This window comes from Saimiri boliviensis, chromosome 4 (genome assembly GCF_048565385.1).
Source record: "Saimiri boliviensis isolate mSaiBol1 chromosome 4, mSaiBol1.pri, whole genome shotgun sequence".
Taxonomy (NCBI): Eukaryota; Metazoa; Chordata; class Mammalia; order Primates; family Cebidae; genus Saimiri; species Saimiri boliviensis.
In genome coordinates, this window is record NC_133452.1 from 118,984,026 (window position 1) to 119,128,204 (window position 144,179).

General features: G+C 35.4%; 1 pseudogene; it reads right to left on the reverse strand.

The window, feature by feature from the left end:
- Positions 1 to 17,845: 17,845 nt before the first annotated feature.
- On the reverse strand, positions 17,846 to 81,459 carry LOC101046613 (histone-lysine N-methyltransferase SUV39H2-like; annotated as a pseudogene).
- Positions 81,460 to 144,179: the final 62,720 nt, after the last annotated feature.

Here is a 144,179-nt window from a genome sequence, read left to right on the forward strand (position 1 = left end):
AAAAAGGTATATGCACTCATACATATTAGTGGTAAGAAACATTGGGATCTATATATAAACTCTATGAACACTCTAGGAAATTACATAAAATTTTGTATATGTGAAGAAAAGTTATTTCTACCAATAGCAAAAATGTTTTGAGTCATGGACTGGGTCTATTTTTTGGAGATTTCCTAACAGCACCATATCTGGTAACTTAGAAAAATATTGGTTGCCTGTCCATGAAGAAAAACATTAATCTATGGAATCAATGGATAGAGAGATCTACAATTTTCTAAAGCAAACAATACTTTCCTAATTAATTAACAGCATCTAAGCACTAGACATTATCATGGATACTTAAGTTAGAGATACAGGACTAGATAGCTATAATTATTTTTAATCAAATCCCTCTGACTAGGGGATGAAATTTAAAAAAGTCCTTTTTCTGGACTTTGTTTCTTTCAGCCAAGCAAATTTTCATAATGACCCATGTCTATTATCAACTTTATATTCTAGAATAAATGAGAACTTTTCAATACAGTTTAAAAGAGTGTAGAAATATAACAATGGGTAAATTTTGGGCCTACATGACTTGAAATAATCAGGTATGAAATGAAACAGGAGGTTCATAGATGATATAGCATCAGCACAGTTGACAACCACCATAATTTGGGGGAAAGCCATCTGCTATATTTTAAGCTTTATTCAATAAATAAACTCAGTATTTTATTACTTAACTGAACTCAAGATAAGAATATATGATCTAATGCCAGACCATGAATTTTATAACAGAAAACACATCATGGTACCTAACTTATAATTCAAATTATGAATTAGCCAATGATCATGGAGTCATTTTTCCTACATGGTGAGTCATCTAATTTACAACTTAGAAAAGCAATGACAATTCATCTTCTAATTTTATTTGTGATGCTTAACAATGTTATAGAGCATGTAAGTGTTTTCTCTCAGTGCTAAATTTAAAATCAATATAAATCAGATATGTTTGAATTACAAAGCGTTTGCAATAGGAAAAACAACACAGCTTGTATCTGCAGTAGTTATATTGTGAAAATATTTCTATATAAATAAATAGAAGTGTGAATGGTGAATTATTTTCAATTCTACCATTTTACCTGATATATCAAATAAATATATAACAGATAACCCAGATCTCTAAATAGAATAACAATGTAAATAAATATACGGAAGAAGGACTCTCAGTTTGGTTTTAAGCAGAGATTAATTTTCTGTCACTGGATGGCCTCATTCCACTAAATATCTCTCTTGCCCTGTCCATCATCTCCCCCAGTTTATTTTCTACACAGTAATAAGGAATCTTTTAATAATGTAAACAGGTTTGTATCAATTCCCTGCTTAAAATACACACCACATTATTCTTCCATTGCTTACAGGATTCTACTTCATGTGGTTCCTGCTCAACTCTTTGGCCTCATCTGATGCCACAAACCCACATTGTTTACTGTGGCTCAGCCTAACAAGCATTTTTCAGTTTTTAATATAGTTCAAACTCTTTACAACCTCATGGACTTTAAACAAATCAGTCTCTTTGCTAAAATACTCTTCTGCTATAGCATGGCTGGCTTCATCTCACCCTTCATTTCCAAGTTTAAAAATCCCCTTGTCAGAGAAGCCTTTTCTCATCTCTCAGTGTTAAGTAGGTTATTTTTCTACACAGACATACACCTATATATTTTTAATCTCTGACTCTTTGATCTTTTCCTTCACTGGAATCTATTAATTTATTTACTCTATTCACTAAACAAGGAGCATAGAAACCAAGTTTGTCTTATTCAATATCGTATTCTTAGTTCTGGTAAAGTGAGTAACATTTTTAGGTGCTCTATCAAAACTTATTGACTGCTTGACTAAGTGAATGAATAAAAGAGGAAACCTCTTATGCCAGGCATGGTGGCTTATGTCTGTAATCCTGGGAGGCTGAGGTGGGAAAATTACCTGAGCTCAGGAGTTCAAGATCAACCTGGGCAACACAGTGAAATCTTGTCTCTACTAAAACGCAAAATAATAGCCGGGCATGGCAGTGTGCACCTGTAATCCTAGCTACTCTGGAGGCTGAAGCAGGATAATTGCTTGAACCAGGGAGGCAGAGGTTGCAGTGAGCTGAGATCATAATGCTGCACTCCTGCCTGGGCATCTGAGTGACACTCCACCAAGAAAAAAGAAGAAAGAAAGAAAGAAAAAAGAAAGACAGACAGACAGACAGACAGACAGACAGAAAGAAAGAAAAGAAAGAAAGAAAGAAAGAAAGAAAGAAAGAAAGAAAGAAAGAAAGAAAGAAAGAAAGGAAAGAAAGAGAAAGAGTGAAAGAAGACCTCTTTGTTGCAGTTGCCCTTTAATGCTCATCACTGTCTAAGACACTGAGAGAATATGCTGAATGAGAGGAGTATCAGTTGCTGTGCAGCTGAGCATGGGGATTCTAGTGTGTGTGGGGTGCAGTATTATTAGAGTTTCTTCTGTGTCTCTGTGTATTTTTTCAATCTTAGGAGTTCTAAAAGAAAAACAATTTGTTTGTTATTGCAATTTGTATATTATTGTCTGGCTCTTATTGACTAAGCAGAGTGGTTCCAGATGAACATAGAGTATTATGGATCAGTGTGTACCAGATGCTTTAGTCAGATCACCCTCACATCGGTATAATTACTGCTCCTTGACATTCTTCAGGACAGTGCACGTATTTTGTAGTGTTGTGGTCAGGGAGGGAGCATATTTGTAAAAAATCACTTGAGTAACTACCTTGAGGAAATCTAGTTTACTGATCTAGACATGGAAAATTGCTCCTGTGATTATGATTCATGCTTCTTTTGAATAAGAGGAGTACAAAGTTTAAAGAGAAATGGTCTATGCTTAAAAAATTATTTCCCTGAGTATAGAGCATGAGAAATAATATGGAAGACTTCTGAGAAAGTCGGACACAAATAAATTTTTTCTGTGAGTTTTTATGGCAAAATGTTAAATTCTTGCCATTAGTGTAGTGTAGGACTCATGAGAACCCAGGAGTCTTAGCTAAAAGTCAAGAGACTGCAATTAGGTGAAAGCAGTATTAGCAACTTTTAAATTAACTACTTTTGACATCCTCATCATTCAAAAATAGAACAATTCAGTACTAATGATATCAATGATTAAATCTAAGTATTAGTTTATAAGGTACCCAGTAGTTTAAAATAGTGGGGTTACAAAGGGAACCTAGGTAGAGCTAATGAGGTCCAATACCAAAGTATGATATTTAAGTTAATTTACAAAATAGTTTTTGAATTAGACTTTTCTATAATCTGAGAGATGGTCCTAAAGCAACAAATGATATACTGTCTTACTGATTATGTTTATATACTTTTGAAATTTTACCTCAAATATCACAAAATATTTTAGTTCAGTTTCTTTGTGTACATAATGTTTTGAACTTTTTACATCTGTAAGCTTGGATTTTAATTCATAAATTATTAAAGCTTATGTGGATATAATTATACACATATACATTCACTATAATCAACTTTGAGTATATTTTTGCTCTGAAGCCTTCTTAATTTAGTAGGATTATTGCTTTTACCATGACAATATATTTTAATAAAATGTGCATTTATATAATCACTATAAAAATAATGTTATCTTCAATGTTGAATTTAACTTTTTTTGCAATAGTATAATGACAATAACTGCAGCTTATGTTTATTGTAGTAATTTTAAAAATGTAAATTCAAACTAATATTAGAAATAACTAATTTTATATTTAGTTATAATAATACTGATACAATTTTGACATTAACTATTTGCAAAAATATTCTGCTTTTGTAGCTAACACTTTAATAGTTCTTCATTATATTTTTAAAAAATGTATTTAAAACTTTAAATTAAAAATGTGTATAAGTGATTTAGAACCACGGTCACTTAATCTAAATGAAAGTTACACCTTTTCTCTATGCAGCTTCTGTAGCTGGATATGTTAAATCATGTCTTTCAGTGTAATTGTTTTAAAATAATTTCTAACATGAAATAGATGCTAATGTTGTTTCAGCATTTTTGTTTCTTATGGTCTTTTTGTTTGTTTTTTTAGCATGGTCATATAGTCATACATAGTCAATATATATACATATAACTTATTTTAGGTTTGGGGTACATATGTAGGTTTGTTATATAGGCAAATTGTGAAACTGGGTGTCTTATGAGCTTTATGTGATTAATGATGTCACTCTGGTGTCAGTGGTGGATAATAAATGTCCGTACATATTTGAAGAAAGTTATTCATTTATTTTTAATATATTTAAAAAGACAAAGTTGGCATGTGATTTTTTCATTAGATATACCCTTTTATATTTTTAATTTATTACTACCTAAAAAGTTATAACATTTTAAAATAACATTACAATCAGTAAAAATAAATAAGTGGACTTACAGCATTTTATAAAAGCTAAAATCTCTGTAGCAACAGCATTCAGAATATTTTCTATAGAGTATAAGACAGAACTACTGATATCCTATATACTAAATATATTTCATACCCACCTAACCTATAATTTCTCATTTTTCCCACTGACTCTGATGAATGTGGGCCTGGTGGATGCATGCACTTTAAAGGCCAAGGCATGGGACATGTTCCTACTGGTTGGTTCAACATATTTCCTGCAGTAGCCACAGCATAAAGTACTTTGTTCACCAGCTTAGACAATAGAAGACTTAGCAGTGCTGAGCTACTTACATCTGAGCACAACTATTTTGAGTGATACTCTTTCATGCTATTCTTGGAAGAGAGGTGTTAGTACTGTAGAGTCTAGAAAGAGTTAGAAAAAGGAAAATGGGCAAGTTCTACTTGTCTTTCAGGTTTGACATTTGTAAGCCTGAAAATTTGGTCAGTATACATGTATCTCATATTAGTAGACAAGACAACTAGGCAGTTGTCTAAAGGACAAAATGGAAGTTTCTAAAACTCAGCTGTTACTATTAATTAAAAGTACTTTGTTATTAATGTCTATTCATTTCAAATTTAAAAAGTCTGAAATACATTCTAAACTTGCTGTGATAATAGGACAAGAGTTGTAAAATGGGACTCCCCTGCCAAACTGCAATAACATGGAGCTTCTTCTATCTACAGGAGAATCTAGATCTGTGAAACCAACAAGGTGTTTGTCAGCCAATTCCTACAAGTAGACATTAAAAAATTTTTTTTGACGTACAATCATATTCTAAAATGGAGAGACATTTATAGCAGGATCTACATGGTGTCCTCACCACAGTAAAGGTAGAGTTCCTGGATATTTGATGCTATGTCTTCTACTCATAGTGTTATTTATTACTGAGTCCACTTACTTTTTGTAACTCCAATATTCATGTCTCCATCATGCATCTGTGCTTGATGTAGCCACTGAGTGCTGTGACATTCTCCTACATTGGAGGTGTAGCGTTCAGCCAAATGACCACATTGCAACCAAGCTGAAGCTCTGCTGGAGGTGGAAATACTCAGAGTATTTATTTTATTTTGTTTAGAAGGTGGGAATATGATATTAATTAAGTCAGTCAGATTTTCCTATGTCTTATTTAAACTCTTAGGCAATGGCAAAGTCAGAATTTGAAACCTCAAAGTTGCCGAAGTATATTAGGGGTAAAAGTATCTATATTTACATGGCATGCCGTCTAAAATATAGGGTGAAATTGTAACATAGAAACCATGTTGGTCTGTGTAGCTCAAGTTAGGGTATCAAAAGAGTGAAGGCCCCAGAATAATATGTTCTGTGGTAGCCTTATATGAGAGAATTGGAATCCCTACAAAAGGGAAGGGTTAGATGAGCAAAATACGCAAGAGTTCAGTAAGTCTGGTGAAACTATGTATTCTGCAGAACAGAAAGGCAGTAAGAGACCAGTTGACATGGGAGAAATTACAGCATTCATAAGCAGAGATTAATTTTTATTCAGGCAGAGGCTTAGAATCCCAAAACTGGAACACACATTAAAGACCTTTCTCAATAACACTAGGATGGTTAATATTGGGTGTCAACTTGATTAGATTGAAGAATGTAAAGTGTTGATCCTGGGTGTGTCTGTGAGGGTTTTGCCAAAAGAAACATTTGAATCCATGGGCCGGGAAAGGCAGATCCACCCTTAATCTGGGTGGGTACCATCTGATCAGCTGCCATCACAGGGAGAATATAAAGCAGGCAGAAAACTGTGAAAGGAGTAGATGGGCTTAGCCTCCTAGCCTACACATCTTTCTCACAGGCCAGATGCTGCCTGCCCTTGGACATAGGATGCAAGATTCCTTAGTCTGGGACTCAGACTGGCTCTCCTTGCTACTCAGCTTGCAGATGGCCTATTGTGGGACCTTGTGATTGTGAATTAATACTTAATAAACTCCCCTTTATATATATATAAACATGTATATATATGTATATATATTTATATATATATAATAAACTCCCCTTTACACACACACACACACACACACACATGTATATATGTATATATGTATATATGTGTGTGTGTGTGTGTGTGTGTGTGTGTAAAGGGGAGTTTATTAAGTATTATAAGATCTGTCCCTCTAAAGAACCCTGACTAATACAACCACCATGAGGTTGTATGGGCATATGGGTCCCCTGTGGACATAAAGAAGAACTTGAAAGAATTTGCTGCCAGAGTGAGACAGAAGAAAAAATTACAAGTAGTTATTTCTTCCATAGGTTATCTTCAAGGCATTTATATCAAATTCTTTCTAAACTATTATTTTGCTAAAGATTCACTGTAGCATTTTACGTTTGCCTTTCAATTATATATTTCCTGAACTTTTCCACCTACTTGTAGATTGTCATTCCAAGAACTTCATTTCATACACCTTTTGAGTCCTCTGGTCCTATCGGCATTTCCTTCTCCCTACTTTTAAACCCTAATTCTGTCAAAGTTTTAACCTTTTTGTTACCTTAATATTGCCATTTCATAACTTCCTTATTAAGATTAAATAAAATAATGGATTCGTATCTTTTTTAGACTGTATATTCCTTTCGAAAGTCATTACATGTTTAGCCATAAAAAAGGATGAGATCCTCATTTGCAACAACGTGGATGGAATGGGAAGTCATTATGTGAAGTGAAACAAGCCAGGCAGAGAATAACAAACATCGCATCACTTATTTTGTGTGATCTAAAAGTCACAACAATTGAACTAATGGAGATAGGGAGTAGAAAGAGTGTTGTCAGAGGCTGGGAAGGGTACTGGGGGTGGCAGTGGAATTGAGGAAGAGACGGGGGTGGCTAATCAGTTAAAAAAATAGTTTAAATAAATAAGACAGTATTTGGTAGCACATAAGTTAACTATGGTCAATAATAATTTAATTATACATTTTAAGATATTAAAATAGTTGGATTATTTGTAACACAAAGAATAAATGCTTGAGAGGATAATCCAATCTCCATGATGTGATTATTAGGCATTGCATGTCTATATCAAAACATCTCATGTACCCATAAATATATATACCTGCCATGTAACACAAAAATTAAAATTAAAAATGTTAAGAAAAATTTTCACATAAAAAAAGAGAAGCCATTAGAGTTTGATAGAAAGACCACAGAGCACTGGTTTAGTAAAATCCTGGGTTTGTATCCTGACTATGATCACTTGAGGCCATAACATAGTATTGCTGTACTATTTATGTCCAATCCCAAACTCAAGAATGTATTTCCTTTGAAGCATTTTGGGGAGATCTAAAGAGTAAATATGTGTGTAACTGTACCTCGAAAACTACATGACGTATAGAGGGACTGAAAAAATACAGTGGAATCTGAACCTAATTCTAAAGCAGTACTCAACTTTTGAAGATAAATCAAAAGAAGACATATATTTATTCAGTGCCATGTATTTACTGATCATCTGCTAGATGTCACTGTGCCAGGCGCTGAGAATATAAAAGTAAACAGCAACAACCCAATAACACACTGTCTCAACCTTCACAGAGCTTAGCATATTAGTGTGATGCTCTTAAAAATATATACTGAACAAAGCTAAAACCAATTTCCTTGTGGTGTAAGACCTCTCACTAAAAGTTTTGCTCATGCCAGACTTTTACAATCTCAAATGGAAATATAAGCAGGAATCACCCTGTAATGAACACAGGCAGAGTCCTTAAGCATTGTCGTATGATGCATATGTCTACTGATGTTCTACTCTTGTCAAGCCACAGATGGGAGAGATGGGTACCACCTAAGAGATATTTGCTAAAAGATAATAAAAGACAAGAGAAAAGGAAGAGCTCATTTATCTGGTAAATAAGGGTATCTGTACCTGCTGAAAAATAATTTTGGTTTGGATAAATACTTCAAATGTCAGGATAATTCAGAGTGGCAACTGGTGAATATCCAAGTTGGCTTGGTCAACTAAGCCAAATTTCAACTCCTCCAACTCTGTAAGTCTATCTGTGACTAATTGCAAAGCAGGAGAAAATTCAAATAATGGTTACAACTTTCAAGTTAAGAATTTCAGAGTCTAGATTGTATTTTTCTTTTATAGATAGAAAATCTGCTTTGGGACTTTATAGCAAAAACATTTTCATTTTTTTCTGGTTGCTTAACAAAGCTAAAAATTTATATTTTGACTAAAATCCATCTTCTTTTCTGCAATCTTACCTGGGGAATTTCTACTTGAAATAAAATCGTGAAGCAACATTAGTTTTTTTTTTTTTTTCAACTAAATGGTTAAAATAATAACTACATCACACTAATCCTGAGTCCAGTCTTTCAAAATCTGATTTCCAAAACAACGTGATAGGAAAAAAAAATCATTTTTGAATAAAAAATATTGAGTTTTATAAAAGGTATCTTCAAACCACAGTATAAATATATATTTTTAAATGCCTCTATAATTGGACACGCAAAGTCATAGATACAACTTGCTAAAATATTAATGAAGGCTTTATTTGAATTCATCTAACCATATTTTATCAATAAACTTCTATGGCTGTCTATAGGCAGAATTTTTAGAAGGGATAGTAGGAATCAGATACGCTGATGCTTTGCTGTATGTGTTTGAAAAAAATCATTCTAGCCACAATACATAAAGTGTAGCAAGAAATCTGCTACAAGCCATGGCTATGTCTCCAAGCTAGCTTAGCCTAAAAGTAGTAGAGCATTTTCTTAATTAGTCAGTCTAGAGAGCGAATCTTTTTTTTTAAATAGTTTTGTTTTGGGGAGAGTGTAATTTAGTTACATCTAGTTACTCAACTTTAGCTAACATTTATGTTGTCTGTACATAGAACCTTGATAAAATGGGACATAAAAATTATATAAGAAATAGGTCAAGAGATCATTGTTACATACATATGAGCAAAAGAGAGGAATTCTCCTAAGGAAGATTTTAATAAATAAGATCATGTATCCTTGTTGACTTACAAGTTTTAGTGAATTAAATAGCTCTTATATTTAATGTTAAGGCTGAGTATGTCCAGGCACTCAAGCAATGCAAATTGTACCTGTAATGGAATTATAGTTAGACGTATAATGTACTTGTTTTGATCTGTGAACTGCTTATATAGCCATGTAGCCATCTTTAAAACAGAAAAAAGGAAGAAAAGGGTAGGAAAAGAGAAAGTGGCAAAGAGAGAAGAAGGAAGGGAGGAGGAGTGGGAGGAAAAAATGACATGACAATATTCAAATCAAAATTAAGAAAAATTACGATGAATAAAATTCAGTAGATCCAGTAGTACATAGGATGTTTTGATGAGTGATAATACTCTTCAGCTCAAACTCCTGAAAATTATTAACAGACCAACATAATGTATTCATTACTTATTTTTGGTTTCACAGGATTTCCTCCAAGAAGTAGACTTTGAAATACAAGTTAGTGAAAAGGAAAGTAATTAGAGAGTGTTCTCACAATGAACACCTGAGCAGAGGGTAAGAAAGCAATATTAAGCTGCAGAAAAAGGTGAGCTGTTATGCAGTCCCAGTGAAGGTTTCAGCCACCTCACAGTAAGCTTTGATGCAGAGATGGGCCAACAGAATTGTCCCGAGTTGGGGAGAGAAAACTAGGCGTTTACATTTTTTAATTGATCAGTAGGTTTGGTTATGGGCTGCCAATAGTAGCGGTTATGACTATTGTATGGCCACTTTTTCAGTCAAAGCCCATCCTAAGGATTGCTAACAGATAAAGGTTTTATTCTGACAACGATCCCACTAGCTAAGGGATACATCTTTCATTTTTGAAGACAATTCTGAAATAAGCAGGGACTAGGGTGAAGTGAATAAAGTTCCTAGGAAACAAAATTCAAGGAAATGCTCACTCATATGACCCTGGGAGGGTATATCTCCTTAAATTCTGTGCACTATGTGTTTTGACACTTCAAATTTAGTGCTAGCTTTTTTCAGAAGGGCATCCCAGGTACCACCGTAGATGATTCTTATGTTGCTAAGATCTGCTTCCTTCTGCAGGAGTTGAGCTAGTTCCTCTAGGATTCCAGAGTTCTTCTCTTCATGAAAGAATCTTAGAAAAGGGCCGAGCATGGTGGCTTACGCCTGTAATCCTAGCACTTTAAGAGGCTGAGGTGGGCAGATCACCTGAGGTTGGGAGTTTGAGATCAGCCTGACCAATATGGAGAAACCCGATCTCTGCTAAAAATACAAAATTAGCAAGACGTGGTGGTGCATGCCTGTAATCCAAGCTACTGGGTAGGCTGAGGCAGAAGGATAGCTTAAATCCAGGAGGCAGAGGTTGCAGTGAGCCAAGATCGTGCCATTGCACTCCAGCCTGGGCAACAAGAGCAAAAAATTGTCTCAAAAAAAAAAAAAAAGAATCTTAGAAAAGGAAGATTAGCAGGATAAACTACAGTCCCAACTACTGTTCCTGGTTACAAGACTTCAAATTCTATTCATCCACTTTTTTATCTACTGATCATTCTGTATTTGCCTCATCCCCTACTGGTTTTAATGGTCTTCTTTGTGGCGGCATTCAAATTCTTATACTTAAATGATCTGCACCCTTGGTCACAGTACCTTTCTTAAACAGGGTGCCCACACTTGTTCATTTACTGTCAACTGTGCAAGGGAACACAGAAACACACAAGCAGATTATCTATATACCAAACCTATTTCTTCTGCATCCACTGTGTAACAGCACCCATGCTTTCAATTGCCTCTCTATCACCTCGATTACTGATACCAAAATGCTTACTCTTCTTCCTTGCTGATTTTCTGTCATCAAAATCCCCAAATCTCAAGTGGTAGCTATGATTTATAATTCAATGGGACTCTTGCAGCGCTTTCAGTGAACATGTTCTTTCTTTGAGAGCCATAACTTCTGAACTTATGGAGCCTAGATAGGAAGCATATATTCTCCAAGTGAATTATTGAAAGTGAAGGTAATTGGAACCACTTTGGCCTTCAGCCCTGTTTACAGGACCAAAATAGTCTACCTCCTAGAGATACTATACCATATTTTAAAAAATTAAGATATGCATTGCATGTCACCATGCAATAAATATGTCCTCACATATACTCACTCCCATGTTTTCAAACAACTGCCTGTACCTCATATTTTCATGACCCTGATTTTCTAATGAATCCAGTTAACCTTGAATCACTTCCTTTATCACACACTGGTTGAACACCATGCACAAGACAAAGCTCTGCCCATTGGATGATTTTTTTCTACCAATGTCTTTCAAGTCTTCCCCGAGTACAACTCTAGTTTAATAGCTGTCCATATCTGGCTGGTACCTACATACTAACCTGATCTTTTAATTAACCAAGTTTGGTCTTTTTCTCTTCCCTCAGAGTCATAAAGAATTTCTCATGCAGATGTGAGGAAGAGATACTGATGTAATAAAGGTATGTGACATAGGGTTCTGAATAGACCACTCTGTAGCTTGCTTGTGCCCTCTGATCATAGACATATTGCTTTCATTTTAAAAGTAGTGGTTCTAGGTCTATCTGCCCTTAAAACCTGGCAGGTCAGACATAACCAAGGATTTCTACACTGCACCCTACTAAAACAGCAGATGTTATTACATATAGATTGGTATATTTTTGACCTAGTATCCCCAGGAGTGAAGTACACTACTTTCATAACCCAAATAACCCTCCCAGCCAGTATTTTTGCCTTTGGGCTCTAGGGTGGGAGGTGCAAAATACAATTATTTGTTCTTTACCATGGGAAGGGATGTCTGTGCATGCCTCACACTACTGAATTTTTTAAACAATTTCTATTGTGTCAGGTGTTTGAATATTTGCGTATTAGTCATTTTTGTGCTAGTAAAATAGAATACCATGGACTGAGTAATTTAAAATAAACAGAAATTTGTTGGCTTACAGTTTTGAAGACTGGGAATTACAAGAATAAGGGGCCAACATCTGGTCAGGGTCTTATTGCTGCATCATCCCATGATGAAAGGCAGAATGGCACACAGAAGCTAGGAGAAGAAGGAAGAGGGCACTGAACATATTCTTTCATGAAAATCTCCCTCCAATGATAACAAACTCTCTTCTGCAATTATGGTATTAATTCACTCAAGAAGCCAGTGACTGATGACTCAACCACCTTCCATTAGGCTATACCTTCCAACACTACCACAATGGGGATCAAGTTTCCAGCATATGAACTTTAGGGACACATTCAAACCATAGCATTTTATAAGGTTTATAGCCAATTATCTGCAATATTTGTATCTTATCAAGACTTCTAGTGTGCTAGTCTTTTTTGCTCTGCATTATGTCTTTAATATAACAGACCAACTTGATGTTCTGTGGGATGTTTCAAGTACCCAGATATGATCAGGTTTTATTACAAGAGAAGGAAGGAAGATTAATATAGCCTAAGTAAAAATTCTGGAATAAACACTGTCCTTTATTTCAAGGGAATGTGAAGGATTGCTGATCATCTTTTCTAACATCATAGGAAAATGCATCCGTCATATCAGTAGCCACGTACTTGAGAAGGTATTAATCTGCTGTAGCAAGAATATCACATCTAGGATAGAGGCTGTAATCAATGTTACTTCTTGGTTGGCTTTGCAGTCACCATCATATGTGTCCTTGCAACCACAAACACATTGTCAGGATCTGTGTGATTTTTGTAGGGCAAACTGGTAAGGTAAATAAAATAAAATGAACCACTTTTGTAGCATTCTTTAGGTCTTTATGGTTGGTTCTAATTTTTACCATTCTGCCTGGAGTATGAATATTATATCACCAGTAGTTGGGAGAGATAATTTTAGAGATTCCCACTCACTATGGTTGTCTATGACCCACTGTAGAGGCTATGACAACTACCAAATATGTCTATTGTAATAATACATTTGAGGATTGAGAAAATGACTAGCAGGTGAACCTGCACATTTACTGGACCCACTGTGACATGGACTTTGGCCTGAACTCAGTTTATTACCTAAATTCCATATACCTCCACTCTAAACAGGGCCCATAGTAATGTTCTGGTCTCCAGGTGTAAATATCAAACAGAACACTGTTTCCAAAAAGTTTTAAAATACTTGAATCATCATTTTTCCAAAGGGGAAGTTAGCCAAACCATTAGCCTAAAGTTGTTTTAGGAAATTTTTAGGGAATCAATATTAGGTACACTGTCACAGTATTTTAGGATCCTTATTCCACAAGACCTGGCCTCTCATTCAATGTGGTCCAGTTGTAAAACTGGTGCAAGTCTACAAACAGGAAAATGGCTTGTGAATCTCTTTTAGGAACATTGCTCTCAGCTTTTGCCTATCCATCCTTAGTAATTTCTTATTGTGCAGTTTGAGCAATACTCTTCTGAGTCTAGAGATTTTTACTTACTTAGTTTCCTAAATGCTAACTATCCTTGGGGGCTTCTCGGACTTTACTTCTTATTACAACAAAAATGTATACTTGGTGCCTTATAGTTGAGCATCATCACCTGGACTCTGTTTTTGTTGCTGTTTTGTTTGTTTTTGATTTTGTTTTTTTAGGTAGCATAATTCCCATTGCTAAGTTCAGTTCTTAGACAAATTATCTTAGGTCATCCCTGGACTACCAAGGAGAACCACTGCTAAACTTCTTAGTGATGCTACTTTATCCTCACCAGGACATTTTTTATCATCTTAGAAATTGTATGATGATACAACATTCTGGTCTTTTTATGAAATAAACCATATGGTGAGTTTTCAGCTTAATCTATCTGCTCAGACATGATCATTTCTTTGCTTTGAATCCCCTTTTTTACCATTGCTGTGTCAATTCTATCTCACTGATGTAAGGGCATTGAATTTCATGTTTCTAAGTACCATTCTAGAAGCATGTTTGCACCATTATTTTGGAAACTCGTTAAGGCATTAAATTCTATATCCAGAAAGAGGGCTTTCATATTGAAAAATACTCTTACTCAAGTGTCTATCCCAACTTCCCTTGATCCACCATTACTCCTTTAGCATCTTGCTGTGTATGTCTGTGTTCTATAGCTCCATTGGAAAAAAGGTTATATCCTCGTTAGTAAGCTTAGAAAGTCCCTAGCTTAGTATTTTGTGATTTTTCATACTGGCCTAGAAGGATGGGACGTGGAGTATGTGTAGTCATTTAAGGGAGAAGTCTCTGTATAATCTTGAAGCAAGTCAAGAGTATTAGCTCTGCTATGAAATAGTTGAGAAAACAGAAGGACTCTCAAGATCCAGGGAATTATGGGACTTAAAATATTTTGGGGTGCCTTAATTCAAATATTTAGATTTAAGTTTTTATTTTTCCCAACTAAGATCTGTCCTGGCTATTATTAATCTCCCTCCCTTGAGAGTTTATCCTTCTTTGAATCTCCTGAGACATGTCCTCCTACTGCAGGAGAGCCTCTTTTCATATTACGAAGATAAACTCCTGATTTTTATCAGCTTTTAATTGAGTTAATAACTCCCAGTTTTTGATTCTTTTAACAAAGCATCAAATAAGTTCAGCAGTCAATTCTACTATCTATGTTGCAATAATTTCCTTCACAGTTTTCAAATACTTGAAACATCAAATCAGCAAATGCATTTCCCATTGTATACAAGAGAAACCAGATCATTCAACAATTTCACTGCTACATTTTACTGAGGATTATTTGTGCCTCATCTACCACCAATGAAGAGGTCTTCATTTACAACATCAGGTGATCTGTTTCAAAGGCCCATCTTATGTTGCTTTCCCCTGTCACTGCTGTCAATAACTTTCACATGTTGAGTTTCCTGGAAAGCAGTCTAAGAAACAAAAGTTAGAGTATAATGTCTATGAGCGAGTGCTCTTCAGACTAACATCTGTGAAAAACGGAGGATGATAAGAGAATTTGGCAGAAAGAGAGAGTGAACAATGATGAAACTCTCTGCCACCTTCATGGAAATCACTGCAGCTGGGATGGCGTTTCAGCATTGACGAAGTTTATACTTCACACTGATTAGTCACAAGATACAGCTGGAATGGGGAACGAGGCAAGAACTTGGGCAAGGTAGTTCTCTTTGTAGGAAATCCTCAAAGAAGACTTATAACTGAAATCATTAAAGGTCTGTCTGAAGGCTTTTTCATCAACACTACCAATATGTGGGAGAGTAACTCTTTTCTCTTGTGATTGTGGATCTGATTGGTACATTAGAGCATCTAGTACAGTTCATAGTTTTTTTTTTATTTTTTATCGAACTTCAGGAATCTGTTTTTCTACTATACTAAAAGTATAATTGCAGTAATATTTTTGGCAGTAAATGTATTAAATACTTTTTTTTCCAAATCTTATTTGATCGCATTATTTTCTTTTCTTGAGATGTAGTCTCATTCTGTGGTGGGATCTTGGCTTACTGCAACCTCCCCCTCCCAGGTTCAAGTGATTATCCTGTCTCAGCCGCCTGAGTAGCTGGGATTACAGCCAGGTGCCATCACACCCAGCTAATATTTGTATTTTTAGTAGAGACAGGGTTTCTCTATGTTGGGCAGGCTGGTCTCAAACCCCTGACCTCAAGTGATCCACTCACCTCAGCCTTCCAGAGTGCTGGGATTATAGGCATGAACCACTGTGACCAGGCTAATTACATTATTAGCATTTATTTATTTTGCTGGTTAATACACCATTCTCTGACTTTTGTTATATTGCATAGTATTATATATTTCTTTGATGGTTTTTCTTTATTATTCTTATTTCTGAATAATATTCCCATTGTACGTATGGACCACAGTTTGTCCATTTACCTAATTAAATGGCATCTTGACAGCTTTTAATTTTTGGTAATTATAAATAAATCTGCTATAAACATTCACATGTTGGTTTTGGTGTGAACTTAAGTTTTTAGTTGGATCAATATATAGCAAGGGTGCAATTCTTGTTTCATAGGGTAAGAATGTGTTTAGTTTAGTTAGAAATTGTCAGTTTTCTAAAGTGTCTGAATCAATTTGCATTCCCACCTGCAATGAGTAAGAGTTCCTGTTGCTCTGAATATTCAAGAGCTATCCTATTGTCATTTTAAAAAAAATCTAATAGCCATGTACTGATAGCTCCTTGTGTTTTGATTTGTAGTTTCTCTTGACAAATGATTTTTTTTTTAACACTCTGATTAGCTGCCTATATATTTTCTTTTGCGTTCTTTCTGTTTGGATCTTTAGCCTTTTGTTAAAAATTGTGTTTTTTTTCTTTGCTTTTAAGAGACAGGATCTCATTCTGTTTTCCAGGCTGAAATGCCATGATGATAGGTCACTACAATCTCAAACTCCTAAGCCCAAGCCATCCCCTGTCCTCCGCCTCCCAAAGGATGCTGTGATTATGAGGGAATGTGTTCTCTTTCCGGGTCCAGGAAGGCGCATAGTTTTAAGGGCAAAAACTTTCCAGCGCCATGCCACACTCCCATCTCTCTCCATCACGAGATTTAATGGCTTGCAGGTGCGGGAAGAAACTAAAAGTCAATCATTCCAGTGGAAGTTGTAAGGAACTCCTTTCATTGGCCCCAGGTCTTAGAGAAGGTGGGGGTTCCTCCCAGGTTAACAGTCCCCTTCTTTCACACCCCTTCGGACTCACTCCACGTTTCAATCCCCTTCCAGGAACACTCTCACAGAAGCTGTTTTTCTCTATCCTGGATTTTTCCTCTGGAGTCCCCTTCCACACTCTCTTGTGGAAGCCTGTCTTCCCCGCCTAAACTCCATCTCTCTCTCAATTCCCTTCCACTCAGTGTGGAAGCTGCTTTCCTCTTCTGGATTCCATCTTTCTGGATTCTCTCACTCAGTGTGAGAGGAGATTTCCTTCTCTGGGTGTTCCCCCTTTGGGAACACTTCTCACTCAGTGTGAGAGCAGCTTTTCTTTCTCTCAGTGTGAAAGCTGGTTCTCTCTACTTCTCTTGTTGATCTCTCTCTTTAAATAAATCACTTTCTACAAACGCTTTTAAGTCCGGCATATACTATGCACTGTGCCGTGGTCTCACCCATTCTTGGGGAGTGATTAACCAAAAACCTGAAGAAATATCCTCTCAGGGGAACTAAGGGGGCACCCCTAAACCCCAATATTACATTTTGGCAAGCCAGCCAGGAGACGGGTACACAAGAAGGAGGGGTACAGCCAGGAAAGGGGAACAGCCAGAGAAGAAAGTTTCAAAATCGTAGAACAGGCCCCATTCTATCCTGCCTGTTTAAGAATACCTGAAGCAGACGCAGCCCGGAAACTGAAGCATTGGTGTGGAGGCGAGGCAGCGCAGCTGGCCAGAATTAAAAGCACCTTATTTCCTGCGGGAACCTGTGTGGTGGAAAGGGTAAGCAACCCGCCCTTTCTGCTGATTGCAGCTAGGAACAGCCCAGCCCCAGGGGCGGAACCCAGCACACGCAGAGGTTGCTGGGAGAAAACAGCGGTGAGGAGCAAGGTACAGCCCAAGCCTGCAGGAGACCCGGGAGCGCGTCACTCTGGCACATGGTTCTGGTAGGTCTCTCCAGTGTTCTCCAGTCCCCGGCAGCAGGGTAAAAAGGCTCCCCAGGAAGTTCGCCTGCCGGCTGTAGGTCCCTGTGTGGGCAGCAGCTCGGGAAGTGGCCCAACCGTGTACTTGGTTCTGGCAGGGTCAACATGGCGACCAAAAGCTGCGGGGGTGCGAAAACGCCGGCCCAGCAGCAGCTGCAAAGGCAGTTTTTAAACTAACGTGGCTTTTTTCCTCTGCCGCGGTGGCTAAGGGAAAGGAAGCAGCCGCTGGCCTTCAGTCCCACCCGGCTTTTAGGCAGGCCACACTGCCTCAGGGTGCAGCATTCTCATTCAAAATACAGCTTAAGAAAACTTTCTGCCTTCTCTTAATGCAAGTGACTTTTTGGCACAGTTAGTTAAGGTATAGGGCCTGTGACTGCAAGGTTGCTGGTTCAAATCCCTGGTGAAGTCAGTCTTAAAATGGTAAAACATTTTGGGGAAATTCAGAAGCTGAATCTAGAAGATCAAGTTAAACAAGTTTCAGGCCCCCAATAGTCAATGGTAGATCTCACAACCTTACGAGCATTTTCCTGAAATAAAAGATGGGTTAGGGGAGAGGAGGCCCGGGTCCTGAGGGTATACGAGGCCTGCCTTCTTTAAACTATATGCTCTAATGGCCCCTCCCTAGAAGTTTACCCTTGTGGGGCAGTTTTATAAATTGGCCTGTGTAAATTAAACTTTGGCTGGGAAATATTGGTACCCATCTCCTGAGCTTCGCTGGCCTCATTAGGACTGTTAGTATGTAACTACCCAACTCAGTAGCTCCTCTCATTCCATTCCTCTATTATAGTCACTGAAGGTTATGCAGGAAGTGAGAATGGTCCTATAATGCTGGTGGGTCATAATTGGAACCCAGTACATGGGAGACCCTCTAATAAAGTGGATCACGCATCTTGGGCCCACAAAATTTTGGGATACTGACTGAAAAATGTTTCATTTCAGTGCCCATTTTACGTGGGGGACACCTCAGGTCAAAGCAGCTGTAATTTCTTTAACTGGGGGTGCAGGCATCTCTTGTGTTCAGTTTCAGATGGGTGCTTCTATTCCCAAGCTCAAGTCCCCATTAAGGTGTATACTGGAAGGTTGGGACCAATTTAGCATACAGTCTTTAAGAAAGAAGCAACTCATATTTCCCTGCCAAACAGCGTGGCCAAATTGCCCTCTGCTGAGTGGAAAATCTAGCCCCCAAAGGGAAGAAATCCCAACAGCTTTCCTTAAGCAATTGTGGAAAGCTTTAAGAAAGTACACCCCCCTGTCACCAAACTTCATAAAGGATCAGTTAATACTAAAAAAACAAGTTTATTAGTTAGCAGCAAATATCAAGCAAAAGCTAGCTTTAGAACAAAAAGTCTAAAATAATTACTAAACCAGGCAACCTTAGTGTTTATTAAACAACAACAACAACAAAAACAACAGGCTAAAAGGAAGAGGAAAAATCACCGTTAGTCATGGCTTTCATGCAGTCAGACCCTAGGGGCTCAAATAAGGAAAAGGCTAGGGTTAGCTGCCAGTCTGGCAAAACCTGTTATCAGTGCCGTCTAAAGGGACCTTTTATAAAAAATTGTCCCCAAAGAAATAAACCATCATCTCGTCCATGCCACTATGCCAAGAAAATCACTAAAAAGCACACTGTCCTGGGGACAAAGGTTTCCACGGTCTAAGGTGTCTAACCAAACAATCCAATGGCAGAACTAAGGGTGCCTGAAACAAGTGCCAGCACAAGCTTTCACCCTCACAAAGCGCCAGGTAAATCTAACCATAAAAATCCAAGAAGTTAATCCTTCTCCTAGACCTTCTCAGTATGGTCTTCTCAGTATTTCTCTCCTGCCCTGAAAACTTAGTGTTTGTTAATTTTCTCCCCTCAAACTCTCCCTCTCTAGGCCCATCTTGGAAAGGATTATTTTCGGTTATTCTGTCTACCTCAAAGGCAGTTGGGATAGTAAAAATAAACTCATGAATTTATCACACTCAGCTAAAGCCTTAAATACCTCCTTTAAAAAAGTCATAAATCCTCCACTCCGCAGCCTAAAGTTCCAGAAAACAACGCTTCGTACACCAGGGAGTCATTAAAAATATCTACATATGCTTTTCCAACAAAATCTTCAGGAAAGTACCACTCATAAGTCTAATTTATATCCTGGCATTAATAGAACTATAACCCTCAACTTTATCTCTCAAACTCCAATTATCCTTTTCATAGTAGAAAAAAAAACCTCTTTCTAGAAAAAATGCTGCTATTTTGTAAACCAGTTAAGTGTTGTTTTAAACATAAAACTCATCAATCAATCAAACACAGAACTAAAAACCTTCAAAAAACAGTATTGTAAGGCTTGTTTAACAACTAACTGTCCTGGCTCTATTCTCTCCTAGGGTTGTTTTTAATCATTTTATATTTGTTGGCCTCTGGGCCTCTCATCTTTAACCACCGTGTCACATTTGTTTCTTCTAAAACCATAAGGTCACAAATAATCTGCCGCTACAACCACAAATGTACTTGGCTCATAAGCTCTATTGTAAACCTCTAAATCAACCTGTACCCCTAAAAGACTTCCCTCTAAAAAAAAAAAAAAAAAAAAAACCTCAAATGCAGGGCCTCTTCTGTACCCCATTTCAGCAAAAAGTAGTTAAAAAAAATCAACCTCCGTAATTTCAACAGAAGTTGGGCTTTCCTGTTCAAAGTAGGGGAAAGTTACAGATGCATGCCACCATCGTTGGCCAATCTGTTTATTTTTATTATTTATTTATTTATTTAGATAGTGCTACCTATGTTGCCCAGGCTGATCTCAAATTTCTGGCCTCAAGTGAGTCTCCTTTGAGTGTTTGCATACAAATTCTTTATCAGCTATGTGTTTTTGCAAACCTTTTCTCTCATTCTGTGGCTTGTTTTTAATCTTCTTTAAATGTGTCTTTCACATAACAATTTTAACTTTAATAAATTTCTTATTATTGTTTTTCTTCATAGATTGTTCTATTGGTGTTGCATTGAGAAACTTACAACCAATTCCAAGGTATGTAGGGTTTTCTCCTATGTTTCTTCAAGAATATTTCAGTTTTTCATTTTACATTTAGTTCCTTAGTCCATTTTGAGCTAATAATTTTTAAGTATAAAGCTGCTCTTTTAAAAGATACATTGTTGTTAATTTGCTGGCAAGATTTGTTGAAAATACTATCCTTTCTCCATCAAATTGACTTCACTATTTTGTTAAACATCTGATGACTATATTTGTGTGGATCTATTTTTGCTCTAATTTGTTACCTTATGTGTCTATTTTTCCAATACCACACTGTTGTTTAAAAAATCTGCAGCCAGAAACTATGCCTGGAAATCTGAAAGTGTCTTTCAACTTTGTTATTCTGCACTATTTTCTTAGCTATTCTAGTACCTTTTACTTTCCGTATAAAATTTTGAGTCAGTTTGTCTATGTTTGCAAAATAGCTTTTGGGGATGTTGAAAGGGATTGCATTGAATATTGTATTAGTGCATTGTCATACTGCTATGAGGAAATACCTGAGACTGGGTATTTTATAAAGAAAAGAGGTTTAATTGATTCATGGTTCTGCATTGCTGAGGAGGCTTCATAAAACTTACAATCATATCAAAAGGCAAAGGAAAAGCAGGCACCTTTCTCACAGGGAGACACGATGGAGTGAGTGCAAGCAGGGAAAATGCCAGATGCTTGTAAGACCATTAGATCTCAAGAGACTCATTTACCATGATGAGAAAAGCATGGGGGATCTACCCTCAAGATCTAGTTACCTCCATGCTTGGTCCTACCTTAAACACCTGGGGATTATAAAGATTACAATTCAAGGTAAGATTTTGGGTGGAGACACAGCCAAACCATATCAAATGTAACATCGAATAAAAAGAATTGAGCTTTCATTCTGTCACTATGAAATTATCTCTCAATTTATTTAGATTTTATTTGACTTTTTAGTCTATAGATTTTTGCATGTAGATGCTGCTTACATTTTGTTAGATTTACACCTAAGCGTTTAATTTGGGGAATTTATCAGAAAGGCTACCTTAAAAAATTTCAAATCTCAATTGTTTTCATATGTTTACTCTTTAAGGTACTGATAGAAGGATGTTGATGAGTCCACATAAAATAGTGAATCTATTTCTTCTAGTAATTTTATTAGTGTTTGTTTTGTTATATTTTGATTCTCCACTATCAGATTTTTACATATTTAGGATTGTTAGGATTTCTTGAAGAACCAATATCTTTAAATCAGGTAACACCGCTCCTTTTCATAATTTTCATTTTTTTTTTCTGAAATCTGCTTAATTCTAGTAATGTGTCTACTCTACCTGTCTCTTGATTAGAGTTTGCATAGTATGTATTTTTTATATAGGTACTTTTAATCTATCAGATTCATTATATTTAAAATGGATTTCTTATAGAAAACATATAGCTGGTTATTTTGTTAAAGCCACTCAGAAAACCCCTTTTAATTGGCATATTTAGACAATTTGCAATTAAAGCAATTATTGATGCAATTGTTAATTCACTTGGGTTAATATCTACCATGGTATGTAATTGTTTTATATATGTTTCATTTGTTATTTGTTTCTAACTTTTCTTCCTTTCATTTTATCTTTTTTCCTGGTATATCAGCAAAATTATTTTTTAATAATACCATATGTGTAGTGCAGGGACATTGTAAGGAAGTCTTTCTTTATGTACTGTTAAGTTTCTGAACAATGCCATTTTTATACTACCTGAAGAAAATATTTTAATAATTCTTGCAAGGTAGGTCTTTTGGTGATAAATTACTTCACACTTTGTCTGAGGTTTTAATTTTTCCTTCACTTTTATAATTTTGCTGTATGTAGATTTCTTAGATGTTTTGCTGTTTTCTTCAGACGCTTTTGATATTTCACTACAATTTTCTTGCTTCCATAATTACTGATGAAGTGTTCTGTAATTCTCTATTCTTGTTACTGAACAGATAAAATATTTTTATTCTCCTAGCTTAAGATATTATTTTTCTGCATTTTTAATATAATATGGCTCAGTATCATTTTTGTGGCATTTATTTTTCTTGGTGTTTTTTGAGCATTCTGTATTTTTCTTTTGATGTGTGTCACTAATTTGTGAACATTCTGAGTCATTATTGCTTTCAGTATTTCTTCTACTTTATTCTTTCTGTTTCTAATAGTATTTCAATTATGCGTTTGTTACAGCTACTGAAATTGTGACGCCATGCTTGATTGTTCTGGTTTCTTTTTCATTATTTTTTCTATTTAGATTTTAGTCAGAAATTTCAATTGACATATCTTAAGCCACTGATTTTCATCTCAGTTGCATCTATTCTACTGACGAGTCCATCACAGGCATTCATCATTTTTGCTACAGTGATTTTGACTTCTAACATTTGTGTCTCATCCTTCCTTAGCCTTGCTTCTCTTTACCTACAATACCTATCTATTTTTGCATGGCATCTACTTTCTCCAGTAAATTCCTTAATGTTTTAATCATGGCTACATTAACATCCTTGTCCAATAATTCTAAAATCTGTGTTATATCTAAACCTTCTTCTGATGTGTTATGTTTCTGATTTTGGTTTTGCTTTTTGGTTAGCCTTGTTATTTTGCATTAAGAGCCAGACATGTTGCATGGGGTGGTAGGAACTGAGTAATACAGGATTATAGCATAAAGTTTGATGCTAATCTGGCTAAAAGTTGATTTAATGTTTCCTACAACTGTAGGTGTCAGAGACTTCAAATTCCCATGGTGTCCTTGTGTTTACTTTCTTTCTTGACAGTCTTTCCTAAGTCGTCTTGTTGAAAAAGAGTCTGTGTCATGGATTGCTTTTATTTTTAATTCAATGATGCAGTGTTGGTGTGGTGATAAATTGTGGTAGAGGAGGTGTATTTTATAACTTTTCAGTTAAATCTCTGGCCTAGATTTTTACAGAGCTGCTGCTTTATAGGTTCCATCCTTTCCAGTTTAGATCATGACAAGCTGGCAAAATGAGTCTGTAATTGAAGGAATGTTCCTCTTCCATGGCTCTAGGCCACGCGTCCCCAAACTACGGCCCATGGGCCGCATGCGACCCCCTGAGGCCATTTATCTGGCCCCCTGCCACACTTCAGGAAGGGGCACCTCTTTCATTGGTGGTCAGTGAGAGGAGCACAGTATGTGGCGGCCCTCCAATGGTCTGAGGGACAGTGAACTGGCCCCCTGTGTAAAAAGTTTGGGACGCCTGCTCTAGGCTGTAGCTGTATTACAGTGTTTCCCCTTGGAAAATTGATTGTTCATAATGATGAGATTAGCCATTCCCCTTGCATTATATCGAAGTACATTGGCATTACTTTGGTGAAAAATTTATATGAGAGTTACATAATATACTCAGAAAGAAAAACAGAATGCAACTAAATTTTTGGAAATGTATTAACATTGTTCTTCTCTCTGACCAACTGCTACCTATTTTATAAGAAATAATTTGAGATTCATCTCCCTAAGGAAACCTATCTAAAACAGAGTGCAATTATGATATGACACTATATATATATTAATCCAGCTATTGCCACTGTTATATGTAAGTCCCTGGGGACAGAGTCCATCTAATATCATTTATAGGGTCCACAGTATTTGTTACACAGTAATTTTTCAATACATGCATGTTACATTAATGTGTAAATATGTTTTTCTTTAGAATTTTCTGAGTATTTCAAATTTTCCACAAATATATGGTAAAATTATTTTATAAGTAGAAGAAAACAATATAGAATAATTAGAACTTTTACTAAGAAACTGACCCATTCTCACTTGTCGTTTCTTCTGGCATTATCCTTTCTTTTGATGAGATTTTTATGGTATATCTAATTTTATCTCCTTAGATGCTAATCTTCCTTTTAGTATATAAACTTTTCAAGCAGGAGAACAAAATTGTTTTTGCAGAGTTTTGAATGGAAATTATAAACATTAGAAAATTTCTCTCAGTGGAAGTCTGTGTACCAAATAGTTAGATGCAGGGCACATCTGTATGTATCTTTTCAAATAAGTATTTAAACACTATTTAAAAGGCAGCCATCAAGCACAAATGCTAGCTCTTAAAACTTTAGTAAACTACACCAGATTTTTACTCTTTCCACTTCATCAGCAGGGTGTTGTTTGTGTTGGTAATTTAAATATATATGCATATACAATGAAAAAAAGTAGTTAGAATCAATACTTAGTTTCTTTATAATCTTCTACCTATGAGAGACTGCTGAGTTATGTTTAATCACAAAGTAAATGGAAATCATTTCATGTAATGCAGTAATGCAGTCTGTGTTTTCTCTACATCTTCAGTTTTATATAACCAATTTGTACTTTTTTTTCATTGACTGAGAGACAAAGGAAGAGGAGATGGTTGGTTTTATAGCAATCTTTACCCTGTGTTAAAGAAAAATTTACCAGACCAGTTAAAGAGTTAAGGGAGACTTTATTCAACACTATTGCAAAGGAGAAAGAATGACTCGACTCCACTAAAACAAAAGTTGGGTAAATTTTTAAGCGGCAGGGGAAGCTACTGGAGCTAGTAGCTAGTCCTAGATAAATGCCAGGTTGGCATTTATCTAGGACTCCTATCATTTCATTGCAACTAGGAGACTGGGATTCTTTCTTTCTTATTACATTTCAAATGGATGATTCCCAGATACTTGAGACAGATATTCCTGGGTTGTACAATAATTATATCATCAGCAAATAAAAAATTAACACTTGCAATTTTTCTGAAGTAAGTGCTCTAAGAAAAGGGTGGTCAGGGGCCTATAGTCAGGAAGACTTAGCTATACTAAAGTTTAGCGAAGTTGAGATAAATGTTAAGTCTTTTTTTTTTTTTTTTTTTTTTTTTTTTGAGACGGAGTTTCGCTCTTGTTACCCAGGCTGCAGTGCAATGGCGCGATCTCGGCTCACCGCAACCTCTGCCTCCTGGGTTCAGGCAATTCTCCTGCCTCAGCCTCCTGAGTAGCTGGGATTACAGGCACGTGCCACCATGCCCAGCTGAAATGTTAAGTCTTCTTGGTCACCATGATACAGTTTATCACTCCTGAATCACCCCTTTCCTTTGACTTAAAGCAAAACCAAAACCAAACAAACGAAAAAATTGTTCCTTTATATTTTTGAGTTTATGTATCTTATCTCAATGCAATGCTTACAACACTTTACTTAGAAGCCTCATAAATATATACTTTATTCAATTGACAGAGTTATGTAAACTGAGCCTATATTGACTGAGAAGACCTCTGGAAAATTACGAGAAAGACACAAGGGGTATAGTATAAGAATGCAAAAGATTTAACAGCATTTGGGATGAAGTTCTGAAACTAAATATCATTTGTGTTTAGTGGCATTTTTTCAGGGTTTCCTTATAACTACATAAAATCCAATTGTAACTCTCACTATAATACATGCTAAATAACAATTTTTAAATCAAATTCTTATTGCCCATTATCTTAGAGTAGTATATGTTGATTTATTGTTTCTACTCCATGTTAGGTTGTATTCCTTTCAACATGGCAGGATTTCCTGTTTATTTGTAGGTAGAGAACAACAAACAAGCAATATTATTCTTCATTGATCTTATATGACTATATTAGCTATACTTTTGTGTTTTAGAGTTATGTTTCTATACATTTAATCTCTATATTCAGTAAGAATATCTTGATAATAGGACATTAAATAAATCTTTACACCAATTACACCAATTACACAATTACTCTTTCCAACTATGTTTTCTTTAAAACGCTTGCTATTTTTATTTTAATAATAAAATAAATATTTTAAAATTATTTCATAGATAAAATCCTTTAATATTCACGAATAAAATAATGGGACATTGCTTAATTTTACATACCAATAAGTAACAGATTGGGGACTGAAACTCAGAACTGTTTCATCTCCCTTGTGTACTCCAATGGTGCATTAATCCATTTGGACTGTCGTAAAAATATACCATAAACTAGGTAGCATGTCAATAATAGAAATTTATTTTTTCTGTAGTTCTGGAGGTTGAAAGTCCAAGATTAAGGCACTGGCAAATTCAGTGCCAGTGAAGGTGAAGGCCTGCTTTCTGATTCATAGATGATTGATTTTTACTGTGTCCTCACATGGTGGAAGGTGCAAGCTAGGTTTCTGGGATCTCTTTTGTAAGTGCACTAATTACAGTCCTTAGGGTTCTGCTCCATAAAATCAATACTTAGTTTCTCTCTTAACTAGATGGACTACTTGGCTCTTTAGCTTTAGAAGGGGTTCTACCTACCCAATATTCTACCTCTGAATGCCATCTCTTTCAGGGTTAGGATTTGAACATGAAATCTTAAAGGATGCAGTCATTCAGACTATAACAAATGACTTGAAAAGAGTTGGCAAAAGTCTGTCTGCAGTCTAAGGGGAAACAATGTTAACCAGGAAAAATGGCTGAGTCAATCTTTTTTAAAATACTGGCATGAGAAAATCCTTTCAGAGTCACAGAAAGTGAATCTTAAATTGATATTTAGAATACAGTTCCATTACCTAGAGGCTGTTTGACTTGCTATTTTCTGTAATGTTGAAAGTATACTTTTTTGAACATTATTTGGTTATATTCATTCTGTTATATTGTAGGTTAAAGAAAATTAAAACCTTGGGTAGGATTCAGTTGTAATGAAATGGTTTATTAAGATTATAGACATACTTACTAGTTTATTTTAACTTGACTCACTCATTTACTAACACACAATTGTGCAGTTTCACATTCCCCCAAGGTTTCTTTGTAGGGAGGCACATATTTTTGTGGTATACTGTTAACATATCCTTATTATTTTATTATTCAGATTTTATCTACTCATGCAAAGAGAATTGTTGGACAATTTTCTAACGAATTAATTTATGTATTCACTTTAGAAAATTTGGACCAATAAAACCACTTTTATTTGGAGCAAGTTTATTTATTTTCATAACTGGAATAATAGTCCTAACCATCTATTCAAATTTGCTTACAGAGAAATCACATTGTAAATTAAGAACCACAATTTTAAGGTATAGGATTATTTTCAAAAGAAATTAGAAGAAAGCATTATAAAGTTACAAAGCTATTTTATTTTAAACTTTCCTAAAGAATGTTTTATTTTCATACGTAATTTTAAAATACCTTTCTCATATGGACTGAAATCTTCTCAGCCAAGTTTTAGTGCAAAAAAACCTTTACTTTAAAAATATAATTTTTAAAACAAAAATTTTATGGATATGTATCTATATTTGTATCTTTTTTTATATATTCACTGGCATAATTCTAATGAAATCTACCCAAAGATATATTTTACTAATGTTTTTAATCTTCTAAGTAAAATTTTACTCCACCTATGGTTATTGTACCTGCTCTACTTGTACAATATTTTAAGGCACAGAAACAATTTGCCTTCTGCTAAGGAATCATAATAAACCTTGATATTAGTATAGCAGTGTATTTGCGGCTTGAAAACTTAAAGGTTTGTATATTTTATACAGATTCTTTACATTATTATAATGTAATTAATTTCCTTATATGATAGTGAAAAATAAATTTGTATTAAATATACATCTCCTATGTATCAATTTGAGTAGATAAAAGTGGCTTTTATGGCATTGATCCTTAAATATAAGACAGTGAGATCCATGACCATTGAGTATATGCATAGTGTCAAAACATCATACAGACACAATATGCAGCATCCAGAATTCATTTTCTTTATGACACTAATGACCTGTATTTAAATCTATTCCTATGGTCTCTGTGATGATAAGTCTTCTGTGGCACACTGTTAAAACAAATCACATGACTCATATATCTCATTCATTATTAAAATGTGTCTAAGAGAACAAAGTTATTATCCTTACACAATAGCAAATATATTTTACATTCAGATATATAACAAAACCGTATTCTCTTAAGACCACTATTATAATATTTTTATATAAACAACAATTTCCATTGCATTTCAGCTAAATAAAATGAGTTTGGTATTAATTACTGAAAGTCAATTATAGACATTGTTTTGAGATACCTGAATTCTGAAGTGAATATGTACTTGTTCATTCCACATTTATTACTTAGGCATCTATACATTTCTATTTTTTTCCCCCTAATGCCAGATGGACTAATTGGCTCTTCAGCATTTATTTTAAAAAATACTATGTGGGCAGAATGTTAGAGTCTTGGCAAAGTATGATAGGACATATAGTTGAAAGGGAATTTTATTCAGGACAAACTGCCTCCTGTTCGCACATAAAATAATTTTAATGTAAACTTTATGTTTTATTCAACATAAATTGACACAAACTCCCTGATTATAAGATTGAAATTACAAATTTTTTTCAGATTAAATAGGGCTAATTTTGGAAAATATAAGCTTTCTGGTAAGTTATAACTTATTTTAGTTATTTTAGATAGCTTGAGATAACTGAAATTAGAGGTTAACTAAACTCTTTGATATAGTATGTATAATGATCCTGAGTTTATTCTTTTATATTTGATATTGTAACCTGCTAAATGAAGGACAAAACTTGCATTTAGAAATGTCAGAAATTGCATTAGCAAAATTTACCATCCATTCACATTTTTAGGTGCTACATTTACCTGCTTATTTTCCACTCTGTCATTTTAAGCCCAGCAATCCAGTTTTATCCTTTTTCTTCCTCTTATCATGTATCTTATATTATTATTTCATAATCAATGCTTTCTACCGTAAATGATATTTAATCATATTTGTCAAACCAACCAGGATATTCATAGCTGTGTCTATAGACCAAGATAGTCAGAAAACTTTCCTCCATTACACAAAAAGAAATTTGTCTATGTTATTAAAAAGCAATATCTTTATATAAATGGCATAAGTATGTGGCACCCATGAAAATATCCCTCTCAGGCTTTATAGTAGGGCTTGCGTAATTCACTGATGGCCCTAGCTGTTGCACTCCAAAGTCCATTGCCAGATTGATGTTAAGGCCACACTTCTTCTCAAAGGCTGCTCTCAGCCAGTAAATGTGTGTAGATGGTGCAGTGCTTTGAATATCTGTCCCTTACAAAATTTATGTTGACATGTACTTCCCAATGAGAGGTGGGACCTGAAAGGAATGACAGGGTCATAAGGGCTCTACCTTCATGAATGGATTAATCCATTAATGGGTTACTGGATTAATGGATTAACCTATTTATGGATTATTGAATTACTAAGTAAATGAATGAATAGGTTATGATTGGAGTCAGATTAGTGACTGTAAGAAAAGGAAGTGAAATAGGAGCTAGGATGCTCAGTCCCTTCCTCATGCAATGCCCCATGCATTCTTGAGACTCTACAGAGAGTCCCTAAAGAAGGACCTCATAAATTGCAACCTCTTAACCTTGAATTTCTCATTTCCATAACTGTAAGAATTAAAATTCTTTTCTTTACAAATTATCTAATTTTAAGTATTCTGTTATAAGCAACAGAAAATGGGCTAAAACAGATGGCATACTAAAGTAGGCCAGTTTTTGTGAGACATGGGACCCCCCTGATGGACAACTTTGGCTTAGAGACTTGGCCTTCAGAAAACTTCTTAGAAATGCACTGCAGTCTGAGTCTTTCAACCTCTTTTCTTCTTCTTTTCTCTTGTCAATGAACAGACCTGTGTCGGGGTCTAATGGCTCTCACAGCATTCATTTTGTAACTCTCCATTTTCCCTCACTAGCATTTCATCCAAAAAAAATCTCGTACATATAATCCTGTCTTGTCATCTCCTTTTGGGATGACCCAGAAAAACACAAGTGGATGTGAATAAAATAAAATAACATCATTTAAGTTGTTAGGTGAGGCAGTAAAGTCTCTTGCCTAAAGTACAGCCCCAGTTGCTAAAAATTTTACCAAAGGTACCTTGGAAAGTATTCAGGTTGAGGGGAATGCTTTTTACAAGTGTGATTATTTATGTATTTGAATGATTATTGGGTAAGTAATGCATACAGCAACAGTGGAGTTAGCTGACTACAAACTGTATTTCCCTTCAAAAAATAAGAACTGAGGGTCAATTACAATCAGATAGTGGCTACTTGTGTAAGAGTAAGGGATTCCCCATTGTAGCTTACAAAAAAAAAAAAAAAAAAAGACCTCATTTCTTGCTGGAGAAGAGCTGACAATGCTGAGCAGCAGAATGTAAATACAACACAGTTGCAAAGCGCAGGCGATGTTTGCACCACTAGGGTATCTTGAAACACAGAAAGCATACCAACAGTAACTAGGAAAAGGTGGGTCTACTCTTGCAACTCTAAAACATTCACAAGGGTCTGCAAACCAGCATGCTTAGAGGCATCCCTTTAGATAAACCCATTGCATGTTTTACAACCCCAGGTTTTCTTTTTTCTTTTCTTTTCTTTTCTTTTCTTTTTTTTTTTTTTTGAGACGGAGTTTCGCTCTTGTTACCCAGGCTGGAGTGCAATGGCATGATCTCAGCTCACCGCAACCTCCGCCTTCTGGGTTCAGGCAATTCTCCTGTCTCAGCCTCCTGATTATCTGGGATTACAGGCACGCACCACCATGCCCAGCTAATTTTTTGTATTTTTAGTAGAGACGGGGTTTCACCATGTTGACCAGGACGGTCTCGATCTCTTGACCTCGTGATCCACCAACCTCGGCCTCCCAAAGTGCTGGGATTACAGGCGTGAGCCACCACGCCCAGCCAACCCCAGGTTTTCTATATCAGACTGTTGTCCTGTGTTCCAAGAAACCACAGAGGCTTCTTCCAGCAGGAAACCAGTACAACCTTTTATCACCTCAAGACTGTTCTCAATCTCTTCTCCTAGCTCTCAGGCTGAAAAGTAGGAGTAACTCTCCTGGGAACATTATGGTCCTGAAAACAATTGTGCTCTAAAAGGATTGTAAGAATTTGGTAACATGTACAAGCAAAAGTTAAAGCAATATTATTGGGATTGGAGTATGAAATTGCTTGACCAAGGAAAGCCTAAATATAAGAATGGAATGTGCCAGAATGTATTGAATTGGGAGTACTTTATCTAGATACAGAATTTGACATTCTGGAAAAGTTTCCAGGGGATGGGTCAAACTTGCTGCTGTGGTGCTTTTGAAATCTGGAGGAGATACTGGCAAAGCCAAAAGTAGTGGAAAGGCCTGAGTTGTCCTAGAAGGTAGTCAAGGGAAAATTAGAGAGGCTGAGGAAATTGGGAATTTGGGAATGGATATGTTATGTCAAACTAGAAAACTCATCAGAAGATTATATCACATGGGAGGGCCCAAAGAACACACCATTCACCAAGGCCGCTAGAAAAGTGCTAGTGAGGGGGCATAAGCATCCCCGAGATGTTGTTCTGTATCTCTTCTGCAGTGCAATACTGACAATGGGAGAAATAGTCACAGACCTGGGCTAATTAATATACGTATGGATAATAAAGTCCTGTAGCAACACAAACTTAACATCATCAGTTTAACATCAGGAAACAGGAGGCTACAATTACCTAAAAGACTGGAGAAGTCAGAGGACTAACCAAGGAATCTTAAACTTCAGCTGGTTGTAGAGATCATTAAAAGAGCTTGGAGTCCCTAAGAACAAAATAAATGATATTAATATTTATAACTTTAAAAATATTAAAAAGTCAAAAAACAAGATGTAAAAGATAGTGATGAAAATGCCAATAATAATCTCTTGTCAAGTTTCTAAAACTGAGGTAGTTTTCAAATCAGAAAGCCACTGACTGAAGAGGAGGCTGGGTCACTAGGGGCTATTCCACAACTATGCTGTTGCAAGCATATACTACACTAAAAGAAGGGGGACATGGAGACTTTTTTTTTTTTTTTTGAGGTGGAGTCTCACTCTGTCATCCAGGCTGGAGTGCAGTGGCGCGATCTTGGCTCACTGCAACTTCCGCCTCCCGGGTTCAAGTGACTCTCCTGCCTCTGCCTCCTGAGTAGCTGGGATGACAGGTGCATGCCACCACACCCAGCTAATTTTTGTATGTTTTAGTAGAGATGGGGTTCACCATGTTGGCCAGGATGGTCTCCATCTCTTGACCTTGTGAGCTGCACACTTAGGACTCCCAAAGTGCTGGGATTATAGGTGTGAGCCACTGTGCCAGGCTGACAGGGATACATTTTGAGAGTTACTAGATAAATGGTTTGAGTTGACATTGGTAACTGGAGACCCAAAGCATCATTATTACTTCACTTCCACCCATGTTAGAATAACTGGAATCTTAACTCCTGACCAAAGACCAACTCAAAATATGCTCACTGGATCCATGAACCTTCACCAGGATAATTTTCCCATTTTTAAAGGATATAATTAGAACTCATATACTTGGAAATTGGAGTAGCCCCCACATTATTTTCCTGACTTCTGAGCTAAGAATTATCACAGTGGGAAAGCTGAATAAAAACCTCTCAAACTTCCCTATCCAAGATGGTAAATAAAAAAACAATATTAACCCCTGGCAGTGGGAAAAAATGAGATAAGTAACTCTATTATATTGCAAAAGCACACAGGATTTGTGGTTTCTGTCATACTATATCTTTATGAAATATACCAGTCTTGCCCTACAGAAACTGAATGAAGCTGGGAGAATGACTACAGACTATCGCAGCATCCATTAAGTAGTGGCTCTGGTCCCAGGTGCTGTGCTAAACATGGTATCATTTTAGAGCTGATTAATAAGGTCTCAGGTGCATGAGATATGGCCAGTGATTTGTAATTCATTCCTATATTCTATTTCTATAGAGTATATACTCTATTCCAATGAGAAAAGAATATCAGAAATAATATGCATTTAAGTGAAACACAAAAGAATATTTATTTACAGTTTTGCTGCATATCTAAGCAAATTCTCCCTCCCTATGTCATAATCTGAAAAGATCTGGACTGCCTGTACATATGGCAGAAAATCATACTGGCATTGATGATATCATGTTTAATGGATAGAGTAAAATACATGCGTGTACAAGGACTCCTTAAGTCACAGTAGCTCCAAAAGGTGAGAGATAAATTGTATGAAGATCTAGAGATTACCTATTTTTAGTAATGTGTTGAATGGTCAGGGGATGCCAGGATATCCCAGTCAAAGCAAAAGAGAAATTGCTTTTGATGTGTATTCTACCTAAAAGAAGGAAGCACAGAATCTCATTGGACCATTTGGGTTGTAAAGATAACATATTCCACATGTAGAAAGGTTGCTCCAGCCCACTTACTAGGTAGCACAGAAGTCTGCCAGCGTCCAGTGAAGTCTGGAAGAGAAAAGGCTCTGCTGCGGTTAGAGCTGTAGCAGAAGCAGCCTGTTGCTTGAGCCATATTTCTGGCAGTGCTAAGGCATGGGAAATGTCAGTGGTGGAAAAATACATAGTAGACCTTTTATGGCAAGCTCAAACCCGTGAACATAGAAGAGATCACATCACATATGAGCAAAAAAAAAAAAAAAACAAACCATGAGTTTAGATATGGTTTCAATGCAAACTGTAAGTGGATAGTGGCTGCATTATAGAACTATTCAGGGGTGGTTTTGAAAAGATAATGGAAGCTGGGTGCAGTAGTGTTTGGCTGTAGTTCTAGCTACCCAAGATGCTAAGGTAAAAAGATTGCCTGAGCCCAGCAGTTTAGGTCTATTGTGCTCTATGATCACATTTGTGAATAATCATTTCACTCTATCCTGGGTGACATGATGAGACTCCATCTCTAAAACAAACAAAAAACAGTATAAAATCGTGAGAAGGGAAAAGTTTTTCCATGCAGTAGATTCATAACTGGGCTACTGGGAAACAGTTTATTCAGTTTGTGTAGAAAGACAAGTGGCCTGAAGTTAGCATGTGTGTGTGACTGTGTCTGTGTCTATGTGTATGTATAGGAAGTGGCTAGTGGTATGGTTATCTAGTTAGTGATGTGGAAGAAAAAAAACAGAAGTTCAAAAGCAAGGAAGTCTGAATGAGTGACATAAAAATGAATGCATAGAAGTGGACATAACATATGAATATTTTTGTTTACACCCATGAAAAGCATCCATTCACTGTGGAGAAGGCACTAGACAACTAAGTAGACAAAACGAGTGAGTCCGTTGACATTAGTAACGCTTTATCATTGACTACTCCAAAACTTATATAATAGGTATATGAGCATAGTAGCCACAGTGGCAGAGTTGGAGCCTAGCATTAGCCTGATAGTATTGCCTCCAACTTACCAATGTTGATACAACTTTACAGAATCGGAGAAATATGCTCTTCTAAAGGAGACCAACCAGCTATTTAAGCCACCTATATTGGACTCCTTCCCTTCTGGAAAGGCCACCTGTTTGTCCTAAGGATAGATACCTATTCCAGGTTTAGATTTGCCTTTCCTTCTGAGCTTCAGCCATCACTGTGTAGGAACTTATAGAATGCATCATACAGAAGCATATCATACTGTCTAACCAGGAGACAAACTTTGTGGTGAGGAGACGCATGAGAGAGACCATAACCATAAATAAGATCCACTAGTTGTATTGCATGTCTCCCTATGCAGAAGCAGTCAGTCTCACACAATTCTAGGAAACCCTTTTACAGCTGAAGTGCCAGTTCGGTGGCTACCTGCTGAAAGGATGGGTGCCACCCTTCAGGATGCAATATATGCATGAAATTAGATACCTTTATATGGTACTTTGTTCCTAAAAGAAATAATATATGATCTGGCAATTAAGGAGTAAACCACAAGTGTTGCAGTTAGCACCACTTCCAATGATTCACTGGACGATTTTGTTCTTCCTGTCACTCAAATCTGGTCCCTATAGTTACCCTCTTGACAGGGGATACATAAAGTTCCCATAGAATTAAACATTACCATGCTGCCAGGGCACTTTGGACATGATGTTCCTAGAGATTTGGAGGCAAGAAGAGAAGTCACCATCTGGCAGGAGTAATCAACCCTCAACTACAAAAGTAGAACCGCTTTTCACAGTAGGGACAAAAGTAAGGATATTTGGAACCTAGATGATCCACATCTATATCCCCTGCTCCTCCCTCTCCCCATCATAGCTGTGAACAAATGCATACAGAAATCCCAGTCAGGAAAAAAAAAAAAAAAAAAAAAAAAAAAAGTGGTGTCCAAGAGTTTCAACCTCTGAGAAGTAAAAGAATTGTGGAGGAAATAGAGAATGAGTTGCTGGTCTGAGATCAACTGCAGCCAAAGGGCTATAGTTTATCCTGCCATTTTTCTTCTAATTTCTCCTTAGAGAGTCCCTGGGGGATCATGGAGTAGGTGGTCATGAACTTGCTTTATAAGAAGTGTAGTATGGCAATAATGAAAATATATCATTCAAATCTCCTGTAAGAAGCATAATTGGCTGGGCGTGGTGGCTCAAGTCTGTAATCCCAGCACTTTGGGAGGCCGAGGCGGGTGGATCACGAGGTCAAGAGATCGAGACCATCCTGGTCAACATAGTGAAACCCCGTCTCTACTAAAAAAATACAGAAAAATTAGCTGGGCATGGTGGTGCGTGCCTGTAATCCCAGCTACTCAGGAGGCTGAGGCAGGAGAATTGCCTGAACCCAGGAGACAGAGGTTGCGGTGACGAGATCGCACCATTGCACTCCAGCCTGGGTAACAAGAGCGAAACTCCATCTCAAAAAAAAAAAAAAAAAAAAAAAAAAAAAAAAAGCATAATTGACACTCTGAAGGTGTCTTAGCCTTCTGTGGGCCCTTTCCATTTTTCCTCACTGGCATTTCCCCTAGCAAATCTCTTGAACAGCTAATACTGCCTCAGTTTTGCTTCTTGGAGGACCTGTGCTATCCTTTGATAGGCATTCAAGTATTTGTTAGAATTTCCCTGCTTATTTTATAGTCTTTCCATATCTCTCTCTATTTATTTTTTTCACATTTCTGTGTCTATACTCCCCTTTACTATTTAAACTAATCATGTAAATATGTAAATACATAATCCTTTATTGTTTCCTTCAGTGCCTTATTGCTTTTCCTAGAATGTTCTCAAAATAAACAAATTAAAAGATGACCAAATTATACAATGTCATTATAAAAATTACATTCAACTTTAGAAGTAATGATGATGTCAGTATACTTTCCTGCCTTTACATGTACTGTTTAATGGTGAGATATTTTATTAATAATGGATTTGCACAAATGTATTTTTTAATTTGTAGAGATGGGGTCTCACTATTTGCCCAGACTGGTCTCAAAGTTTTCACCTCAAGAGATCTCCTGCCTTGGCTCCCCAAAATGCTGTAATTACAGGTGTGAGTCAATGTGCATAGGATGTGAGACGTTTGCAACACATCTGAAATACAAAAAATAAATGTATGGCCTGAAAAGCATAGATATTTAGATAAATAAAGACTAATATAAGTCAAGTTTACTTTTGGATTGAGTTAATGGCTTATGGAGGATATGTTCTATTATACACCATCTTACTAAAGTAACTAGTTAATATTTTAGAAATGTTAAAAATCAATTGATAATCCATATTCAACTGCTGTTATAAAAAAGTCTCTGTTGGCCGGGCGCGGTGGCTCAAGCCTGTAATCCCAGCACTTTGGGAGGCCGAGGCGGGTGGATCACGAGGTCGAGAGATCGAGACCATCCTGGTCAACGTGGTGAAACCCCATCTCTACTAAAAATACAAAAATTTAGCTGGGCATGGTGGTGCGTGCCTGTAATCCCAGCTACTCAGGAGGCTGAGGCAGGAGAATTGCCTGAACCCAGGAGGCGGAGGTTGCGGTGAGCCGAGATCATGCCATTGCACTCCAGCCTGGGTAACAGGAGCAAAACTCTGTCTCAAAAAAAAAAAAAAAAAAAAAAAAAAAAAAAAAAAATTCTCTGTTAATGCCACCAAAAATCCTTTCTTGAATTATTTAATAAATTTCATACTATATACAAAGGCAGTTATTTAACAATAAAGAAAAATAATAAAAACACATAGATTAAAAAATTAAGGTAACTCTTTTATAAGTGGTGCTGGATCAATATGTTTAACAACATCGTATCATTTTAAACTTTAAGTATATTCCAGCAATATGATATAATTTTGGTTAACATATTATGTAATTTTAATTCAGATGTATTATAATGAGATTGTTTTATATAATGAAGTTATTAATGAATAAGTAAAATATTAACAATTCCAACTATAACAGTTTATTTTTAAAAGACATTAATTAAATGTCAACTATTGGTAGGAATAAATTTCTGTGATGTATATTAGGTTCATTATGGAGAACATATAGTCAAAATAATGAGCCTAGAAGTACTGAAAGGAATAAACAGAACAAGAACAAATACAGCATTTGAGAAAAATGTTTTCATTTCTTATATTTTTTAAAGCAACATTTGCATCATTTATGGTCAGTTTAATTAATCGTTCTTCTCAAAGTGACTGCTTGTCACAGGCAAGCGTACACATACTGTAAATAAATTCTTAAGATAAACATGGCATGGCTATTTTAATGGTCTATTAATAAACACCTTTGTTGTGTGATGATGCATGAATCTACTGTTGAAGTGTTACCTGCAATATTAATGGGGTGCTAAAATAAAATCAAGGAATAATTTATGTTCTTCTAAATAATGTTAAATTTAAGTCAGTACTATGTGATCTGTCCTCTTAAAACAACTGATATTATTAACATTAGATATTTGTGTTATAATAGGTTTTGTATTTTCTACTACTTTATGAACATATGGTTAAGAAAAAGAATATGAAAATAAGTATATTAAACTTTGTCATATGACGATCAACTTTTATTAATCTTTCCATCAAAATCAGATTATTAAAAATTGGTTTTTATTTGCATATTTTAAAAAACACCTTTAGGCTGGGCATGGTGGATCCCAGCACTTTGAGAGGCCAAGGCAGGAAGATCACTTGAGGCCAGGAGTTCAAGACAGGCTGGCCAACATGGTGAAACCCCGTGTCTACTAAAAATAGAAAAATTAGCCGAACGCGGTGGTGCACACCTGTCATCCCAGCAACGTGGGAAGCTGAGGCAGAATTATTTCAACCTGGGAGGCAGAGTCTGCAGTGAGCTAAGATCATGCCATTTCCCTCTAGCATGGATGACAGAGCAAGACTTTGTCTCAAAATAAAAAAAAGTACATAAAATAAAAAACACCTTTAGAACTGCGACACAAATTCCATTTGACATTGCAATTTTATAGTTAAAGAACATGGCTCAAGACAGCATAACATTGACAGACCATGAACATTTAGGTATCCTTATGCCATAAGTTGTTTTTTAAAATTGAAATGAATGGTCTAATAATGTACACTTACCCCTCACACTTGAAGTAACCTCTCACATGAAAGGTTACTGAAAAACCATGAAGTATTTTGACTTCATCAGCAAAATGAGTATTAATAATGGTAGTGATGTAATTCACAGAATTTATTAGCCGCATTCTGTATTCCAAAAGTATGTGCTCAGTGTCTGTACAAAATAACTACATAAATAGTTCAGTAAATTAAATTCAAAATATAAGAAAATTTTGTGGCTCTTTGAATCAACTAACTGGTTCCTACTTTGATTTAATTAGCTTTTGAAGTGGTTCTTGTCATTGCATAGGGTCTCAGAAATACTAATACAGTATCATGTGTAAGTTTGTAATAGCTGTAAAGGATGAACATGAAGCCCTCCTTCTGCTATGACTTTATTTGCTATTTGTTATGTTCATGAGATGTATGTATGAAAATGCTTCGAGCTCAGATGCCATATCCTGTGAACATTAGGGTAATTTTAATCAATAGAGAACAAAGAATTTGGTCAATGTGGGAAACGTAAATTCAATTTGGGTCAACTGAGCTTTTTCTTGCATCCAGTAACCATAGTATTTGCATGGACTAAATGTTTTTCCGCCTTTCAAATGGTTCTTTCCCTGCCTCACCCTCTTGTTTTGCTGCCGTAAGAGATAGTGTGGTCTCCATCATTAATTCTGAAGGTGATAATTATCCTCCCATGAATAGCTTTACTCATGTCTTAGTGTCCTGGAGTCAATGAAAAGTGGTCTAGCAGCAGAGTTGAAATATGGCAACACAGTGTCTAAGTTCATTGTGTGCTGCTGTTACAGAATATCACAGACTGGATAATTTATATAGAACAGAAATTTATTTCTTGCAGTTCTGGAGACTGGAAAATAGAAATTCAAGGCACCAACATTTTATCTGGGAGGGCCTTCTTGCTGCATCTTCACTTCGCAAAAAGCTGAAGGGCAAGCTAGCCAAATGTTACAGAAAACCTTCTATGAGGGCTTTAATCCCATACCAGGAAGGAGCACTTATGGCATAATTACCTGTTAAAGGCCCCTGCTTTTTATATCATGATATAGGAAACACTGGAATTTTGTAGGGGACATATTCAAATTATAGCAGAGAAAACTATCTGATGATTTGATTTCAAAGTACATGATTACCTCTTCTTTTCAGACTTAATTGCTGTGTTCTTCAGACAATTTGAACTTCTATTTTAGAATATGGAAATAGTTGCTTCTGGCTTTAAAATGAAACTAAGTAGTGAAGTTACCTGGGCAACCCCGTAGATAACAGGATCCTAATGGAAAAAGTACAGCTAATATCAAACCAGCCATGTAATGCTCCTCTGTGCTGTGAAGGAGTTCTAGCTTAAAAAGTAATTCCCTTTTCCAAAATAACTCCTCTCAGTGAGATGTTGCAAGAGACCTACTTTGTTGTTTAATTTCTCTCTTACACTTTTGAATTAGAAGCATTTAAATAGCTACTGATGTAGCTTATAAGGAAATATAAATCTCAGACAATCTCCATTCTGCAATATAGTTTTTAGCTTACATGTTGGCTGGAAAAAAAGATAAATGATTGATTTGGGTAGAAATATCAACTTTTTCTTCCATTACAAAAAATAAAAATTAGAAAAAGCAATTTTGTAATGCTATGCTACATCCAATCAAACTTAGCATAAGGCGAATTGAAAATGTATTTCTTTTTAATTTTTTCAGTTTTCATTAATCTATCATCTACATAGTGTATACAATATTATTGTAGCTCTCTTGTTTTTCTTATTTTCTTGTTTGTGAATTAACATCTGAGAAATTAATTGCCTCACTACTCTGTGCTAGCTGTTCTGTTGTCTGATGTTAGACCCTCTGTCCAATATTGTTCTACTTATATCACTGAGCAAAGAGTAGAATACATCTTTTCAGTGTTTCCTTCCTGACAGCACTTGTCTTCAATTATAGCAAGACAGAGGTTTGAGAGGCTCTGTTAAATAGAATCACTGAGTTTGTTTCTGCTTTTGCATTACATAAACCTGAAAAAATCTGTATATGCTGAAAATCCTGTTTTGTATAATTCCAGGGTGTTTTGTCCCAAGTGATTTGCTTTAGAATTGTGAATTCAGTTTCTTTAGGATAGGGACATAAACTGAGGTTCAGATAAAAATTGTTGATGTGAGAAATAAAAGTGTTGCCTTAACGAATCAATACAAAGACATAGTCTTACTTTGAGCAATAGAAAGTTGTTATTATGGAACTGAATGAAAATTGGAAAACTAGGGCGGGAGGTAGAACTTAAAACCATGGGAACAAAAATTAAATCTGGCTAAAATTCAGCCACAAGCAATAAAATTCAGTCTTAATATCCTCTTGACTTTATTCTTCTTTCTATAAACCTTTCCTTAGGGGTAAAATAGGTGGAAAAACAAATGAAGACATAACATTCTTGGGCAGATGAGTCGATTTAGCTGATTAATAATCTAATTTTTACCAAGAAACAAAAACATGAGATGTTTGTTTGGCTTTTACTTTCCCCAGAGTTAAAAAGTATGGCTTAAGAAATTTAAAAGAAGAATATAAAATTTGGTGTTACTAATAATTACAGGATGTTACTAATAATTACAGGATGTACTATTATTTTGTTTGATTTTCTTTTTGTTTTGTTTTTAGAAACAATATAAAACATAAAGTTATACTTTATATTTTGGAAAAGTAAATTTTTTACAGTGACATTTGAACTATGCTGGTCCACGAAATACAGATCTGTCACTCAACTCACTGGGTTTCACTTATTTGGAAAGAGTGACTTCTTTGCATTATTTTGGAGATAGCAGTGGCTAAGCCAAGTGTGACTTACATGAACTAGCTGTTTTATATGCTACAAGGTGATGGGGTTGACAGTGGTGAACATTCTGGATAACATAAATAATATGTAAATAACTGCATATTTACCAATAAGCTGTAACTGGAGAGGTTTTCCATAAACAATAAAACAAATATAGTATACTGCCTGATGTAGAATCGCAATATATGATTGTTCTAATGTACTCTTTGGGTTTTTTTAGTTCACTAAAATGTTTTTAATGATTTCAAAATTATCTCATCTGAAAATTATCTGTAGCTCCAGAAGGTAGAAGAAAAATTATCTGACATTTCTCCCTTTCTCTGTTTTGTCCTTTTTGTTTATTGGCCAAGTAGGGTACTCTTTAAAGAGATAAAGCTAATGAGTGAATTGGAGGAAGGGTTTCTTGAAAGTAGTAGCAATGAAGGAAGCTCTATCTCTGAACTTAGATTTAGAAAGAGTGATTCATGTGCTCCCATTCTCATAAAAGAGAATGGTTGAGGATTAAATCAATTTATTCCTTGAAGAACAATAAGGATGCTTAACCTGAAGCAGGTTTTTCAAAGATTTATCAAATAAGAATCTATTCAGACTTGATGGAATTATTATAAAGACCAGGGAGATAGTATACTTTAACACTTTCAAATTTCTAAGGAAGGAGCATATTGAAGTGAGTGAAAATACTATTATTGTAAAGTCATAGAATCCCATAAAGGTAAAATATCATTTTTCAAAACCGCTTCTTGCAAACTGTGAAACTATAAGCACAGACATTTCTACAGTATCTTTTTAAATCCAAGGAAAGTGCATCCAACTAACTACTATTTAATAAAGGTAATAAAAGCTCCTTCCTTTGCAGAAAACATTTTTATCTACCAAGTGTAGAGAAGGAATATTAATATTGATTCAGACTCAGATATGAATCCTGACCTCAAAAGTACTGAATGTGATTAGCCTATATGCGCATTGGCCCCATGGATTATGAATTCTGACATTTTTCTTGATGATGACATTTTAAATAAAAGTAGTTTGAGCTTTCTATAGTAACACTAAAGCCCTGTGCATTTTCAAATGCTTTTGCTACAAACTGTAAAGGATAGAAAACTAGATCTTTATTCACACTAATTCTGTACAACACTATTCTGTATACTATTAGAACACATTTTCCCAAAAGAGTTTTGGTGAAATCAAAGTGGTGATATATGGTAAATATATATTTTTTTCTTAGCCAGTGATGTAGATGAGATCCCGAGGGTAAAATGAGCAGATTCTTAGTTAATCATATACATTTGTTACCTTTTAAAATAAGCTTTTTGGTCATAATACCATGCTGATTCAAAAGCATGTGGGTGCCAAATGCAGTTAAAATCAAAGTACTGTATATTTCTAAATGTCCTTTATGGATTTAGGTGATTTTAAAATGTACTACTTCTCTAAAATGAACGATTCTTTGTGAAACCAAAAACACAAATCTTAATGACAGAGTTTTTAACTTTGGCCATGTTAATCTTGAAATGAGCTTCATTACTGGCTGAAATTCTCATTCCAGTTTCAAAAACACTGAAAACTGATTACTTTTTGTCTTTGACACTTCCCTAAATTTCTTTTGATGTTTTACAGTCTGTATAGTACATATGGTTTGTAGAAAATGACCCATGCATTCAGATATAAACATATATATTTAAGTTCACATTTTTGTCTCAAATCGGTTTTTCTCTTCCCCCAATCTCATTGTTTTTTTCTTTCCTTTCTCTTCAGTTTCTGTATTTTTCTCATTTCTTTTTTCCATTATCTTGTTCCCTTTCCCCATTATCTTGTTCCCTATCTTGATATTGAGAAATTTAAATAAACCACATTATCATGAAGTAGTTTATGGGGCCTTTAATGCATAGAGACATCCCAGCATATTGTTTAGGTACTTGAGTCCCACTGATGCTGTATTGACTAAAAAGTGCAAAACCAAAGAGAATGACCTATTAAAGAGAGTGAAAAAATATGTACACATTAAAGCTAAAATAAATTTGGGCTCTTTTACCCCATGAGGATTTGATGAAAATAGAGAGTATAATTTGAAATGTGGATCTTAAATTTTTTTGTAAAGGTCTACAGTGTTTTTCTTCCTCCACCTCCAACTCTCCACACTCCTGAAATGCTGCCATGGTTACTGTGACCCTAGTAGCTATAAGAAAAAATGCATTTTTGCTTGCGAATGTATGTTCTGTGGTAATTTTAATTAGATAAAATTATTTTGCAGATATAGTTCACCTGTAGAGACTGACCAAGTGTTTGGTTTCAAGAAATGTTCTGACCCAAAATTCCTTTGGGTTTGCCTTTCTCACTTTCTTCTTGATGTAGTAAAATTATTGTATGATTTTTAGAATTTGCATGGTTAATTATGACTTTCAAAGTATCTTCAGCTTTCTTTAAGGGTTTTGATTGTTTGTGCATTATAATAGGCTTTCGGTGATAAATAGTAAAATTGGTTTTATGCTGGATCATAAGACCCCACACAGTATCCCTTACTGTTTAAAATTAAGGGTTAATGAGAGGAAATTCATAAGAGCCAGCTGCAGCTGATATAACTAAAGGTGGACAGAGGTAGGGTGGAAAATTGTCACTAGGAGATTGATTCTCTCTTGTGTGCAGTTTAAGATGCCCTCCTGCCTACATCCTTCTTTGTCTCTCTGCCCATTTAACAAATACTGATGGAGTAACTGTTACGATAGGTTCATACAAGACAAAGGAAATACAGGAAATATTCATGAGGAGTCCGCAAAACACACAACTGAGCACACAGCTGAGGGATTTGATGGGCACAATTATTGTGAGGAATGTGAAGGGCTTCTGGGTATCTGCTGAGACCACTAGCACACAAGGTATTGTTGGGTTTCTCTGAGTGCTTTAGAAGCCTCTGAGATGTTCTCTAGGACAGAGTGGCTTGAATCAGCGCAACACAGTATTCAGTAAACTAGATAGATATACTTCTTTCACAGATATTAATGTCTTAAATTTGTGTTGCCTTTAATTTTAAGTGGCAACAGCAAGTAGAAATTTAGGCACTTGAGGTTATGAAATCCTTAGGTTAATATGGAAGATACCTTAGTCCATTTAGAATTTATTAGAAAATATCATGTAAAGTGCAGCCAAAAACACAATACAAAATTTCTTAGATTTCAAACAATAACAAACTAAGTAGCAAAGTGATATTTTCAAGAAGTTAAATAAATAAATGCTGCTCAATGGTCCATTTTATGAGAGAAAATTATGGGAGAGGGATTTTAAAATAGAATTTGTATTTGTCTGATAGGTAAAACAGGTATAACCCATAAAAAAGAGAAAACTCATTAAGAAAGGAAATTCAAGAAATATATATTTTCATATCTTTCCCAAAAGGAGAATGGAGGGATCCTCGTGCAAAGCTAAAATAGAATGCACTGTAAAATTAACTAGTATGGCTAGAAAAAGAGAAAGTATAGAAAATTAGTTGTCTTAATAACAATAATTAATTTTAAAGTTATACTCCATATGTACCAGTTTTCAATTTATTTTGCCTAATTTTCTTCTGCTTCCTATTGTAATCCTGCTGTGGATTACTGTTGCATTTCTTGTTGGGAAGGCAACTGTCATGTGGAACTGAAGCTATTTGTCTAAGTTATTGAATCATAATGATTATGCTATCTTAGCAGGAGAGCTGTAGAAAGTAGTTGTGTATAGAAATTTATGTCAAGAAAGATGGACCTAAAATGAGTAGATTTGTAGCCTTAAAGTTATTATTGGATAAACATAAAAACTGAACGCATCCAATTCATTCAGAGGATTTTTTGGTCCTACCTTTGAACTATATCTAGAATCTGACCATGTTTTACCATTTTCATCACTGCCACTCAGCAGATACCTGTGGCCATGTCTTCAGTTATTGCAATCTCCTCTGGACTGATTCTTCTACTCTCACTCTTATGCCCCTATAGATTGTTCACCATTAATATGTAAGTCTAAATATAACATGTGGCCTCTTATGCCACTCAGAGAAGCCTAAGTTTTTAGGGTGACTGGTCCCTTGTCATGTCTATAACTTCATCCCTTCCCACCCTCTTTGTTGCTCCGTTCACTGCAGCAACAAGTTTACAAAAGATGAAGCAAACTCCTTTCTCAAGACTTTTGAGGCATGCTGTTTCTCTTACCTGAGGTATTCTACTCCCAGATACTTGTGTGTTTGCTTCTTTATCTCCTTAAGGCCTTTAATAAAATGTTGGCTCCTGGCTGTTAATGCAGTTTAATAATTTTGCTTAATGTTTAATGTTTTATTATTTTCATTAAACTACAGTTACATGTGATGATAGCAAATCTAATGATATCATCTCACTAGATCTTATGCATTAAATTCAGGTTTTACAGTGACTCAAATGGTAAAAATAATAATAATAATAACCTTAAACACCCATTGTATATTTTACTCCATTTGTGTATTAATTCCTGAGTTCCTACATATAGAATGAATACATAAGTAGAATTCAGGATGTCATCATACAAATATGAACAATAATTTTTTAAATGTTATTTCACAAAAGTCAATAATTAGTCATAAGCATATTGTTTTTAAAAATGAGCCATAATTTTAAAATATATAATCCCTTATAATTTGAAATTAGTACAAAATGATTATGCATTCATAAATATGTTATTAAGTTTTTATCTTTATATACATTTATTTATGAATATCTCAAATTTCCTAAGGCTTCAAGCTGTCTAGAAAATAGATTTTTAAGCCATACTATGCTGTTCAATGCAGCCATTAATGAGAATTTGAGGCTTTTAGAATTGAACTTAAAACTTTTTATGTTGGATAAGGTTTTATTTGTACTTTTTAAGGTAACATGTATAATTTCCTTAATTTTGGGGAAAAAGACAGTATATGATATAAATATATGTAGTGGTCATTAAAATCTACAAATACTAATTTTCAGTTTTAACAAGTTCTTTGCCTTCGAAGCTCAGTTTTTTTTTAAATCCCAAATAATCTCTTTCTTTAGCTGTTACATGTATAATATTAAAAAAACATGTTTTAACTAAGATAGTCAATTGGTCTTACTAACGTGTAGACATAGTCATCTTATAATAAACTGCCATCAATAAAAAAAACTTCAGGTTGACATTGTCTACTATATTTTAAAATTTACTTTTATTGTATATATTTAAGAAGTAGATAATGTTTTAAGACACATATATAATGAAATAATTACTACAAACAATTTTACGTACCCTATGCTTTCTGAGTAATTCTCAAGTCTCATATATGTCTGTATTCAATGACAGAAGAAAAAAAGTGATCTCTATGTGAATCCACAAAAATATAAAACCCTTCACTATTCTCCCATAGTCAAAGTCCCTTGGTGATTTTCTCTGAAGGCTCGACTCACATCACCTGATTAACAAGGGCATTTATATTTCTAGTCATATTCCTTGACAATTTCAGAAGTTACAGTAAATGTTTCTTTTGTTTATTCCAGAAAAACACTTTTCATATTTCAACCACTTTTTAAACATTTGAATTTTCATCTTTACACTTTTTGCATTTACTTTTTTATTGTTTTAAAGTACATTTAATGTAAATATCCCATTTAAATGGAATAGGTCATACTGATCAAACATGCTTTTATCATAGACTTTTTTCTCAGAATTTTTTTTCAGAATTTTTGCATTCATGGGTACAAACAATACTTATTTTTTTTTGTATGATAGAATTCAAATTAACATTTTTTAACCCAATTATCTTTCATTTGTCAAATGATTTGTGTTATTTTTCAAACAGGTTTCCTTGAATGATTTGTGTTATTTTTCAAACAGGTTTCCTTAACTATAATCCTAGTTGCTTTTTCTCCTAACAAATTGAATTCATATGGGAACGGCCTTTTATTATTTGTTCATTATCTATAAAAAATGTATTATCTTCACTATAGTGATCCATAAAACTTTGGGTAAAATTGCAGATGAATCTTCAAGTGAAATAAGATACAAATAGTTGAGTGTGTAAGTGAAACCTATAGTGAAATACGTTTTGAAATAAAGGGATTTTTTTTCTGTTGTTGTTGGTACCAGAACACCAAACCAAACCAAATAAACAACAACAAACAGAGATTATACAACACTGTATCTACATTCAATCATGTTACCCCATTATTCTATTATATTAATGCTCTTTAATATAGTCCCAGAACATTGAGGTCAATAAATGTAGAACTCAAGTAGGCAGAAAAAATACATATATCTGTACCCTTTACTAGTCCTTTTCTAAAATTAGCTCTGAATACTGAGACTCAAACTCTTTTAAAGTACTTCTGAAAATATTTGGATTTTTTGTAACCATTTGTTAGACAAATAATTAGGTATGTTAAATTTCAAAGAATAATATCCAAAATAATCACACAGTACAAGCAAAATCAAAGAATTTAAATATGTTCACATGAAGTTAAAACTTTTTATTATTTCCTATCTCATTTACAACTAAAGATGCTTCGAACACATAGGTAATGTAGATACATGAACTGTGTTTCATGAGCTTTAAATCATTCGAAAAGAAATCTATAACATTATATAGATAGATTTTATATATATATTAAATGAACGTCACTCTCAGTTGGTAAATTAGTATTTTCAGTGTTTACTCAGTATATTTTTAAAATGGTTTTAAAACTTGTTCCTAATTACACATATAACAATACAAATATAAATTGTTATGTTAGAATTATGGATGTTTCTGTTTTTCCTTCAAAATTTTATCTGAATATGTTTCCACAATATTAATTAATAATAATAAAGAATGACTGAGATGTTGAGTAATTGGGGAAGGATCTTATGTGCAATTACTTACTCATTTGAATCAGTGATATTAAAAGATGGCTTGTCAGTATTCCAAATCAGAACAGCTCTAGTCACAAAACTCCTTCACATTCTTTTTACCTTTCTCCAACCTCCAAATCCACCATTAGAATTCCTCTTTCATTCTTCCTAACATAAAAGACTGTTTATTCACATCCTAAATGGGGATAATAACAATAATAGCAGAGATTTTCATAAGACTTACTGTATTACAGACCCACACTAAGAGCATTGTGTAAATTCACTCCTTCAGCCCTCACACTAGTCCTAAGGAACTGGCTTTATTATTTTCTCCATTTTTCAGATGAGAAAAACAAGGCACAGAAACATTTTATAAGTTGCATAATGTCACCTATCCTTTCAAGAGGAAAGACCACTTGAACCCAGCCAGTCTGGCTCCACAGTGCCTTCTCTTAATCACGATTTATCAGTACTTCCCAAGTGCATTACCTCCAGATCTTATTGAAATGTAGATGCTAATGAACAGATCTGTGCAAGAAGCTCCCCTTCTGCATTTCTAATAAGATCCCAGGTGCTGTTGCTGCTCTGCAGATCAGATGTTAAGTAGCAGAGCATTACGCTCTGCTACCTCTGTATGTTAGGTATTGATAGAACAAATGTATAATAAGAAAGGACCCTTTTCTGTCATGCATGCTTTCCATGGCATTGAGCTCCTCAGTGCAATCTTTGTATAATCTGTTAATACTATTTGGAAAACAAATAAAGAAAAATTTGCCTTCTTAAAAAAAAAAAAAAAAAACTAACCCAAGCAGATGGTTTTAGGTGCCTGGGCTTTAGACCAGCTATGTGTGTGCTCATTGCATTTGCTATATTAGCACGTTGCCGTATAATTAGTTCATTTTACTTTCTGAGGAAAATACTCTCGATACAGACTAAAGGTATAATCTGTATCCATGTTGCTTTTGAAACTTTTTGTTAGGCAAATGATTGGAAGAATTTAATGTTTATTACAAGATAACCTTGAAAGTCAGCTGTGAGATTATATAAGATATCCTTTGTCTTGTCTCTTCTATGCTCTTTTAAATAATTCAAGATTTTCTCTAAAATAAACGTTATATTATTCCAATGAATTTGGAATTTTGTTAAGGCTATTCTAGTGTAGTAGATTTTTTTTTTCTGGAAAGTATATATTTTTTAATAATTTTGGAGATACATGTAAATGATTTAAATCACCTTCCTTTAAAATCTGCAAAACCATAGGAAAAATATTCAGCTGAAATATTTATATCCTTTTTTATAAAAAAAAAAATCACTTCCATTTAGAAGTGGTGATTTTTAGCCTCATCCTACTCTAGGCTTTGGCTTTTTGACAGTCTTTTTATTGATTTCTTGGGATCTTTCAGCAGTCTTTACAATTTCTCTAAAGCTTTTACTTTAGAGATTTGTTATTTTGACAGGTGATAAGCAGTTCTTAAATTTATTGTGTTTTATATTTGATGACATTGGTTAGCTCTGATGCATGCTTCTTTCTCTGATACATTAATACTTTTTATCTTTGGGTGGTTTTTGCATAATGTGTATGCATTAGCATGCAACCAGCGTGTTTTGACTTCTAAGCAACAGGTAGAGAAATAATGTGTATTATTAAAGAGTCTCTGGGAACAGTGGTAAGTTATTTGAAACAATTATAGGTAGTTTACTTTGAAAAGTTAAAGTAGCTGAGATTTTTAAATGTTTGTTTAATGAGTCTTTTTGATGATAATCAATTCCCAACTGCTTAAGATTAATCAAGTGTCTATTAGGTTATATCTCTCCCATGAGAAGAAGAGTGTTCAATAATTATTGAGGCTCCTTTGCACATAATATAAGATGTACCTATACTAATTAAATCTTTTATTTTCAGCATTTTACTGATCAAGTTTTTATTTCAATTGATTTGAAATTATTTTTGAACTATTTAAACCATTTAAAAAGAATAATCCCATTTAGAATATATTGTTGCTTTTGAAAGTTATTCAAGTAAAAGACAAAAAATATACGCAGTGATACTCAACTCTAAGTATATAAGCAATTTCCACCCTGAAGAACAGTCAGATTGGAGAATAAGGCTAGCTATCTCTTAAAGAATTATCCAGAATTGAGCTTTCTTGGGAAGGAAGCAGACCTATTGCGACAGCAGCTATTTCCAAGGTCCATAAGAGTGGTGCTCCGTAACACAGAGAGGATTGAATAGAGGGTGAAATTTTAGAACTAAATAGTCTGACAGAGAAGGAGAGCAGGTTTCTCCAACAAGAAAATATGAGCATTCGGATTTTTAAAGTTAAAATATAATGTAAAATAAAAGAAGAAAGTAACTATGAGGTGAGAGCTACAATTATATTCAGAACAAACAAAAGATTAGAAAGGATATAGCCTGAAAAGGAAAAGTACTGACATTGTTCAAGAGAGAGAGAATTAGTAACTGGTTTAATGAAATGCCAACAAATTGATGAAGACAAAATTTTAAAACACAGCGTATCCAATTGTTGTTCATAAGGGATCCAAGACATGGCAGATTTTAAAGTAACTTAAAAAATCTCTCCACTCCTGTTCCTTGGAACAGGAATTATTTTGTCAGTAAAGGAATAAAAAAGAATATTTACAAGATAACTATGACATTTATAAAAATGCTTACATTAGAAATAAGCAGAAATATTAGAGCTTCCATTGTAAAGTTTGCATATCTGAAATTTATCACATTCAACAGAAAGTCTCTACAAGTGAACTTTTTCAAACAAATGCCCTGAAATATTGGTCTTGTTATTCTTCAGCAAAGTGTATAAGCTCCTGTGAAACCCATTTGCCAATTTAATACCTTTTTTATGATAGCATAACTATATACAACTCTGATTTATAAAAAGAAAAACTACCCCAGAACCTAAAGTGCAATAAAATGTGTGTGTGTGTGTGTGTGTGTGTGTGTGAGGATTTATGCAAAATAAATTTAAAAAAGTAGTGCCAGAAATACAATCCAGGTCTTTTTTACTAAAAAAGCAAGCTCAGAATCATAGTGTTCCTCCAGTATGGCTCAGAAGATATGCTGTAAGTATTTCATTTTGTTCTTATTGGGTGTTCTTTTAGAATGGTTACCCAAACCAACAATCCACCATATTTTATAAGTCAATTCTGAATTATCAGTTTATGGCCAAGCATAGTATATGTTGGAAAAACACTGATTAATTTTCTGTCAAATGCAGATTCATCTTTTCTTGCTTACTAAGATAACATTATTTCATTAAGAACGGCAATGTGCATAACTAAAAAGAATATATTTCACAGTCTTCCTTGTGGTAGTAATGGTGAAGTGAAACTATTTTAACAATCAGATGTAAGCAAAAGTGTTCACATGGGGATTCTGGAATGGCTTTTTAAGGTAACCATTTTATCTTGAACACACCTTTTTAAACCTTTGCTTTCTGCCTTCATTTAGCTTGAAACAAAAATATGATTTCTACATATTTGGCAGCCTTTTTGACATAGTGAGGGGAAGGATAAGGCCACAATGATGGCAAAACTTAAAGAGCCTGTCTATCTTTGGATTTCTTTGCTTGTGAAAAATATCCAATTCCCATAATATAGTTGAAAATGCTTTCTTTTTCTAGGTGTCTCTTAACAACTGAATACAATTTTTACTTGACACAATATATAAAATTAATAATAATTATTCTTGTCCTACATAAGTTTAATTCAATTTATTTGCTTTTTTAGGTTCTGTTAAGATTTTTTTAAAAATTAACCAAAGGAAATGTAAAGGTGTTTAATTGTGTATTGAATCATTCACTAATTGGGTAGCCCCTGGAATCATATCAGATTCAGAGAGACTTCAGTGCAGCCCCATGGTAGAAAAAATTTATTGACAGCAAGAGAAACATGACATATAGAAATTAAAGTGAAGTACGGAAACAATTGGATTGGTTACAGCTTGGCATTTGCCACATTTGAACACTGTTTGAAACGTTGGCTACATTTGATTAGCCAAAACTCAGTGATTGGCACAGGTGTGAGATATGGTTGGTTTATACCACCACTTGTTATAGTTCATGATGTACAGAAAAACCTTTTGGCCAAATTTAAATATGTAGGGAGGCAGCTTTAGGCTAAACTTGATTTAACAGCCCTCAGAAGGAAAGCAAATAAATTGAAAGTGCAGTGTATGACAAAAGATGCTCTTATACTGTTAAGCAGAACATATTTTTCCAATGGTTAAAGACAAATTTGATTTCAAAATTAACAAAATAAAAAAACCGATTTTGCAAAAATAGTAGGTGATTTGGAAATTAAACTATTCTAATCACAGCATATATTAATTTTATGGTCATTTGGTCTTATTTCAATGTAAATTTTACTTTTTAAAAAAACTTTCAGTATTATGGCTCTAAGACAAAAAAAATACATATCTAGAGGAAATCTTAAGCAATTCTGTATTAGTCTGTTTTCACACTGCTATAAAGAATTTTCAAGACTCTAATTCATAAAGAAAAGAGATATAATTGTTTCACAGTTCCACATGTCTGGGGAGACCTCAGAAAACTTATCATGGCAGAAAAGGAAGCAAACACATTCTTCTTCACAATGCAGCAGAAAAAAGAAATGCAGGGTGAAGGGAGAAGAGCCCCTTATAAAACCATAAGATCTCATGAAAACCCACTCATGATCACAAGGACAGAACGGGGGAGCTGCTACCATGATCCAGTCACCTCCTACAAAGTCACTTCCCCAACATGTGGGAATTACAAATAGGATTACAGTTTAAGATGAGATTTGCGTGGGGACACAGAGCTAAGATCAAATTATTCCAACCCTTGCACCTCCTAAATCTCATATTTTCTCACATTTTTAAACACAATCATGCATTTTCAACAGTCCCCCAAGTCTTAACTCATTCCAGCATTAACTCAAAAGTCCAAGTCCAAAGTCTCATCTGAGACATGGCAAGTCCCTTCCCTTCAACCTTGTAAAATCAAAAGCAAGTTAGTTAGTCCCTATTAGATTGATACAAAAATAGTTGCATTTTTTTGGACATTACTTTCAAGGATGAAATCAGTGATTACTTCACACCAACTTAATAAATACAATGAAGGTAAAAGCATTGGATAAATGCTCTGATTCTAAATGGGAGAAATTGACCGAAAGAAAGAGGTTGCAGGCCCCATGGAAGTCCAAAATCCAACAGGGCAGTCATTATATCTTAAAACTCCAATATAATCTCCTTTAACTCCAGGTCTCACATCCAGGGCATGCTGATGCAAGAGGTGGGTTTCCACTGCATTGAGCAGCTCTGCCTCTGTGGCTTTGTAGGCTACAGACCCTCTCCGAACTACTTTCACATGAACTGGCATTGAATGTGTACGGCTTTTCTAGGTGCACAGTGCAAGTTGTTGGTGGAGCTATCATTCTGGGATCTGGAGGACAGTGGCCCTGTTTTCACAGGTCTGTTAGGCAGTGTGCCAGTAGGGACTCTTTGTGGGGGCTGCAACCCCACATTTCCTTTCTGCACTGCCCTAGCAAAAGTTCTTCATGAGCACTCTACTAGTTCAGCAATCTTCTGCCTGGACATCCAGGTGTTTCCATACATCCTCTGAAATCTAGGTGGAGGTTTCCAAACCTCAATTCTTGACATCTGTGCACCCATAGTCCAAACATCATGTGGAAGCCACCAAGGCTTGGGGCTTGCCTCCTCTAAGGCAACTGCCTGAGCTAGACTTTGATCCCTTTTAGCCATAGTTGCAGCTGGAGCGTCTGGAGCTGGACCTGGAGCTAGAAGCAAGGCACCGTTTCTCAAGGCTGCACAGAGCAGCAGGGTCCTGAGCCTGACCCATGAATCCAGTTTTCCTTCCTAGGCTTCTTGGCCTGTGATGGGAGGGGCTACTGTGAAGTTCTCTGACATACTCAGAACATTTTTCCCATTGTCTTGACTATTAACATTCATCTCCCCATTGCTCATGTAAATGTCTTCAGATGGCATGAATTGCTCCCCATAAAATGAGTTTTCTACTATATGATCAGGCTGTACATTTTCTGAACTTTCATGCTCTACTTCCCTTTTAAATATAAGTTCCACCTTCAAACAATCTCTGTGAGAATACCTAACTAAACACTTCCAGAATCAATCAGGTGACCTCTTGAATGCTTTTCTGCTTAGACAGTACTTCTACCAGATATGTCAGAATTATCTCTCTCAAGCTAAAAGTTTCAATATCTCTAGGGAAGGGGCAAAATGCTGCCAGTCTCTGCGTAGCAAGAGTGACCTTTGTTCCATTTTCCAAGAAGTTCCTTATTTCCACCTGAGAACTCCTCAGCCTGGACTTTATTATTTATATCATTATCAGCATTTTGATCCAAACCATTTAACAAGTCTCTAGGAAGTTCTAAACTTTTCCACATCTTTTCTTCTGAGTGCTCCAAACTTTTTCAACCTTTTCCTGTTACCCAGTTCCAAAATTGCTTCTACATTTTTGGGTGTGTTTAAAGCAACTCCTCACTACCTTGGTACCAATTTACTGTAGTCATCTGTTCTCACACTGCTCTGAAGAAATACCTGAGATGGGGTAATTCATGAAGGAAAGAGGTTTAATTGACTCACAGTTCTACATGCCTGGGAAAGTCACAAAAAAACTTTCAGTCATGGCAGAAGGGAAAGCAATCACATCCTTGTTAACAACGTGCACAGAGAGAAGTGCAGTGTGAGGGGTATGAGCTCCTTATAAAATCACTACCTGTCCTGAGAACTCACTCACTATTATGAGAACAGCACTGAGTATCCACCCCCATAATCCAGTCAACTCCCACAAGGTCCCTTTCCCAATACATGAAAATTACGATTTGGATTACAATTCAAGATGTGATTTTGATGGAGACACAGAGCCAGATCATATTAAATCCCCATGTAACATCCAAATAGTCAAAGCCATAATGAAAATTAAGATTTCTTATGAAAATGTAGAAAAAATGAAAAAAGAAAAAACAAAACAATACACTAGTTCACTTTATAGAGTAAGATATATTTTCTTCAATATTAAAGATAAACCAACATAAGTTGCTCAGTTTTAATTATATTTTTTAATATTTGAAGATATAAAATGAGACTGATCTATTTCAATCCTATTTGGCTAAAAATCTATTTCTTGTTCAAAGATAGAACCAAGGTGAGCTTTTGTACATTAAGATGAATTCTGAAAAGGGGACATGCAGTTTTACATTTGCTCTGTTTAGAACAAAAATTATGAAAAAAAAAAAGCTAAGTAAAAGTGGAAAAATGCCAATTGAAGTATTCATTCTACAGAGCAGAAATTCTAAATCTATTTTTCTTAGAGAATAAATGTATTAATGATTCTGTAAGATACATGTGTTATGGGTCTAAGGAAGTATGGGAAAAGAAAAATTTTAAGGAAATAACTGAAAACAAATTGGAAAAGTAAATATTATTCTGATGTAGAACACATGTGAATAGAAGTGCATATTATGCTATTCAGGAACTCAATTTTGATTTTCCTGTAATCTGTCTTTTCTCCTTATTACCATCAAAGAATCAGATGTTTATCAACAATGAAGTTTCAGAGAGTAGCCCCCTATGGCATCCAATTACTTTCTTCTTCTGCAGCCAGCTACTGGAAGATGAAACTTGATTGACAGATAACTCTAGAGTGTAATCTTCCAGGCTCAGTGGTGTTCCTCAGATTGAATCAACGTTGAGACTTTTCCAAGACTCTTCCAAGAACACCCTGGGGGACCCTAATTGAACTCCAGGGGATGGAGCTTAATTCATTTTCAACTCTTGATAGCTCCCAGCCTGAAGAAACCTCCTTAGGCTGAGAAACAGCTCCAAGTTGTAGAAAGAAGTAGCAAAACCCAAAACAGATCTAGACTCCTGCTCCATCAGCATATCTGTTTTAGTATGCAGGATGAGTTTCTTGCTTTTGATAGTGGATAATGCTGTTCTCTCTGCCTGGACTATCCTTCTGTTTTAGATTGTTTTGACTGCTATAAGAAAATAGGACAAACTAGGTAGCTTACAAATAACAATTTATTTCTCACAGTGCTGGAGTCTGAGAAGTCCAAGATCAAGAAACCTGTGGATTTGGTGTCAAGAGAGGGCCTGCTTTCTGGTTCATAAATAGCACCACCTTGCACTGTTCTCACATAGTGTAAGCAACAAAGCAGCTCTCTGGGCTTTCTTTTTTAAGATCACTAATTTCATTCATGAGACCTCTGCCTTCAGGACCAAACTGGCTCCCAAAGGCACCACCTCCTAATAACATCATTTGATTAGGATTCAGCATATGAACTTTGAGGGTGATATAGGTCAGGTTAGCCCCAAAATTGGGGCTTTGCATATAAGTTTACCACCCCTTTCCATGGCAGCAACCTGGAAATTACCATCCCATTTCTAAAAAATTCTAAATAGCCTGCCTCCTAACTTGCATGTAATTAAAAATGGGTGTAAACACAACTGCAGAACTACTTCTAAGCTGCTAGTTTGGGCACACTGCCTATGGGGTAGCCCTGCTCTGTTAGGAGCAGTACTTCTGCATTCAAGGGCAAGCTGGTGGTGCTAGACATCAACTTTTATTGACGTAACACTGTACAGCAGCAGAAGAGGTACTGCTCCTAGCAGAGTAGGATTACCCATAGGCAGTGTGCTCAGAATATCAGCTTAAAAATAGTTTTGCAGTTGTATTTATATCCACTTTTAATTACTTGCAAATTAAGGGGCAGGTTATTCAGAAATTTTTTATTAAAGGGATGGTAACTTCCAGGTCACTGCCATGCAAAGGGGTGGGAACTTCTGGGTGTTGCCATGGCTGTGGTAAACTGACATGGTACTTGTGGGCTTGTCTCAGAGAGAGGTGCTTTCACTTCTTCCTTGTTTCAGTGACTCTATAGTCTAGTACAAAATTTGAGCTCCATCTCTGGAGTCACCTCAGGGAAACACAGACATTAAAGCTATAGTTCTCATACACAAGATGAGCTTCTTGGTTTTGGTAGTGAATACTGCTACTCCCTCTGACTGGAGGGTTCTTCCTGTTTTCTGTTTCTCTCTAAAATTCTGCACATCCTTTAAAGTGTAAATCTAAAGTCACCTTCCATGAGAATCACTTCCTAGGCTCTCACATCATCCTCTGAGTTTTCAGATTGTTTCATTATGGGCATTTAAATGAGATCTTCTATAGTTAATGTTTATTTATTTGTAAGAGCATCATGACAAAGGAAGTTTATTTTTTTCTCTTACATCTCCTATTTTGCACATACCACAGAGTGCTCAGTAAGTCTAATATGAATGAAAGTATCCCAGCCCAATTCATCAAATCTCTCTATGTCTACTTCGTTTTATATAAAATTGAATAATACATTATGTCTCAGGGAAAATTATTGGGATAATCAAACAGGAATGTGTTTTAGAATGTACATAGTTTGAGGCTAGATATAAGTATCAACTATAAATAAAAATAAATCATACATAGTATGTTATATAGCACTTTTGTGAACTTTTATAAAATGAATTGGATGACACAAGGAAAGAGATCCTGGGGATTCACTGCATGCTTTGATAATCTGTAAATTATAAGATGGGACTCACTGTTCACTGGGAGTTGTAAAAATTCCTCCTGGGTCTGACTCACTGTGTCTCCAGATGTCTAGAAAGTACAGATATGCCAGGCTTGTAGGAGTGCAGCACAGCTATTTCCCAGTCCAGCTACATTTTAGCTTCTGGAAATGGCTCTGAGAATGAAATTAGCATATGGCCAATTTGCTGGATGCCCAGAGGTTCCTGGATCATGCTGATACATCTTTATCTACTCATTAGCATTATGGCCTGAAATTTGGTTTTCTTGAGTTTATGCCTTTTGCTCTTGAAGTATTATAGATAAATAGTTCATTCACATTATGCTTTACTTTCTCTTTCTACAAAATGGATTAACTAACACTAAACTACAAAATATAATTGGTAAACATCTAGACGTGTATCCAATTATACGTAATCTGTTCTCAAAGGACCAGGAATAGAAAATGATATTCTAATTATATATACCTAAAATATCTTTAGTGTGTTTTTGTTATTACTAGGAAGACATTTAAGGCAGTATATAAATGTTTAGATTTTATTATTTTTTGTATTCATATAGTCTCTTGCAGGAAAATTTACATTTTATTTGTCCCCTCAGCATTGAAACCAACTTGTTGAACAAACTTATCTTAGTGTGATCTGAATGAAATTAAATTTTGCATTTTACTTCACATAGGAAAATTTACTCAGGAGCAGGTTGTACAGTTTCCAGGTAGTCGTGCAGTTTTAAGTGAGTTTCTTAATCCAGAGTTCTAATTTGATTGCACTGTGGTCTGAGAGACTGTTACGATTTCTGTTCTTTTGTATTTGCTAAGGAGTGTTTTGCTTCCCGTAATGTGGTCAGTTTTAGAATAAGTGTGATGTGGTTCTGACAATAATGTATATTCTGTTGATCTGGGAAGCAGTGTTCTGTAGATGTCTATTAGGTCTGCTTGGTCCAGAGCTGAGTTCAAGTCCTGAATAAGCCTGTTAGTTTTCTGTCTTATTGATCTGCACATCCTTTAAAGTGTATTGATACTGATGTTTTTAATATTGACAATGGGGTTAACACCCCATTGTCTCTCACTATTATTGTGTGTAAGTCTAAATCCCTTTGTAGGTCTCTAAGAACTTGCTTCATGAATCTGGATGTTTCCATATTGGGTGCATATATATTTAGGCTAGTTAACTCTTTTTGTTGCATTGGTCCCTTTACCATTATGTAATTCCCTTCTTTGCCTTTTGTGATCTTTGTTGGTTTAATCTATTTTATGAGAGACTAGGAAAGCAAACCCTACTGTTTTTTTCTTTCCATTTGGTTGGTACATATTCCTTCATCCCTTTAGTTTGAGTCTATGTGTGTCTTTGCATGTGAGATGTGTCTCCTAAATATAGCACACCAATGGGTCTTGACTCTTTATTTAATTTTCAGGCTGTGTCTTCTAATTGGGGCATTAAGGCTATTTACATTTAAGGTTAATATTGTTAGTGTGTGAATTTGATCCTGTCATTATGATGCTATGACATTATTTTGCCCATTAGTTGATGCAATTTCTTCATAGTATTGATAGTCTTTATAATTTGATATGTTTTTGCAGTATATGGTACTGACTTTTCTTTTCCATATTTAGTGCTTCCTTCAGGAGCTATTGTAAGGCAGGCCTGGTGGTGACACAATCTGTCAAAATTTGCTTGTTTGTAAAAGATTTTATTTCTATTTTGCTTATGAGGTTTAAATTAAGGCAGAAATAAATAAGTTCTTTGAAACCAATAAGAACAAAGATACAACAAATGATAATTTCTCTGACACAGCTAAAGGAGTGTTTAGAGGGAAATTTATAGCACTGAATGCCCACAGAAGAAATCAGAAAAGATCTAAAATTGACACCCTGCAAGTTAAGTTAAAAGAAATTGAGGCCGGGTGTGGTGGCTCACACCTATGATACTAGCACTTAGGGAGCCCAGGGCTGGTGGGTCATGAGGTCAAGAGATAGAGACCATCTTGTTCAACATTGTGAAACCCTGTCTCTACTAAAAATAAAATAAATACAAAAATTAGCTGGGCATGGTGGCATGCACCTGTAGCCCCAACTACTCTGGAGGCTGAGGCAGGAGAATTGCTTGAACCCAGGAGGCAGAGGTTGCGGTAAGCGAAGATTGCACCACTGTACTCCAGCCTGGGTAAAAACAGTGAAACTCCATCTCAAAAAAATAGAGAAAGAAACAAGAAATTGAGAAGCAACAGCAAACAAATTTAAAAAATAGCTGAAGACAAGACAACGACAATCAGAGTAGAACTGAAAGAGATAGAGACATAAAAATCCTTCAAAAAAATCAATGAATCCAGGAGTTGGTTTTTTGAAAAGATTAAAAAAATAGATAGACCACTAGCCACATTGATTAAAAAAAAAGAGAGAGAAGAATCAGAATAAAAAATGATACACGGGATATCACCACTGATTCCACAGAAATACAAATTATAATCAGTGAATAAATAAATATATCTACACAAATAAACTAGAAATTCTAGAAGAAATTGTTAAATTCCTTCACATATACATCTTCCCAAGACTGAACCAGCAAGAAGTCAAATTCTTGAATAGACCAGTAAGTTCTGAAATTGAGGCAGTAATTAATAGTCTACCAACAACAACAAAAGCCCAGGACCAAATGGATTCACACCTGAATTCTTCCTGAAGTACCAAGAGAAGCTGGTACTATTCCTTCTGAAACTATTCCAAACAATAAAAAAAGAGGGCTTCCTCCCTAACTCATTTTATGAGGCTGGCATCATCTTGACACCAAAACCTGGCAGAGGCAAAACAACACCAAAAAAAGAATATTTCAGGACAACATACCTGTTAAACATTGATGTTAAAATCCTCAGTAAAATATTGGCAAACTGAATCCAGCAGCACATCAAAAAGCATATCTACCATGTTAAGTTGGCTTCATCCATGGGATGTGAGGCTGGTTAAATATACATGAATCAATAAATGTAACCATCACATTAACAGAACCAGTGAAAAAAATCACATGATCATTTCAGTAGATGGAGAAAATGCCTTCCAACAAATTAAACACAGCTTCATGCTAAAAACTCTTAATAAACTAGGTATTGATGGAACATAACACAAAATAATAAGAGCTATGCATAATAAATCTACAGCCAATATCATACTGAATGGGCTACAGCTGGAAGCATTCCCTTTGAAAACTAGCACAAGACAAGGAAGCCCTCTCTTACCACTCCCATTCCAGACAATATTAAATGTTCTGGCCAGGACGATCAGTCAAGAGAAAGAAATAAAGGGTCTTCAAATAGGAAGAAAGAAAGACAAATTGTCTCTGTTTGCAAATGACATGATTTTATATTTAAAAATCCCCATTGTCTCAGCGCAAGATCTCCTTAAGCTGTTAAGCAACTTCAGCAAAGTCTCAGGATACAAAATCAATCTGCAAAAATCACAAGCATTCCTATACACCAATAATAGACAAACAGTAGAGATGGGGTTTCACCATGTTGGACAGGATGGTTTCAATCTCTTGACCTCATGATCCACCCGTCTCAGCCTCCCAAAGTGCTGGGATTACAGGTGTGAGCCACCACGCCTGGCCATGACTGCCATTTTAATTGGAGTGAGATGGTTTCTCATCGTGTTTTTGATATGCATTTATCTAATGACCAGTGATGATGAACTTTTTTCATATGCTTGTTGGCTACATAAATGTATTATTTTTTAGAAGTCTCTGTTCATATCCTTTGCCAGCTTTTTGAAGGGGTTGTTTTTCTTGTAAATTTGTTTAAGTTCTTGGCAGATTATGGATATCAGTTCTTTGTCAGACAGATAGATTACAAAGATTTTCTCCCATTCTATAGGTCACGTGTTCACTCTGATAATAATTTCTTTTCCTGTGCAGAAGTTCTGTAGTTGAATTAGATCCCATGTGTCAATTTTGGCTTTTGTTGGTTTTGCTTTTGGTATTTTAGTCATGAAGTCTTTGCCCATGCCAATGTCCTGAATGGTATTGCGTAAGTTTTCTTCTAGGGTTTTTATGATTTTAGCTCTTACATTTAAGTCTTCAGTCTACCTTGAGTTAATATTTATAAAAGATGTAAGGAAGGGGCCCAGTTTCAGTTTTCTGCATATGGCTAGCCAGTTTTCCCAACACCATTTATTAAATAGGGAATTCTTTCCCCATTGTTTGTTTTTGTCACATTTTTTAATATCAGATGGTTGTAGATGTTTAGTGTTATTTCTGAGGTCCCTGTTTTGTTCCCTTGGTCTATATTCTGTTTTGTTATCAGTACCATGCTGGTTTTGGTTACTGTAGCCTTGTAGTATAGTTTGAAGTTAGGTAGCATGATGCCTCCAGCTTTGTTGTGTTTTCTTAGGGTTGTCTTGGCTATACAGGCTCTTTTTTGGTTTCATATGAAATTTCAAGTAGTGTTTCCTAACTCTGTGAAGGAATTCAATGGTAGATTGATGGGAATCTCATTAAGTCTACAAATTACTTTGGGCAGTATGGCCATTTTCAAGATATTGATTGACTGGTCAAGGTGGCTCAAGCCTGTAATCCCAGCACTTTGGGAGGCCGAGGAGGGTGCCGAGATCAAGAGATCCAGACCATCCTGGTCAACATGGTGAAACCCCGTCTTTACTAAAAATACAAAAAATAAGCTGGGCATGGTGGCGTGTGCCTGTAATCCCAGCTACTCAGGAGGCTGAGGCAGGAGAATTGCCTGAACCCAGGAGGCAGAGGTTGCGGTGAACTGAGATCGTGTCATTGCACTCCAGCCAGGGTAACAAGAGTGAACCTCCGTCTCAAAAAAAAAAAAAAAAAAAAAAAAAAAAAAAAAAAAAAAGATATTGATTATTCATCTCCATGAGCATGGAATGTTTTTCCATTTGTGTGTGTCCTCTCTTACTTCCTTGAGCAGTGGTTTGTAGTTCTTCTTGAAGAGATCCTTCACATCCCTTGTAAATTATATTCCTAAGTATTTTATTCCCTTTGTAGCAATTATGAATGGGAGTTCACTCATGATTTGGCTCTCTGTCTATTATTGGTATATAGAAATGTTTGTTTGTAATTTTTGCACATTTATTTTGTATCCTGAGACTTTGCTGAAGTTGCTTACCCACTTAAGGAGATTTTGGGCTGAGGTGATGAGGTTTTCTAAATATATAATCCTGTCATCTGCAAACAGAAACAATTTTGACTTTCTCTTTTCCTATTTGAATACCCTTTATTTCTTTCTCTTTCCTGACTTCCCTGGCCAGAACTTTAAATGCTATCTTGAATGGGAGTGGTGAGAGAGAGCGTTCTTTTCTTATGATTGTTTACAAAGGGAATGCTTCTAGCTCTTGTCCATTCAGCATGATATTGCCTGTGGGTTTGTCTAGGTATTGATCACACACACACACACACACACACACACACACACACACACACTCACACTCACACACACACACACATTTGGAGTTTCTTTCTTTTTTCCCAGGATGGAATGCAGTGCCCCAGTCTCAGCTCACTGCAACCTCCGCCTCCCAGCTTCAAGTGATTCCCCTGCCTCAGCGTTCTGAGTAGCTGGGATTGTGACCTCCTGCCACCATACTCAGATACTTTTTTTGTTTTTAGTAGAGACAGGGTTTCATCATTTTGGCCAGGCTGGTGTTGAATTCCTGACCTTAGGTCATCTACCCGCCTTGACTTCCCAAAGTGCTGCAATTACAGATGTGAGCTATCATGCCCGGTCGAATAAGCAAATATTTTTGGAAAGTTACTGGCAGTTTATTTGAGGCTCCCAACTGATGAAATGCCTATAAATACAGGTTAACTAGGAAACATGAATTTGGCTGTAAAAATTATCCATGGAAATAAAAGTCTCCATCAACATAGATAAATAGATTCAAATAATTATGAATGGTGGAGGGAAAAGAGTAAATAATCTGGACAAAGATGATCAGAAATATGGTCACAAATAATTCAACAAATATTAAAGTATATGGTCACAAATAACATGCTAACCAGAGAGAATTTCTATTTCTATTCACGGCTCAAATCCTGTTATTCATCTAGTAGTTAATAGACATATTATTTTACATGCTTTTGAAGAAAATTGTAGGATATCTATGAAACATAATGAAAAGATATTAGCCAAGCTCAGATGGTAGAATAGGCAAGAAAAAATTAAAGCTGCTGAACTGTGATCAATTTCTTCCATGACTGTTGGGTGGGAGAACACTTTGGGTAAAACAAAAAAGGCTAGTAACCTTGTAAATGTGATTATTGGCCGTCTTGGTAAATAGTAATACTATTCATTGTCTCTGTAATGCCCTTAATTGGATATCTCTGGATTCAGATATCTTAAGTAAACAAACAATTTATGGAGAATGTCACATAAACAACTTTTTGTGTTATAAGACATAGAGGTTTTGTAACTGAAATCCTCCTGGCTATATGTAGCATCTAAAACTAGAATAGCAACCCTTCTATTAACCCTGTGCAGAAAACTTTTGTTTTACATGGAATTAAAGGTCTGGAGAACCACATGAGATAATCCAAGTCTCCCTCTGCTTTGTCTGGATTTCTGACTGCTGGATTCTAACGTATTAGTACAGCTCCTTCTGTGTATATTATCCTGGGTGATTCTAGATTGGATATTTATGGGTTCTGAAAACATTAATTTGCTGACAAAAATACGTTTAAGATAAAACTGGTGTTTGGACTGTAAGCAGATATTACTGTAGATGGATACTAAAATTTTATTTCATTTTTCTATTTTTTTTTTTTTATGGATATCTAGTGTTAGTATATTCTTATGTCCTGCCTTGCCTCTAAGGATAACATGAACAAATTGGAGTTAGGGTAGCACAATGGTGGAGGAGTGAAAGGGTAGGTGCTCTAGAGAAACTGGTAGAATCCACTGATTGAGAGAAGTAGACTCCAAACAGGCACATGAGTAAAAATTTTTGACTTTCCCTGAACAGGATAAGAAAATTGAGTGGGGGAAATGATTTTATATATGTATTGTGGAATATTAATTTCACTGTGGAATCAATAGATTCACTTGAAAATGTGAAAGGTTCTCACTGTTAAAGTTAATGGGGTAAGAATAAATTTGAAGTACTTCATATTGCTGGCATCGTGGTGTTATATGGTACACGTTGCATGATCTTTACATAGTGAGCTTGGATAGACATATGCCTTGACATTAATCAAGATGGGAACTAGAAGATCAAAATTTTGTTCTAGAACTTTGTGTTCTTGAGGAAAATGAATGATTGTCTTCTAATTTTCAATCTTAGAGTCATCTGTGGCTAAAACATATATGTCATTGTTTGAAGTAAAAATGCATGTTAGATCAATGAGAAGAGGGAGAAAATAAAAACTTGAGAAGGTTTATGTAAGATACTTGGCACTCTTAACTTTCTTCCTTCATGGGCACATCTATATTTTTAAGTCCAATGGATAAAAATTAATAACAAAAATGTGGAAAATTTGGCTTCTAAGAAGAGTATAAAGTTCCTTCATCTCCCTTCTATTATTCAGTCTTTCTCAAACAGAGGTCAGATTGAGTGCATGATAAATATCAAGCACAATTTCTCTGAAAATCTATCATTCTTCATCTCTCTTTGTATTTTCTCTGTACCATCCATTTGACCAATAATATGAGAGGATGTCAGGCTGTCCTTTACTGTTTGAGAAGAGACATCATACTAAGGAAAGTTTGGGGTATAGATTTAATTGATACTTCTGTATATCTTGCTGCACTTTTTCTCCTTGATGTCTTTTACCTCGAGATTGCCTTCCTTTAGTATGTCCATCTAGAGAGTGCATTCAGGATATCCAGAAACCACTCAATCCATTTCTGCCAACTGCACTCAGTGGCTCCTCAAGGATTGTTGAATAAATCAAGGTACTATGACTTACTCTAAAAATAGGAAGATTTTTGTTTTACATAATCTTTCCAAATGTCTCTTTTGCAAGTCTGTGGCAGAACTAAACAAGTGGTCAGGAATTTTGGCTTTAGGGATTGCGGTGCACAGCCAAGTATTATTTTATCCTGACTAACATTCACATTGTGGTTTATTATCACCTATGACTCCATTCATTGGAGTTTGTTGGGAAAAACAGGGTGAATAAGTGAAACATTACTTCTATATTTTTGCAAACATTATATTGTTTTATGAGTATTTGGAAAAGTTGAGGTGAGTGCCCCTTATGTAATACCTTATTTTCTTGGTAGTAAAATAATAATAATCAATGCATATATACCTTTTAGTTGAAAATGAAGCCAAATCATTGATTTAAGATTTCAGTATGAGCAGATGCTGCTACAGGTCTCCCTTGTATCAATTATTATGAAAGTCATATATTTAAAGAAGAGCATTATATCTCTTAAATCAACTTCGGGTGGTGGTGATAACACAGTCATCAAGGTTATCTTTTGAGTAAATAGAGAGTAAGAGGTTGTGAATTCCATTTTTTATAAGAACATGCCAATTTGCTATAATAATTGTTCAAATCCCTAGATTAATCAAACGTGTAGAGTTAGCATGAGAAACTTAAAGTTAACAGCCACACTTCAATTGCAGTGTAGCAAGTGGGAAAGAAAAAATAACATTAATTATATGCTTTATTTCAACAAGACTTTATGTTGTATTTGCTGAGTCTGTTTTTCTAGTAACCCTGGGTTATCAGAGATGAAAATAAGAAAAATTTACACCTGGGTAATTGTTTAGGTTACCAAAATGACTACTAATATTAGGTTGGTGCAAATGTAATTGTGGTTTTTGCCATTACTTTTGCAGTAAACTAAAAATAAAATAAGAGATTCAATTCCAAATAATACAGGTTTAATTTCTACTAATTAAAACCAAAACATTATCTGAACTCTTTAAAACAAAATGAATTGGGATATATAATGTCTCTAGAACATTTAGGGCTCTTTAAAACATTTTTAAATAAATTCATTATTTTAGAAATAAGTCAAGCTGTGTGTGGTGACTCATACCTGTAATCTCAGCACTTTGGGAGCCCCAGGCAGGTGGATCACCTGAGGTTAGGAGTTCTAGACAAGCCTGACCAACATGGCGAAATCCCATCTCTACTAAAGGTACAAAAATTAGCTGGGCATGATGACACACACATGTAGTACCAGCTACTGAGGAGGCTAAGGCAGGAAAATCACTTGAACCTGGGAGGTGGAGGTTACAGTGAGCCAAGATCTTGCCACTGCACTCCAGTTTTGGTGACAGAGTGAGACCCTGTCTCAAACAACAACAAAAAAGAAATAAGCCAAGACATAATCCCCTCCTTTTATTCATTTTCATCTTTCTCATTGGTTGAGAAAGATACATATTAATCAAGACATAGATTTCTACTACCTCTGATTCAATAGTTTAAGTACTTAATTTTCTTTATATCCATATATCGCATTTATGGAGAAGGTAAAAACTGGAAAAACTCAATTGATTTCATTTAAATCTTATTCAATTCTGTACATATTTGTTTAGAATGTCATTAAATTATGACTTAAAATGAACTGAGTGAAAAATATTTTATAAATATTTGAGTTCTAACTTTTGGTCACAGTTTAGGTACTGAGAGTTATCACAGTAAAAAAAAAAAGCAATACATATATGTTCTCATGGAACTTTTATTTATGATTTTGGTTGGAGGCATAAACATCAAATAAATAAGATATATAATTGTAGGTAATAGGTGTTCAGTGTTAAGGGAAAAATAAGGAGTAAAAGGACAAAGGAGTTTAACAGGAATGCTATTTTAGATAGAATCAGAAAGTGAATTTTGACAAGAGACCTGAATAAAGCTATAATTATCTGATGAAAATGAATTCCATGTATTGATAACATCAAGGGAAAAGGGAGAAACATTTTATATAGCTGAAGTGCAGTGAACTTGAAGAAAATCAAGAGTTTAAGAAAGAAAAGAGTCCAGGTGCTTAATCACATAGTTCGCTGTAAACCATGGGGGAGACTATGAATTTTATCTTGGTGTGATGAGAAAATAATACAAATTATGAGTAGGGGAGCAACATAATTTGATGCATTTTTGACATTTCTATTTTATGAAAATAGCCATAACTGTTATCACATGCACATAAAAAGTAGAATAAGGGATAAAGATAGTTGAGCAAATAATATTTAGAATTTTTTCTAAAACGGGCTTCTTTATTTTTGCAATCTACTCATCTGACAAAGGGCTAATATCCAGCATCTACAAAGAACTAAAGCAGATTTACAAGGAAAAAACAAACCCATTCAAAAGTGGGCAAAGGATATGAACAAACACTTTTCAAAACAAGACATATATGCAGTCAACAAGAATATGAAAAAATGCTCATCATAATTAGTCATTAGATAAATGCAAATCAAAACCACATTGAGATACCATCTCACATCAGTTAGAATGGCGATCATTAAAAAATCTGAAGACAACATGCTGGAGAGAATGTGGAGAAAAAGGAACATTTTTGCACTATTAGTGGGAGTGTAAATTCGTTCAGCCATTATGGAAGACAGTATGGCAATTCCTCAGGAATCTAGAAATAGAAATTCCATTTGACCCAGCAATCCTATTACTGGGTATCTACCCGAAGGATCATAAATCATTCTGTTATAAAGACATATACACATGTATGTTCATCGTGGTACTGTTTAAGATAGCAACGACCTGGAACCAACACAAATACCCATGGATGATAGACTAGACAAAGAAAATGTGGCAGATCTACACCATGGAATACTATGCAGCCATAAAAAACAATGAGTTTGTGTCCTTTGTAGAGACATGTATGAATCTAGAAACCATCATTCTCCGCAAACTGACAGAAGAACAGAAAACCAAACACTGCATATTTTCACTCATAGGCCAGAGATGAACAATGAGAACACTTGGGCACAGGGATGGGAACAACACTCACAGGGCTAGGTGGGGGGTAGAGGGGAGGGGAGGGGAGGGGAGGGACAGTGGTGGGGAGTGGGGTGGATTGGGAGGGATAACACCAGGAGAAATGCCTGATGTAGGCAATGGGGTGGGGGGCATGGAGACAGCAAACCACCATGACATGTATGTACCTACGCAACAATCCTGCAGGATGCAGGAAGTGCACATGTACCCCAGAGCCCAAAGTACAATAAAAAAGAAAAATCAAAATCATTTAGAGAATTTTTTTTTTTTTTTTTTTTGAGACAAGGTATTACTCTGTCACCCAGACTGAAGTACAGTGGTGCAACAGCTCACTGCAGCCTCAAACTCCTGGGCTCCAGGGCTCCTGGGCTTAAGTCGTCCTCCCTCCTTAGCCTCCTGAGTAGCTGGTACTACCAATGAGTGCCACCATGCCTGGCTATTTTTATCGTTTTTGTAAAAACAGGTTCTCACTATATTGCCCCGGCTTGTATCAAACTACTAGCCTCAAACAATCCTTCCACTTCAGCCTCCCACAGTGCTGGAATTACAGTCCTGCCTGAGCAATGAGCCTGGCTGGTGAGAGAGATTTTATGTGTAGTTCCTTAACATTGTTTACCATAAAATTCTCTCACAGACTAATTTGCAATTTTGAGGATGCAAAATCATGTATATTTACCATGTCTCCTCTTAAAAGCATTGATAAACATATACATATATACTCATATGTATTGTATATGTTATATATAAAATATTTTTATATACAAATATATTCAACTTCTTTTGAATATGTATAGGAAATACTATCCAAAACCACAGAATATTTTGATAACAGTTACATTTTACATAGATCTCATCAAATATATTTTGAAAAATATAAATTTAAAAAATCTTTAATGAAATTATACTTTAGACATATTTTTAATTAAAAAGTTTTAGAGAGAGATCCAAGATGGCTGATCACTAGCAGCTCGGGATTGTAGATCCCAGTGAAAACGCAAAGAACGAGAGGACGCCACACCTTCACATGAATTCTTGTTGCTCACGCACCAGGAGATTCCCAGCGGAGGAGCCCCACGGGTTGCCAGCGCCACTCTTGTGACCGGCGAGGCGGTTTTGCCGGCACCTCAGAGCATCGGTTCTCGGTGCAGAGTCAGAGAAGCACCACCAATCTTAGCGCCACTGATTTAGTTGGTGCAGTGGGTTGCTCAGATTTCGGCGCTGAGAGTCAATGAGTTGGACGTCCACTCGGAAACCCAATTACAAAGACGGTAATTATAAAGACCACAGATGGATGAATCTACGGCAAAGGGAAGAAAACAGTCAAGAAAGGCTGAGAATACCCAAGATCAGAATGCCTCTTCCTCAGCAGGGGATCCCAGTTCCTCATCAGCAACGAAACAAGGCTTGATGGAGAACGAGTGTGTTCCAATTACAGAAGCAGGCTTCAAAACGTGGATAATAAGAAACTTCTGTGAATTAAAAGAACTTGTTCTAACACAATCTAAAGAAACTAAGAACTTTGAAAAAAGGTTTGACGAAATGTCAACAAGAATACAAAATTTAGAGAGGAAAATAAGTGAATTGATGGAGCTGAAAAACACAATATGAGAACTACGTGAAGTATGCACAAGTTTTAACAGCCGAATTGATCAAGCAGAAGAAAGGATATCAGAGGTCAAAGACCAACTTAATGAAATAAAACTAGAAGACAAGATTAGAGAAAAAAGGATAAAAAGGAACGAGCAAAGTCTCCAAGAAATATGGGACTATGTGAAAAGACCTAATCTACGCTTGATAGGTGTACCTGAATGTGACGAAGAGAATGAATCCAAGCTGGAAAATATGCTTCAGGATATTATTCAGGAAAATTTTCCCAACTTAGTAAGGCAGGATAATATTCAACTCCAGGTAATACAGAGAACACCACAAAGATATTCCTCAAGAAGAGCAACTCCAAGGCACATAATCGTCAGATTCATCAGGGTTGAAATGAAGGAGAAAATACTAAGGGCAGCCAGAGAGAAAGGTCAGGTTACCCATAAAGGGATGCCTTTCAGACTTACAGCAGATCTCTCAGCAGAAACCCTACAAGCCAGAAGAGAGTGGGGACCAATATTCAACATCCTTAAAGAAAAGAATTTTCAACCAAGAATTTCACATCCAGCCAAACGAAGCTTCATAAGTGAAGGAAAAATAAAGTTTTTTGTGAACAAGCAAGCACTCAGAGAATTCATCACCACCAGGCCTGCTTTACAAGAGCTTCTGAAAGAACCACTACACATAGAAAGGAACAAACAGTATCAGCCTTTCTAAAAAATACCAAAAAGTAAAGAACGTTAATATAATGAAGAATTTATACCAACTAATGGGCAAATGGCAGTATTAAACTCACATATATCATTATGAATTCTAAATTTAAATTGACTAAATTCCCCAATTCAAAGACAGACAGCCAATTTGGACAAAAAACTAAAACTGTATGCTGCATCCAGACCCATCTCACATTCAAAGATACACAAAGACTCAAAACAAAGGATGGAGAGAGACTTAGCAACTAACCAGAGAGCAAAAATAAATAAATAAAAAGCAGAAGTTACAATTTTTGCCTCTGATAAAATAGTATTTAAAGCAACAAAGATCAAAAGAAGCAAAGAAGGACATTATATAACGATAAAAGAATCAATGCAACAACAAGAAGAGTTAATGGTCCTAAATATATACCCACCCAATACAGGAATACCCAGACATACAAGACTTATAAAGAGACTTAGACTCCCACATAATAATAGTGGGAGACTTCAACATTAATATTAGACAGATCAATGAGACAAAAAATTAACAACCATATCCAGGACTTGAACTCAGATCTGGAACAAGTAAACATAATTAACATTTATAGAACTCTCCGCTTGACACAAAATATACACTCTTGTCAGTACCACATCATATCAACTTAGAAGTTTAAACGAAATGTTGGTTGGCTCCTTGTTTGTTACTCTCTTCCCTCATTTTCTTTCATGTCTCCATTATTAAGGACAATTGTAGGCATACCCATATTTAGACTGCATTCTAGCCCGGGCAACAAAGCAATACCCCTATTCTCTCTCCCTCTTCCTCTTCTTTCTCTTTCTTCCTCTTCTTTATTCTTTTTCTTATTATTCTTTTTCTAAAAAAAAAAAAAAAGAAAGAAAGAAAGCAGAATATGGTGTCTGGCTTTAATAGTAGAGCAGAACATTGTGTCTGTTGTTGAGTGAATACAGCAGAATGTGACTCAAACAATAGTGGATGTGGTAGAATGCATCATGTAGCATTAAAAGCGTGAAGTAGAATGAAGCATCAATGATTAATAGTGAAGGGAACAGAATGCTGAACCTCAGCTAGAGGTAAATGGAGGAGTATATGGTGTCTAGCATTAATAGTAAGTGAAATGAAACATTATGTTTAGTGTTAAAAGTGAATTAAGTAATCCCAGCACTTGGGAGGCTGAGGCGGGCGGATCACGAGGTCAGGAGTTCAAGACCAGCCTGGCCAACATAAAAAAAAAAAAAAAGTTTTACATTTAATATCATGCCTCAAGTTTATGTCATTCAGATGCCAGTGAAAAAATAGAAAATACAGTACAAAATTCAATATTATCTATTTGTGTCAAATAAAAGTACAATGATTATTAAATAGGAAGGACAATATAGTAACAATAAGAGAACTTGTAGATTTTCCCAGATTGAATTAACTCTATTTACTGAGTTCAAAGAGTATGGCAAGTTGAATGATCACTCAGCAATTGTTATCAGTTTAACACTTTTCAAACATTACAGAAGCCATTTCTCTATTCGCATTGACTTCTTAAGTAAATATGCATTTGCTGAGCTATAAATAGTTTCCTTTCCATATTTGGTCTGTAAGTGCTAAACATGTAATTTCAGATCAGTTTCTGTAACCCAGTGGCCCTCTCTCCAGAGGCATCAGTAATGCATTTGGCAAATACCATGAACCATGAATTGTAAATTAACATAGTTATAATCCTGATAATGTTTTTTAAGAAAAGTTCCAAATACTTATTTTTTAGTGACAACTTTAGAAAAAACAAACTGCAAGTATCATTTTTATTTCCTGAAAATTCATTTGAGGTAACCTCTGCAAGTCACAGCTCCATATTTACATATAGTTCTGACCCTCAGAACACAGCTGAGCTGTGTTCAATACAATCTAAATATATATCTCTAGAGCTTTTTGTTTGATAGTCAAAAATCAACTCTTCTCCAGCATTTATAGTTCTCATGGAAAACAGTGCTATTTAAGGAAGGCAAGTATCAAGTTATCAATGAAAACATTGAACATCTGAACTTTTGGATTACCACTATGATTCATGAAATGAGATACACTTCCATAGTGAGCTGCATCCACTGTGAATTAATCAGATTCATAGTCCAGATCTTTTTTTTTGTCATATAACTGCCCTCATCTTTCAGCTTCTTCACTTGTGATCACCTCTCCAACATATTCCATGACAAAACTCATTCTTTTAATCTTCACAAGGATTTTTATACCCCAGCCACAGGTCACTGATACTGTGAAAGAAACAAAGTAAATTAGTGTGTTTTTATGTACAATCCTATTGGTATAGTCAGGTCCACACTGACAGCTTAAGATGCATTTATAGATTGGAGTAACAGGTGTGTTTTTAATTTGTTGTTTTTTACTATTCATCAAAAGAACTCCAGCCTCAGCAGGACAACATTTTCCAGAGAAGCAATCTATGCATAAGCAAAGGTAGCTTTATTTACTAAGCCGATTCCGGGAGCTGGTTTGCATTCATTATATGGCAGAAGTCTGAAGGTGGGAACTTTAAGTGAACACTATTTTCAACAAATGTCACTCCTTTCTTATTCCATCTTCTGTCGAGTTCATCTTGCCGTCTCTGCAGAACTGTCCTTTGTTTGGCCTTCTTTACAATGTACTCAGCAATGGCAGCTTTCAATATCAACACTGTAACATCAAAATTAAACTAGAGAAGCAAGAGTGAACAAATTAAAAAACTAGCAGAAGACAAGAAATAACCGAGATCAGAGCAGAACTGAAGGAAATAGAGACATGAAAAGGCCCTCAAAAAATCAATGAATCCAGGAGCTGGTTTTTTGAAAAGATTAACAAAATAGACCCTGAGCCAGACTAAAAAATAGGAAAAGAGAGAAGAATTAAATAGGCACAAAAAAAATGATACATGGGATATCACCACTGATCCCACAGAATTACTATAATTTATTGAAAATGTTTATTTTACATAAATATTACATTTCATGGTTCATGGATTAATTATTTTTTAGGACGGTAATGTTTTGCAATAGCATGCAGCTACTTCATTTCAGGGCATGAGGTGCTATGTAAAAGTGGTATTATAGCAATATTCTCTTGAGTCAGTACAAAATCTACAAACCTTTCATCTTCTCCATTCCACTAAGCTTTAACCTCCTTACTTATATTCTTAGTCGATAATGGGTAGTTCTTTGCCACACTTCATTCTTAAATTCCTTTTCCTTAAGAGTGATATTCATAACAGTCTTCCTTAAGCCTCTCTCAGAACACAGGTATTTCTGCTTACTTTTGATTTCAGTATATACTGATGTGGTAATATAAATTTTTCATCAATAGAAGAAAAGTAATTCTAAAATGTTCTTCAGTAATATGAGTTGAGTAAATATAAGGGAGTATAGTAGAAAAAGGGAGGAAGAGGGAATACAGGTAAGTTAGTACAGGTAAGAAGAATAAGGGAAGACATGCATCAAACAACTCACTTATGTTACATGTATATATTCCTGCACAGAGTTAGGTCTTTGGATTATATTGACTATTGGGAAATTGAATTTACTGGAAGTCTGAAATCACAGTTTTTAAAGCTGTTTTGTATTTTTATTGACTTTTTATTTTTCGATTTTTTTCATTATCAAGTCTATGTTCACATACTCAAATCTAGCAGCTAATATTTTTAGGTTTCAGCCAAGTTATATAAGGTCTTAATAGAATGTGAATGATAGATTACCTAACAGGGCATATATTATAAATAAAATAATATATATAAGTTCCCAATAAATGTACTAAGTAACATTTAATATTTATCATTATTTTAAAAAGAAATATTATGAACATAGTCTTTATTATGCTATTATTATTAAGACTTTTTTTTTACATTGTACTTTATGTTCTGGGGTACAGGTACATATCATGCAGTATTGTCTCATGTGTACATATATGGAAATGTGGTTTGCTGCCTCAATCCCCCCTTCACTGATATCTGGTATTTCTCCCCATGTTACCTTGTGCCAACCTTCCCACCCTCTGCTATCATTCCCCCAGCACCCACCAACAGACCCCAGTGTGTGATGCTTCCTGCCCTGTGTTTATGAGTTCCCATTGTTCAACCTATGAGTAAGAATATGTGGTGTTTATGGCAGTTTGCCGAGAATGATGGTTTCGGTATTCATCCATGTCCCTACAAAAACATGAACTCATTGTTTTTTTGGGCTGCATAGTATTCCATGGTATGTATGTGCCACATTTTCCTTGTCCACATCATAGTTGGGCATTTGGGTTGGTTCCAGGTCGTTGCTATTGTAAACAGTGTGACAGTGAACATACCTGTGCATGTGTCTTTATAATAGAATGATATATAATCCTTTGGATATATACCCAGTAATGGAATTGCTGGGTCAAATGGAATTTCTATTTCTAGGTCCTTGAGGAATTGCCCCGCTGTCTTCCACAATGGTTGCACTAATTTGCACTCCCACCAACAGTGTAAACATGTTCCTATTTCTCCACATCCTCTCTAGCATCTGTTGTCTCCAGATTTTTTAATGATCGCCATTCTAACTGGTGTGAGATGGTATCTCAATGTGGTTTTGATTTGCATTTCTCTAATTACCAGTGATGATGAGCCTTTTTTCATATGTTTGTTGGCCTCATGTATGTCTTCTTTTGAAGTGTCTGTTCATATCCTTTGCCCACTTTTGAATGGGTTTGTTTGTTTGTTTGTTTTTCTTGTAAATCTGTTTTCATTTAGATAGATTGTGGATATTAGCCCTTTGTCAGATGGGTAGATTGCAAAAAATTTTTTCCATTCTGTTGGTTGCCAGTTCACTCTAGTGATTGTTTCTATTGCTGTACAGGAACTCTGGAGTTTAATTAGGTCCCGTTTGCCTATTTTAGCTTTTGTTGCCAATGGTTTTAGTGTTTTAGTCATGAAGTCTTTGCCTATGCCTATGTCCTGAATTCTTTTGCCTAGGTTTTCTTCTATGGTTTTTAATGGTGTTAGGTCTGATGTTTAAGTCTTTAATCCATCTGGAGTTAATTTTAGTGTAAGGTGTCAGGAAGGGGTCCAGTTTCTTCTTTCTGCACATGGCTAGCCAGTTTTCCCAGCACCACTTATTAAACAGGGAATCCTTTCCCCATTGCTTGTTTTTGTGAGGTTTGTAAAAGATCAGATGGTTGTAGATGTGTGCCATTGCCTCCAAGGCCACTTTTTCTTCCATTGGTCTATATCTCTGTTTTGGTACCAGTACCATGCTGTTTTGATTACTGTAGCCTTGCAGTATAGTTTGAAGTCAGGTAGCATGATGCCTCCAGCTTTGTTCTTTTTGCTTAGAATTGTCTTGTCTATGTGGGCTCTCTTTTGGTTTTATTACAAGTTTAAGGTGTTTTTTTCCAGTTCTGTGATGGTCATTGGTAGCTTGATGAGGATAGCATTGAATCTATAAATTACTTTGGGCAGTATGGCAATTCTAATGATATTGATTCTTCCTAACTATAAGTATGGAATGTTTTTCCATCTGTTTGTGTCCTCTCTTATTTCATTGAGCAGTAGTTTGTAGTTCTCTTTGAAGAGGTCCTTTACATCCTTTGTTAGTTTTATTTCTATGTAATGTATTCCTTGTAGCAATTGTAAATGGGAGTTCACTCTTGATTTGGCTCTCTGTTAGTCTGTTATTGGTGTATAGGAATACTTGTGATTTCTGCACATTGATTTTATATCCTGAGACTTTACTGAAGTTGCTTATCAGTTTAAGGAGATTTTGGGCTCAGAGATGATGGGGTCTTCTAAATGTACAATCATGTCGTCTGCAAATAGAGAAAATTTGACTTCCATCTTTCCTAATTGAATGCCCTTTATTTCTTTTTCTTGCCTGATTGCTCTGGCTAGAACTTCCAATACTACATTGAATAGGAATGGTGAGAGAGGGCATCCTTGTCTAGTGCTAGATTTCAAAGGGAATGCTTCCAGTTTTTGCCCATTCAGTATATTATTGGCTGTGGATCTGTAATAAATAGCTTTTATTATTTTGAGATACGTTCCACAGATACCTAGTTTATTGAGTTTTTTGCATAAAGAGCTGTTGAATTTTTCAAAGACCTTCTCTGCATCAATTGAGATAATCATGTGGTTTTTGTCTTTGGTTCTGTTTAAGTGGTGGATTTGAACCAGCCTTGTATCCCCATTATAAATCCTACTTGATGTTGATGGATAATTTTTTTGACACGCTATTGCAATAGGTTTGTCAGTTGAAGATTTTTACATCTATGTTTGTCATGGATACTGGCCTGAAGTTTTCTTTTTTTGTTGTATCTCTGCCAACTTTTGGTATCAGGATGATATTGGTCTCACAAAATGATTTGGGAAGGATTTCCTCTTTTAGTACTGTTTGGAATAGTTTCAGAAGAACTGTTACCAGCTCCTGTTTTTACATCTGGTAGAATTTTTTGGTGATAAGCTATTAATTGCTGCCTCAACATCAACCCTTGTTATTGGTCTATTCAGGTTTTAGATTTCTCCCTGGTTCAGGCTTGGGAGGGTGCAAATGTCCAGGAATTTATCCATTTCTTCCATGTTTAATGGTTTATGTGCATAGAATTGTCATAATCTCTGATGGTAGTTTGTGTTTCTGAGGAATTGGTGGTGATATCCGTTTTATTGTTTTTTATTGCATCTGTTTTATTCTTCTCTCTTTTCTTTTCTATTAGTCTACCTAGCAGTCTGTCTATTTTGTTGATCTTTTCAAAAAACCAGCTCCTGAATTTACTGATGTTTTGAAGGTTTTTTTTTTTTTTTAATGTCTCTATCTCCTTCAGTTCTGCTCTGATGTTAGTTATTTCTTGTCTTCTGCTAGCTTTTGAGTTTTTTTTTTTTTTTTTTTTTTTTTTTTCTTATCTTGCTCCTCTAGCTCTTTCAATTTTGATGATAGGGCGTCAATTTTAGATTTTTCCTTGCTTCTCATATGGGCATTTATTGCTATAAATTTTCCTCCAGACACTGTTTTAAGTGTGTCCTGGAGATTCTCGTACTTTGTGTCTTTATATTTGTTAGTTTGAAAGAACATCTTTATTTCTGCCTTCATTTCCTTGTTTATACAGTCAACATTCAAGAACCAGTTGGTCAGTTTCCATGAAGTTGTGTGGTTCTGAGTTAGTTTCTTAATCCTGAGTTCTATTTTGATTGAACTGTGGTCTGAGAGACTGTTATGATTTCTGTTCTTTTGCATTTGCTAAGGAGTGATTTATTTCCAATCATGTGGTCAATTTTAGAGTAGGTGTGATGTGGTGCTGAGAAGAATGTATATTCTGTGGATTTGGGGTGGAGAGTTGTGTAGATGTCTGTTAGGTCAGCTTGGTCCGGATCTGAATTCAGGTCCTAGATATCCTTGTTAATTTTCTGTCTCGTTGTTCTGTCTAATGTAGACAGTGGAATGTTAATGTCTCCCACTATTATTGTTGGAGTCTAAGTCTCTTTGTAGGTCGTTACAAACTTGCTTTATGTATTTGGGTATTCCTGTATTGGGTGCATATATATTTAGGTTCATTAGCTCTCTTGTTGCATTGATTCTTTTACCATTATGTAATACCCTTCTTTGTCTCTTTTGATCTTTGTTAGTTTAAAGTCCATTTTATGGAAGACAAAGATTACAACTCCTGCATACACTGATGGGTCTTGAGTTTTTATCCAATCTGCCAGTTGGTGTCTTTTGATTGGGATATTTAGCCCATTTATACTTACGGTTAATATTGTTATATGTGGGTTTGATCCTGCCATTTTGATGCTAGCTGGTTGTTTTGCTCATTTGTTGTTGCAATTTCTTTATTGTGTTGATGGTCTTTACCATTTGGTACTTTTTTGGAGTGGCTGGTACTGGTTGTTCTTTCCATTTTTAGTGCTTCTTTCTGGATCTCTTGTAAGGCAAGTCTTATGGTGACGAAATCTCATTGCAATTGCTTGACCATAAAGAATTTTATTTCTTCTTCACTTATGAAGCTTAGTTTGGCTGGATATAAAATTTTAGGTTGAAAATTCTTTTCTTTAAGGATGTTGAATATTGGCCCCCACTCTATTCTGGCTTGTCAGGTTTCTTCTTAGAGATCCACTGTGATTCTGATGGGCTTCCCTTTGTGGGTAACCTGACCATTCTCTCTGGCTGCCCTTAGCATTTTTTCATTCATTTATACCCTGTTGAATCTGATGATTATGTGCCTTGGAGATGCTCTTCTTAAGGAGTATCTTTGTGGTGTTCTCTGTATTTCCTGGACTTGAACGTTGGCCTGCCTTGGTAGGTTGGGGAAGTTCTCCTGAATAATCCTGGAGAGTGTTTCCCAGCTTGCATTCATTCTCTCCATCCCATTCAGGTACACATATCAAACGCAGATTACGTATTTTCACATCATCCCTTATGTCCTGTAGGCTTTTTTTCATTTATTTTCACTCTTTTTTCTCTAATCTTGCCTTCTTGTTTTATTTCATTGAGTTGATCTTTAGTCTGATATCCTTTCTTCTGCTTGTTTGATTCAGCTATTCAAACTTGTGCATGCTTCACGAAGTTCTCATGCTGTGTTTTTGAGCTCCATCAATTAATTTATATTCTTCTCTAAGCTGTTTATTCCCGTTGGCATTCCGTCTAACCTTTTTTCAAGTTTTTTAGTTTCTTTGCATTGGGTTATAACATGTTCTTCTATCTGAGAGAAGTTTTTTATTAGCCACCTTCTGAAACCTGTTTCTGTTAGTTAATCACACTCATTCTCCATCCAGCTTTGTTCCCTTGCTGGTGAGGATTTGTGATCCCTTGGAAGATGAGAGGCATTCTGGTTTTTGTTGTTTTCATTCTTTTTGTGCTGGATTCTTCCTGTCTTCATGGATTCATCTACCTGTGGTCTTTGTAGTCGGTGACTTTCGAATGGGGTCTCTGAGTGGATGTCCTTTTTGTTGGTGTTGAAACTATTTCCTTTTGTTTTTTTAGTTTTCCTTCTAACAGTCAGGCCCCTCTGCTGCAGGACTGCTGGAGATCCACTCCAGACCCTGCTTGCCTGGGGATTACCCTTGGGGGCTGCAGAACAGTAAGGGTTGCTGCTAGTTTCTTCTGTTATCATCATCCCATAATGGTACCCACCAGATGTCAGTCTGAGCTCTCTTTTATGAGGTGTCTCTTTGGATATACAAGGTTTAGGAAGCTTCTTGATGAGATAGTCTGTCTCTTACAGGAGCTCAAGTGCTATGCTGAGAGCTTCATTGTTCTGTTCAGAGCTGCTGGGCAGGTAAGTTTAAGTCTGCTGCAGTGAAACTCATAACCACCTCTTTTCCCAGGTTCTCTGTCCTGGGGAGGTGGGGCTTTATTTTAAGTTTCTGATTTGCTCCTGCCTTTTGTCAGAGATGCCCTGGCTAGGAGGTAGTCTAGTCCCAGTCTGCCAGCAGAGGTGTTGCTGTACTGCCACAGGCTCTGCCCAGCTGCTGTGTAAACTTCCTTTTGGTTTTGTTTACAGAGGTACAGTTAGAACTGCCTTGGTAATGTTGGTCTGCCTCAGTAATAGCGGACTGCCTCAGTAATGATGGACTTCCTCAGTAGTGGTGGACTGCCTTGGTAATGGCGAATGCCCTTCCCCCACTAAACCATCTTAGGTTCAGCTGGGCTTGCTGTGAAAGTCTCAATCCAAAGCGTCTCAATCCAGATTGCTGGTCTTTGTGGGGGTAGGACCCGCCAAGCCAGATTACCTGATTCCCAGTTTCAGCGCCCCCTTTTTCTATTGGATGGGCAGCTCTGTCTCCCATGCATTCCAGGTGCCAGTTGAAATGGTCGCTCAGATTTGTATGAGTTTTTGTGTGAAAACCCAAGTCTCTGGCTGAAGCAGCCATGCTGAAAACTCATGGTGCTTTTTGGCCCAGGACTCTCCTGGTCTGTGGGTGGTAAAAACTCCTTTGGAAATGCAGTGATTACTCACTCTGTGTGTTGTTCTCACTGGGAACTGCACTCCAGAGCTGTCACTATTTGACCATCTTGGATCTCTTGCTCTCTTAGGACACATTTTTCAGAAACTGTTCTTGAGCATCCCACATAAGTAGCACTGCCTTTAATTTAGTTTGTATTACATAAAGGCATATTTTTTTAGTATTTTATTGCCATTGTAAATTACCTGGTTCTTCTGTTTAATATTCATAATATGCCCATTCATCCTTTCCATCGTTGCCATTAGTCTGTCTTATTCATTTCTTAAAGCTTAAAAGAGATTCTCAATAAATCTGAATAAAAAGATGTGACTATAAATATTAAAAAATAATGTTTATTCACAGCTTGCTGCATACACACCCTAATTCTATAATATTTTATTTATTTTTAATTTACTTAAAACTATCTTATCTCCTTTTTTATTTTATAAAAATTTAGACTTGTAGAAGATGGTAGAAGATAAATAAATTCCCCATTGAACTCATATTAATAATTGGGATGGCCAGAATATAAACTCACCTCATGATCAGTCTCAAAGATCCATTAAGTATTCTGCAATACATCCTCCTGTACTGCCTTAATGCTAATTTCTTAGCTATAGTAAAGTTACCATTTCAAATGTTCAGGCCATGGCAAAAACTAAGAAGTGATAATACAAACAAACCATGGAAAACTTATGTATGTATGTTTTTTAAGTATTTGTTCAAAATTAATTTTCCCTTTTATTTTGTCAAGAGAACTAAATGACTAAGAAGCAAATGTTCAAAAATGGTGCCCCTCAAGTTTGATAAATGTTATTAATGACATAGTAAGGGAAAAACAAAATAAAAAATCAAATTTTAATATTAAAACACAGACAAAAATACTTTTAATGTGAATTTGATTTTGTGTTATTTGTGGTTGAATGATGTTTGGGTTTAACAAAATGTACCTGTTAGATACCTAGACTTAGACTTAAAGTTTCTACTGACTGAATCTCTTGTAAGTTTTGTTTGTATTTTGCGAAAGAGTATCATAATGACTTCAAGATAGGTCATGAGAGTGGACTGATTATCTTCATTTCTACTTCCAAAATTTGTATAATTACTAACTGGTATATAATTAAATAATTAAGCAAATCAATAATCTTTTTGAAAGTTAAGATATCTATTTTAACTAGTTCTTCCAATGTTTCAAGTAGTTCTTTGAATATTTTTGAAATAAATACATATCATATAAGATTTACATTTAAATGATGAAAGAACATCATGCCTTTTACTACATTTTTTAAATCTAAATCCTTTTGATAGTATATATCGAGTGATATCCAGAGACAGAGAGAAAACGTAAGTTGAAAGAGGAAAAAAATTGCTTTTATAATTATCATTTCTCTCAAGTGTTCATACTATTTAGGAAATAAGAATGCAGCTATTCTCAGATTCTTTTTTATTTTGTATTCCGATCTGCCTAATTAATCTGCATGAATATTGTATATCTGTATGCTTGTATCTATTTATATTATAGTCACCTGTGGAAGAATAAAACTTTTTTCTTTTGACACATATTAGTCTAATTTTTATTTCTATAATTATCTACTAAGTAGAAAAGGTAAAAATCAAATTAATATTGGCAATATCTGAAGAGGAAAGTACATTAAATTATTAGAAATATTTTGCTTTTTATGATTTTTGCTATACTTTCAATAGCAGAAAGAAACTGTATAGATAGTACTATATGCACACACACACACACGTATGTTTACATACACATACATACATACACAGAGATGGAGAGAGAAAGACAGAGACAGAGAATACCACCTACTACTGCCTATTATAGGTCCTCAATGAATAAGTATTTGGAAACCTGACATTTAATGGAGGTTTCTGGCTATAAAAAAGGCAAGCAAAAATACCAGTATCGAAAGAGGAAATATTTGAAAAAGAGACTAAAAGAACTAGTTAACTGAAAGCCAAAAAACAAATTTTTAATGAAAGTAGATATTATGACTTAGAGCATCAGTATCGGAATATACTGCTCAATTTATTTTTACATAATAAATAATTTATAGTCAATCCATTGGGAATAATTAAATAACCAATAATTTGGAACAGTTTGATTAGGGCCTTTCAAGGAAACTTAGAAGAATAATTTAGGCTTAATTTATATACTAGAGGCTTGAGTTAGCTTTTAGCCATCTCTTTACTATCAGAATTGGTTTTGAACACAAAATTATAGAACACTCTCTTATTTGATATGTTTTTTGGTGGATTGAAATGTTATCACTTAATTTTACATGCAAATTTGTATTCCAGTTTTTGCTGCACGAGAGTTTGCAGGGCAACTAAATGTAACTATAAAAGGCTAACATTCAGAGCTCACATCTCACTGCAGCTACAATAAAGTTGATTCATTTAAAATGGAAATCTATACTGGAGTTCACACTACTTTCTTTAAATAAATCATTCACTTACCAAGTAGTTGCATACATTTTATACCTAAATGCTGTAGGGCTTACCTACTTAGGGATAGCTGTTTATTTAAAATATACTGGTGATTGAATAGCTAGAAGCCATAACATTTGTCCTACAGAATAAAACATCTCAAGAGAGAGAAGCTACTTATATGGCTGTAGGGCTAAATCAGACACAAAATATTCCTTTCTAGCAGTAGCTTCTGAGATGGTCAATAGCAGAATTATGTTTTAAAAAGATCATTGTGTGTTCTTTTAAAATGTTCTTTGTAATATTTGATTATAAATTGTTCTTTGTAATATTTGATTATAAAAAATATCAATTGCTGAGTAAATTTTGTGTCCTACACAACAATTAGCTTAAAATCTTACTACACCTAGTCTTATCTTAAGAATGTGTATTATGGTAACACAGATATATTTCCCCGTATATACTTTTCTCTGCATATACTTTCTCCATATGCTATTGAGCCAAAGTTTTTCAGAATTAGTATTCTTCACAGTTTTTCATACAGTAAAAACTATTTTCTATTTAGAATTCCTCCAGAAGCCTGAGGCTTGAAAGCACTTGCTGTAGTCAACACCTTATAAGCCATCAGATCTCTGTAAAGTAACCATAGATGAAGTGTGTTTACACTGGAAAGAGAAAACTGTGCTATGGTCCATCTTCTTCTGGGGTCAGTGAGTAAGTAAGCAGTAATTAAATACTCAAAGACAGTACACCAAACAGTTATAAACAAATGCTAAGTATATGGGTTGTAAGGGAACTCAAGCAAGAACCAGTCTTTATGGGATTTAATTATTTACTTAGAACAGAAAAGGTTTGGGAGGCACTGAAGCTGAGAACAACTTCAGAGGCTATTACTCTAGTTATACAAATTAAGGATCATTTCATGTTTATTATTGAGGAGGAAATGTTTATTGTTGGTGGTGTTTTCTAATGGGGTTTAACTTAAGATCTCTTTCCTTTGACTTCTTTTTACTTTTGCAAGAGGATCTCTCGTCCATTCTCATGCTTCTGATACTGTCACTTGGAAGTCTCCAAGTGCTACATATTCTATAAACATAATGAATTGTTATGGAAGACTACAAAGGTAAAGTGTCATTTTCATCACATCATATTCACATTTTGTATCACACCTGACATCACTTTGATGAATATCTGGAACAGCAGTCTGAGGTAGCATGTGCCAAATTTCCCCACTGTAAAGTTACACTTTTTGTTCTACTTTCCATTATATGCTCTTTGGAAGGGATTCACTATGTGACTTCTCATAGGACCTAGGAAATTTGCTGTTTTTCAGTTGGTTACTTTGTTTGTTTGTTTTCTTGTTATGTGGACAAGAGTCTCAAATTCTGAGTTTTTCACATACTAGAATCCTAACATATCAGAATGCCTTTTAAAAGTATGAATCAGGTAATATTTGTCTCATATGCTTACTTTATGATATGACTTCAACACCTCAAGTTGTTTCTTAAAGTGAAATAATAACTTTTGTTCATGTAAAAATCTGTATGCCAACATTTATAATGGCTTTATTAGGAATTACACTGACTAGAAACAATACAAATATCCTTCAATTGCTGAATTGATAAAAAACAAAGACATGAAAAAAAAGTGACCCTGTTACAATACTCTTCAACAGTGAAAGGGGTGAAGCAACAATAAGTAGACAACAAATGCATTCTGATAAATAAAAGAAGCCATATTCAAATGTCAATATAAAATATTATTTTATTCATATTACATTGTGTTACAGGCAAAACTATAGAGGCAGACAACAGAATAGTTGTTTATAATGGTTGTGTGTTGGAGGATGATTTGAAGCAGAAGTGTCTGAAGCAATTGTTGAGTGTGATGAATGTGTCCTACTTCACGATTGTGTTGCCAGTTACATTATTATATGCCTTGCCAAACATTCAGAAATATATACCAGAAAGGATTAATTTTACTCTATGTGAATTATACCTTAATATTATATAATTTTTAAATTAAAAAAAAACTGCTATGTTTAACATTATAAAAATCCAAGTTAGGAAATTTCCCTTTTTACATTGCTTATTCTGAGATCTTACACATGCCATCTCATACACAATGGCTTATGTGGTGAGGAGTCTTTTTATTGGCAGTGATTTTCAAGGATAATATTGATGTTAGGTTTTTTTACTTTTACATACTGACTTTAGAATACCATCTCTGAGTACAAGAGAACCCTTCTGAAAACAATAACTAAATAATATTTGTGTGTCATGATTAGCTTTGAAATGATTACCTGGGAAAGGTACCAATCTCAGCTTTGGTGATCTTTAGAAATGGTGAAAATGAGTCATGATAGGTAAAGAGGAAATAGTCCATAATAAAGTGGCCTGAAGGATAAATGTTCCTATTTAGGTAAGGAATTTGAAAATACTTCCAGTAGAATTTATAGTGAATTTGGCTAATTCAAAATAATTCAGAATTCCTAGAATACAGAATATGTTTTAAGAAAAAGATAAACATCACTCCTGAAGAAGTAATGAGGCAAGATCTTGACAGCTGTCAACATTTTTATCCTTACTTCCCCATAGATTGTTTTCTTTCCTCATTATATTTTCATCATTTTGAAGCCTGAAACAATGATAGAAAGAATTCTGGCTTAGGGGGTCAAAAGGGCCAGGGTTTTTTTCACAGGTGACTTAATTACCACATGTTCTTCTGCTTCAGTTCACTAATTGAAAAAAAAGGTTATATATAATAATCTAGTTTATGAAATTCAGTTAAACAATTTGGGGCCAAAAATAATATTGTAAGTTAATTTCTAAAGTAATTAAACATATTTCTTATAAAAATATTTAAAGCCATTTTTGTAACCCAGCTTATAGAGTCTAAAATTAGATATAAACTTACAAATTAGGATAACTAAATTTTATTCAAATAGCATCCCTGTTGCATTTAAATTACAAAAGATATTAGCATTGTGTTAAAACATTTTTTGCTCTGAATTCTCTATTATTTTTATAGCAATTATATATTTTTAAAGAACAAATTGAAATCTTAAAATATGCTAAACAGTTTAGATAGTAATTAACTTTCATCAGTTGTTAAAATTTTTATTGTTTGTGGAAATACTTCAGATACACTTACGAATTTGGCATTTAAATTTGTGGCTGCAAATCAACTTAATTTAAAATTTAGAGCTACATAAAAACAAAATATTGGAACTGATTGCAGAATAAATTGCAACTGTTCTATTTTTAAAATGTGTATATAAGTTAAATAAATGCCTTTCTGTACCAAGGTTGTTCATTAACATTTTTTAAGCTCTCTTTCCAGAAACATATTTTTTATTGCTTATATTGTCTTCGGGAATCTGTCTGATGTATAGAAAATGATCTAGTTTTTGAAAAGTGTTTTGTATGTAATAGTTTTGTTTTCAGGTTGTTTTTCTGTGGAGTAAACATACCAATAAAAGGCAAAAAGAAAATATATTTTTTTAATATTTTTGACTTTTTAAGAATTTCATTTTAACTTCAAGGATACGTGTGTAGAACATATAAGTTTGTTACATAGGTATACATGTGCCATGGTGGTTTGCTGCGTCTCTTTACCCATCCTTTAAGTTCCCTCCCCTTACCCCCTACTCCCCAACAGGCCCTGGTGTGTGACATTTGCTGGGGATGATGGCTTCCAGCTTCATCCATGTCCCTGTGAGGGACATGATCTCATTGCTTTTTATAGCTGCATAGTATTCCAAGGCATATATGTGCCACATTTTCTTCAGCCAGTCTATCATCACAACCTTGCCATTTTGACTGGCATGAAATTATATCTCATGGTGGTTTTGATTTGCATTTCTTTGATTATCAGTGATGTTGAGCTCTTTTCACATGTTTGTTGGCTGCGTAAATATCTCCTTTTGAGAAGTGTCTGTTCATATCATTTGTCCACTTTTTGATGGGTTATTTGTTTTCTTCTAATTTCAAATAGCATCCTTGTTGCATTTAAATATAATTGCAAAAGATGTTAGCATTTTCTTAGAGAATAAAACATTTTCTCTCTGAATTCTCTATCATTTTACAGGAATTGCATATTTTTAGGTAATAAATTGAGACCTTAAAATATGTAAAACTTAGTTTAGCCAGCATCATCCTAATTCCAAAACTGGGAAGAGACACAGCAGAAAAAAAACAACAACAACAAAACTTCAGGTCAATATTCCTGATGAACATGGATGTAAAAATCCTGGCAAACTGAATTCAGCAGAACATAAAAAATCTTATCTACCACTATCAAGTCGACTTCATCCATGGGATGCAAGGCTGGTTCAACATACTCAAATCAGTAAACTTAATCCATCACGTAAACAGAACCAAAGACAAAAATCACATGATTATCTCAATAGATACAGAAAAGGCCTTTGATAAAATTCAACAGCTTTTCATGTTAAAAACTCTCAATAAATTAGGTAGTGATAGAACATATCTCAAAATAATAAGAGGTATTTATGACAAACCCACAGCCAATATCATATTGAATAGGTGTCTGGGCAAATGCTGGAAGCATTCCATTTGAAAACTGGTACATGACAAGGATGCCCTCTCTCACCACTCCTATTAAATAAGTATTGGAAGTTCTGGCCAGGAAAAATGAGTCCAGAGAAAGAAATAAAGAGTATTCAAATGTGAAGAGAGGAAATCAAATTGTCTCTGTGGGCGGGTGCGGTGGCTCAAGCCTGTAATCCCAGCACTTTGGGAGGCCGAGGCGGGTGGATCACGAAGTCAAGAGATCGAGACCATCCTGGTCAACATGGTGAAACCCTGTCTTTACTAAAAATACAAAAAATCAGCTGAGCATGGTGGCACGTGCCTGTAATCCCAGCTACTCAGGAGGCTGAGGCAGGAGAATTACCTGAACCCAGGAGGAGGAGGTTGCGGTGAGCCGAGATCGCGCCATTGCACTCCAGACTGGGTAACGAGAGTGAAACTCTGTCTCAAAAAAAAAAAAAAAAAAAAAAAAAAAAAAAAAAAAAAACCACAAATTGTCTCTGTTTGCAGATGGCATGATTTTATATTTAAAAAACTCAATCATCCCTGCCCCAAAACTCCTTAAACTGATTTGCAAATTCAGCAAAGTCTCAGAATACAAAAATCATTGTGCAGAAATCACAAGTATTCCTTTACAGCAACAATAGACAAGTAGAGAACCAAATCATAAATGAACTCACATTTATAATTGCTATAAAGATAATAAAATACATAGGAATACATCTAACAAGGGATTTGAAGGACATCTTCAAGGAGAAATACATCTTCAAGGAGAACTTTTATTTTAAGTTCAGGGACATATGTGCAGATTTGTTACATAGATAAAGATGATGGTTTGCTCCACAGATCACTTCATCACCTAAGTATTAAGCCTAGCATTTATCAGCTATTCTTCCTCATCCTCTAGCTCCTCCCACACTCCACCTCCCTGACAGACCTCAGTGTGTGTTGTTCCCTACTATTTGTCCATGTGTTCTCATGTAGCTCCCGCTTATAAATGAGAAATGCTGTATTGAGTTTTCTGTCCCTGTGATAGTTTGCTAAGGATAATAGCCTACATCTCCATCCATGGCCCTAAATAGAACATAATCTTATTCCTTTTTATGGTTGCACAGTATTTCATAGTGTATGTATACCACATTTTCTTTATCCAGTCTGTCATTGATAGGCATTTAGGTTGATTACATGTCTTGGTTATTGTGAATGGTGCTACAATGAATATATATGTGCATGCATTTTTATAATAGAAATATTTACAGTCTTTTGGGCATATACCCAGTAATGGGATTGTTGGGTCAAATGGTATTTCTGCCTCTAAGATTTTAAGAAATTGCCATACTGTCTTCCACAATGGTTGGACTAACTTATACTCCCACCAAGAGCATAAAGGTATTCCTTTTTCTTTACAACCTCACAAGCATCTGTTGTTTTTGGACTTTTTAATAATAGCCATTCTGACTGATGTGAGAATGGTATCTCATGTGGTTTTGATTTGCATTTCTGTAATAATCACTGATGTTGTGCTTTCTTTTCATGTTTGTTGGCCACATGTATGTTTTCTTTTGAGAAGAGTCTGCACATGTCATTTGTCCACTTTTTTAATAGGGTTGTTCGTTTTTTTCTTGCAAATTTGTTTAAGCTCCTGTAGGTGCCGGATATTTTACCTTTGTCAGATAGATAGATTGCAAGAATTTTCTCCCATTCTGTAGGTTGTCTGTTTACTCTGGTAATATTAATAGTTTCTTTTGCTGTGCCGAAGCTTTTTAATTTAATTAGATCCTATTTGTCAATTTTTGCTTAACAAAACATTTTTAAATGCATAAATTATGTGTTATCTGCCTCTGGGTGCTGCTTGTAGTTGCCAGTGGGCTAGTCAGCATTAAAACATGAATTATGCTATAATATTTGATATAGATCTGGCTTTCATGATTAAATGTTTGTCTGCAGAGTTATTGGGGCTATTTAATAAAGCCAATAATGAGAATTAGAAATGTTGGATTAAATTCCATCATAACCAAGCACATATGCCTTATAAAGTGCTTCTTAAAGGCTACTGTGTTGTGTGATCATTTTCAATAATTTTTCTAGGCAATTGTTTCCCAACTTCAGACAACAAACTGTATGAACCTAGAAAGAAGATTATATGCAAGACATGGCACTATTTTTCTGATCATTATTAGGGATTTAAATATTTATTCTGCATACATAATGTCTACATTTATAAAATTATGGCTGTAATAGACTTATTTAAAATATTTTTACTTGGAAAAATATAAAAATGCTATCTTTAAAAAATAATCAGTAGATCACAAAATGTAACAGTTAGGGAACAATTACCACATTCTTCCCTTTTAGAATTCAATGTTGTTAGAAAAATAATCTGGGCTTCTAAGGCTTTCTTTGTACTATTTGATGAACTATCAAATATGAAAATATAAATAAGTGATAACCTTTAGAATATTTCAAAATATCTTAAATTTATATTAAATTTTAATTGAAGCACTTCAGGTGGGAATTCCAATTAAGTAAGGCTTACTATATATACATTTTTATCTTTTACCTTTTTCCTAAATATAATTAACTGTTATTACAGAAAGAGAAAGTACATGGGCTTAAAATAGTAAAAAGAATTTGAAAGGAAAAAAAATCAGAAGAGATTTCAACAGATTGTGAGAACTCTAAATGAAGAAAGAGGACTGCCAACTGATAAAATAAGTTGGCAGAAGCTGTAGGTGAGAATACTCAGTAATCCTGCACAAATATGTTTGGGAAGGCTTTCGATTTGGAAACATCAGGAATGTTAGAGGCAGTTTATGAGGTTGAAAATCAGGGAAATTAATTGAAGTTACACAAAACATTTAAACCACCAATTTCTCTCTTGTAACTTTATATTCAGAATGTCAAGAAACTATGAATCAATGTTTTTTCTTAAAAATGTTGCATGTACCTAGAAGAGTGAATTTCTGCGCAGCAAAACAACCAGCCCTAAGATCCAGCACAACAAATAAAGAATAACATTGAACAGATCCTGCCCACATAGGGAGTTTCTTTCCCAAAGTTGCAGACATCATTGTTAAATATGAATGGACCATTCAGAATCAACAGAACTTTTAAAAAAAGTACAAAATTTTAAAAAAGATGAACAAATGTTTTAAAGAATAAAATGTGACCAAAAAGAAATAATTTCAGAAGCAGAACAGATTTTTTTTTAAAGTCAGTCATTCAAAAAGTCCGCAAGGAGAAATTGAAATCATAAATATGAACAGAATGCTATTTTAAAAATTTATATGAGCACATGAAAAATATTTTAAGACATATATATGTATACATATACATATTTAAATTCAGACATGGACTTAGTTTCAATTTTGATATGTAAAAAGCTTGAAAATTTCATGCTGAACATTATAAGAAGAGAAAAGCTGAACAACGTCAAAGTGGACAGCTTTTCTCAGACCACCAAAGAATTAGGGTACTAGGACAATCATCTAGATATCTGAAAAAATATAAATTTAGAGAAGCACCAAATGCTCTTTCTTAGAAAAGTTCAATATAATTGATAAATTGGTAAACTGATAAGATTGATACACTTTTGGTCAATCCAACCAGGGAAAAAGATAAAAGGTACAGTTTACTGATATCAGAAATGAAAAAGAAGGCAAAGTATGGTGACGCACTATAATCCCAACAATGAGTGGCCCAGGAGGGTGTATGGCTTGAGGTCAGGAGTTGAGAGACAAACCTGAGCAACATGGACAAAGACCATCTCAACAAAAAATACAAAAATTAGCTGGGCATGGTGGCATGTGCCTGTAGTCCAAGCTATTTGGTAGATTGAGATGCAGGGATTGCATAAGCCAGGGGGCAGAGGTTGTTGTGAGTCAAGATCATAACACTGCACTCCAGCCTGAGCAACAAAGCATGACCGTTCATTCCTTAAGGGCATCACTGTTTATTCTAGGGACACTACAATTTTAAAACTTTGATGAAATTAACTAACTCATTGAAAAACACAAACTTCCAAATTCATGTAGGAGAAATCTATAATCTGAAAACACCAGTATCTATTAAATAAATTATACCAAAATTAATAATCTTTCTGAAAAGTGAATTTTACCAAACACTTTGAGTGATACCAGTTCTCCAGAAACTGCAAGTAGAATGAAGACTTTCCACTCATTCTATGAGGAAAAAAGTGCCCTAATGCCAAAATTAAAAAAAAAAATTACAAGAAAGGAAAATTAAAGGAAATTTTGCAATAATGACAGCATTGATGAACCTTGAGACCATAGTAAAATGAAATTAAAGTAAAAATGCAGTAAGTGAAACAAGCTAGTCACAGAAAGATACATACTGCATGGTTTCACTTATATAAGATATCTAAAATTTTCTGATTTATAGAATCAGAGTGGAATGGCAGTTTGTATGGCCTGGAAATAGAGAAAATGGGGAGTTACTAATCAATCAATGGGCAGAATGTTTCAGTTAAGCAAGAAGAATTATTTCTAGAGATTTGCTATATAACATTGTATCTATAGTCAACAATACTGTATGGCACACAACATTTGCTAAAGAAGCAGAACTCCTATTGAGTTCTTGCCACAATAACACAAAATTATATTTAAAATTTTCTCAAATCTATTCAACAATATACTATAAATCCTAGCTAATACAATGAGACAAAAATAAAGTGTACATATTGAGAAAAATAAATACAACTATCTTTGCATGCAGATGATATACCTGTTTATTCAGAAAACCCCAAAGATTTGACAAAAGAAATTCTGGAAATAAATTATTATTGCAAGAACATCAGAAAAGGAATAAGTCAAGTAAAATACATGTATTTGTACATAATTACTCTAAATTAACTTACTTAAAATAATAATTGCGATAATGTAAATTGGTTGTTTTCAGCAAGCATAAAAGTGAAACGAATGACAATGATATGAAATAACAGAGAATTAGGATCATTCTGTTAAACAATACCTGTACTACATACGAAAAAGCATAATATTTGAAGATATATTTATTTAATCTCCTCTGTCAACACTCTCATTTGTACTTTCTAAAAAAAATTGTTACACTTGGATTGACAATATACACTTTAAAATAGTGTAGATTTGTAAGCAATGCTTAATTAAAATCAAGAAAAAGAAATTTAAAAAGGAAACAAAAGGCAGAAGCAATCAAAAGAAAAATAAGCAGTAAAAATATGGTAGATTTCAATCCTACTATGTCAATATTAACTTTAGATATGCATGACATAAAAACAGTCAAATGACACAAATTGTTAGATTGGGTTAAAGAAAAAATCCACAACTATATCCTGCCTACAAGAAAATCACTTTACATATAGAGACTCAGATGAGTTAAGAGTAAAGAGATGGAGAAAGATAACATTAACCAAAGAAAACATGGAAAGTTACATTAACTTTAGGAAAAGCTGACTTGGAAACAAGGAAAATTATCAGTGATAAAGGGATATATTACATAATGATACAGGGCACAATTTTCCAAGAAGAGAATCTTAAATATGTATGCATGTAACAGCAGAACTTCAAAATACCTAAGTCAACATGTTAGAACTCAAAACAGATATAAACAAATTTACAATTATCATTGGAGGCTTTGTCCATTTTCATTAATTGATGTATCATGCAGGCAGAAAATTAGTAAAAATGAAGATGATCTAAAGAAGTTTCTCAATCTCTGTCATTGGCAAAGTATCTAAAAAATATTTGATATATAGCAATATATGTTTCTTGACTAAAATATAAAGATATCATGTAATTTGTCTATGAATTATCATAAAAGGTATTTTGAGATATCTATAATAACTTTAATGGGAGTGACCAAACATCACATGTTAGGTACAGTGAGCATTACTTTGGTTTCTTACTTACAATCAAATGGAATGTAATGCAAAATGTCAGTTGGAGATGAGCAAAATGAACAAATATATTCTATATATGTATATTTATATAAATGTGTATTTTATATAAATATAAACGTTTATATAAATACACATTTATATAACTATATATAATATTCCTCATTCAACTTCACAGATTACCTAAATCTATCCATAGACCCCAGATTAGAAAAGTGACATTGACAGAATGAGGTATAAAAATGTCTGTCTTTGACCTTCTGTACTTCCAAGTGCTTACTCTGCTAGTTGTAATCTTGAAGACTTCATAGATGATGGAGGTTAAAAACAGGTTTGAATAAATTTCTGGATATTTAATACTATAATTGTTTACTAGTATCATTTCAAACATTCATATGAATTTTATTTTATTATTGCATTTTAGCTTTTGGGGTACATGTGAAGAACAAGCAAGATTGTTGCATAGGTACACACTTGGCAGTGTGGTTTGCTGCCTTCCTCCCCTTCACCTATATCTGGCATTTCTCCCCATGCTATCTCTCCCCAACTCCCCAGCCCCAACTCTCTCTCCCCCTTTGCCCCCCAACTGACCCCAGTGTGTAGTGTTCCCCTCCCCGTGTCCATGTGTTCTCATTGTTCAACAGCTGCCTATGAGTGAGAATATGCGGTGTTTGATTTTCTGCTCTTGTGTCAGTTTGCGGAGAATGATGGTTTCCAGGTTCATCCATGTCCCTACAAAGGATAGGAGCTCATTGTTTTTGATGGCTGCATAATATTCCATGATGTATATGTGCCACATTTTCCCTGTCCAGTCTATCATCGATGGGCATTTGGGTTGGTTCCAGGTCTTTGCTATTGCAAACAGTGCTGCAATGAACATTCATGTGCATGTGTCCTTATAGTAGAACAATTTATAATCCTTTGGATATATACCCAGTAATGGGATTGCTGGGTCAAATGGAATTTCTATGTCTAGGTCCTTGAGGAATCACCACACTGTCTTTTACAATTGTTGAACTGATTTACACTCCCACCAACAGTGTAAAAGTGTTCCTATTTCTCCACATCCTCTCCAGTGTCTGTTGTCTCTAGATTTTTTAATGATCACCATTTGAACTGGCGTGAGATGGTATTTCAGTGTAGTTTTGATTTGCCGTTCTCTAATGACCAGTGATGATGAGCATTTTTCATATGTTGGCCTCATATATGTCTTCTTTTGTAAAGTGTCTGTTCATATCCTTTGCCCACTTTTGAAAGGGATTGTTTGAATTTTAAATGATTACTTGAAAACAGCAAGTATATATTAATTTTCCGTTGATTTGGATAAATATTAGATTATTAATCTAATAATCATTAATGTTTATTAATATGATAATCTTACAGTCCTTATCAACATACATAAATATTTTAATTAAAATTTTTTCTGTTCTATTTGCCATTGTAGGTGCACAGAAATCTGAGTTTCAAAATATACATATACATATTCTATTGTGTGTGTGTGTGTGTGTGTGTTTTAGTTAGCTTTTTAGGTCACTAATAAAACTGTAACACTAAATAATTGATAGTATGAAATAACAATTTTGCAATGTAGTGGTCACCTATGGTTTGGCTTACTATTATGTTTTTAATCACAGCTAATTTGTAGAGAAATAAAAATCTCAGTTTGAGAAATATTCATAAGAAAAAATAATGATGATTCATTTGTCTCCTGTAGATGAGCACTATTGCATTAAAAGTATAAAGTTTTGAGATTTTTGAGCTTCTGAAAGAAAATACATTTCTATAGAGTTCTTATTAAAATATTTAATCATAAGAACATTGGTTTAAGACAAACTTAATGAAGATACTATATATTACGTTCTGTGGCTTTTGAAATTATAAAGACAAAATATAATTTTCAGGTTCCAAATACTATTATATAATTATGAGTCTTTTTTTTTTTTTTTTTTTTTGAATTAAGTTTTTTTTTTTTTTTTATTGCATTTTAGGTTTTGGGGTACATGTGATGAACATGCAAGATTGTTGCATAGGTACACACATGGCAGTGTGCTTTGCTGCCTTCCGTCCCCTCACCTGTATCTGTCATTTCTCCCCATGCTATCTCCTCCCACCTCCCCACCCCCCGCCCCTCCCCCATTTCCCCCCAACGGACCCCAGTGTGTAGTGCTCCCCTCCCTGTGTCCATGTGTTCTCATTGTTCAACACCCGCCTATGAGCGAGAATATACGGTGTTTGATTTTCTGCTCTTGTGTCAGTTTGCTGAGAATGATGGTTTCCAGGTTCATCCATGTCCCTACAAAGGACGTGAACTCATCGTTTTTGATGGCTGCATAATATTCCATGGTGTATATATGTACCACATTTTCCCTATCCAGTCTATCATCGTTGGGCATTTGGGTTGGTTCCAGGTCTTTGCTATTGTAAACAGTGATGCAATGAACATTCGTGTGCATGTGTCCTTGTAGTAGAATGATTTATAATCCTTTGGATATATACCCAATAATGGGATTGCTGGGTCAAATGGGATTTCTATTTTTAGGTCCTTGAGGAATCGCCACACTGTCTTCCACAATGGTTGAATTAATTTACATTCCCACCAACAGTGTAAAAGTGTTCCTATTTCTCCACATCCTCTCCAGCATCTGTTGTTTCCCGATTTTTTAATGATCACCATTCTCACTGGTGTGAGATGGTATCTCAATGTGGTTTTGATTTGCATTTCTCTGATGACCAGTGATGATGAGCATTTTTTCATATGTTTGTTGGCCTCCCGTATGTCGTCTTTTGTAAAGTATCTGTTCATATCCTTGGCCCATTTTTGAATGGGCTTGTTTGTTTTTTTCTTGTAGATCTGCTTTAGTTCTTTGTAAATTCTGGATATCAGCCCCTTGTCAGATGGGTAGACTGCAAAAATTTTTTCCCATTCTGTTGGTTGCCGATTCACTCTACTGACTGTTTCTTTAGCCGTGCAGAAGCTGTGGAGTTTGATTAGGTCCCATTTGTCTATTTTGGCTTTTGTTGCCATTGCTTTTGGCGTTTTGGTCATGAAGTCCTTGCCTACACCTATGTCCTGAATGGTTTTGCCTAGATTTTCTTCTAAGGTTTTTATGGTATTAGGTCTGATGTTTAAGTCTTTAATCCATCTGGAGTTAATTTTGGTGTAAGGTGTCAGGAAGGGGTCCTGTTTCTGCTTTCTGCACATGGCTAGCCAGTTTTCCCAACACCATTTATTAAACAGGGAGTCCTTTCCCCATTGCTTGTTTTTGTCGGGTTTGTCGAGGATCAGATGGTTGTGGGTATGTTGTATTTCCTCTGAGGCCTCTGTTCTGTTCCATTGGTCTATATCTCTGTTTTGGTACCAGTACCATGCTGTTTAGATTACTGTAGCCTTGTAGTATAGTTTGAAGTCCGGTAGTGTGATGCCTCCTGCTTTGTTCTTTTTGCTTAGAATTGACTTGGCTATGCGGGCTCTCTTTTGGTTCCATATGAAGTTTAAGGTGTTTTTTTCCAGTTCTGTGAAGAAGGTCATTGGTAGCTTGATGGGAATAGCGTTGAATCTGTAAATTACTTTGGGCAGTATGGCCATTTTCACGATGTTGATTCTTCCTAACCATGAAGATGGAATGTTTCTCCATCTGTTTGTATCCTCTCTTATTTCGTTGAGCAATGGCTTGTAGTTCTCCTTGAAGAGGTCCTTTACGTTCCTTGTTAGTTGTATTCCTAGGTACTTTATTCTCTTTGTAGCAATTGTGAATGGCAGTTCGTTCTTGATTTGGCTCTCTTGAAGTCTATTACTGGTGTATAGGAATGCTTGTGATTTTTGCACATTGATTTTGTATCCTGAGACTTTGCTGAAGTTGTTTATCAGTTTCAGGAGATGTTGGGCTGAGATGATGGAGTCTTCCAGATATACAATCATGTCATCTGCAAATAGAGACAATTTGATTTCCTCCTTTCCAATTTGGATACCCTTTATTTCTTTTTCTTGCCTGATTGCTCTGGCTAGAACTTCCAGTACTGTATTGAATAGGAGTGGTGAGAGAGGGCATCCTTGTCTAGTGCCAGATTTCAAAGGGAATGCTTTCAGTTTTTGCCCATTCAGTGTGATATTGGCTGTTGGTTTGTCGTAAATAGCTTTTATTGTTTTGAGATACGTTCCGTCAATACCTAGTTTATTGAGGGTCTTTAGCATAAAGGGTTGTTGAATTTTGTCAAAAGCCTTCTCTGCATCAATCGAGATAATCATGTGGTTTTTGTCTTTTGTTCTGTTTATGTGGTGAATTACGTTTATGGACTTGCGTATGTTGAACCAGCCTTGCATCCCCGGGATGAATCCTACTTGATCATGGTGGATGAGCTTTTGGATATGCTGTTGCAATCGGTTTGCCAGTATTTTATTGAAGATTTTTGCATCTATGTTCATCATGGATATTGGCCTGAAATCTTCTTTTCTTGTTGAGTCTCTGCCGGGTTTTGGTATCAGGATGATGTTTGTCTCGTAAAATGATTTGGGAAGGATTCCCTCTTTTTGGATTGTCTGGAATAGTTTCAGAAGGAATGGTATCAGCTCCTCCTTGTATGTCTGGTAGAATTCAGCTGTGAACCCATCTGGACCTGGGCTTTTTTTGGGTGGTAGGCTCTTTATTGCTGCCTCGACTTCAGACCATGTTATTGGTCTATTCAGGGTTTCGGCTTCTTCCAGGTTTAGGCTTGGGAGGATGCAGGTGTCCAGGAATTTATCCATTTCTTCCAGGTTTACTAGTTTATGTGCATAGAGTTGTTTGTAATAATCTCTGATGATGGTTTGGATTTCTGTGGAATCTGTGGTGATATCCCCTTTATCGTTTTTTATTGCATCGATTTGGTTATTCTCTCTTTTCTTTTTTATTAATCTGGCTAGTGGTCTGTCTATTTTGTTGATCTTTTCAAAAAACCAGCTCCTGGATTTATTGATTTTTTGAAGAGTTTTTTGTGTCTCTATTTCCTACAGTTCTGCTCTGATCTTAGTTATTTCCTGTCTTCTGCTAGGTTTTGATCTAGTTTTTTTTGATCTTGCTCCTCTAGCTCTTTCAATTTTGATGATAGGGTGTCAATTTTAGATCTCTCCTTTCTTCTCATGTGGGCACTCATTGCTATATATTTTCCTCTAGAGACTGCTTTAAATGTGTCCCAGAGATTCTGGTATGTTGTGTCTTCGTTCTCATTGGTTTCGAAGAACATCTTTATTTCTGCCTTCATTTCATTGTTTATCCAGTCAACATTCAAGAGCAAGTTGTTCAGTTTCCATGAAGCTGTGCGGTTCTGAGTTAGTTTCTGCATTCTGAATTCTAACTCGATTGCACTGTGGTCTGAGAGACTGTTTGTTATGATTTCTGTTCTTTTGCATTTGCTGAGGAGTGATTTATTGCAAATTATGTGGTCAATTTTAGAGTAGGTGTGATGTGGTGCTGAGAAGAATGTATATTCTGTGGATTTGGGGTGGAGAGTTCTGTACATGTCTATTAGGTTTGCTTGTTCCAGGTCTGTATTCAGGTCCTGGATATCCTTGTTGATTTTCTGTCTGGTTGATCTGTCTAATATTGACAATGGGGTGTTAAAGTCTCCCACTATTATTGTGTGGGAGTCTAAGTCTCTTTGTAAGTCATTAAGAACTTGCCTTATGTATCTGGGTGCTCCTGTATTGGGTGCATATATATTTAGGATCGTTAGCTCTTCTTGTTGCAGTGATCCTTTTACCATTATGTAATGTCCTTCTTTGTCTCTTTTGATCTTTGTTGCTTTAAAGTCTATTTTATCAGAGATGAGAATTGCAACTCCTGCCTTTTTTTGCTCTCCATTTGCTTGGTAGATCTTCCTCCATCTCTTTATTTTAAGCCTTTGTGTATCCTTGCATGTAAGATGGGTTTCCTGGATACAGCACACTGATGGGTTTTGGCTTTTTATCCAGTTTGCCAGTCTGTGTCTTTTGATTGGGGCATTTAGTCCATTGATATTTAGGGATAGTATTGTTATGTGTGAATTTGATGCTGTCATTTTGATGCTACCTGGCTGTTTTGTTGGTTAGTTGATGCAGATTCTTGATTGTGTTGCTGCTTTTTTACCATTTGGTGTGTTTTTGGAGTGGCTGGTACTGGTTGTTCCTTTATATGTGTAGAGCCTCTTTCAGGAGTTCTTGTAGAGCAGGTTTGGTGGTGATGAAATCTCTGAGTGCTTGTTTGTTCACAAAGGATTTTATTTTTCCTTCACTTATGAAGCTGAGTTTGGCTGGATAGGAGATTCTGGGTTGAAAGTTCTTTTCTTTAAGGATGTTGAATATTGGCCCCCAGTCTCTTCTGGCTTGTAGGGTTTCTGCTGAGAGATCTGTGAGTCTAATGGGCTTCCCTTTGTGGGTAACCCGACCTTTCTCTCTGGCTGCCCTTAGAATTTTCTCTTTCATTTCAACCCTGGTGAATCTGACGATTATGTGCCTTGGGGTTGCTCTTCTTGAGGAATATCTCTGTGGTGTTCTCTGTATTTCCTGGATTTGAATATTGGTCTGCCTTGCTAGGTTGGGGAAGTTTTCCTGGATAATATCCTGAAGAGTATTTTCCAGCTTGGATTCATTCTCTTCATCACATTCAGATACACCTATCAGACGTAGATTAGGTCTTTTCACATAGTCCCACATTTCTTGAAGATTTTGTTCATTCCTTTTTGCGCTTTTTTCTCTGTTCTTGCCTTCTCTTTTCATTTCATTGAGTTGGTCTTCGACCTCTGATATCCTTTCTTCTGCTTGGTCAATTCGGCTGTTGAAGCTTGTGCATGCTTCATGAATTTCTCGTGTTGCGTTTTTCAGCTCCATCAATTCACTTATTCTCCTCTCTATGCTGTCCATTCTCGTCAGCAGTTCGTCCAATCTTTTTTCAAGGTTCCTATTTTCTTTGCGATGGGTTAGAACATGTTCTTTTAGCTCATCGTAGTTTCTTACTACCCATCTTCTGAAGTCTGATTCTGTCATTTCATCACCCTCCTTCTCCATCAGGTCTGGTTCCCTTGCTGGTGAGGAGTTGTGATCCCTTTTAGGAGGAGAGGTGTTCTGGTTTCGGGAGTTTTCATCCTTTTTGCGCTGGTTTCTTCCCTTTTTTGTGGGTTTATCCACCTGTTGTCTGTCTCTGTCCCAGGGAGTTGGAGCTTTATGAGTTTCCGTTGCACTACTGCCTTTTTTGATTTTTCTTTCTGGTCGGACCCGCCCAGCTAGCAGCATGCCTAGCCACTGCCTGCCCACAGGGGCTTTGCTGAGCTGCTGTGGGCTCCGCCCAGCTGCCCTGAGCTCTTCCCTGTAGTTCTTTTTATAAGGGCGTAGTTAGAACTGTCTTGGCAATGGTGGCCCCACCTCTGTTATGGAGGACTCTCTCTGTTGTGGCAGATTGCCTCGGCAACGGCGCGTTGCCTAGGCAATGGCAGCCTGCCTCTGTAGTGGTGGAGAGTCTCAGTAATGGCGGAAGCCCCTCCCCCACGGAACCGGACTGTCCCTGTTCAGCTGTGCTTGGTTTGAAGGGCTCAACCCAGAGGGTTTCCAATTACTGTTTTTGTTTTCATTGTTGTTGGGGGTGGAGGGGTGGGACCAACGGAGCCTGATCACCTGGCTCCCTGACTCAGAGTCTTTTCTTTTAAGTTGAAGGACCCTGATCACCTGGCTCCCTGACTCAGAGTCTTTTCTTTTAAGTTGAAGGACCCTGCGTTCGGGTCGCTTGTTGAAAAGGCGCCGGGATCTCCCGTGCTGCGACTCACGGAGTCGGCTGAAACTGTGGCGCTGGCTACTGGCGGATTTTTTGCCTTGGAATCTCCTGGCCTGACTCGCTATTTCAGATGAATGGGCTATTCTGCTGTCTCAGGGCTCTGCTGGCCAGCTAAGAGGGCTCCCAGACCAGTGGCTTTTGTAGGGAGAACCGCAGCAACAGGGAGTGGTCACAGCAGCCGCGTGGGCGGAATCAGCCCCGCGGGGGCCGAAACAGCAGCACTGGCTGGGACTGCGATGCTGGCGAGTCTTGTTTTTAAGATTGTTTTTGTTGATATGAGATCTTACATTGTTGCCCAGGCTGGTCTCAGAAGATCATCCCACCTCAACATTCCAAAGCATTGGGATTACACACATGAGCCACTGTATGCAGGATTAATCACTTTTTATTAAAACTAGATATGAATGATCCTTTTCCCACTTGTTGATGAAAACAAACTCCATTTTATATAGACAGTTATTTATTTTCACATGACTAAATTTAAAGGGTAGCTTTTAAAAAAACTTAAGTTTGGGAGTACATGTGAAGATTTGTTACATAGATAAATACGTGTTGTGGGTGTTGTATATATTTCATCACCCAAGTATTAAGCTCAATACCCAATAGTTACGTTTTCTGTTCCTCCCTACTCCTACCATCTCCCCTCAAGTAGATCCCAGTGTCTGTTGTTTTCTTCATGTTCGTCAGTTTTTATCACTTAGCTCCCTCCTATAAGTGAGTACATGTGATGTTTGATTTTCTGTTCTTGCTTTAGTTTGCTAAGGATTATAGCTATTAATTCCATTCACGTTCCTTCAAAAGACAAGATCTTGTTATTTTTGTGGCTGCATAGTATTCCATGGTGTGTATGTACCACATTTTCTTTATCCAAACTGTCATTGATGGGCATTTAGGTTGATTCCATGTCTTTGCTGTTGTGAATAGTGCTGGAATGAACATATGTGTGCATGTGTCTTTATAATCAAATGATTTATAGTTCTTTCTGTATATATCCAGTAATAGCATTGCTAAATGAAATGGTATTGCTGCCTTTACGTCTTAAAGGATCACCACTCTGCCTTCAGTAATGGTTGAACTAATTTATACTGCAACAGTATAAAAGTGTTTCTTTTTCTCCACATCCTTGTCAGTATCTGTGTTTTTGTTTTTTACTTTTTAATAATAGGCATTCTGACTGGCATGAGATTGTATCTCATTGGGGTTTTAATTTGCATTTCTCTAATGATCAGTGATATTGAGGTTTTTATCATGTGCTTCTGGGCCACCAGGATGTCTTCTTTTGGAAAGTGTCTGTCTATGTGCTTTGCCAATTTTTAAATGGGGTTGTTTGTTTTTCTCTTGTAACTTTAAGTTTCTTATAGATACTAGATATTTGACCTTTGTCAGAATCATAGATTACAAAAATTTACTTCCATCCTATATGTTGTGTGACAGTTTCTTTTGCTGTTCCAAATCTCTTAAGTTTAATTAGATCTCCCTTGTTATTTTTTGCTTTTGTTACAATTGTTTTTGGGTCTTTGTCATGGAATTTTTGCCAATTCCTATGCCCAGAATGCTATTGCTTAGTTTGTCATCTAGGGTTTCTATAGTTTTGGGGTTTACAGTTAAGACTTAAATCCATTTTGAGTTATTTTTTATATGATATAGGGAAGGAGTCTAGTAGAAATCCTCTGCATATGGCTAGTCAGTTATCCAAGCACCATTTATTGAATAGGAGTCTTTTCCCCATTGCTTGTATTTCTCAGCTTTGACAAAGATCAGATGGTCATAGATGGGCAGCCTTGTTTCTGGGCCCTCTATTCTGTTTCATATAGTCTATGTCTGTTTTTGTACCAGTTTCGTGCTGTTTTGATTGCTAGAGCCTTGTAATAAATAGAGTTTAAAGCTGAATGATGTGATGCCTCCATCTTTGTTCTTTTTGCTTTGGATTGCCTTAGCTATTTGGGCTCTTTTTTTGATTGTATATGAATTTTAAAATAGTTTTTTCTAGTTCTGTGAAGAATGTCATGGTAGTTTGATAGGCATAACATTGAATCTATAAATTGCATTTGGCAGTACAGCCATTTTCATAATATTGATTCTTCCTATCCATGAGCATGGAATGTTTTTCCATTTGTTGTGTCTTCTCTGATTTATTTGAGTAGTTGTTCGTACTTCTTATTGTAGAGATCTTTCACTTCCCTAGTTGGCTTTATTTCTGGGTATTTTATTCTTTTGTAAAAGTTGTAAATGTGATTGACGTTTTGATTTGGTTCTTGATTTGGCTGCCGTTGGTGTTTAGGAATGTTTAATGATTTCCTACATTGATTTTGTATCCTCCAACTTTACTGAAGTTGTTTACCAAGTGGAAGAGCTTTTGGGCTGAGATTACGGTTTTCTATGTATAGAATCATGTTGTCTGCAAACAAAGGTAGTTGAACTTCCTTTCTTATTTGGATGCCTTTTATTTATTTATTTTCTTGCCTGATTGTTATGACTAGAACTTCTAATACTATGTTGAATAGAACTGGTGAGAGAGCGCATCCTTGTCCTGTGCTGGTTTTCAAGAGGAATATTTTCAGCTTTCACTCATTCAGTATAATGTTAGCTATGGATTTGTCATAAATGGCTCTTATTATTTTGAGGAATGTTCCTTTAATACCTAGTTTATTGAGAGTTTTTAACATGAAAGGGTGTTAAATTTTATGAAAGTCTTTCTGTGTCTACTGAGATACTCCTGTGGTTTTCGTCTTTAGTTCTGTTTATGTGATTAATCACATTTATTGATTTGTGAATGTTGAATCAACTTTATGTCTGGGAAGAATCCTGCTTGATCATGGTGGATTAGTTTTTCAATACGCTACTGGATTCAGTTTGGAAATGTTGTATGAAGTATTTCTGTGTCAATGTTTACCAAGGATATTGGCTCAAAGTTTTCGTTTTTGTGTGTTTCTCTGACAGATTTTGCTAAAATGATACTGGTATCAAGAATGATTTGAAGAGGAATCTCTCCTGCTTATTTTGTTTTGGTTTGGTTTTCAATAGTTTCACTAGGAAGGGTACCAGCTCTTTTTTCTATATCTGATAGAATCGGTTGCTAATCCATCAGGTCCTGGGCTTGTTTGTTTGTTTGTTAGCTATTTATTACTGATTCAGTTTCAGATCTTGTTACTGGTCTGTTCAGGGAATCATCTTCTTGGCTGACATCACAGAGGCAGAAAATTAACAACAATGTTCAGGACCTATACTCAACATTGGACCAAATGGATCTGATAGACTTTTTCAGAACTCTCCACCTAAAAACAACAGAATATAGGTTCTTCTTATTGTCACATGGCATATACTCTAAAATTGACCACATCTTGGGCATATAACAATCCTCAACAAATGTAAAATAACCAAAATCATACCAAGCACACTCTCAACCCACAGGACAATAAAAATAGAAGTCAAGAATAAGAAAATTGCTCAAAACCATGCAATTCCATGGAAATTAAATGACATACTCCTAAATGACTTTTGGGTAAATAATGAAATTAAGTCAGAAATCAAGAAGTTCTTTGAAACTCGTAAGAGCAAAGATATAATATACCAGAATTTCTAGGACACAGCTAAGGCAGTGTTAAAGGGAAAATTCATAGTAATAAATGCTCCTGTCAAAAAGTTAGAAATATCTCAAATGAACAACCTAACTTCAAAATTGAAAGAATTAGAGAAGCAAAAACAAATCAAGCCCAAAGCTAGCAGAAGACAAGAAATAACAAACCAGAGCAGAACTGAAGGAAATTGAGACTTGATACACCATTTAAAAGAGCAATGAATCCAATAGTTGTTTTTTTAAATAATAAAATAGGCCACTAGCTAGACTAATAAAGAATAAAAGAGAAAAGATCCAAACAAAACAGGAACACAATTAGAAATGACAAAGATAATGTTTCTACTGACCCCGTGGAAATAAAAACAACCATTAGAAACTACTGTAAACACTTCTACACACAAAAAGTAGAACACCTAGAACAGATGGATAAATTCCTAATATACCCTCCCAAGACTAAGCCAGGAAGAAATTGATTCCCTAAAAGAGTTGTAAAGTTATAGTTCTTCAGAAAAATGAATTAATTTTAACTGAAAAATATATTATTTGAGATTATTGCTCATTTCAAAGAGAGGGAAATTACATACAAAAAATCATTACTCATTTATTTTTCTCATGTTTTAAAAGAATATTAAATTTGCTTCTAAAAATGTAGGTCTACATAGTCACATAAAATCATATATATATAGTTTTGATGAACAGTCTTATCTATAACAGGCTACAAATTATTAATAGACTATTCCAAACTAAGGAGACTATTTTCTTGTTTTTAAAATGTTCTCGTTGATGCTTTTCCTCAAGAACAAATAATCTCCCCTGGAACAATATAACATGAATAGGAATTGAATGTAGACATTTCAAGCATAAAACAGTATTAAAAATTTAAAAAATACTTACATAAAGATAGCTAGCTAGCTAGATAGATAGATTGATATAGGTATTAATAGAAGGAAGGTCAACTGTCTAGAGATTTTAAAATACATTAATATTAATACAAATTCAATTTTATACTGTTTCTACTTAATTTGCTTTTTAATTTTTTCTTATAATAATTATATAAATGCAATGTATGACAAAGTGCCACACATCTCTATCATTTACTGAGTATGCCACCACTGAATAGGGATGAGAGGCAATGCTGTCTTCTGGTTTTAGGGTCAATTAACTAACTCTAAAGGAAACTGAAGGCATGATATATGTTGATACATCATGACTTCTAAAGTAATTTAACTTGGCATAAATAAAAATTGCTTCTGCCTGATTAAAAAGATAGATATTAAAGTACTAACTGCAGAGACACAAGAACAAAAGTGTTTGGGATAGAAAATCCCTGTATGTATATAGAAAAAACAAGTCCTGCAACTTTACTTTGCCTATTACTAGAGAAGTTTAAAACAATTTTTGTCCTTGGTATCAAGTTACATTCCTACTTATTATCTATTACACAATATTATAATTATTATTTTATATTACATATGTTGGTATATCATATAATAATTATAAATGCTTTCCTATATTGAAATTTAGTTTTTACAACTCTATGTTACGGTAAATAAGTTCTCCATTGCATATCTGAGATAAAAGTTTGGCAAAACTAGTCAAGTTGTTCTTTATGTGAAGTTTTTATCATAATCCACATACAACATATTAGCAAAGACTGCAGTTTGTCAAAAAAGTGTCCACTTTTCACTACTTCTACTACTATACTATTATCTAAATTACTATCCTTTAATGACTAGAGTTTAGACTATCATAATAGTTGCTAATAAATTTCCTTGCCATAAGACCTTGTCTCTTTCCCCTATACTCACACAGTCTGTTCTTTTCATGATAGTACCATGGACTGAATGCTTATGCCCCTCCAAAATTTATGTGGAAACCCTAATCCTCGTGCAATGGTACTTGGAGATGAGGCCTTTAGGAGGTAGTAAGCTTTAGATTAAGTCATGTGGGTGAGGTTCTCCTTATCAAATTAATGCCCATATAAAAAGAAAAAGAGGTGAAATAGTTCTCTTTCCACCTTGTGAGGATGCAGTGAAAAGGTGCTGTTTGTAAACTAGGAAGAGGGCCCTCTCTAAGAAAATAACCATGCTAGTTCCCTGATCTCAACTTCCAGCCACCAAAAGTGTAAAAAAATAAATGTTTGTTCTTAAAACCACCAAGGTTGATATTATGTTATAATATCAACTCACTAAACTAAGTAGCCAGAGTGATCTTTTAAAAACTCTCAGTCAGGGCTGGGCACAGTGGCTCATGCCTGTAATCCAGCAGTATGGGAGGCCAAGGCAGTTGGATCATGAGGTCAGGAGTTAGAGACCATCCTGGCCAACATAGTGAAGCCCTGTCTCTACTAAAAATACAAAAAATTAGCCAGGTGTGGTGGCACTTGTCTGTAGTCCCAGCTACTCAGGAGGCTGAGGAAGGAGAATCACTTGCCCTGGGAGGCAGAGGTTGTAGTGAGCCAAGATTACGCCATTGCACTCCAGCCTGGGTGACAGAGTGAGACTCCCTCTCAAATTTAAACAAACAACAAAAAGAACTGTCAGATAAAAAGTTGGAGTTAAATCCAAAGTCTATGGTGCTTATAATGGTCCAAAGGCCCGAATGATCTGATTATTGGTTTTCTTTTTAACTTCACCTCCTGTCTCCCTTGCTTGTTGTATAATAACCTCACGTGCTTCCTTGCTATTTCTCCCTCCTGTCCTCTGTTCACTTCCTTTCTGCAGCTACTGAAATGTCTCTGCAACCTACACTGGCTATCCAGTGCTCTCGATCTGCTTATTCTTCTTAATATTACCAACTGAAACTCATATTTGTGTTTATTTTTAGATTTTTCCTCCTCTATCATGCCATTGAGAATAAAGAACTTAATGTGTTGAATTTATTGCAGCACTCTCAGCTCTTAGACTATTACCTGAAATGCCGTTATTGCTTAATGAATATTTGCTGTTATGAATAAAAACTGAGCTCAGTTATCAAGTCTCACAGCTTACATTTGATCATGGATTTCTCTGATTTCTTACCATATATAATACTGAATTAATTTTCTCCCATATGTCTAAATAGATCACTAATGTGTGGTTTGATGTAACTAACCTCTGAAGGGGGTAGAATAATTGTACAAATTTAATCAAATTTTAGACAAGAAATTTGTAATATTAGGGGACGTTTTAAGTAGCACCAGATGATTAAATTCAACTGTTTCTAATATGGCAAGCCAGAATGAAATCTTCTAACTCACAATACTATAAGCAAACAAAGTAGTTTAAAAAAAAAACATAAATTGAAAAAATCATTTCATATTCTAAAATTACCTAAAAATAACTGTGGCTCAATTTTTGATCACTTATCTCTACTATTAAGGTTGATTAGTTTCTGATTGTCAGTAAAGATTTGATCTAAATAGCCTGTTAAAAAATATCAGTTTAGTGAATCAAATCAATATCTATGTCCACCTTTGAACTTCCAAACTCCCCCCCATAACTGTTATGAATCCAACTGTTAAGTTGGATCATGCTGAGGACTCATTTGTGAAATCTACTATGCTATTATAAGATTAAAATTGGATTCAAAAACTACTTACCAGGTACTATGCTTACTGCCTGGGTGGCAAAATAATCTGTAAACCAAGCCCCCATAACACACAATTCATCTATATAACAAACATGAATGTGTACCCCAAACCTAAACTAAAAGTTTTAAAAAATGAGGTTCATTAGCACCTAATATTCATCCCTAAATAATTCAATGCTTTCAATATGGTTTTAGGCTAAACATTAGAATTAGGTATTTATTGAACTTCTTTTTGTATGAAAGAAGAATATATCTATTAATACACTCATTAGTTGAATTAAAAAAGCAAATTACAGTAACAAAACTGACTTTATGTCATTAGTATAGTCCACAAGCCTCTTAAATTATGATGAAATTCAGTTTTTTATGCACTGACACTGCTGGATGGTTGTTATTTTTAGACCCAGTGTTGCAACAATAAGTCACCAGTGTTAGAAGTGCCCTGGCTAACATGCTGATGGTTACAGCTTTGATTGAGATTACTCCTGACACAGGTCAGGCAGAGCAGTAGATGGGGTCATACTGTCCTGGCAGCTGGCCTCTTTCTTGCCCTTGTGTCTTAGAGAAATATGAACCTGTTCAGCCCATACAGCATTGTGGTGGTAATCATTTCTAATGGAGTGTGGTTACAAGATGTTGCAGAAATAATATATATCATTTTATCCTGGTAATACATCTTATTTCTACAGAGCAAACAATGTCCTACTTAACAAGAATGGCCACATTCATCTTGATCTGCCTGGGTGCTAAACTTTTCATGGTTGCTGTACTGATTTTTTAAACAAAAACCAGTAGAATGCTTAAACATGTTGAACACAAACAAACAAAGGATTTATATATGTAAGGATTGAATGGCATACTTCTTTTTTTGTTTTTCAGAATGAGTGCCAAATCCTTCAAACAACAAATGCTTTTGTTATGTTTGTGTTGTCTGGATTTTTAAAGACAGCTAAATAATAAATGACACCTGTGGTTAGGGGGGGAAGTGCAAAAAATAAAAATAAAACTATTAAAATGCTATCTTCAAATTTTAACTTACAAGTATTACAATTTTTTTTTTCTTATTCAGACTGAAAAAGAGGCAACCAGACAGATGGTAATTGTAGTCTAATCCTGTGGCAGAGAAGGATGGCTGCATACTCAATATCCATTCTGTTTATCTTCCTTAGTAACAGCCTAACAACTCTATTTCAGGTTGCAATATATCAGTTAGGAAAAAACAACAACAAACTTCTGCGGCTTTCCTTGCCACTAGGAGTGAATGAAATGTAAATGGAATATAGTACTTCTGAGAACACTTTTTGGAAAGGGCCCTAATAGCTAGCAAGTTACTTATTATTTCCCCTAATATTTGTCTTATTCCCACTTCCTTGGCACCAGAAATAATGTTTGAGTCTTCCATAAGCATCCTGTGACAGTGACATGACCTCAGATAGAAAAATCATATACTAAAAATGGCTAAGTAGAAAGGAACCACCATGGATTGACTTCCTCTGGATTTGTTTATGAGAGAGAAAGTATAATAACCTGTGTAAGCCACTGTTTTTAATGACCATCTTAGTAGCAGAAGGATTTCATTTCTGCATGAGACAACTCCAGACTCTCTATGTGGGAAGTTCTTCTTATATCTACTCTGGAAATTGTGGCATTGCCCAGTTAGCATTAGATTTTTTTCCAGAGTTGTTCAGACCCACCATAACTAGATATCATGCTGTTAAGTACATGAATGACCTCCACATTTCCTGCTCCACCTAGTAATCATTCCCTACCTTCTTGTAGACGGTTGTATGCTAACAATCTGTATGTTTGTTCAGTAATTTCTTACCCCTGAATTTACATAACGTGATTAAATTTCACTGAGGCCAATGTTGTAAAATAATTCACAAAATCTCTTCTGCATATGACAATTATGGATTAAATGAAAATTTTTTCTGTGAACCAAAATATTTGCTTTCTTTGAGGTAGGGAATGAAAATAGGGCCAAAGATCTCATATTGAGAGGGACAGCTGGACAAAGCAAATTGAAATGTTTGGTTCCAAATCAATTAGCCTGCTTCTTGCAGATTCTATTTGCTTTGTCTATCTTAAGTAATAAGCAATAAATAGCAGGATTTTATACATGATACTATTTGTGCAATTGGATGTGTGTCTTTGAGATAATTATCGCCTAATCTTTGAAATATTTTTTTGCATATTTGGTGACAGAAATTTTGTATTAGAAAATACGTAGATTCCAAATTTTTGAGCATGCCCAGCAAAGTTACACTGACAGCAGTTTTTTAATATTCCTAAATCATCCCACAAAATATAGCACAAAAATGAACAAAACAACAAAAATTATCACAGCTAATTAAGTCATAAAACCAAGTGACAAAGTAACTCCAGGAGTTCCAAAATACATGGAGGTGGGGCCAAATCACTGACAGCAACAATATCTGGAAAGTATTATAAAACAAATCTGATGGCCTAACCATAAGCTTAATGGAAAACAACTAAAACCTTACTAAGACTATGGTAAAACACTTCCAAAGGACAGAAAAGTAGCTTAAACAACTGAGAACGCATATAGCATCTTTGAATAAGAAAATTCAATAGCATAAAGGTATCATTTTTTCCCAAGTATATTTAATCCAAAACTAATTACAATACCATTAAGTTTTGGCTTTTATTTATTTGTCTGATTGTTTTGCCTGAGTTAGATTAAGCTCATTATAAACCATCAGTTTGAAGCTCAGGCAAGCAAGAATTATCACAAAAAGCATAAAAAAGAACAGCAATGAATGGGAAAATTGTTATCAGATATCTAAACAAATTATAAATTATTGGTTCATAAATAAACAACAGGACCAATAGTACACATAAAATAATATACAAACCAAGTCATATGTAATATGCAATGGAAGTAGCCTCTTTAATTTGTAGAAAAAAATAACTTATTAAAATTCTTAATAAAATGAACTCAATACAAATAAGCTTAAAAGAAAAAAATATTTAATTAGACCCTTTTCTCACAATCTACACAAAAGTTATTTCAAATGGATCAAAAATTTGCATCTAAAAATCTAAAATATTCAAGTCATAAAACATCGCCGAAATTAAAACTTGGGAATGAGGCAAATTTTTTCTACTTGATTTAAAATCCAAACCCAACAACAGAAAGATGGATAAATTCAACTCTAACCTAAAAAACTTTGATAGCTAAGGGCACCACCATAAGCAAATTTTATTTGCAATTCACAGTAAAGACTAACCATAAATGTTCGTAATATATAAAGATATTCTAAAAATAGAAAATGAAAGCTTAAAACATGGGAAAATGAGTAAATAATGTGAAGAGGGTCCACAGGAAAAAAATGCAAATTTTCTTTACCATATAAAAGGAAATTCAGCTTCACTTACAGAAATGCAAATTTAAATTATACTGAGGAAAGCATTTTCCATTTCACAGATAGGCAAATCCAAACATTTGACTACATGTTTAGCTATTGAGTCTATGAGAAAACAAGTTGTTTTATAAATTGCTGGAGTGTAAAATACTTGAATCAGGGGGAAAGTTTGACCATACCTAGTAAATCTACATATACATGTATTTTTTAATTCGGCAATCACATTGGTAAGAATCTATTCCAAAGATATGCTAAAAACAATCCTAAAAGAAAAATGTATAATTTGTACGTGCCCATAAATAGAAAGAAAAACCAATAGGGAATTAAATATACCACAAAACATCTGTATAATGTCATATTATGCAGCTCAAGGAAAAAAGGAATATCTTTAAATAGTTCTATGGAATAATTTTAGGTTATATTCAGGGAAACTGGTGAGAAAAGTGTTCAAATTAGGTTTTCATTTATTTAAGAACAACAGGAGTAAAACATAAAAATGTACAGTTTGCTTCCACTTTCATTTTGTCTCTGAAATGCAGTAATTGTCTTTTTAAAAAGTTTCTTCTTGTTTAAAATTACATAAATTATTTATGGAGGTTTAAAGTCACATCTGCAAAACAAGATCTATTTGGAGATGTGTTTTCATTTTTTCCCTAGCCAGCCTTTTTCCTTCCGAAATTTAATGATAATTTTATTATTTAATATTTCTGTGGCTCACCCTTCACTGAGTTGAAATACAAACAACACATATACATATGTGTGTGTACGTATATGTGTGTATGTGTCGCATGTGTTTGTACATATATTATGCTTGATTGATAATTTCTTTGATAAAGACATTGATAAATTCTTTGATAAAAGAATTTATAAAAATTAAAACACAGCATTTTACTGTATATGCTAATAGAAAGTACCCTAAATAAAATATAAATGCAAAATTGAAAATTAATTAATATGACCCATCCCTGGGCAAATTCTTCTCCATCTAGGAGACAATTAAACTAAAAATCCAGTTACCTGTTCCCAAAGTGTAATAGTAAGTCTGGCGTAGTAGAACAATTACAGGCATTTCCAGTTCCAAGGAAGAAAGGGAAAGGAAGTAAGGAATTATCAGCTTTATCACTTAGGCTTTTCCAGAGAAAATGAATGAACAGCCTGTGTGAGTATGGCTGTGTGTGTTGGGGGTGGGGGGGATTATTTTTATAAGATCCAAATAGAGAAAATGTAAATATATATATAATTCCTACAAATTTAGAAAATTAGTGAAAGAAGAAACAATGTTTTTTAGAGTTAGAAAACAGACAGTAGTGAACTTTGATTTCTGAGAGATAATGAAATAAATTAACCGAGGGCTATAGTCATCTAGTTTTCTATATCTAGTCATCACAGTTTCCAGACTAAAGTGCAAAAAGAGGATGCCCAAGCAGAAGATGACAGTCTCATGGAGTCAAGGAGACAGACATCAGATTTGAGGGAGAGAGAAACAGTAGGAATAGATGTAGCATAGAACCAGAATAGAGGGAGCTTTTGAAAAAGCTTCAGAAATTTTTACGCACTTTTCCAAATAATACTCAATATTGGATTGAATATTCTGCAAATGTGTGGGATGAAAATAAATGAAATATGAAGATCTATACACTGAGCTTTTTTTTTTTTTTTTTTTTAATTTTTAGATGGAGTCTCGCTTTGTCACCCAGGCTGGAGTGCAGTGGCTTTATCTCAGCTCACTGCAACCACCACCTTCTGGGTTCAAGCAATTCTTTTGTCTCAGCCTCCAAACTAGCTGGGACTACAGGTGCATGCCAACATGTCCAGCTAATTTTTGTACTTTTAATTGAAATGAGATTTCACCATATTGGGCAGGCTGGACTCAAACTCCTGACCTCAGATGATCCACCTGCCTAGGCCTCCCAAAGTGCTAGGATTACAGGTGTGAGCCACCATGCCTGGCCAAACTGACCTTTTAGAAAATAATATCAGATTGCAGATGTGGGAGAACTTTCAAATGTGGAGGAAATGAAGTGACATATTTTCTTCACCCATGGCCAGTTTTATGGCTGAGGCCACTGTAAACAAAAGACAGATTAACAAGAGAAACACATACAGATTAATATAAATTTTAAGTGACGTGGGAGCCTTCAAAGATAAATACCCAAATAAACAGGGGAAAGTAGGTATTTTTATGCTTAGGTTTGATGAAGAGTATGTATACAGAAGTATGATTAGAAAAAGCAGGTATAATCTAGTGATAATAAACTGGGGGGAGGGTAGGTCGGGGAACATAGCAAGGCCGTATGTTCAGATTCTTCTCTGTCTCTGTGTCTTTCTGTCCTTTCCTCTAGGTATAGGGAGTATCACTCTGAAAGGATGGTCTTAGGACCTACATTAGAGGAAAGGCAGATAATTATTTTATGACATAATTCAGGGGAGGGAGAACAGTGGGAGAAGGTCAGAGAGACCTTTCTGTTTCTGCTGTTTTTGCAAATGCCAAAGTGCTATATTTTGTGGTAGCATTTCCTGAACCCCCTCACAAACTCATTTTATGAGGCCAGCATTACCCTGATACTGAAATCATAAAAACACAAAAAGAAAACTATTAGAAAGTCCAGTATCTTTCATAAACATAAATTTATAAATCTTTTAAAATATTAGCAAATTAAATCATTAATATTAAAATAGTGAAACTGTCTTTGCAAAATTATAACTCAGGAAATTACAACAGTGAAAGAGATCAGACCTAACCGACTCTTATTTTTCTTCTAATCCTTAATCTGTCCTTGTTCATTCCTGGGCATAGGCTGAATTAACTTTGGGAGGAATTCAGTTCATGGGTTGAATCTTAAACAAAATTGATAACAGCCCTTTCCCTGAAAAGATCCCCTTCTTGCCTGGGGTCCAGACTGACTTTGCAGGACTAACAAATTAGCTTCAAGAATAGAAATTACAATTTAGGAGTCATGTAGCCTCTGGCTCCAAGAGTCTGAAACTTCCCAAATTGCTCCTGGTGATAACATCACTATTGTAAGACCTAAGATCATTGCTTGAGATGTTTTCCAGACCCTACAGTTGATGGATCAGCTGACACCACCCAGACCAGTAATCTAGCCCAGTCAGTTCTGCCATCACACCTAGCAACAGAAGACATTTTAAAAACAACAACAACAACAACAAAAAACCTAACTTCAGCTCCCTCCCTATGATTCCATCTTCAGCATGACCAATCAACGCTTCCCACTTCCCAAGCCCCTACCCACTAAATTATCTTTAAAAACTCTGATCCCCGAATGCTAACAGAGACCAACCTGAGTAATAATAAAACTCCGATCTCCCACACAGCTGGTTGTATGCTAATTATTCTTTCTCCATTGCAATTCCCTGTCATGATAAATAGATTCTGTCTAGATGGTAGGCAAGGTGAACCCATCAGGCAGTAACAGTAGTACATTACAAATAAAGCAAGTTTGGTTTAACCTTCAAAAATTAATCAATGTAAGCTGTGGTAGTAACAAAATAAAGGAGAATAACCCTGTAATTATTTTTTTAGCTACAAAATAATTATTTGATAAAAATCCCACATCCAGTAATGATATGAACTCTTTCATTTGCAACTTGGAAATATAAAGAAATGTCCTTAACCTGATAAAGGGGATCTACAAAAATATGGCAATATTATGTTTGGTATGAAAGACTAAATATTTATTTTCTATAGTTGGTGAAAAGAGAAAGGATATTTATCCTTATCACTTCTATTCAACATTAAATTAGTGATTCTAAACAGTGAAATAAGAAAAGTATATTTAAAGCATTTTGTAATACTTGAAGTTAAACTTACTACTCATAGACCACCTGACAATTTTCATGGAAAGCCCTAAGAAACCTACAAAAATAATGACCAGAATTTGTAAACAAAAGATAAAATTCTAAATACCCTCAACCATCTGAATGGACTAAGTCCTACCCAACTGGTAAGGGTGGAGGCCCTAAGACAAGATTCCACCATGTATTATTTCAAAAGGACTATAAAAAGCGGGTGCTGTGGTGTTGCACAGAGTGTCATGTGGGCAAAGGGGAGATTTTTTTTGTCCATGACTGGTGGGTTTCTAGAGCCAGCTTGGTGAGTTGGGCTTTAAGGACAGAGTTGACTTTTTCAACTTTGCCTGAAGATTGAGACCTGTAGGGTGTGTAGAGAACCCGTTTTATTCCTAAGGATGTAGAGACACCTTGGGTAATTTGGCTGATAAAACGCAGGCCCGTTACCAAACTGGATGGATGTTGGGAGTCCAAAACAGGGAATAATATGCATGATGAGAGTTTGCATGAGGTGATATTTGCATCTTCTGAAGTTTTTGGGAATGTTTCTACCCACCCAGAGAAAGTACAAAGACAAGAAAATAGTGGAGCCGTTTATCAGGTGACATGTGATTGAAGTCTACTTGCCAATCCTGCCCAGGTACCTGGCCTTGGGCTTGGTGGACAGAAAAAGGCAGGGGCCAGAGGGAGCCCTGGGATGACACTGAGTGGCAGATAGAGCAGGACTGGGTAATCTCTTGACCATGGCTGGAAAGGGAGGACAAGTGAAAATAGGGTGGATAAGTTTCAAGAGAGGTTTGTAACCAACATGGAAAGAGTTTTGGAGGCTTTGGAGATAGGGATTATTTGAGAGCAAATGTCCCTTCCTTGACATATGATGGTCCTGCTTTTGAAGGTTTTGGGCTTGTAAGTTCTCCTTTTCTTCTAAGGAGTAAAGAGGAGAGAATGAGGACAGAGACAAACTGGCCTTGGACAGGGTGTATGGCTACTTGTTTGGCTACCTAATCTGCTAGAGCAATTCCAGCAGATTTAGAATTGTCTGGGGTTTGGTGGCCCTGCAATGAATGATGGCAGCTTTCTGTGGGAGTCTGGCAGCTTGAAGGAATTTGGTAGTGAGAGAGCCATTTATAACAGGAGTGTTTTTTGCAGTCAGGAAGCCCCTTTTTTTCCCATATGGACAAGTGTGAAGGCATATGTGGAACCCATAATGAGAATCTGAATTGGTTGTCTGGCTGCTAGAGTGGGAGCTCAAGAGAGAGTAATGAGCTCAGATTTTTGGGAGGTGGTGCCCAGGGGGAGCAAATAGGCTTCAGTAGTGTAGGGGGAGCGACACTATAGCATGGCCAGCATGTTGGCATCCTTGATTCAATGCAGGAAGGAGCTGCCATCTACAAACCAAGTAAAAGAGGTATCTGGAAGGGGTTGGTCTGTTAGGTTTGGAAAGGGTATAAGAAAGGTTTGAACAGTGTCTCTGCAGAATTGTGCACGGTCTTGGGAGGAATAGCTTCAGGTAAGACTGTGGCTGGGTTTAGACAGGAGCTGGTTAGCATGGTGTTTGGGGGAATTTCTACGAATAAAGCACATAGTTGGAGGAGCCATGGGGCAGAGATGAGACTTAGTACACTGCAGTGAGCTAGCGTGTATTTGATGTTATGGGTTGAATAAACCGTTAGCTTGACGTGAAGAGATAGTTTTAGGCTTTCAAGGGTGAAGGTAGCAGCTGCCATCAGTGCTTGGAGGTAGGTAGGCCATCCAAGAACTGTGGCTTCAAGCTGTTTCGAGAGGAGGGCAACAACCTGGAGAGCCGGTCCTTTAGAATGGGTTAGAACATCGAGTGCAACTCCATGCCATTCATTAGTATAGAGGGAGAAAGGTTTGGTGAGGTCTAGGACAGTGAGGATGGGTGCTGAGGTGAGAGCCTTTTGGAGTAGATAGAAAGGTTGGATAATAGGCTGTGTAGTGTTTAAAGTCTCACGGAGAGGGACTTTAGCAGCTTGGTATAATGGTTTGGCAAATAGAGCAAACGATAGAACCCAGAACCTAAAGTATCCCACTAGTTCCTAGGAAAGTGACAATTTCTTACTTAGCTTACAGAGGTGGGAGGGACTGGAGGAAGGATATGCAGTGAGTTGTGAGCCCTCGAGTTTGCAAGGTAAGGGCTAGGCTTAGGCAGATGAATAAGAAGGTGTGTGTTTGTGCTTTTTTAGGGGAGACCAAATACTCTCGTTCTGCTAAGAAGTTTAAAAGAGAGATAGCATGGGCATTGCATTCTTTTTAAGAAGGGCTACACAGGAGCAGATCATCAGCATATTGAAGGAGAGTGGATGGTTTTAGGGATAAGGTACAGAGGTCATGAGCTAGGGTCTGTCCAAAAAGGTAGGGGCTATCTCTGAAACTTTGAGGTAGTGCGCACCAGGTAAGCTGGTGTGAAAGATGGGTGTCAAGGTCTTCACACATAAAGGCAAAGAGATTTTTTGAAAATCGGTATGAAAAGGATGAAAAAAGTATCCTTTAGGTCAAGGACAAGAAAATGGGTAGTATTGGAATTAATTGCAGAAATTAACATGTATGGGTTAGGAACTACTGTACATACTGGGAGTACAGCTTGGTTAATGAGCCTGAGGTCCCGGCCTGTTTGTTGGGCAGAGTAGGTGAGTGGCAAGGAGGTGAGAAATGATAGGCTTTAGGCCTATGAGAGCCACTTGGGTGACTGGATGCTGTTTCTGTGACAAGAACTGAGTGGAGATTTTAAGCGTAATGCAGATGGGGTGTGGTATTTTGCGACTAATGGTGTGGAAGTATCCCAAACAGTGAGGTTAACTATGAATGGGGGATAAGGAAAGGTTGCATGTTTTAGGGTGGGAGGTTGGAGGAGTAGAAGAAAGTAGAAGTACTAGAGGGGTCTGGGTGGATGCATTGGGTACTATAGGGAATGTAGAAGTGGAGAGTAGTGTGGACTTCGAAAGAATGTCTTTGCTTAGGAGCAGAGTTGGGCATGAGGGCAGGAATAAGAAAGAGTGCGTGAAGCAAAAGGTATGCAAGGAGCAAAAGAGTGGAGGGGTGCCTTGAGGTTTGGAGACTTGTCCATCATGTCCCACAACAGAGACTTGAGAGGACTGGGTGGGTCCTGAAAAATTAAGTAAAGCACAGTAGGTTTCCCTAGCATCAATTAAAAAATATTCTGGCCTACCTGCCATCATCAGGGTTTTTCTTGGCCTGGATGAAGAGTTGGTAGTTGCTGGGGCAGCATAGAGGGTTGTCTTTTGGAGTGGAAGACTGGGAATTTCCCATAATGGAAGGTAGGCTCAGGAGAACAGGGTAAAGGAGACCATACTGGATGGCCAGAGGGAGACTATAAAACGAGCGATCATCACCATTGCCTATTTCGCTCAGAGAATGGGATCAAATGACTTAGAGGCATCCCCCTAAGACCAGATAGTTAGTGAGTGCCTAGCACATGCCTGAGTCTTCTTGGATCAATGTTGGATTTTTGGACCAGAGAAACCGAGAGGCCATGCAGATTTTTCTCTCTTAACTCCCTGGTGAGATCAGTGACCTATGTACTTGCAGAGAGACAACTGGAGGCTGAGGAGCTTCATTTGTCTGGGTGCTGTGGCCTGCCCTCTGGGTGGAGGAGTAGGTCCATGGGGATGTGGACTGGAGCCCCTCCCAGGTTTTGGCACCAGATGCAAGGCTGTATTATTGGTTCAAACCCTGAGAATGCACCAACAAACAACACAAGGTGGTGTAGAGGAACACGCTGTTTTAATGAGTGTCTGGATGCAGGCAGACTGAGGCCTAAAATGGCATCAGCCCCAAGTAAGGATGGGCAGGGTTTAATAGTCTCTTGTAAACAGTAAGTGTCCCAGTCTGATGTAACTGTTATGTAATACTCAGATGGCCTCTCTCTTGATCTTCAGTGGGTATGTGTCTTCCGGCAAGCTCTATCCCAGCTTCTGCTGTCTTGCTGATGCTTGCTGCTGGCACAAGTGGTTTTGCACCTTGGGACTAGGTCTGAGAAGAGAGGAGTTATTCATTCCCCTAAGCTTTCAGGCCTAGGGGGAGAATCTCAACAAGTGTCTAAACCAAGCCAGCAGCAGCCTATTTTATTGTCTTTTATTAAAAGTAAAGTCATTGTATGTCCTGTGGAAAACAAATCTTACACTTTGAAGTGAAAAGTTATTTAATTTTGCATTGGTCAATGATTAATTAAAATAATTTGTGTGTGTATCTGTGTTTGTGTGTGTGTGTGTGTGTGTGTTTGTACATTTCATAAGTACTAAACATAAAAAGTAAAATTTTACTGAAAATGTATCCATTTTTCTCTTAAGGACAGAGGTAGTTCCATGATTGAATATGCCTTTTTGTAAAAATAAGTCTTCAGAACAAAATCTTGTCTGCAAGTTCTAGGTCTTTGAGGAATCATCATGCCATCTTCCACAATGGCTGAACTAATTTACACTTCCACCAATACTGTAAAAGTGCTTCTTTTTTTCCACAGCTTCACCTACATCTGTTGTTTCTTGACTTTTTGATAATCACCATTCTGACTGGTGAGAGGTGGTATCTCTTTGTAGTTTTGATTTGCATTTCTCCAATGATCAGTGCTATTGAGGTTATATATATATGGAATTTGTATTATAATATCATATTATGTCATGACATATATATGTCATACGATATATCATAATATCTCATGTTGTTTCTGTTTCTGTAGAAACACTATTCTAGAGTCCTTTTTCAAATTACTCAGTTCTTCAAACTTCATTTATATTATAAACGTAAGTTCAGAAAAAATTGTCAATAAAATTATTTTTATGTTTTGTTAGCTGACAGCTTTATAGTTCTTTCAAATTTCTTGAAACCAAGAATTAGGAACCACAAGAATTTTACAGAAATGTTTAACATGTTCATTATACTTACTTACATTCCACTATCTGAGAAAAATACCAAAAATATCTATTGAACTTAGAAAATGACTAGTACATATAACCTATACACATTCACATAAAAACGTTTTAAACTTTTCTTTTTAAATTTTATTTTATTTTATTTTAAGCTCCAGCATACATGTGAAGGATGTGAAGATTTATTATATAGGTAAACATACATAATGAATATTTGCAGCGCCTATCAACCAATTACCTAGGTATTATGCCCAGCATGCATTAGCTATTTATTCTGATGCTCTCCCTCCCCTTACCCTACTGTGACAGGCCCAAGTGTGTGTTGTTCCCTCCCTGTGTCCACATGTTATCTTTTTTCAGCTCCCACTTATAAGTGAGAGCATGTGGTGTTTGTTTTTTTGTTCCTGTGTTACTTTGATAAGGATAATGGTTTCCAGCTTTATCCATGTCCCTGCAAAGGACTTGATCTCATTCCTTTTTATGGTTACAGAGTATTCCACAGTGTATATGTACCCCATTTTCTTCATCCTGTTTATTATTGATGGGGATTTGGGTTGATTCCGTGTTTTTTGCTATTAAGAATAGTGCTGCAATAAACATATACATTCATGTATCTTTATAAAAGAATAATTTATATACCTTTATGTATATATCCTGTAATGAGATTGCTGGGTCCAAGAGTATTTCTAGTTCTAGGTCATTGAGGAATCATCATGTTGTCTTCCACAATGGTTGAACTAATTTACACTATCACCAACAGTGTAAAAGTGCTTCTGTTTCTCCATAGCCTCACCTGCATCTGTTGTTTCTTGACTTTTTAATAATCACCACTCTGACTGGTGAGAGATGGTATCTCACTGTGGTTTTGATTTGCATTTCTCCAATGATCAGTAATATTAAGCTTGTTTTCATATGTTGTTGGCTACATAAATGTCTTCTTTTAAGAAGTGTCTATTTGCACAGTTTTTAATGTTTTTTCTTTTGTGAACTTGTTTAAGTTCCTTGTAGTTTCTGGATATTAGATTTTCGTCAGATAGATAGATTGCAAAAATTTTCTCCCATTCTGTAGGTTGTCTCTTCACTTTTCTTCAAAATAAATAGCTTTTTTTGCTCTGCAGAAGCTCTTTCGTTTTCCATATGTCCATTTTTGCTTTTGTTAAAATCGCTTTTGACATTATTATTATTAAATCTTTGCCCATGCCTATATCTTGAATAGTATTGCCTAGATTTCCTTCTAGGGTTCTCATAGTTTGGGGTTTTATATTTAAGTCTTTAATCCATCCTGAGTTAATTTTTGTATAAGGTGTAAGGAAGGGGTCCAGTTTCAGTTTTCTGCATATACCTAGCCAGTTTTCCCAGCACCATGTATTAAATAGGGAATCCCTTTCCCATTGCTTGTTTTTGTCAGGTTTTCAAAGATCAGATGGTTGTAGATGTATGGCATTATTTCTGAGATCTCTATTCTGTTGTATTGTTCAATGTGTCTGTTTCTGTACAAGTACCATTCAGTTTTGTTTACTGTAGCCTTGTATTATAGTTTGATGTCAGATAGTATGATGCCTCCAGTTTTGTTCTTTTTGCTTAGGATTATCTTGACTATATAACTCTTCTTGGTTCCATATGAATTAAAAAATGTTTTTTTCTAATGCTGTGAAGAATGTCAATGGGAATAGCATTGAATCTATAAATTACTTTGGGGAGTATGGCTGTTTTCACAATGTTGATTCTTCCTATCTGCGAGTGTGAAATGCTTTTCGATTTGTTTGTGTCCTCTCTGATTTCCTTGAGCAGTGGTTTTAGTTCCCCTTGAAGAGGTTCTTCACTTTTCTTGTTAGCTGTATTTCTAGATATGTTATTCTCTTTGTGGCAATAGTGAATGAGAGTTCATTCATGATTTGGCTCTCTGCTTGTCTGTTGTTGGTGTATAAGAATGCTTGTGATTTTTGCTTATTGCTCTTTTATCCTAAGACCTTGCTGAAGTTGTTTATCAGCTTACAAAATTTTGGGGTTGAGACTATGAAGTTTTCTATAAAAAGGATTATCCCATCTGCAAACAGAGACAGTTTGATTTCTTCTCCTCCTATTCAAATACCTTTTTTCATTTCTCTTGCCTGATTGTCCTGAACAGAGCTTCCAATACTATGGTGAGATGCTGAGATGGCATCCTTGTCTTACGCTGGTTTTCAAGGGAAATGCTTCCAACTTTTCACGTTCAGTATGATGTTGGCTGTGGGTTTGTCATAAATGTCTCTTACTACTTTTATTTAAAACATTTTAAGCGATATGCTCAGAAACAATAGTGAAACTTAATTGAAATAAAGTATTTATACCCTTTCCCTGTTTAAAATCTTTTGATAAAATATGTTTATTATATGCCATGTCTTAAATGTATTTTTGTTAATCATTGAAACTCCAGATTCAACTTTTCAAGTCTTCTACACTTGCAACTCCAAAACTAGGCCTCAAATGTGCTGCATCAGAATCACCTGAGAGCTGGTTAAAAATATAAAATCTCAGGTTCTACCTAAGATATACTGGAATCGAATTGAGGAACTATGTTAAAGGGAAAAAACTTGTTTTTCCAGGTCCACAAGGGGCGTGGTTTCAAAGGCAAGATCTTCCCAGTGCCATGATTCCATCCACTTCCCCATCCAGGAACCTAGAGTTCTTTGTCTAACTTTTCTGCCTGCCTAGATAAAATTTCAAGTGTACTCCTTTGGTGAAAAACTCTGGGAGGAAGGGTCTCTGTTCTGGGCCAGACAACCAATCCAGAATCAGAGTCAAAGATCAATCACCGCTGAGGGAGTTTGAAAGAACTCCTCTCATTGGACAAGAACATGAATGTGGCAAGAATAACTTCGAAGTTAAAACTCCACTGCAGCTTACCTGTACAGATTTCCCTCTGTGGAATCCTCTCCCACAACAGCATGGGACCTCTCTCTACTTCTCTTTCTGCCTAATAAATCACTCTCTGCAAAACTCTTTGGGTTTAGTATTTACTTGATGGGCAAGCTCACTGTACCACCAAGGCCTCTTTCCCATTTGTGGGAACCTCTGACACTTCAGGAAAAGAATTGGATGGGGAGGGAGCTCAGTGTGTCCCCCTCCTGATCAGGAAATTGGAAGCCTCTTCCGGATACCTCTATGCTCTCTGCTCTACCCTGTGTCCTGGGACCCAGTTACAGAATTGCATTTAACAAGATTTACTAAAGCTTGAGAATAGGCTTAAAAGCAAGAACAAGGTGATGTTGGTTTTTGGTGGCCATAGGCTCTTGGCCCCATATAGGTTTCCTAAAAATTATTGACATAAGGCAGAAAAGTCATACAAATTTATTTAAAATACATACACAGGAGTCTTCAGAATTAAGACTCAACTTCTCAGTAACTTACAGAAATTTATATATCATCCTGAGGCCATTAAATTATGCAGAATCAGAACATAGCCAGAAACAGATAAATCAAGTTCAGCAGGAAGACAAGTTAATAGAGAAAGGAAGAAGCTGGGCAAGCCAGGTGGCCTTGTTATATAGGTGAAGTCTCCCTTAGAGAGAATAGATGATAAATGTTTCTTTTCAGACTTTAAATGGTATCAAATTATCAATCTTTCCTGGATCTAGGGAAAGGAATAAAAAGGGGAAGATGGCATTTCTGCATTATTGGAGATTCTCTATAGATGCAATTTTTTTTTCCAGTTAAGAGAGTTTTGCAAGGCCATTTTCTCAAAATGGCCAAGTATCAGCCATTTCAAAACATGTCAAAGAAATACATTTCAGAGTAAAATATTTTAATTTCCTTCATTCCCACTATGAAACTTAAAACAAGTTTCACATATTAAAACCCAAGCTATTAGCTTTAGAGAAATTTGAATTAGAGGTTGCTAGTGATAAAGATTTAGAAAGACAAATTAAGATAGAAAAAAGAGCAAATTTAAGCATATTGTCCTGTATCTTCTTTAGTCATCTCTTAGAACTGAGAATAAATTAGTTCATTTAAAAAACAATATCCCACTCCAGGACTTGGCATTGCAGATAGGGTAGGCCTCTATATATGATGTAAGGAATCAAATCTCTAGTATGAGGCATTTCTAAAGGAACAGAAAAAAGTAGAACAAAGCAACAGCAAAGGTTAACATCTGGAGTAGTCAGTATGTAGACTAGCTTTTCTAGAATCTCTGAGTCATCTTCAAATTGCAGTGGCGATTTGACAGATTCCTCTGGATTCATGTTCAAACCTGGCATTCAGGTGAATTTTCTGAGAACTTCATACATTAGCAGGCAGGCACAAAAATTTTCTATATACATAAGTTGCTATATCATTTCCCAAAGTTTAAATTGTATAGCAGGACTTTAAGAATAGCACAGTTTTAATTTCTAGTGATATCAAGTCTGAAAAATGGGAGAAAAAATATAAGATGTTAGTTTGGAGACTTATAGCTGGAAAAATATTCAGGATACATTTCATATTCAGGATTGAGTCCAAGAAAATCATAAAAAACAGATAACAATGGACAACGTAGATTCTAATAACAGGTATATCATAGTTTCTTTAGATACATAATGTTTTAGTCTCCAATGCTTCCATTAGACTAAAGACAAAATTATACTAAGATCAATTTATTGGGCAAAAAAAGTCTAGTCCTTTATATGCGGACTGATTATTTGCATAAAGTACAGAAAAACAATTTTTTGACATATATTTTTAAAAACTGGTTTTGCTGGAACATGATCTTTTTTTTTTTAATTTCTAAATAGACCTTTTAAAAGACTTTTTATTTAATTTCTAAATAGCCCAAACAAAGATTTCTTTGTGACTTCAGATGTTGGTATGAATTTGGTCTTTTCTTCTTGACATTGCAAGACAATTTGTGGTTCCTAGGCTTGTCAGAAATTGGCATTGTTTACATACCACTGACTAAAAATTCTATAAAAAGAAGATATAAGTACAGTTTACTAAGGAGCTTTTACCAGTTCTATATATCAACCTCAAGTCATCCTGCAGTTGGCTTTTATCTGAAAGCATGCTATTCTAGTCAAAGCCTTGGTAAAATGACCAGTATCTCAATCTTTTTATGTTACAAAATAAAAAGATTCTTATTAAGCTTATTCAAATAACTATAATGCTTTGAGTTAAGAATACGCACAAATAATTGCCAAATAATGCCAAATAGAAATCAGATAGAAATAAATATACTTGAAAATTGTTCACAAGACTATATATATATTTTTAAACTTATTTTTATTTATTTTTTAATTTTATTTATTTATTTTTTTATTGCATTTTAGGTTTTGGGGTACATGTGAAGAACATGCAAGATTGTTGCATAGGTACACACATGGCAGTGTGGTTTGCTGTCTTCTGTCCCCTCACCTGTATCTGTCATTTCTCCCCATGCTATCTCTTCCCACCTCCCCACCCCCCCGTCGCTCCCCCATTTCCCCCCAACAGACCCCAGTGTGTAGTGTTCCCCTCCCTGTGTCCCTGTGTTCTCATTGTTCAACACCCGCCTATGAGTGAGAATATACGGTGTTTGATTTTCTGCTCGTGTCAAGACTATATTTTACTCAATTGTTAAAAGTTATAAATAGCTTAAAAGAAAAAGACAGTTTTCTTGACTCTGAAAAACAAAACAAAAAGAATCAACATTTTAAACAAAAACTTTATAAAAAGATTATTGTATTTGTGAAAAGAAAATAAAATTTGAGACACCAATTCACTAAGCCAAAAGGAAAAAGTTAAGCTGAATGCAGTCATGGAAGCAGCTTCCTTTCCTTTTGTTACTAAGCAGATAGTTACAGATAAAATGATAAATATTTCTACAAGTAGCTACTCTATGTTCACTTCAGCTTGTAAAAAGTGCTAATGTACTGAGTGTGAGACAATACATAATTGACCATTCCCTGCTTGCTCCCTTTCTCTTGCAATGTGTAGATTCAGTAATGTGACCATACCTTCCCTCCAACCCCTCCAACTCACTTCTCTCCTTTAAATATTGAAGCCCTCAAATTCATCTTTAGAGAAAGGCACAGACATCTCTCTGGGCATGTGCTTAACCTTGGCAAAATTAACTTCTAAATTGACTGAGACCTGTCTCAGATACTTTTTGGTTTACAAATTGGCAGCCAACAGAGGAGACCCTGGTGGAGGTGATCCTGACCTTTGACAAAACTTCTATTGTTTTTTGGCATCATCCTGGGCTGTTTTTATTGATCAAACCAATAGGAAAATTTGCTCAGACCTGGGAGCTCCCCTGTCTAAAGAATCCTGGGTTCCACAAATTTGTTTGAGTTCTAAGATTTATTTTACTGTATAACACCTTTTCTAAAGTTTAACTTGATTCCAACAAGAAAGGAAAGTTTTCCCGCTTCCATGATGATGGAGAACAGGCAAACTCTTTTTGGAGTTTCAGCTAACTTCCAATATGGAAGGTGAATTGGAATTTTTTTCCTGTTTATAAGATGGTAGAGAGCTGTCTACAGTCTGGGCCCAATTACTAGACAAGTAGTTGAACTGAGGATTTTTCTGGAAATTGTCTTTAATGATTTTTATAATCATTTTTATAATTTTTAATGTTTTTAAGATTAAAAACCAGCTGGTCTAAACGTCTCCTTATCATTAGAGCTCTTAGTAATCATATAAATTGTAATTTTTTTCTTAATTGTATTTTTGTGTATTTGTTTGCTTTGTTGTTTTTTGTTTCAGTCTTTTTTCAATTAGGTTCAATCAACTCTATCTGACTTGATTAAATCTGAAATAAAGGTCCAAATAATGTGGAACAAGGCCTCTGAATTGGCCAGATTCTCTCAGCTGGAAAAAAAAAATAGACAGAAAAATAGGAAACAATGGCCAGTGAAAGGGCAAAAATTGGGAAAAAAAAGATTGTGATGACCAAAGGGGCTTTATTTACTTTACAACCCCACCTATTCCTAGTCAAGCCAAATTGAAAGAGCAATAGAGTTTTGCCCATGCTGTATACCGGTAGCTAAGACTCTGCCCTTTTTTTCACCAAGACAGCCTCGGTTTGGTTCCTAAATCAAATTATTTCTGGTTTGGTATTTGGGTTAATTTAAAAATATTAGCAGCTTGTCACAGCTAAAATATACTAATAACAGATTTAAAAGGAGATATAAAATTTATATATCCTTTATTTTTTTTTTTTTGAGACGGAGTTTCACTCTTGTTACCCAGGCTGGAGTGCAATGGCGCGATCTCGGCTCACCGCAACCTCCGCCTCCTGGGTTCAAGCAATTCTTTTGCCTCAGCCTCCTCAGTAGCTGGGATTACAGGCACGTGCCACCATGCCCAGCTAATTTTTTGTATCTTTGGTAGAGATGGGGTTTCACCATGTTGACCAGGATGGTCTCGATCTCTTGACCTCATGATCCACCCGCCTCAGCCTCCCAAAGTGCTGGGATTACAGGCTTGAGCCACCATACCTGGCCATATCCTTTCTTTTTTATTATTATTTTTATTGTATTTTAATTTTTAGACAGAATCTTCTTCTATTGCCCAGGTGAAATGGTGCTATCATGGCTGACTTGCAACCTCTGCCTCCTAGTTTCAAGCACTTCTCCTGCCTCAGCCTCCCAAGTAGTTGCGATTACGGATGCCCACCACCACACATGGCTAATTTTTGTATTTTTAATAGAGATAGGGTTTCACCATGTTGGTCAGGCTGGTCTTAAACTACTGACCTCAGGTGATCCACCCACTTTGGCCTCTCAAAGTGCTGAGATTACAGGCATGAGCCACTGTGCTCAGCCCTTACAAGTCAATGGTAAAAGTAAGCTGATATCTTAGGGGGGTGTGTGTGTGCGTGTGTGTGTGTGTATTTAAAAAGGTCTTTATGCTTATTTTCTCTTTTAGGATCTTGTTTTTTAATTAGTTTTTTTTTTCCCCTCTGTTGACTGAATTCTGTTCTTTCCATTTGCTTCATCTTGTCTCTCCTTCCTCTTGCCATTCTCTGCTGCATGAGAGGTCTAAAATAATTTCTATTAGCCTGGGATTCCTTAAAGAAAACAGAAGACAACAGACTCCTTTTTGGGGAAAAATCTATTTTTCCTTTTGTAATCCCAAGGGTGTAAATAGACAAGCTTCTCTCAGATTTAAACTGCTTGTTTTTACATTGCCTGATTTTTTGACTAAAATAGTTATTACAACAGGGGCTGTTTTTGGGTGTTTAATAAAGGTCATGATATAGATACTTAGAGAAGTGTCTTTATAACACAGTGCACTGCATGGCCTAGTTCTATGAGATGTCTTTTTGGAGATCCAGGATTCAATGTGGGATCTGCCCAGAGCTTGGAGGTCCAATTAAAAATAGAGAGTAAACTAAAACCTACAATTCTGAAAGAAGTTAGTCTTTACATAAAATCCTATGGTACATTTCTATAATTTTATGTTTGACTTGGCATTCATTTTTAATCTCCCTCTAAAATACCAGAATTTCTCTTCATACTTTGAGATGTAAATTTAGCTATCTGAATTTCAACTAAGAGTTGTTCAGCTAGTATGCAAATTTAGGGCTATCTAGCTGACAATAGCCCAGGGTAATGAAACAGGTTATCAAGATACTGAATCTAAAATAGGAGGAAAAATCCGGGGACTTATGAATCTATGAGATCTACTTTTACCTGTGTGTCTAAAATATCTATTTATTTATGTACTTGGTATATGTCTAAGTACCAAAAATGTATTAAAAAGCTCTAATTATTTGGCTTAAAGAAAGAAAAAACACTTAAATACTTTCCAGAAAAATACAGACTAAAGGGTATATAGCTTTTTCATATTCATATGACTTAAGTATATCTTTAATAAACAAGCTGGTTTTATAATTTTTGGTAAAATAAAATTAGAAATGTCTTCAGATGTGAAACATACATTATTTTCAGATATATTGGTCAAGTAGTTTTATACTTATCTCTACTAGATATTATAAGGTGTCAAAATTTGGCATGGGGATTATAAATCTATAAATGCAGACCCAAAGATAATTATCCTTGTTTATATATTTTTTAATAAATAAGGCATCTAATATTGTGGATTTAATAAAAATAGCTAAATTCTGAGTTACTGGCAAAAAAAAAACAAAGCAAAGAAAAAAAAACATTTATTTAACCTGAAGTTCCTCACTTAGATAAATACCTGAAATTCACAGGCTATAAAAGTGGTTAACAGAAAAACAAATATCAATGATTACTCTCGCAGTTTTCATAGGTAATCTGAGTAAGCTATTAAAAAAATTAGACAAATGTAATGAAGTATATTCTGAATTTAAAATTCTATAATTTAGAATCTAAGGAGATATTAAATTATATATTATATACTTATTAAATATCTAAATCATTTCTAATTTTTTTAATTCATAAAGAAAGTAAATTTTTTATAATTCTAGAGCCTAGATGTTCAAAATAAATGTGCCAGTTGATTTAGTGTTTGATGAGGGCTGCTCTTTGCTTCTAAGATGACACCTGTTACTTGTCATCACAAAGCAGATGAAAGAGCAAAAATGGACTTAGGAGTTCCCTCAAGTTTTTTTTTTTTTTCCCCCATACTTTATGTTCTGAGATACATGTACAGAATATGTACGTTTGTTACATCAGTATACTTGTACCAAGGTGGCTTGCTATACCCATCAACCAGTCATCTACAGTAGGTAATTCTAATGCTACCCGTCCCCTAGCCCCCGACCTCCCAATAGGCCCCAGTGTGTGATGTTCCCCTCCCCGTGTCATTGTGATATCATTGTTCAACTCTCACTTACGAGTGAGAACATGCAGTGTTTTGTTTTCTGTTGTGTCAGTTTGCTGAGAATGATGGTTTCTAGGTTTATTCACGTCCCTGCAAAGGACTTGATCTTATCCTTTTTTATGGCTGCATAGTATCCATAGTGTTTATGTGCACATTTTCTTTATCCAGTCTGTCATTGATGGGCATTTGGGTTGGTTCCAAGTCTTTGCTATTGTGAACAGTGCTGCAGTAAACATATGCAGGCATGTGTCTTTAGAGTAGAATTATTTATAATCCTTTGGGCATATACCTAGTAAGGGGATTGCTGGGTCAAATGGTATTTCTATTTCTAGATCCTTGTGGAATCACCACGCTGTCTTCCACAATGACTGAACTAATTTACACTCCCACCAATAGTGTAAAAGCATTTCTATTTCTCTATATCCTCTCCAGCATCTGTTGTTTTCTGACTTTTTAATAAATACTTTTGCAATATTGTGTTTTTATTTAAGGAAAAATTGGCCAGGTATGGTGGCTCATGCCTGTAATCCCAACACTTTGGGAGGCTGAGGAGGACACATTACCTGAGTTCAGGCTTTTGAGACCAACCTGGTCAACATGGTGAAACCCCATCTCTAATAAAAATACAAAGGTTATCCGAGTATAGTGACTTACACCTGTAGTCTCAGCTACTAGAGAGGCTAAGGTAGAAGGATTGCTTGAACCTGGGAGGCAGAGGTTGCAGAGAGCTGAGATCGCACCACTGCACTCCAGCCTGGATGACAGGGTAAGAAAATATATATACTTCATCTAACTTGAAGGTCCTTTAAAGGTTACTTATAGAACAGAATAAGTGGAACCAGTAAATAAGAGACATGTAAAAACAAAGTTGTAAATGTAAAGTAGTTGGGGTAAGAATTTTAATAAGAAAAATAATTTTATATAAGGAAGAATCTTGTATGATAAACTTTTGTCCTAAAATAAAATTACTAATTATTTAGGAAAGAAGGAGACAGGATAAAATTGGCAGTCCAAGCATATTATGAAAGATTTGTATAAGTTGTAATGAGGTTTGTAAGTAGAGGATTCATGGGGGAAAAAAAGACCTTATGTGGTCGAATTGGCTGTAATTTAAGAAAAGTATTTATAATAGTATAGAGATTGGGCTTTGCCATTAAAAATACACCAATACACTAACAAATTGGTAAGGACAATAAAATTTCCTTAAGATAATGATTTATCCTTAATAAATTTAAGAGATTTTAATTTTTTTTAATCCAAATTTCATCTTTTATTTCATGTCACTGTTTTCAGCTCTCTTTCCCTTTTGAGAAGGTATGAGATAATAGCTCTCCTTCAACTTTTTGGTTAGTTCCTGTAATTTTTTTCCCCCTCAGGCTCTAAGTCTTGTTGTGGCCTGGTGCTGAAAATGTTTTATCTTAAAGGTATAAGGGAAATGTTTTCTTCTTAATAATATTCTGTGATCTTGAATTTAGATTGTTCTATAAAACTGAAAACTTTACTTGTAACCCAGGAGATAGTCTTTGTCTTTCTATATCTAACTAATAAAAGTACCATTTTCTTTCTTTTTTTTTTTTTTTTTTTTTTTGAGACAGAGTTTCGCTCCTGTTACCCAGGCTGGAGTGCAATGGCGTGATCTCGGCTCACCCGCAACCTCCGCCTCCTGGGTTCAGGCAATTCTCCTGCCTCAGCCTCCTGAGTACCTGGGATCACAGGCATGCACCACCATGCCCAGCTAATTTTTTGAATTTTTGGTAGAGACGGGGTTTCACCATGTTGACGAGGATGGTCTCGATCTCTTTTTCTTTTTCTTTTTTTTTTTTTTTTTTTTTTGAGACGGAGTTTCGCTCTTGTTACCCAGGCTGGAGTGCAATGGCGCGATCTCGGCTCACCGCAACCTCCGCCTCCTGGGTTCAGGCAATTCTCCTGCCTCAGCCTCCTGAGTAGCTGGGATTACAGGCACGCGCCACCACGCCCAGCTAATTTTTTGTGTTTTTAGTAGAGACGGGGTTTCACCATGTCCTCGTGATCCACCCGCCTCGGCCTCCCAAAGGGCTGGGATTACAGGCTTGAGCCACCGCGCCCGGCCAAAAGTACCATTTTCATTAGCTTTGACCTGTAGATTATCTAAATGGACTGCCAATAGAGAAAAACAATTACACTGCAGAATTTTTTTTTTTTTTGACTTTTGGTAACTCATCTAACAAACAGATTTTATGTTTTATCAAAATAATTTGTATGTCACTGCTGTTAGGTTTTTATTTTCTTAGGAAAGCTGAGTTAAAAACAATTCTAAAATTAAGGTTAAAACATCCGTGTAACTTTCTTTATGGCTTTTAAAGTACTTATGCTGATTAGTCATAGGACTTTGACTCCTGGGTCTAAAAGAGACAAATCCTGCTAAATCTTAAGCGCTGATAGCAGTTAAAGACTCACCTTTAGATCCAGGAGAAAATGACAATCAAAATAAACTGCACGCATGAGACAGGAGGCTAGAACTTAAAACTATTCAACTCCTCTAGGGACAGGTGCTATTGCAGAAGAGGTGGGCATATGAGATTGTAAGGGGTGATCTTGGGAGATAAAAGTAGGGCAGAGTTTCTCCATAAATTAAACATTAACATCAAAGGCATACTGATGCAAGACGAGCATCTGGGCCCCTGTGTCAAATTGACAAGATTTTCTTGGAGCATCAACCCCCTTGTAAATAAGTAATTATAAAAGGTCAAAAAGTTTGCAGAACTTAAAATTTAAGATTGTTTATAAGGTTTGGGAGACAGATTTAATTGTTCTTATGCTGTGTTTATTAAGGGTTATATTTTAGGAAATTAAGACTCCCATCAAAGAATAAAGGATTTTGCCTTTTGTTTGAAATCCTTGTTTTGCCACTTTGGCTAAATGTATAACTTTTTGCTTGTTTGTTTATTTGTTTTTAACAATAACCTGTGATCCTATTTTGTGATGTCAAGTTTTTTGAACTTTTTATATTTGACAAAATTTCCCAAATTAAATTGTAAATTCAGTTCTTTTGACCACATTCTTTTATTATTACTATTATTAAGTCCCCTGAAATCCAAAAGAGACATTTTCAGTCTATTTGGCATTATAAAGTCATACAGAAATATGTTTTTGTCAAATATAAAAAGTTCCTTAAGTTCTTTATATTTGTAGTATGTGTTCCAAAATTGCATAATATTTCTATGATTATGATGTGTCTTAGTATATGTTATCAGTAGTAATCATAATTATGTAAAATTGGTGTATGCTACTAAAATAACCAAATTTCCTTGTCAATCGTGTCCTTAACCATGACTGTTTGTAGCCTTTTATCATCCACAATTTTTATGTTACTGTTATCCTTTCATTGGGTGGCTTATAATCAGCTGTAAAACTTAAGGAGCATCTGTAATATGGCCATACTCTCCTTCTTTCCCCTCCAGCTTACTTTCCCCTTTTTATTGAAGTCCTCAAAATCATCTTGGAAGAAAGTCACAGACCTATCTCCATAACATGTCCTTAAGCTTTGCAAAATCAATTGAGTGATTACTAGTGGCTCAGAAGTATAGTGGGGAAATGGAGGGGGAAACTAAGGATGCCCTTTCTCAGATGCTTTTTGGTTTACATAGTGTTCTAGTAGTTCAGTTCATGTAATTAGCTCCTCTTTTGGCCAATATTGAGTCCACAATTATCATGAACACATTAGCTGTCCATGAGAGTCCCGGATATTTTTCTCTTCATTTTAATGGCGTAAGCTCAGGTGTTATCAGAAACCTTCATTGAAGATCTCCTTTTCAAGTTATACAGCTGACTATAAACTATATTTTATTTTATTTTTACTTTTCAATTTTATCTTTTACTTATGGGTGCATAGGTCATTATATTTATGTGCTACATGAGATATTTTGATACAGACATCCAATGTGAAATAAGCACATCATTGAGAATGAGGTATTCATTACCTCAAGCATTTATTTTTGAGTTAAAAACAATCCAATCGTGCTCTTTGTGTTATTTTAAAATGTACAATTAAGTTATTATTGACTATAGTTATTTTATTTTGCTCTCAAATAATAGGTCTTATTCATTCTATTTTTGTATCTATTAATCATCCTTCGCTTCTCCCTTCCATTTCCCTACTACACGTCTGAACCACTAGTAATTACTGGATCTCATTATTTTTTACAGCCGAATAGTACTCCATTGAGTATATGTACTTCACTTTCTTTATTCATTCACCTGTTGATGGACATCCACTTTGTTTCTGAAACTTAGCTATTGTGAATAGTGCTGCAACAAACATAGGAGTGCAGAGATCTCTTTGATATAATCATTTCCTATAATGATTTAATCGTTTCCTATAATCCCAGTAGTGAGATTGTTTTATCTTACAGTAGCTAAATTTTTAGCTTTTAGAGAAGCCTCCGAACTGTTCTCCTTTGTGGTTGTACTTGTTTACAGTTCCATCAACAGTGTATGAGGATTCCCTTTTTTCCACATCTTCACCACCATTTGTTATTGCCTGTCCTTTGGATATAAAACATTTTAATCGGGGTGAGATGATACTTCATTGTAGTTTTTATTTGTATTCTTTGATGATCAGTGATGTTGAACACCTTTTCATATGATTATTTGCCATTTTATATGTCTTCTGAGAAATTTCTCGACAGATTTTTGCATATTTCTTGATTAAATTATTAGATTTTTCTTAGGGAGTTGTTTGAGTTTCTTATATATTCTGGTTATTAGAACATTTGTCATCCATTCTCTGTGAAAAAGACTTCACCTACATAGCAAGGCCATCTTTGCTAGCCTAGCGTCTTCCTTTCTCTCTTAACATGTCTTTCCACTAAACCTAGTTGTTTCTGGCCATATTCATCGTTAGTCAGATAGGTAGTTTGCAAATATTTTTTTGTATTCTTTGGGTTGTCTCTTCACTTTATTGATTTTTTTTCTGTGCTGTGCAGAAGCTTTTCAACTTGATATAATCCCACTTGTCTATGTTTGCTTTGATTGCCTGTACTTGTGGGGTGTTGCTAAGACTTTTTTGCCCAGACCAATGTCCTGGAGAGTTTTCCCAATCTTTTCTTTCAGTAGATTCATAGTTTGAAGTCTTGGCTTTAAGTCGTTAACCCATTTTGATTTTAATTTTGTATATGATAAGTATGTAGATTCATTTTTCTGCATATGAATATCTAGTTTTCTCAGAAACATTTATTGAAGACTGTCTTTTCCTCAGTGTGTATTAGTGGAATCTTTGTTGAAAATGAATTCAGTGTAACTGTGTGGGTTTGTTTCTGAGTTCTCTGTTCTGTTTCCTTGGTCTTTGTCTTTGTTTTGATACAAGTACAATGTTTTAGTGACTGTAGCTCTGTAATGTCATTGGAAGTTGGGTAATGAGATTCCTACAGTTCTGTTGTAAATTTTGTTTGTTTGCTTAGAATAGCTTTGGCTATTGTGAGTCTTTTTTGATTCCACGTAAATTTTAACATTTTTGTAGAGAGTGTGATTGGTTTTTTAATAGGGATTTCATTGCATGCGTAGATTGCTTTAAGTAATGTGTTAGTCCATTCTCACACTGCTAATAAAGACACACCCAAGACTGAGTAATTTATAAAGAAAAAAGGTTTAATTGACTCACAGTTCAGCATGGCTGGGGAGGCCTTGGAAAATTTGTTTACAGTCATGGCAGAAGTAGAAGAAACGTGTCCTTCTTCACATGGTGGCAGCAAAGAGATGTTCAGAGCAGAATGGGGAAAAGCTCCTTATAAAACCATTAGATTTCATGAGAACTCACTCACTATCATGAGAATAGCGTGAGGGTAACATAACGATAAATGTTTCTTTTCAGATTTTAAAAGATGTTAGACTTTCAATCTCCTCTGGATCTGAGGAAAGGCATAGAAAGGGGAAGAGGGTATTTCTGCATTAATGGAGATTATCTACATATACAATATTTTTTCAGTTTAGACATCTTTGCAAGGTCCCTTCTGTCAGAATGGCCAAGTCGCAGCCATTTCAAAATATGTCAAAATACTTTGAGAAATAAATTTTAATTTTCTTTAATATGATGGTCTTTTGATTATCTTGGTGTACTAATTGTATAGAGGAGCATGTCAAAACTGAGGACACATGGAAATCACCTGATTTCTTTTAAATATTGATGCCTGGTGTCTACCCACAGGAATTCTAATTTAACATATGGACTGTACTTGGCATTAGGATTTTTTGAAGATCCTCAGGTAATAATGATATGCAGCAATGTTTCAGAACTATGGAAACTTTTATATTTATTAGCTTTCAAAAATGCCCTTCCTATCTTCCTTTCTGCCTCCCTCCATTACTTTCTTTATCTCCTATTCTTTTTATTTCCAATTTTTTTTAAAGGTTTAATTTTTTTGTAAGGAAAGTAAAATGCCACCAATTTAATCATTCATATATATATATATATATATATATATATATATATATAATGTGTGTGTGTGTATATATATATATATATATATATATATATATATACCTAATGTATCATCCTTCATGTGTTTGTTTATTCTTGGTAAAATATTTCCTTCAATACCTTATTATATTTTCCAAAGTCTTGAATTATCTCTGAATCTCAGGGTTTAAATTTCAGCTTTACCTTTGATTAGCTATATAAAGAAGCCACAGAAACTGAAAGAAAATTGAATTTCAAGAGGTTTTGAATCTGATGCATTCCAAAATAGAATAACATTTGAAAGTAAAATATACCCCATTTTATTAGTCAGGGTTCTCTGATCCTCCAGCAGCACCCTCACAGACACACCCAGAAACAATACTTTACCTGTTATGTAGACATCCTTCACTCCAATCAAGTTGACACCTAATATTCACCATCACACCGATTAAAGGCATAGTGATTGGATACCAAAATGAGAAGGAAACCAAACCTCAGGCAAGATAATATATGTGCCACAATGTGGCTCAAGCCAAGAGAGAATTTTCTATTTATTCCCATTTCTCTTTTTTACCTTGCACTGACAATGTCAATCTATTGTTTTGCCACTGAAGAACAGATATTGAACAGCACTGTGCCAGCACTGTCACAGGCATTTGAACCACAGTGGTGTAATCTTGAATAAGGGCTGAGTAAAACAAGGCTGAGACTTACTGGGCTGCATTCTCAGGAGATTAGGCATTCTTAGCCACAGGATAATACAGATGGTCTGAACAAGATATAGGTCACGAAGATCTTGTTGAAGAAACAGGTGGCCGTAAAGAAGCCAGCCCAAGCCACCCAAACCAAGTTGGCAACTGAATCGACCTCCGGTTGTCCTCACTGCTCATTATATGCTAATTATAATGCATTTGCATACTAAAAGACACTCTTGCCAGCCCGATGACAGTTTACAAATGCCATGGCACTCATGTAGCATATAATGAAGAAATAACTATAAGCATACTCAGTTAGGCAGCCCATGCCACTACTCTGCATATGGAGTAGCCATTCTTTCTTCCTTTACTTTCTTAATAAACATTTTTCAATTTATTATATGGATTCCTCCTGAATTCTTTTTTGTGAGAGGTCCAAGAACGCTCTCTTGGGGTCTGGATTAGAAGCCTTTCCACCAACAACACTACTATTGAAGGAGAAAAATAATTAATACACATGAGTTAGCACACAGAATCTACAAAGGGGTGAGAGAGCCAGGTTTGATGAATAACCTGTCTTCATTATTCATGGATTCCATATTTGTGAATAAATTTATATTCCTTATTCTTTTTCTTTGTTCCTTTGATAGATCAACCTTTATTTCAGGTATCATTTTTCTTACAGCTGAAAAAAGTTTTTTGAAATGTCTTAAGTGCAGATTTGTTGGTGATTCATTTTCTCAGCTACCTTTTTTTCAGAATTTGCTTTTCACCTTAGTTTTTGAAATGTATTTTGACTGGCTATATAATTCTAGATTGACATTTAAAATTTTTAATAGTTTAAAAATCATCTAGTGTATATAGATGATTAGTTCTATATAGTTCTGATGAGTAGTCTATTCTAAGTTTATCTTTGTTCCTCTCTATGTGATATGTCTTTTTTCTTAGATCTTTTAATATTGATATCTTTATTAATAGTTTTCAGAAGACTGATTAATACATGCTGTTATTATTATCATTATTATTCAGAATAGGGTTATTAAACCTCTTGGATCTTTATGTATCTATATTTATATATTCAAAATATAAAATTATTAGCATATATTTAAGTATTTAGTCTATTGACTATTGAAGTATATAGTCTTTAGACTATTCAAATATATACTCTAAAAAATACAAGTCTCTATTGTATCTTTTAATTAATTTCCCTTTCTGGAATTGGTATCATGTATCTTCAATAAACTGTTTAAATTTTTTCTAAAATGCACCATTTCTATATTCATTTTTTTAACTTTAAAAAAATGCAATTTTGTAATTACACTGATTTTTTTCTTTGATAATTTTACTGAATCCCATCCAGGGTATTTTTCATTAACTATATCAATTTTTTATTTTCAGAGATTCTACCTCAGTTTATTTCATATTTTCCATCCCCCTTCTCATTGTGTTCAAGATTCCTTCTACCTACATAAATACGAGGTGTAATTTATAATGTCTATATAAATATAATTGTGACTTTCATAGTTTTAGTATTTTTAATGTTTTATTTCGTTTTTGATTGACATAATTGTACATATTTATGGGGTACAGGATGTTTTTATATATATATATATTATGTAATGATAAAATCAAGATAATTAGTATATGCATCACCTCAAACATTTGGCTTTTCAGAGGGTGAAGAGATGGAGGAAGGAGATCAAGAAAATAATTAATGGATACTAGGCTTAATACCCGTGTCATGAAATAATCTATACAATGAACCTTTATGACATAAGTTTACTTACATAACAAACCTGCATTGGAGCCCCTGAACTTAAAATAAAAGATAAAAAAAGACAAAATCAATAAACAGACTTCATTTCATAGGATATAAAGATGGTAGAAAAACACGTGATAAATTGTTCAATATAGCCATTAGCAAAACTGAAAACACAAGTAGGTATTACTATATGGCTACAATAATGTCTAAAATAAACCTGTTATAAACATCTGAACATGAGTGAATATGTGTGTATATGTATAAATAATGACATAAATGAAAATGACAGCACCAAATGTTTGTTAGAATGCCAGTCACATATTTTTACTCATCCATGGGAATGATACAGTCGCTTGGCCATTTCTTTTGAAAGTAACCATGAAATTACCATAAAGCTTAGTTAGTACACTCTAACATTTATCCCAAATAAATGAAAATGTATTCACATCAATCTTGTACACAAATGTTTATAACCACTTTATTGAGAGTAACCATAACTGGAAACAATCAGAAAGAAACAGAAAGAAAAAAAAGGAAGGAAGGAAAAAAAGGAGAAAGAAAATTTTACTTACAGTACCATTGGTTGGCAGTTTTATTTTCCTTTAGTGCTTTGAATATGGTATATCCTTCTGGACCTGCAAGACTTTTGATAAGAAATCTGCTTATTATCTTTTGCACAGGTTTCTTTATATGTTACTTTTCACAATTGTTTTTAGAATTCTCTCTTCATTCTTGATTTTTGACAATTTGATTATTATGTGTCTTGTTGCAGTGTTCCTTGGGTTGAAACTATTTGATAACTTGTGAACCTTAAACACCTAGTTGTGTATTTCCCTCTCAAGATTTGGAAATTTTTAAGACATTAATTCTTCATGTAAGCATATACCCAATTATTCGTAGATCCTTCTGTGATTTTCGTAATCCACAGATATCTTGATGATGTCCCATACATTCCATACAATTTCTAAAATCTGTTTCATTTTTTTTTCTCTCCTCTGGATGGATAATTTTAAATGAACTATTTTTGAATTTGCAGATTCTTTCTTCTGCTTGGTGAAGTCTACTTTTGAAACTCTCTATTGTATTTTTTTGGTCTCATTCACTGTGTTTTTCAGCTCCAGAATTTGTTTTGTTTTTAATGCCTTCTACCTCTTTGTTGAGCTTGTTTTGCTCGTGTTAATTTTCTGATTTGTTGAGTTTTCTATTTGTGTTCTCTTATAGCTCATTGAGCTTCTCTAAAATTATTCATTTGAATTATTGTCAGGCAATTCATAGATCTCCATTTATAGTGCTAGTTATTAGAAAATTATTTTGTTATTTTGTTGGTGTCAGGTTTTCTTATTTTTCATATCCTTGTAACTTTGCATAAAGGTCTGCATATTCACTGAAGCACACACCTTTTGAATAAAGACTAGCTTTGGTGAGATAAATCTTTACATATGGGTGAGTGCAAGGATGCTAGCTGTTTGGGCATGGTTGTACTACTTCTGAGAGAGAGAGGCACAGTAGTGCCTCAACCCTGATGAGGCAATGGTGGTACAATAGTGTAGATTTTAAGCTGTTCTGTCAGGTTATGTCAGTATTGATGAAGATTGTGGGAGGTCCTTGGTTGCCAAGGCTATAAGTATCTGTCATGGCATTAAAAGATATGGGGGGCCTTTGGTGCCTTGATACTGAATGTTACAACTGTCCCCTCACTCTCTTTTTACCCCCTAAAGAATGTAAATTGCAGTCCAGACGATCACGCTTATCACTAGTGTGTGGGTGCAACACAGTGGCAGTAGCACTAATCTCCAGAATATGGGAACATGTTAAGCAGCTGCAGCTTGAAATTTGAAGCTGAGATCAGGTAGGGGTGAGAGTGGGCAACAGTGCTGGCTCTGGCTTTAGGAGCTGATACAGTGGCAAAGATTCCAGGCAACACCATCATCTTGCCTCGGTATTCGAAGACTACCAAGGTCCTCAGTGATGAAATCTGAGAATCTGGCCACAATCCATTTTGGCAAAGACCTCTAGGATTCTCCTGCCCTTTGTTTTTCTCCAAAGAGTGAAACACAGCTGAGGGCTCTCCCTCTTGGTGCCAAACGGTGCTAGACTGGGTGATGGAGTGTCACAGGTAAAATGTCTCCTATATTTCTCATTTTTGTGTGCTCTACTGGACCGCTGCTGCTGCTTTATTTTACTCAAGCTCAAAGAGAGCTATTTTCCTTGGTAGGTAGTTTTTATTTTATTTTTTAATACATTTTTTATTTCAATACTTTTTTTTGAGAATAGGTGGTGTTTGGTTACATTAATAAGTTCTTTAGTGGTAGTTTCTGATATTTTGGTGCACCCATCACCCAAGCAGTGTACATCTTACCCAATGCTTACCCAATGTGTAGTCCTTTATTCCTCACCCCCATCCCATCCTTTCCCAAGAGTCCCCAAAATTTATTTTATCATCATTATTATTATTTTTTTAATGCAATGGCATGAGCTCGGCTCTCTGCAAACTCTGCCTCCCAGGTTCAAGCAATTCTGCCTCAGCCTCCCAAATAGCTGAGATTACAGGCGCCTGCCACCACACCCAGCTAATTTTTAAAATTTTAATGGAGATGGGGTTTCAATATGATGGCCAGGCTGGTCTCGAACTCCTAACCTCAAGTGATGATTTTATCATTCTTATGCCTTTTGTGTCGTCATAGCTCATAGTTAGCTCCCAATTATGAGAGAGAGCATATGATGTTTGGTTTTCCATTCCCGAGTTAGTTCGCTTAGAATAATAGTCTCCAAGTCCATGCAAGTTGCTGCAAATGCCGTTACTTTGCTTCCTTTTATCCCTTAGTAGTATTCCATGGTACACATATATACCACATTTTCTTTATCTTCTTGTTGATTGATGGCATTTAGGTTGGCTCCACATTTTTGGAACTGCAAATTATGCTGCTATAAACATGTGTATGCAAGCATCCTTTTTATATAATGATTTTTTCCCCCCTCTGGGTAGATACCTAGTAGTGGCATTGCTGAATCAAATGGTAGTTCTAGTTCTAGTTATTTAAGGAATCTCCACACTGTTTTCCATAGTGGTTGTACTTGTTTACATTTCCAATAACAGTGTAAAAGTATTCCCTTTTTACCACATCCACACGAACATCTATAATTTTTTCATTATAGCCATTCTTGCAGAAGTGAGGTGGTATCATATTGTGGTAGGTAGTTACTTTTATTAATTGCTTTTGTCAAGGGATGAGTGAGAAGACCTCCTAGTCCTCCATCTTGCTGATGTCACTCTTCTTCTGGGAGCTCTTATAAAATACTGATGCCCAGGCCCTAAGAGTGCTAAATTTTGATGCTGATTTTGAATGCTGGCAAAGGTACTGTATTTTTTCAAATGTCTATGTATATATAAAATTGAGGCAAAGCCTGATAATCATGGTGATAACAGGAATATTAGTGACACTGAAAGCAAACCAATGTCTTGTAATCCTTAGAGGATTTATAGGAAACAATGATAGTAACAAAGACAAGACAGCAGGGAAGAGTAGAAACAATTAGATATTACGGTCATAGTTCCCCAAATTTAATGTGCTGGCAGTCACCTGTTATATTTATTTAAAATGCATATTTTTTAGCTCTAGTTGTTTTATGTCAATTAAATTTGTAGATACAGTATAGCATACAATTATACAAGATTCCCAGGTGATTTTGATCAGAAAGTGTGAAAATTAAGTATTGAAAGAAAAGACTCTTGCCAAGACTCTTGGAACTTTGTGGCTTATATTTTATATAAAACTCAAAATTAAATTATATAATATAAAACTCTCTACTGTGGTCTGAACATTTGCTTCCCTCCAAAATTCATATTCTGAAATCTGTTCATCAAATGAATGCTATTAGGAGGTGAAGTCTTTGGGAAGTTATTTGGTAATGACGGTAGAGTCCTCATGTATAGTAATTATGCCTTTATAAAGGGCTGAAGAGACAAAAGTTCTTCCCTTCTACCATGTGAAGACACAGAGAGAGGGTGACATTTATAAATCAAACAATAGACCTTCATTAAACATGAAATCTATTAGTGTCTTGATCGTGAAAATTCTTAGTGTCTAGAATTTG